At 44.5% G+C, this 144179-nt stretch overlaps 1 protein-coding gene across 1 annotated transcript; it reads left to right on the top strand.

The window, feature by feature from the left end:
• Positions 1-58803: 58803 nt before the first annotated feature.
• On the top strand, positions 58804-136358 carry VMA21 (vacuolar ATPase assembly factor VMA21). The gene is made up of 3 exons (XM_086918583.1): positions 58804-59012; positions 124634-124743; positions 134005-136358. Exons 1-3 carry the CDS (start codon positions 58894-58896, stop codon positions 134145-134147), a joined length of 372 nt encoding a protein of 123 aa, XP_086774709.1. The 5' UTR covers positions 58804-58893; the 3' UTR covers positions 134148-136358.
• The last annotated feature ends 7821 nt before the right edge of the window (positions 136359-144179 follow it).

Here is a 144179-nt window from a genome sequence, read left to right as displayed (position 1 = left end):
GTGTTGTGTCACAGAGCAGATCAAAGGCGGATTTTGCTGTGACCAATTGGGGTTGTTATGATGGCGGGGTGGGAGACAGTGAAATGCTGAGTGGGAGTAATAATGATTTGCTCATACCTGATGAATGTGCTAGTCAAGATCTGGTGGACGAACATATACATGAAGGTTTTTTATTTGATGATGGGATTTTTGATACAAGAGCTATGGGTCAAGAACAAGTAGCAGCCACAAAAGAGTCGGGGTCAACTGTTGTTGCTAGTATTTTTCAGAGGTCACGAGCGGGCAAGACAGCGGAGCAGGAACGTCTTCAGGGGCAACAACGGCGAGAGGATCCCCAAGAGTTCCAGAAGCGGGCTACTCAATTGACATCAGCTAGGCCTCAGTGGTGGTCTTCGTGGCAGCCCCCTTTGACAGGCAAACCCAGTGTACGTTCAGTGGGGGTGGGTGATTACTCAGTGAAGGAAGGTTCAGGTTTCGGGGCGGAGTAGGCGGTTGGTAAATCTGCAGGTGGGATTGGGTTCAGGTGCTGTGGGATCTAATAAGGCATCAAGCAATGATAAACAGGTTAGCACTGATAAACAGGTTTTGGATGGGTCTGAATCCTCATCTGGGCAAGTTCAGGTGCCGTTATCCCCATGCATAAATAATTACCTCACATGGGTTTGTCCATGCCCCTGGGTACGCATTTGGCTGAGAAAACTAAGAAGAGGATTTGGGACCACGAATTTGTAGACGTATTCAAGCTCCTTCATAGGGACATTCATGCGAAGGAGGGGTCCAAGGAAGAAGAGTGGGAGCTTTCGAGGCCTCCTAAGGTTCCAAAAAATATCAAAAATTGGACGGCAGCATTTTTAATTTATGCAACCGCCTATTGTGAAAAACATCAGGACAGAGCTGCTGCAATGTTTAAGTATATTGATAACATACGCAAAGCACACTTACAATACGGGTGGTCCCCATGGCTCTATGATAAGGAGTTTAGGGCTAGAGTAAGTCTTTTCCATGATAAGCCTTGGAGGAATGTGTATCATGAACTGTGGCTTCAGTGGAAGTCCTCGTCTCAGACACCCGCGACAACGCATAGTGCAAGCGGGCTTCCAATTACTTATCGGCCCTTTCTGCCTCGCCCCGCCCAATTTGGGGCGAGTATTGTGGGTAGAGGACAACTACCAGTTACGGGATCCTGTTGAAACTTTAATCGAGGTTCCTGCATCAGGCAATTTTGCAGGTTTAAGCACAAATGTTCACAGTGCGGTGGGAAACATGCCATCATCCAGTGGTTTGCCAACCAAAGGTTTGGGGATCAGGGAAAATCACCAAGAGGTAGGAGAGCTTGTCTGCAGTTTATCTCAAAGGGTTCATACCCCAATTAAGTTATTGGTCATGACACAGTGGTTGGAAGGGTATCCTGATACGGTATCCGCTTTTAAACTCTATTGGGGTTTCAAGGAGCGTTTTAAGATAAGTTATCAGGGTCCTGACAATTTAAAATCGGTTAAGCAGTTGCCTCAAGTGGTGCAAAAGAAATTGGATTTGGATATACAGGAGGGCAGGATAGCAGGTCCATTTAAGCACTGTCCTTTGAAGAATTTGATGATATCTCCGTTGGGTTTGGTTACCAAAAAATTGGCAGGTGAATTTAGACTAATCCATCACTTATCGTGGCCGGAGGGCCAGTCTATTAATGACTTCATTTCCCCGTCAGACAACAATGTGTCTTAAACATCTGTTGATGATGCCCTGAGGATGGTGCGCACAGCTGGGAGTGGTGCGGAAGTGGCTAAATGTGATATGCAGTCAGCGTTTCGTTTACTGCCCATTCACACATCAGATTTTGAGCTATTGGACATCTTTTCAATGGTTCTTTTTACATAGACAGAGTCCTCCCAATGGGTTGTTCGGTGTCATGTGCACTTTTCGAAATGTTCAGTACTTTTTTTCAGTGGTGTTTTTTTTAAGAAAGTGGTCACAAAGAGGTAGGTTCAGCGTCTCTTGGGCTATTTGAATTTCGCTTGCCGAGTGGTGTGAGCTGGCAGGACCTTCCGTAGACGCTTGAGGGTGGCGATGTCTGGGGCATTCCTTCCTCATCACAGGATTAGGCTCACCAAGCAGATTAAGGAGGATTTACTAATTTGGCTGCAATTTTTGAGGGATTTTAATGGGGTCTCTCTATATTTTGTGGAGGATGATACCATCTAGCATTTTCAAATTGTTTCAGACGCTTCTGGAGCGCATGGCTTTGGTATTTTTTGGGAGGGTTGTTGGTGTGTGGAAAAATGGCCTCCTTATTGGCTACAACCTGCCGAAGCAGAGCCTCTCTTGAATTTTTCCCTCTCATTGTGGCTGTTTTAGTTTGGGGTGGAGGAATGTTCTTTTTCATACTGACAATATGGCTGTTGTAGAGCTAATTAAGAAGCAAAAGGCAAAAGACGCACGTGTATTACACCTGTTGCGTGTTTTTATGCTGCAGAGTCTCAGATTAAAGATTGTGTTTCGAGCGAGACACATTCCAGGTGTTAATAACTCAATTGCAGATGCTCTGTTTCGATTCAATTGGCAGAAATTTTGCAGTTTGGCGCCAGGGGCGGATGGCTGCAAAACTTTCATCCCGAAAGACATCTGGGCGCTGGGGGAATGAGAATCGTTGATCTGGTGGAAAATTCTATAGCCCCTTCTACTAGACGCAGTTATCGTCAGGCCTTGTTGGAGTTTTTAAGTTATGTTAAATTACACAAAATGGTTCTTTCTACAGAGGGTATCAGAGAGGTTATGTTACAGTTTGTTTTGCATTTGGTAAATTTTGGGGTTATCTCAGACAACAATCTCAGGAAAATTGGCCAGCATTTTGTTTTATAGTCAGTTGTGGTGGGGACATGAGTTTCCGGGGGATGTTTTATTAAGGCGTATGTTGAAGGGTCTGGGGAGGGAACGTTCCTTTTCTACGAAGTTACGTGAGCCAATCACTTTTCACATTTTGCAACAAATTTTAAAGCAGTCAACAGTGTGCTGTTATGATTTGTGGGAGGTTTCACGTTTTAGATTTTGTATGACTTGGCTGTTTTGTGGCGCTTTTAGAGCTTCCAAGTTGTTAGGTTTGCGGGATCAAAAGGGCATGCAGGTAGAGGATATTCAAGTGCAAGGTGGGAAGGTTAGGATTCTTTTGAGGAAGTCAAAAACTGATCAACTGGGTAGAGGCACTTGTATCTTTTTAAAGGGTAGCTAAGTGCAGGATTGTTGTCCAGTGAAGGAATGGGAGTCATTTTTGTTTCCTTAGGCCTACAACGCATGGACATATGCATTCACAAGAATGGGAGTAAAATTACTAGTGGAGAATTATTGGCAGTTTTACATAAAACGTTGTCATTGTTAGGTAAAAACCCTGCACTTTTTGGGACTCACTCTTTTCGGATAGGGGCAGCGACTGAAGCCTACAGATTGGGTTGGGGTTTGGATGACATTAAAAAGATTGGGAGATGGAAATCTGATTGCTGCACACGTTATGTAAGGAAATTAGATGTTATTTACTCTGTGGACTAATTTTGTTTTTTTCCAACCTAGGTCGTGTTAAAAGTTCAGTATCATCAAAGAGGCGGACATGGATAGTGGGCCATTCCTTTGCAAAGTGGTCAGCCAGCTTCGCCCAACAGCAGATTTATGGCCGAGCTCTTGGTTTGCCTAGCAAAGGGACATGAAGTTGTATGGCAGGGGAAAAGGGGGATGAAGTGGGATGATTTATTTCCTATGCTCTCTGAGCTGTCTTCTGCTAGAGGTTTCCCTGATTTATTAATGATTCATTTGGGGGGAAATGATCTTGTGGCGTTGTCTGGTTTATCCTTTTTGAAGAAAATGAAATTGGACTTGGCGGTGCTCAAGAATAACTGGGTGGGTACAACTCTGGTTTGGACTGAATTTATATACAGGCACAATTGGAGGGGAGCTCGCAACCACAGGGCAATGGAAAGGGCTCGCAGGAAACTCAATCGGGAAATGAAATTTTTTTGTTGTGCAATGGGGATAAAGTTTTTAGCTCATGGTAATATCATGGATACAGAATATCATCTTTTCAGGGAAGACGGGTGCACTTGTCACAAATGGGCCAGGCATACTATTTAATGGAGTTGAGATATTGACGGATTTTTGGTGCGAGAATGTTTGGTGTTCCTCATGGGCGTCCGCATCAATTTTCCCAGGGGGGGCAAATGTTAACGTCATCTCCATCCTCCGACATGATGTGTGCCAGGTGGGGCACAAAAAAACACTGGGGCGCAGGAGGAGCCATTGGGGGCAGGAAGCAGGCCGCATATGACCTCATACACCATAGGGTTGTTGTGCCACAGCCATCTCTTTCTTTTGTGGCACCTCAAAATCCATACCTGCCCTGGTCCCTAAAGTTACCCACTAGCACCCCAAAACCCATACCCACCCTGAAACCTAAAATTACCCCACCCCCCAAAACTCATACCCTCCCTGAACCCTAAAATTACACCCCTGGCACCCCAAATCTCATACCCACCCTGAACCCTAAAATTACCCCCCTGGCACCCATACCCCATACCCACCCTGACCCCTAAAATTGTCCCCCTGGCACCCCAAAACCCTTAGCCACCCTGAACCCTAAAATGACCCTCCTGGCACCCCATAACCCATACCCGCCCTGACCCCTAAAATTGTCCCCCTGGCACCCCAAAACCCATACCCACCCTGAACTCTAAAATGTCCCCCCTTGCATCCCAAAACCCGTACCCCCCCTGAACCCTAAAATTAACCCTCTGGTACCCTAAAACCCATACCCACCCTGAACCCTAAAATGATCCCCCTTGCACCCCAATCCATAACCCACCGTGAACCTTAAAATTACTCCCTGGCACCTTAAAGCCCACACCCACCCTGAACCCTAAAGTTACCCCCTGGAACCCCAAAAGCTAAACACTACATTCTGATTGTGTATCGCGCTGTCTCCCTGCTCAGGGAGGATCTGCTGGTCCGGATTGGCTCGCCCTGGTCCGGTTCTGCTCGCCCTTCTCTGGAGCTGTTCTGCCTGCCCTGTCCCTCTTCTGGACCCACCGAGCCTGCCTTCATGCACACTGCCTGGACCTACTCTAACTGGCCTGGTTCTTTCTACTTTGGACCTGCTTCCTTCACTGGGGGAGTTAGGACACAAGTCTCACTTCTCTGAAGCTGCACTCCCTCACCCAGACCCCCCACTCCTTCTCCACTGGCTCTCTTTTCTTCCTTCCTCCCTACTTCTCAGTCTCTCTTTACCCACTGCTTCTCTCTCTCTTTCTCTCCTCCCTCTTTGTTCACTCTCACCCCCACCGTATCCGTCTCCCCGACCCCACCAAGTCTTCCTGTCCCCCCTCTCTCTTCCTCCTCCTCATATCAGTGATAGGGAGCCCGGGTCCCTCTCTGGAAATGCGAGCTGGAGGTGACGTTAAGTGTGAAAGCACCAAGGTGTGAACTGGTAGAAGAGGTGGGGAAGGGGTGGGTGGCAGGTAGAGGGTCAAAGCGTGTACTGTCTTTCAGAGAGATGAGAGGGGGGGACAACCTGAGGACAAAAACAACACCAGAGCAAGAGGCATGCGCTCCGCGGGGAGCCTGGTGTAAAATGAAGAAACTTACACTTCTTAGCACTACAAAGCAGCCGAAGGGCGTCTTTCACTAGAGCCAAAAACCTGACCCATCTCGATCAAACAGCGCCACCGGAAAAACCAGCAGTGTCATGAAAACAACAAAAGACAGAGTGACAGACTACTGTTGCTGAAACCTGGAAGTACAACTTACACCTTTAACAAAAGGCAATTTCTGATGAAAGCACCACACGCCAGAATGCTATAAATATATAAATCTCCCATCAATGCACACTTGAGAGTGAATAAAAAGATGAGCAACAAACTAAGGCAGTGACTGACAGACACTATGCTGGTCCTCTTGCACTGTGCCCTATTGATACTTACTATGTCACCAGTCACTCCAGCGCGGAAGAATTCCTTATTGATTGCTACTCTGACTGCCCCCATGTACCTCACTGTCTTGTGTAGACTAATATGTTTTGTCAGACAAAATGAAAAATATTTTTTAAAAATCTGTGTTTTACGTTATGCAGCTTTGTCCTCGTAAGTTTCTCCCAAAGAAAAAGGGTGGTTTCCTTCCACAAGGATGATATGGCCTGTGTGCATATGAAAATGATTGATCTTCTATGTGTTGCTGTACTAGAAACTGAGAAAACCAGACTATGTTAATAGTGAAGGAGTTACAGCTGGCTGAGATATTCACATCAGACCACCCTTCTGGCGGAATTTCATCATATGGGATGTTTGTTAATACATCCAACCAGCCGCCCAAACCATCGAATGATGGTGCGGATATGGATGTGGGATAAAAAAAACTCTAGCCAGACTGTTATTCAAAGGGTAGTGCTCTGGGTGTGTAGTGCAGTGCTGTGGTGAAAAATTTAAATTAACGACTTAGACAAAAAATATATTTAATGGGAAGTGTCTAAGTGTTAAACTTAAAACCACGCCTGGTAGCTTGAATTTATAACTACACTATGGCGCTGTGCAGGAGGTCAACATGTTTCAGCCAAACTGGATACTATCCGGCTTTCGTCAGGACCTAGATGGATAGCTACTGCAACAATGTAAACGTGAGCGAAAAACAAATAATAAATTTAAATAATAGAAGTACATATATCTACCAGGAACTTGGAGCCCTAATGTTCACAAGGGAGATGTACATTATTTCTTAGTCCTATTGGAAAAACAATAACAAACACATATTCACATATATATCCAAATATTCACAAGAGACTGTGCAGACAACACACAAAGCATAAGAAATGTGTACTTAGCTTATTACTGAGTATACTCACTCTTACACAGAATAACTTTAACAAATGATCTATCTGTGTGTACTCACCGCGCTTTGCGTGGGAGATGACCTCACCTCGCCCGGCAACCGCTCGGGAAATATGAGGCCCGCTCTAAGGTGCAAAGGGAAGAGAGGGCATAAATCTCAAGGTTATATGCCCTAGCTGTTAGCTATAACATCCTATCACTAACTTTCCTCGTGTGGACAGAGTCAATCAAAGTCATAGCGACAAACAAAGGAGAAGCATACTGATTACTCTAAGTTGTAAAGAGTAAGTAGTTATGAATTGGGAGTTTTATCGGAAAATACCCAGTACCCATATGGAGGAGTCCTTACCTGTCCGTCGGTACCTCTCTCTGTCATCGAGAGGGAGTGGAGGTACCGACTTGGACCGGACTCCTCCCATTTATGCTGATGGTAATTGAATAATTAGTTAGTTAAGCTCCGTTTTGCCCGCCAAAACTGAAGGTAATTACAACGCGCTGGTACTGTTGCGCATGTGTGCAGTCCCTTCGAAACTCGACTGTCAAGTAATGGGCTTGCGCATTAGGAAATGGTGGCACAGCCTTCGCGCTAGCCCTTGATGCATGCGCATTAAGGAGTGAGGCGTCACACTTCAGAAGAAGACCGTACACTAACTTATAACGCATGTGCATGGGTGGTTCCCTTGTCCGGTGTAGAATGGGAACGCTAGTCTCTTGTACATGAGTATGCTGTGCAAGATGAGGTTCCTGTATCCCGCAGTGGTTGATAAAAAGGAGGTGAAGGGGAGGAAGACTGGTAGAGGGTAGCAGCATATAAAATCAGTTGGGAAGTCATAGGAAGTAAAACGTGGACATCCAGATGTTCAACAGGACGCAAAAAATGCGCGACCATACTGCAACATAGTACTTGTCTCATGCGCAGTCATAATATTTACCCATTTAAGGAGACAAGAACCTGATAATCAGAACAAAAACCATTTTTTGGAATGAAAAATTAAATTAATAGAACTTACTCATGTGTCTGCGTAAAGTAACTACACATATTTCATGTTTATACATTTTATGCAAAGACACAAGTAAATGACAAAGAGAAACCAGGGTCTCAGATGATATTCATAAAAAGATGTAAAAAAATGTAAAGAAATGTAAAAAATTTGTAAAAAGGGGGTTATCACATTCAGTTGGCAGGGGAATCTGTCAAGACAGATCTCTAGTTTGGAGTATTCACACCCCTACCAAATCTATATAGAGACAGAGCAATAAGTGGATATGAAGCAAAATTTGCTCATATAGAAATCCACGGAATCGAATCGTTAATCCTCTACTGTCACTACGGAGCTTAAATATCCATTTTTGCTCCTTGATGAATAAGAATTTAGATTTGTCACTGATATGGGGAGGAATATACGGATGTTCTAGGATCACCCATTTTAAGTCCTCGACTTGATGCATCATTGATAAAAAGTGGTTGGTGAGACGAGTAGACTGTTTATGGCAACGAATTGTGCTTTTGTGTTCGCTAATGCGAACCTTCATTTTCCGTGTGGTATGGCCAATGTACCTAAGCGAACACGGACAGGTAATCATGTTTATAACCCCGTCAGTATTACAATCGGTATGTTTACGGAGTAACCAAGGGTTCCCTGTACCTATGTCAACTTTGTCTGTTTTGTATGTCTGTGGGCATGCGCTACAGGATCCACATGGGAAATGGCCACGTACAGGTTGCATGTTCCACAGTGTATTAGATGTTTCTGTCATTTTAAGTCTGGGTCTTGTGTGGACCAGACTATCTTTAAGACTACGTGCCTTTTTGAAAGAGAACAATCAATCAATTAAAGCAATCAATCAAAGCATTTATATAGCGCACTACTCACCCAGAGGGTCTCAAGGCGCTAGGGGAGGGGGGTCCGCTACTGCTCGAACAGCCAGGTCTTGAGTTGTTTCCTGAAGGCGAGGTGGTCCTGGGTCAGGCGGAGGTGGGTCGGGAGGGAGTTCCATGTCTTGGTGGCGAAGTAGGAGAAGGACCTTCCTCCTGTGGTGGCTCTTCGGATGCGGGGGACGGTGGCGAGGGCGTGGCCGGTCGATCGAAGCTGGCGTTTGGGAGCGTAGAAGTTGAGGCGGCTGTTGAGGTATCCTGGTCCTTGGTTGTGTAGGGCTTTGTGTGCGTGGGTGAGGAGTCGGAAGGTGATTCTCTTGGTGACCGGGAGCCAGTGCAGGTCTCTCAGGTGTCCGGAGATGTGGCTGCGGCGGGGGATGTCCAGGATGAGTCGTGCTGAGGCGTTCTGGATCCGCTGAAGTCTTTTCCGGAGTTTGGCGGTGGTGCCGGCGTAGAGGGAGTTGCCATAGTCCAGACGGCTGGTGACGAGGGCCTAGGTGACTGTCTTCTTGGTCTCGGTGGGGATCCACCGGAAGATCTTTCGTAGCATGCGCAGGATGTTGAAGCACAACGAGGAGACGGCGTTGACTTGTCTGGTCATGGAGAGGGTGGAGTCCAGGAGGGTATAGAAATGTGGGTTTGGGCTGTATTCAGAATATCCCAATGTTTCTGCACTGTCTTTTGGATTGTGTTGAAAGGGCACTGAAAGTGCTAACAAAAGTGATGCTATCTAGGGGTTCCTTTTCAGGTCTTGTCTCCAGAATAGCCTCCCTGTTATTATTGGAGGCCCGTTTCCACGCTTTTCGTCCCAGATGCCGTGGGTACTGCTGATCCTCTAGTTCAGAGGTCTTCAAACTTTTGTAGGCTGAGCCCCCCCAGCTGAATTTATTTAGATGTTCCCCCCCCCACCACCTGACAGAAATGTCTGGAATCGACCCCCACAGGCATATTCCGGGCATATCCAGCTAATAATGTTCAATACAATAAGAGTGTTTAGTAAGCTGCAGGTTTGTGACTGGGTGTGGTGAAATGACAGAGGCTTATTACACAGCTCAAAACACCACTTTCCAAGATAAAATGTGCGCAAATTGTTTTTACTAGAATGCTTTGTTTTACACAGGACATTGATTGATAATAACACCACCAACTTTAATGTGACAGGTGTGCCTGTTTTTCAGAGAAGGTCAATCTGTGGATGGATTTTTGCTACTGCCATCCTCAGGTTGTGCTCCATATCCAGTCTTGAATTGTACTTATCCTTTAATATTGCAAGTGCTGAGAACCCACAGGGACTGTAAGGGAGATAGCGTTGTCAGATTTTAAGCACTCCCTAGCTCAGAGCTGATACACGAGAAGCAAATCTTCTCTAGAAATCATTAACAAAGGTCTTAGGCAGCATTATAATGGTATAATTGACCACAAACCAGTTAGGGATCCGAAGACAGTTGAAAGTCCGCTGAGAGGGCGCTTAACGAACACCTAATTGAGAATTCCTTAGTGGTACGATAAGTTGCTTGCCTGAAGCAATAGGGGTTTAGGACACATCAGGTTTATGTTTAAAAAAAATAAAACTAATAATAAGTTAATGATGTTGTCTATTTTACTACAGTGCATTGTTGTCTGACAGACTTTGTGATGGCATGGACATGTTAGGGATTTTGGGTGCCTTGGGCAAAAACTATGTTGGGATTTTGGGGGCCCCTGTTCAGTACAGATTTGAGTTTAAATAATTTACTTTCAGCTCTGCCATACTCTATTTAGCCAGGCTACTAACGGTGCACAGGCGCTGTAGTCGACATTCTAAAAGCGTTTACATCTATTATTCTGAGGTAGTGATGTGTTTTCACTGTTGAAACAAAGCAGCATCCCACTTTTACAGTGAATAATATCTGTTATATCCTCCAATTTCTCATATGTGAGGATCCGCTTAGATTTAACTTTTTTATAGTTCACTTTTTTATGGTTGTTGCATGAAACAAACACATTTATCTGCAAATAGTACTAGACTCCCTCACATCAATCACATTAAAAAGAAATTAAACAAAACAGTATTTGCAAGAATCTGTTTAGGAATTATTGCAGGCCATCAGGGCAAAAACAAAACTGTCTCTATCAAGGGGCCCCTAGAAGGCTGGATTGAAGTGCATTTAGATGTCTCCTTTTGTATTTTAGGACAGAAACCTTGATGGCGTAGGACATTCCCATACTTGTGTACAGGGGTGAGTGAGGTGACCATATGAATTTGGGTGCGCAGGTTAGTGCAGAGTCGGAGTAATGAATGTATGGTTAGTGGTGGGCTTATTTGAGTGAGATTGCAGATTGAGCAGCAAGGGGGACAGGTGAGTGAAGTGCCACGAGTGCAGGTTGAGTAGAGTGCTTGTGTGACTGCAGGGCGAGGTACAGGGTGAAGAGCGCAAGAGCATTGTGAGTGCAGAGTGATCACTGTGAGTGGAGGGTAAGTGGGTGAATGGTGTGAGTGCATGGTGATCAGTGTGAGTGCAGGGTGAGCGGGTGAATGCTGTGAGTGTATTGTGATCAGTGTGAGCGCATTGTGATCGCTGTGAGTGCAGAGTGATCACTGTGAGTGGAGGGTAAGTGGGTGAATGGTGTGAGTGTATCAGGATCAGTGTGAGTGCAGGGTGAGGGTAAAAGTTAAGGGTGAGAATGAGGAGCGAGTTGTCTGAATACACGGTGCAATCCTAGACACTTGAAATAACTCAGCATGTTATTGACGGCAGTGTAGGGTTTCAAATGTGTTAAACTATTGCTATTATGGCAGTAACCAGGGATCAGGGTGGTGGAAGAAAATAATGTGCTCATCTCTCAACAAACTTCTAATCTTATGATTAGGGTTGCCAGCTTATTATTTTGATGTCACAGATGATATTAAAATAAGCAGTCACCTAAAGCTGAATTTTCAGCACTTGTCTGTGCATACTTTGAACAGCAAATATAAATAGAAAGAACTTTTAATTGTTTTCTAGAGCTGCCTAAATGATTCATGGCTGATTATAAAAGGGAACAAAGACAGAAAAGTAACATTACAAATTAATACGTACAGGGCCGGCTTTAGGGCAGTGCAACAGGTGCAGCCGCACAGGGCGCTGACCTATGGAGGGGGCGCCGACCTCATGGGGAGGTGCTGTGTTTAGCAATAACTTATGAATGGCACATATGCCTGGTGGTAGTGAGAAAATCCGAGGAGGCAGTCATGGGGTGTGGGGGCACCAAAAACGATTCTCGCACCAGGCGCCACCAGCGCTAAAGCCGGCCATGAACACATACTATTTAGTGTCAAGACAAGCAATTTGCAGGCTGTTTAAACAACACATGGCTGGTTGGCATTTTGCGAGCCTGCCTGTGTAATTTTAAAAGAAACCTTCAGGGATGTTTTAAGGATTTTGGGGGCCTTGGTCAAATGTATATTGGGGGAACCCAGGTCGGACCAACTTTAATTTTATGATCCAGTCTCAGCTCTTTCATGCCTTCTTTGCTCAAATACTAAATGTGGGTACATCTGATATTCAGGGATAGTGATGTGTGTTTTCAGTATGTAACACAGAGCTTTCCAAACTCTATGTCCCGACACAGTACTGTGTCGCATGCAAATGGTGGGTGTGTCGAAGAGTAGGATTGACGGATTTAAAGGTCAAAGGGAGACTCACTGGCATCATTCACTCGCTCACTGACATTTGGGCTATGGTTCGACTACTTCCTTCTTGTGCACTGCCAGGTTAGGAGAGGCATGACCCGGCCCATACTGGCTGTGCATCAGGAAGACCTGGAGCTGGCACTTTACAAAGCGCTGAATGCACAGCCTCAGGCGCACAGGCACTCACCGTGTGCACAACCTTCTTGTGCATTGCCGGGTTAGGAGAGTACTGATCCGGCCCAAGAAGTCTGTGCAGTAAGAAGGCCCCGGAGCAGACACTATAGAAGAGCAGCATGCGCAGTCTCAGGCGCACAGGCACTCACCACTCACTGAAGCCATCACCTTCTTGTGACAGGGTTATAATTAACACGCTACCTTCACTGAACAGTGCACGAACGAGAGAAGCGGCTCCCCAAAACAAAGAAGGCATAAGAGGGGGAGAGGTCCAGGAGACAGACTCTCGGTTTTTAAGGTTTAACAAAGCACCCATGTAAACCTGCTGGCCCTCCTGTAAAATCGAACATCAAGTTCAGGGAGGCCAGACTGGGTAATTCGGCCCTAGAGACTCCCGGGGCAAACAGAATGATTGAGTATTCTTATTTAATTTACAGCACTTAGTAGCGACAATTATCATCTTTATCTCATGCCTCCTAACACTGATGTTCAGCTTGCTTCCGAACACTCCCACTTTTGGAAGTTAAGAAACGTGAGGCATGAAGATTTAATGACTTGCGCAGCATCACTCTTATTTTATTTATAGTCCCCGGGAATATAACTCCACTAGCCTGAGAGCTGACTGCCAGTCCAACAGAAAAGCATGAGAATTCCTCAAGCTAGTATTTGGGAAATACAAACCTGTTCTGACAGTAAAACAATCCAATCTTTACTGAAACAGTGAGTGTCTTCTAGTGCCTTCATGAAAGGACAGAGCTGGTGTCCCTGTCACAAGTCGCCCGGAAGAGTATTTGATAGCAAGCTGGCGATAACTAGAAAAGGCCTAACCCCAGCCTTTTTCAGATGGTTTGGGGGCCCGTAGTGCTTAATGCAAATTGTTGTTTTTTGGTCTGTTGAAAAACTAGCCTCGTAGTAGGATCACATTCATAGCTTGGTGGTATATTTCATTAAGTCTTTCTTTTTGCGCGCCTGAGATGTCAAGGGGTCTCCTCTGCTAAAACCGAAAGCGTGTCTGCTGGTTTGCTTTCGGTTTTAGCAGGAGTCATCCAGCCTCCCACTGCAGCTGAACCATTCTATGAATTAAACCCCTCCTGGGAGGGTTAACAAAACAAAAGCATGGGCACTTCGTGCCCCGTCGATTTCCCCTCCCTCCAGCCATGCTGGACTTCACCAGAGAACAAAGGTCAGTTTACGGTGGAGTGCGCGCCCCCCCTGAGATGGCGTCCCACAGATTGAAGAACTCTGCTTTAGTTGTTTGGACAGGATGCAGGCATGTTTGTCAAAGAGAGGTCTAGATGAACAGTTTCTATGAATTCTCATAAACTGTCCTACTGGTAGGTTCTCCCGTAAGGCCCGGGGATGATGACTAGAAAAGGCCAACAGAGAATTCCTTGACATAGGTTTTTTATAAAGTTCACATTCAAGTGTACCATCTTTAGGAAAAATGAAAATGTCCAAAAATGGCAATTGCACCCGGCTGAACTCGACAGTGAATTTGAGATATTGGTTTTGGTGATTCAACCAATGATGAAAAGATTTCACCTCTGATGGTGTACCTCGCCAAACCACGAAGATGTTGTCAATGTATCTCCTCCATAGCACCACCTGATGGAAGAAGGGGTTGCTATGGAGAAGAATATGATTCTGTTCAAACAAGTGAACATAGAGGTTGGCGAGGCTGGGGGCAAAAATACTCCCCATAGATGTTCCTGAGGTCTGAAGATAGATCTGATCTTCGAATTTGAAATAGTTTTCCATCATTGCCAGTCTGGCACACTCCATAATGAAATTCACTGGAGTAATGCTTTGTAGATCACGTGTGGCAAGAAGGGTTCTAATGACTTCAAAGGTTTCCTCCTGCGGTATGCAGGTGTACAAGGACTCCACGTCGAAACTGACCAATAGGTCAGTCCCAACGTCAAATTACACCTCCGGTAAGAGTCTTAGGACATCGGCCGTGTCCTGCAAATATGTTGGCATCTCTTTAACAAGAGGCCTCAAGAAAAAATCCACAAAGGTGGATAGGGGCTCCAATAAGGAGCCAATACCCGAAATAATCGGGCGTCCTGGGGGAGGCCGGGTGGGTTTGTGGATTTTTGCAAACAGTAAAACCCAGGCATAACGGGTTTGTTAATGACCAAAAAGTTTGCTTCTTGAGGTGTAATCCAACCTTCCAAGTTCGCTTCCTCTACTAAGGTCTTGATCTCTGTGAGGAGGCGAGGGGTGGGGTCACTGGCCAGACGTTGGTAAAAGTTGGTATTGTCCAATTGTCTTTGGCACTCTTGGCCATGTCCAAAACAACAATGGCACCACCCTTGTCCGCCGGTTTTATGATGACGGACTGATCAGTGGATAGGTGGGCCAGAGCAATTTTTTCTTTGGTAGTAAGATTTTGAAAATTGCGTCGGTCCTTGTCAAATAGGGCCATTACATCATGGATCACTGCTTGTTTGAACGTTGTGACTTTGGAAGGAACTTGATGTCCTAGTGGGGTGAAAGTAGACTTACGGCGTAGCCCTGTATTAGTCGACCGATCATGTCCCTTTGTAGGTGGAACATTCTCCTGTGCATTAAAGAAGAAATGTAGGCGAACTTTTCTAAAGAATCTTTCCAGTTCGCAACGGGTCTCCAAGGGATCCCCCTTATTTGTGGGTACAAACCCCAAACCTTTTCTCAATACTGATTGTTCATCTGCTGACAGTTCCCGTGAACTGAGGTTCACTATTAGGTTCCTGTCGTGGTCGATGTTGCCTGAGCTACCCTCCGACTCCTGGTGTTGGGGAAGGTCTGTTCTGCTTCCCATTGAACGTTCTGTTGTCCTCTTCTTCTTCCGTAGTTGCGGCCCTGGCCCTGTCCTAAAAAAGACAGGTCATGAAAAAATTGGGGATGTGGAGGAAATGCCTGCATATGTTGTACAAAGGGTGGCTGAAAACCCCAGGGCCCTGGTGGCCACCATTGGCCTTGGTTCTGATGAAACCCACGTGTACCTCTTCTTTTGTTGAAGGTCCGCTGTTGCCCACCTCTTTTGATTTGTGAAACCTCTACACCAGAGTTATCAGTATCTGAATCATGTTCAGACCCAGATGAGGAGTAATTGGAGCCATAGCGCCTGCCCCTGTTGTTAAAGTTTGGGGCCACCCAATCATCACTGGTATAAGGGAAGATTTTTGTCATTGAAAAACGTGCTAAATCCTTCTTACATTTCTCTAGTTTGGAAAAGAGAATGTTATCATTGTAATCTTTGTTGATCTTGTTGGTCTCATCTAGTTGTTTTTTAAAAATAGGGCTTGTAAGAGTGGTTTAATTTGACCCTCAAGCAACTGGATTTCAATAAGAATAGCATCAGCAGTTTTCTTGGCAGTGTTGATTATAAGGATCCACCAATCCCGCGTACACCGCCACGCGATGAGGGACCAGTCACGAAGAAACTCTTTGTTAAGAAGAGTCGTGGGGTAGTTGTCACAATAAGGCCAGTCGAAGAGCATTTGCCACGTAAGTACTCAGCCATTATTATCCCGTGTATGGAAATGCGGGAAAGATTTTTCTTTAGATTCAATAGAGTAAGCCAGTCATCCTTTTTAGCAACCACAGTGTCGGGTAAGGAATCTAGCATACTTGGGTTGTTTTCCAAGATACAATTTAATGCTTCATCATCAAATGCCAATCCCATGAAATCAGCCATGGCTGACACAACACGCCACAAAGGAAAGTTAGGTGAGCAAAAGAATGTGAACAAATCGGTTCACACTAGAAGAAAAGACCCGCAACACAGTTGCTCAGAATACAAATAACTAAAATTTGAGGAGTGTCAAGGGAATATATTTAACGACCTATCATTTCATTTCCCTACATCATAAGCTAAACCCAAACACATATGGTAATGATCGGTCTTCTATGTGTTGCAGTACTAGAAACTGAGAAAACCAGACTATGTAAATAGTGAAGGAGTTACAGCTGGCTGAGATATTCCCATCAGACCACCCTTCTGGCGGAATTTCATCATATGGGATGTTTGTTAATACATCCAACCAGCCGCCCAAACCATCGAATGATGGTGCGGATATGGATGTGGGATAAAAAAAACTCTAGCCAGACTGTTACTCAAAGGGTAGTGCTCTGGGTGTGTGGTGCAGTGCTGTGGTGAAAAATTAAAATTAACGACTTAGACAAAAAATATATTTAATGGGAAGTGTCTAAGTGTTAAACTGAAAACCACGCCTGGTAGCTTGAATTTATAACTACACTATGGCGCTGTGCAGGAGGTCAACATGTTTCAGCCAAACTGGATACTATCCGGCTTTCGTCAGGACCTAGATGGATAAGCTACTGCGACATACCTTTGTACAACATATGCAGGCATTTCCTCCACATCCCCAATTTTTTCATGACTCGTCTTTTTTAGGACAGGGCCGGGGCTGCAAATACGGAAGAAGAAGAGGACAACAGAACGTTCAATGGGAAGCAGAACAGACCTTCCCCAACACCAGGAGTCGGAGGATAGCTCAGGCAACATCTACCACGACAGGAACCTAATAGTGAACCTCAGTTCACGGGAACTGTCAGCAGATGAACAATCAGTATTGAGAAAAGGTTTGGGGTTTGTACCCACAAATAAGGGGGATCCCTTCGAGACCTGTTGCGAACTGGAATGATTCTTTAGAAAAGTTCGCCTACATTTCTTCTTTAACGCACAGGAGAATGTTTCACCTACAGAGGGACATTATCAGTCGACTAACACAGGGCTATGCCCTAAGTCTACTTTCACCCCACTAGGACATCAAGTTCCTTCCAAAGTCACAACGTTCGAACAAGCAGTGACCCATGATGTAATGGCCCTATTTGACAAGGACCGACGCAATTTTCAAAATCTTACTACCAAAGAAAAAATTGCTCTGGCCCACCTATCCACTGATCAGTCCGTCATCATAAAACCGGCGGACAAGGGTGGTGCCATTGTTGTTTTGGACATGGCCACCTATCGCCAAGAGTGCCAAAGACAATTGGACAATACCAACTTTTACCAACGTCTGGCCAGTGACCCCACCCCTCGCCTCCTCACAGAGATCAAGACCTCAGTAGAGGAAGCGAACTTGGAAGGGTGGATTACACCTCAAGAAGCAAAATATTGGGTCATTAACAAACCCGTTATGCCTGGGTTTTACTGTATGCCAAAAATCCACAAACTCACCCGGCCTCCCCCAGGACGCCCGATTATTTCGGGTATTGGCTCCTTATTGGAGCCCCTGTCCATCTTTGTGTATTTTTTCTGGAGGCCTCTTGTAAAAGAGATGCCAACATATTTTCAGGACATAGCCGATGTCCTAAGACTCTTACCAGAGGTGGAATGTGAAGTTGGGACTGACCTATTGGTCACTTTCGACGTGGAGTCCTTGTACACCTGCATACCGCAGGAGAAAACCTTGGAAGCCATTAGAACCCTTCTTGCCACACGTGATCTACAAAGCATTACTCCAGTGAATTTCATTATGGAGTGTGCCAGACTGGCAATGATGGAAAACTATTTAAAATTTGAAGATCAGATCTATCTTCAGACCTCAGGAACATCTATGGGGAGTATTTTTGCCCCCAGCCTCGCCAACCTCTACGTTCACTTGTTTGAACAGAATTATGTTCTCCTCCATATCAACCCCTTCTTCCATCAGGTGGTGCTATGGAGGAGATACATTGACGACATCTTCGTGGTTTGGCGAGGTACAACATCAGAGGTGAAATCTTTTCATGATTGGTTGAATCACCAAAACCAATATCTCAAATTCACTGTTGAGTTCAGCTGGGTGCAATTGCCATTTTTGGACATTCTAATTTTTCCTAAAGATGGTACACTTGAATGTGAACTTTATAAAAAACCTATGTCAAGGAATTCTCTGTTGGCCTTTTCTAGTCATCATCACCGGGCCTTACGGGAGAACCTCCCAGTAGGACAGTTTATGAGAATTCGTAGAAACTGTTCATCTAGACCTCTTTTTGAAAAACATGCCCGCATGCAGTTCAAACAACTAGAGGATCGGCAGTACCCACGGCATCTGGGACGAAAAGCGTGGAAACGGGCCTAAAATAATAACAGGGAGGCTCTTCTGGAGACAAGACCTGAAAAGGAACCCCTAGATAGGCTCACTTTTGTTAGCACTTTCAGTGTCCTTTCAAACACAATCCAAAAGACAGTGCAGAAACATTGGGATATTCTGAATAGAGCCCAACCCCACATTTCTCTACCCTTGTTCTCTTTCAAAAAGGCACGTAGTCTTAAAGATAGTCTGGTCCACACAAGACCCAGACTTAAAATGACAGAAACATCTAATACACTGTGGATCATGCAACCTGTACGTGGCCATTTCCCATGTGGATCCTGTAGTGCATGCCCACAGACGTACAAAACAGACCAAGTTGACATAGGTACAGGGAACCCTTGGTTACTCCGTAAACATACCAACTGTAATACTGACGGGGTTATATACATGATTACCTGTCCTTGTTCGCTTAGGTACATTGGCCATACCACACGGAAAATGAAGGTTCGCATTAGCGAACACAAAAGCACAATTCGTTGCCATAAACAGTCTACTCGTCTCACCAACCACTTTTTATCAATGAAGGATCAAGTAGAGGACTTAAAATGGGTGATCCTTGGAACATCCGTATATTCCTCCCCATATCAGTGACAAATCTAAATTCTTATTCATCAAGGAGCAAAAATGGATATTTAAGCTCCGTAGCGACAGTAGAGGATTAAACTATTCGATTCAGTGGATTTCTATATGAGCAAATTTTGCTTCATATCCACTTATTGCTCTGTCTCTATATAGATTCGGTAGGGGTGTGAATACTCCAAACTAGAGATCTGTCTTGACAGAATCCCCTACCAACTGAATGTGATAACCCCCTTTTTACATTTTTTTTAATTTTTTTACATCTTTTTATGAATATCATCTGAGACCCTGGTTTCTCTTTGTCATTTACTTGTGTCTTTGCATAAAATGTATAAACATGAAATATGTGAAGTTACTTTACGCAGACACATGAGTAAGTACTATTAATTTAATTTTTCATTCCAAAAAATGGTTTTTGTTCTGCTTATCAGGTGTTTGTCTCCTTAAATGAGTAAATATTATGACTGCGCGTGAGACAAGTACTATGTTGCATTATGGTCACGCATTTTTTGCGTCTTGTTGATCATCTGGATGTCCACGTTTTACTTCCAATGACTTCACAACTGATTTTATATGCTGCTACCCTCTACCAGTCTTCCTCCCCTTCACCTCCTTTTTATCAACCACTACGGGATACAGGAACCTCGTCTTGCACAGCATACTCGTGTACAAGAGACTAGCGGTCCCATTCTACACCGGACGAGGGAACCACCCGTGCGCATGCGTTATAAGTTAGTGCACGGTCTTCTTCTGAAGTGTGACGCCTCACTCCTTAATGCGCATCAAGGGCTAGCGCGAAGGCTGTGCCACCATTTCCTAACGCGCAAGCCCATTACTTGACAGTCGAGCTTCGAAGGGACTGCACACATGCGCAACAGTACCAGTGCGTTGTAATTACCTTCAGTTTTGGCGGCCAAAACGGAGCTTAACTAATTAATTATTCAATTACCATCAGCATAAAAGGGAGGAGTCCGGTCCAAGTTGGTACCTCACTCCCTCTCGGATGACAGAGAGCGGTACCGACGGACAGGTAAGGACTCCTCCATATGGGTACTGGGTATTTTCCGATAAAACTCCCAATTCATAACTACTTGCTCTTTACAACTTAGAGTAATCAGTATGCTTCTCCTTTGTTTGTCGCTATGACTTTGATTGACTCTGTCCACACAAGGAAAGTTAGTGATAGGATGCTATAGCTAACAGCTAGGGCATATAACCTTGAGATTTATGCCCTCTCTTCCCTTTGCACCTTAGACCGGGGCCTCATATTTCCCGAGCGGTTGCCGGGCGAGGTGAGGTCATCTCCCACGCAAAGCGCGGTGAGTACACACAGATAGATCATTTGTTAAAGTTATTCTGTGTAAGAGTACGTATACTCAGTAATACGCTAAGTACAATTTTCTTATGCTTTGTGTGTTGTCTGTACAGTCTCTTGTGAATATTTGGATATATATGTGAATATGTGTTTGTTATTGTTTTTCCAATAGGACTAAGAAATAATGTACATCTCCCTTGTGAACATTGGGGCTCCAAGTTCCTGGTAGATATATGTACTTCTATTATTTAGATGTATTATTTGTTTTTGCACTCACGTTTACATTGTTGCAGTAGCTTATCCATCTAGGTCCTGACGAAAGCCGGATAGTATCCAGTTTGGCTGAAACATGTTGACCTCCTGCACAGCGCCATAGTGTAGTTATAAATTCAAGCGACCAGGCGTGGTTTTAAGTTTAACACTTAGACACTTCCCATTAAATATATTTTTTGTCTAAGTCGTTAATTTAAATTTTTCACCACAGCACTGCACCACACACCCAGAGCACTACCCTTTGAGTAACAGTCTGGCTAGAGTTTTTTGATCCCACATCCATATCCGCACCATCATTCGATGGTTTGGGCGGCTGGTTGGATGTATTAACAAACATCCCATATGATGAAACTCCGCCAGAAGGGTGGTCTGATGGGAATATCTCAGCCAGCTGTAACTCCTTCACTATTTGCATAAGTCCTGTTTTCTCAGTTTCTAGTACAGCAACACATAGAAGACCGATCATTTCCATATGTGTTTGGGTTTAGCTTATGATGTAGGGAAATGCAATGATAGGTCGTTAAATATATTCCCTTGAGCCTCCTCAAATTTGGTTATTTGTATTTATGGCCTGTGTGCACCCACACCCTCTTCCTGCAAAGCTAGCCCCTCATCGACCCGGCAACCACCAGCGCTCCAGTATGCAACAGCATTTTTACATGTTGTGATCAGCTGGGTCCTCGGCTTCCAGCTACACTGGGAATGGTTTTTGTGCACGACACTGACCCTGGAACATTTGATTGGTGCCCTCACAGACCTGAGGTACTTGAAGCACCTGCTGCGCTTATAGGTTAACTTACTGTTGGATTCAACAAGCAGAAGGCAGCAGAGGGGCCAGTGGACGTAAGGAAGCCCCTGAGGAGCAAATTTTTCCCAACCAGGGCATTTTAAGTGGTAAAGGAACAGGCTGAATATTTAGCGCTACAAACCGACTAGCTTGCCAGAGGCTTCTAACAGGGATCAAGGCACAACATTTCCTATCCTCAGGGCACCAACGTAGTTTTAATAAGTAGTCCATTGTGCTGCTCTTTATTTCGGGTACTGGACCAGTACCTGTGCTATCCTGGAAATCTTCCTGTGTTGAGGTTTGGGGTTTTAGTTACAACTTGTGACGCCCCCTGCCTAGAAGGTCTATGTATGCGAAGGATCTTAGAATAGGGGTCCTCAATTATGCCAATCTCACAACCACTACATTTAGACCCTACATTCTTCTAAGCACCTACTGGCCATTTAGTTGGCTGCCTGTGTCAAATGTATACAAAAATAAAAACACGTGTTATGGCCATTTACAACGCTTTACTGTGATTAAGATCAACTGTGAACAGATGGACAGAAAAAGAGATTCAGCCCAAAGTTGAAAAAGGATGGAAGGAGGGCATTTTTGGTTGCATTACAAAGTACCTAACTATGGATTCTCGACCTTTCGTACTGTATTTTTGGTCATTAGGGAAGGGGATGATACATGAAAGTTTTTACTCTACACCTCACAAATTACATTTACCCCTTGTACTGGTTTTACTTAACTTGGTTACCTTTATCAAGCTCAAGCAGTCTTGGAGCACGTATGGCAATTCAAAAATTTGGTCCGAGAGGAACTTCGAACTGCTTGGTCATCGCTGCCCCACTAACCCCTTGTTTCTGACGTCACCAGATAGTAACTTAGTGCAGGTGAGGAATGCAGACATCTTTTTGGCATGATTCTATGGAAATATCTTCCCCAGTCTACTCAGGAGCACCTGCTACGCTGAGTTTGTGTTATGTTTTCATACTCATTTCTGTGTCATTGCATGACTCTCTGAGTTTTACTGTTTTCTTTCTCATTTTGACGACAGCGTGGGCTCAGACTCTAGTGCACAGGTTGGGAGACCCTTAAGTGTGTATGAGGCACTGCACTAGTTTTGGGGCCCGCCAGTGGTGAGAGGTAGCTGCGAAAAGTGGCTCTGCCGACAGCAGCCAGGTGCTTTCCTCACTTTGTCTACAGTCCTCACAGAGGTCTGAACTCTCTGAGGCTACATTCACCACACAAGCGCAGCCACAGCATCTTAGTCTAGAGTACACGGGTAAGGCAGGCCCAGCCTTACTTCACCAATCACACTCTACGCTGTGAGTAGAATATGAGGCACTCAGCAGGGATACCCTAACAGCAGGGCCACTGTAATTATGAGGCAGGGAGGGTCACATAAAGCGGCAGGGTTGAGTTAATTATGCGTTAAGAAAAAAGCTAATTATGTGGCACATTTTGTGACAGTATAACTTCATTTTGTCATTTTTAAACTTGTTAACACTGTTTGGGCATTATTTGCACCTCATTAGTACTAGTTAAACACCCAAATATAGCATCAAGCTACAGAAAGTTGATCAGTCAACCTTTGCTAAGGACTTTCAACTGCCCGGCAACATGTGTTGCCGCGTTTTTACTAACTTTTGAACCGTTTGAGCTAGAAACTATTGTTTTCTTAAACTCTGCAGATTATGCGGTATATGTTGGATTATGCAGCAAATATACAATTATGCGAAAATCGCCGCACAATTGCATAATTCTAGTGGCCCTGCCTATCAGTCATATGGATGTAAACTTTCCGCTGTTTGGTTACCTATACCATTGGGGGGAAGAAAACGTTAAGGGACCAAAACAATTATTTTTAAAGAATACATCCCTGATTTGCATGAGAAATCTGTAATGTTGCGGCAATGCGGGCAAGTGCCCAGAACGAGCTGCTCTAACCCTCAATGAGTAAAACTCGGAAGGGCTGTATGATCATTTCTACTCATGGATACATCTCACATATGCCTGCTTGTTGCGCCTCCTCCCTGCTCTGGACTACAGTGGTGATTACACATGGACTCAGCCCCTCTCCTCCTAGCAGTAACGCTTCCTAGCCCATCTGGATATCCCCCTCTGTACTGACTTATGTCTAACACTTCATTCCTATTAGTTTTCTGTTTGCGCTATCTTTCTTGATAAATGCAACCTATTAAACCAAAAATCATGCATTGACGTCCACCAATTTTATGTCAGAGCGGTGTCTACGTTAAAATATACTCTTTTATTCAAATAAGACTATTCTTTCTGCTTAGTAATTTACTTAACAGCAACTGTTCTAGGCAATCCATCACTATAGTTCAATAATGTTTTGAAAAGAGTTTGCCTCAATCTTGTTATTGTGTCAGAGCGCGCTATAAAGTCTGAGGTCTCCTGGCGCTTCTGACTAAATTATAAGATGGCGGGGGGCAGAGGGTACTCAAAAGGATCTAGAAAAGAGCAGAGTCTCCAGGTGTTGTCTAGATGTGACATGCGATGAGATGCAGAGGAGTTCACCTAGAAGAGAGTGCCAAAGGGACGGTGCAGGAAAATGAAGCCTGCGTCTTGTCCTACTGAGCCCTGTGATGCAGAGAAGCTTCAGACTAGAACAGAGAATGCGAGCTGGAGAGAACAGGGGCTGGAGCACCATGTGTAATGCATAGTGGCATGGGTGTCCGCAGGGGGCAGGGTAGGCTTTAACGCTGGTGGCACCCAGTGCGACAATGTTAGTTGGCGCCCCCGATGACCACCTCCACCACGGATTCTCTCACTAGCACCCTTTAACAGTGACCAAGTCTCCATAACCACTCTCTCTCAGATGCATTGAATTCGTTATGTAGCGCTACTCATACCATTAAAGTATGTCAGAGCACTTTGCATCACACACACATTACATAGACAATCAATCATACTTGTATAAATCAGTGTATAGGAAATGTTACATAAGCCAAAGGACTAAAAGTGTAGCAGTCACATGTCATCCATACTGGTAGGCAGTATAGTTTAGGAGTGCTTGGGGCCCCATTAGGATGGCGGGCGGGCACCCTTGCGGAAAACGGGACGGCCCGCCTTAAGGGCGGGGGTTCCGATGTCTGCATTAGGATGCGCCCGCCACAGTGGCGGGCGCATCCCACATTTTTAACATTGTGGCGGGCGGTGCTCACTGCACCGCCCGCCACAATGTTAAAAATTAATGCGCGCATTTGAATAAACAAAGCGGCAGGCATCGCGCGGTGCCTGCCGCTTTGCTTATGCAAATGCTGGGGGGTACCACAGGTACCCCCCGTGTGCACCTCCCACTACTCCTTCACTCTGGTGGGCCCGCAGGGGGCCCCCAGAGTGAAGACCGCATGCCTTTCCGTGGCGGCATCGCCGCTACGGAAAGGCATCCGATTTGGCCCATACTAATATCGCTGGCGGTGTCTATGAGACAACGCCACCATATTAATCCTTTTCCGCCCCGGCCGCAAGGCGACCGGGACGGAAAAGCGGCAGACGGTCTTTCCGTCCGCCACTGTCCCCCCCCCGCCATACTAATATGGCGGGGGGACATTCGGGAGAGGATGTCGGGCGGATTGCACCCGCCAGGCCGGCGGTGGCAATCCGCCCGACATCGTAATAGGCCCCTTGCTGTGGAGGAGCACAAACTCAGAGTTGAAAAAGAAACAGCATAGTTGGAAGTTTTCTTTAATAATAACAATCCATTTCTACCCAAATTAACCCTTTTTGCAACATTAATCAATGTGCTATACTTAGCAGAGTGTATGCACTTCTATGATGAAAGTTAATACCTCACTATTCTATATTAGGACTTTAAGTTATAAATTGCAAATAACAAAAGGATGGCTCTTTTAAAAGCAGTAACCTGCTAATCTATTCACAGTAAATGCACTCTGTAATCTACTTGGTACACGTTCTTTGCAGTAGGCATATTAACCCTCTGTACTATGCTCACTCTACCAGATGCCCGTTCCCCTCTCCTAGCTGACAGGACCTCTACAACCACCTCGCCTCTTTTCCTCCCAAACCTCCTACATTCCCATGACTCCACACAGTCCTCCTCTCACCACCGCCCTTACCGCCTTGTTTCGCACCCATCTCCCCCTAAATATGTCCTTAATCCCTCTCCCCATTGCAACACCAACAAAGACAACTCTCCCTTCACCTCCGATTCACCAACTCCCGCTCTCAACCTCTACCTCTCCCCACTCTTGAACTTCTTACCCTAATTCACCTCCTGTCCCCCCACCTCTCCCTGCTGTTCACCAGCAATTCCACCCCCTCCTGTTTCCATCGAGCCACCCAACCTTCCGTGCTCTGCCTTACTCTCTCTGGAAAATAAGCTAGGCTCTCTTATCACCTCCATCTCCCAGCTTGTAGCTGTCATTTCACTTTTAAGCTCCAAGATTTCCACCTTTCCATGCACCTCTACTCCTTCCCAACTTCCCACGAGATACACCCCGCCCACTCACCCCAATACAGCCAAGCTCAACCTGTCGTCCGCAAACTTCGTTAACTCACACAAGCCCTTGAACTTCACCATTCTTCAACCTGCATCCCCTAGTAACCCTAATATCTACACTATTCCGACAATCTCCTCTGTCAGAACCAGGCATCCACCGAAACCCTCCCGAGCACCTCTGCATAAGTAAAAATGTAAAAAATGTAAATTGATACTTGTATAGCGCACTTCCCGCCCCCAAGGGTCTCAAGGCGCTTGTACGAATACCGCTATGGAACCCATCCTGGCTTTCCCTGTGAGGCGTCCACTCCTGGGCACCCCCAGGGTGGAGGCAAGGCATCCTTAGCGTTGTGGGGGCCACTGTACAATATCCCGATCCCCCTTCAGAGCCCAAGTGCCCAGTCATCAAAACAGTCCTAACAGAGCTGCGCTGTCTGCTTCACGACTGCAGATCTGCAGTAAAACACAAACTTGAAATCTCCGATACATCACCTTTCACAATATTGACATGCTCTTCCTCACAGAGACCTGGTTCAAAGATACCTCTCACTCTATGTTTGATCTCCTATTACCCACAGGCTATTCTATATTTAGAAATGACAGAACTGACAACATTGGGGGAGGTGTTGCAGTCATCTTTAGAAACTCCCTTCAATTTAAGGCTACTCCTATCAGCTCCTTCCACACCTTTGAATGCCTTTCTCTTGAGCTTCAATTGCACCACCGCTCACCCCTCAGATTCCATGTCATTTACCGCCCGCCTGGTAGTGGCCCTTCATTTATGGAGAAACTCACTGACTTCATCAGCGACCAATATTCGAGAAGTGACAATCAGACCTTCGTGGGTGACTTCAATCTCCACTGGGGCGTACCGCATGACTCTTTGGCAAACTCGCTGGCCACCTTCCTCTCTGCAAATGATCTTATTCAACACTGCACACAATCAACACACTCTAAGTGCTCAATCCTGGACCTTGTTATTTCTAAAGCAGGCATGCTCTCTATCACTACCCCTATTCATGTAGACTGGTCCGACCACCTCCTCCTCCCATTCTCTCTCCACCTATCACACTCTATAACCCTTGGTCAACCAAAGAGGGCTACCTCCTGGTTCCGTGATGCGAATAATATTGATGTCGGACCCCTCTGTGAATCAGCTTTGTTATCACTTCCAAGGCTAGATCCGAACCTAGATGTTGACGATCTCACCTCCCAATGCCTCACAGTCCTTGCTGCCGAAATCAATAACGTCGCTCCACTCAAAAGTAAAAAGATAAGGCCCATTCCCTCAGCTCCTTGGTTCAAAAAATCCCTCCATGAAGAAAGGAAGCAGCTAAGACTCCTGGAGAAACAATGGAGGCAAGTGCCCTCCACAGATAATTTGGCCACGCTTCGTTCAGCAAGATCCAAGAACCACAAGCACATCTTCCTTGGGCAAGCTTCGCACTTCAAAACCCTTCTTGACTCAGCCAAAAATTGACCCAAAAAACTATTCGATCTCATCAATATTCCTAACTGCTCTCCCCCAACCTCCAAGTTGGAGGATTCTACAAAGCAAGCAGCGGATTTCGCTATATTCTTCGATGAAAAAGTGGAATCACTTGTGGATCAGGTCGCTCATCCTACCCCTGCAGAGGAGCGCAAATCCTCAGCCATTTGGCAGAACGTTGACCCCATCTCCGAAAATGACCTCCTCAAGTGCATACGTGAAACAAAGCCCTCCAACCATTCTCTGGACCCCATCCCCAGTGCCTTTGCCATTGACTTCTATACCCATTCCCTTTCCTATTGGACCACTCTGGTCAACCTCTCCCTTTGTCAAGGCTCCATTCCTGTCTCCATCAAAACTGGGCAGGTCACCCCTCTGCTTAAAAAACCCACTGCTGATGCGAATGACCTCAACAACTTCCGCCCCATCACTAATCTACCCTTTCTTGCGAAGATCACAGAAAGATGTGTAGCGAAACAACTCTCTCATCATATCAAGGACAATGATCTTCTTGACAATTGTCAGTCCGGCTTCATCAAAAACTGCAGCACTGAAACAGCCCTACTGCAAGTGGTTGATGAAGCGCTGACGATTCTCGATTCGGGGGGGTCCTGTCTTCTAATTCTCCTTGACCTTTCTGCAGCCTTTAACACTGTCAGTCACAACTCCCTCCTCAACACTCTTCAACAGAGAATGGGCATGGAGGGCACTGTACTTAAATAGTTTGCCTCCTTCCTCTCAGATAGATCCCAAATGATCAAAATAGCGAACAGTCTTTCATCTCCTGTGGCGGTAGGTCAAGGTGTTCCTCAAGGCTCTATACTTGCACCCACTTTGTTCAATCTCTATTTAGAACCACTGGGAAATCTCCTAAGTAAAGCAGGGATCCACTATCATCTCTATGCAGACGACACTCAAATCTACCTCAAGGTTGCCTCCACTCACGATCTCTCCATCCTAAGCTCCACTCTCGACTCTATTCAAAATTGGATGTCAACTCATCTACTGATTCTGAATCCCTCCAAAACTGAATTCCTCCTCCTCTCCTCCTCACTCTCTCCTCACCCGGTTCAATCATGGCTGGATCAGATGAATCTACTTAACAATAAACCCTTCATTGTCGACAGCGCAAAATCCCTTGGTGTCATATTCGAGAAAAAACTCAATCTAATCTCCCACATCAACTCCATTGCAAAGTCTTCTCGATACCAATTGTGCCTTCTTTAGGGAATTTGTCGCTTTTTCCCGGAGCAGGGCCTTAAACCCCTGGTGCAATCGTTGGTCCTCTACAGACTGGACTACTGCAATTCTCTTCTTACTGGCCTTCCCAAATCCCACTTGTCCCCCTTAGATCTGTTCTCCATTTAGCAGCTCATTTCATTTATGGGGCCAAAAGAAGCGACCACATCACACCGATGTTATCCACCCTCCGCTGGCTTCCCATCGAGGCTAGAGCTATCTACAAGACTGCTTGTATCACCCACAAAGCCTTGCACTGCTCCTCTCCTCACTACCTGGCGAAGAAGCTGAAACTCTCTGGGGGCTCTAGACCATCAAGCAATGCGGAAAATCTACTGCTTGAACCTCCCACTTTCATGGAGGAAAGATCAATGGCATAGCTGCCAAGGTTTCAGATTGCTTATGTGTGACATTTACATTTTTTCCGTGTAATTATGAGTGAAATTCTAGGACTATGAGTGACACTTTGTCGCAAGCAAAATTAAGCAATGAAATCAAGGAACAATTCAATATCAGTAATTACACCCATTTGAGCAACGACAAACAATAAACACTTATCAACGCTCTTTGTACATATGCAAAAACAAACACAGTTAAATACAAAAAAAATAATTACTGGATGTAAGAAATTGTCACTTCCATTGTAAGGTAAGCAATGTACTATTGAAGTTAATTTGTACATACTGTCAAGACCTAGTAGAACACCTTCACAACTGGACAAAACTATCAATGTCAAACAGCACAGTGACATAAATCACTGACCCACTCTTCAAAGCGGACATTAGCGCAGGTGATGCTCGATGCAACATCCCCAGGACCTCTTTTTTGACAGATTCCCTTACTACCACCCTCCATTAATTCGCCTCATCCCTACATAGCCCCTCTCTCATGGGCATTTCATTTGTTTTATAGGGCTGCAATATTAGCGGAGAGTGTCAGAGTACTTTACATCATTTACACATTATACGGAGACAATGACCCATTCGTGGGTAATTCATTCTAAGAAATGGTATACTTATTTTAACAATCAGGATTACAAGGTGTAGGAATGAGTATGACACGTCATCCATACTACTAGGGAGTATATTTCAACAGTGTCTAGTCTGGAGAAGGACAAACTTAGTATTTAAAACGTAACATGTTTGCGGTTAGCTTTGCTAATAAACTGCATTTCTACCTAAACTAACCCCTTTTAGCAAAATTAGGATAATAAAAGACTGGGGGGGGGCAACAACGTTATAAACAGGCTCAGCCTTGGCCCTTTCAATGTATTCCTGGACTGCTCCCTTGTGCTGCTACACCCACCAAAATGTTAAACAAGGTGAAGCCTGAGAAGCTTTCAAAAAAGGGCTTTACTCCAGCTTAATTCCAGCTCCTGAGGCTCCCCGTGCGCACCTGACAGACACACACACAAGGAAAGGGATCCTTGTTCAGTGTCAGGGTCCATTGACTTGCATGTGAAGGTACTACTGATGGAGCAAGGATTTGCACGTAAAGCGACTTGCTCACATTCAAGAACCTCGTTTAATCTATAATGTCATTAATCAACATGTTTTGTCATTAATATTGCACTTTCACACTACACGCGGGTATCCCAGAAATGCTTGCCTATGTGTCTATTAATCCTAATGAGTCTTGCATACTACAGAATCGCTGCTTTGCAAAAATCTAGTCTGCGCATGCGTCGGTCATACCCACGTGATGTGACGTACTCGCAGTTTTGGAGGGATTTTTCGCTCATGCGCATTACTGCTAATATGGCCGCTTTTTCTTTAACATGCTCTCCGCTTGCTACTGCCGCTTTTGCCCAGCTGTCTATTTCTGCGTAACCTTTAATGCTATAGATATTATAAAGTAAGGGGTGCAGTGTAGCTATTCATGGTGTACAGTGTATTCATTTTTTCTGTGTTTCTAATTTGTTTTCGCTTACTTTTCATGTACCGCGAAACTGTGGGCCTGGGAGTGGGGAGCCGCTCCATCTTTGAAACCCTTGTCACCCTAATCACGTGATGAGGGAAAACCCGAACTGCGCAGAAGTAAAACCAAGCCAGCTGGCTTATGAAGCTGAGATGCGCCTGGGAAAGTCACCCTTGCACCAGGAGAAGATTTCGGCTGTACCTAAAAAATGTTACAATTGTATATACTTTATGTGTGTCCTATTGTTTTACACCTCCCACATGCCATGGGAACTGGAATGTAAGGGGTGGGTACGAAAAATTAAATATTCATTGTGGGATCACTAAATTCTAGGTGGTGACAATGACCTAACCACCTCTCTTGTCCAATCCAAAGTTGGGGATCCTGTCATTTGCAACATTTATGGGTGGTCCATGGACCCGAAAACAGTATAACTAGTCTAGTTTTAGCTAGAAAAATTGTCCGACTTGTCTGAGTAGCTGACCTGTCACCGACCCTACAAACTCTATAGGTGATTGATACAGAGAGCTGCAGAGCACTCTGTCTGTAATTTCCACAAACTCCAAGGGGTGGAATAGTTTAAGTGCTGGCGAAGCACTTTGCTGGGAGATTCAAGAACCCAATCGAGGTTACTGACGGATTCCGTGCAGAGAGGGAGTCGCGCAGGCGTTGCATCCGAAGCTGCAGGTGTTGGTCGTACCTTTGGTGAGCCCAGTCCTGATCCAAATCCTGAGGAGTATCCTGTCCTGACTGTCCATGAGCTGTACCTGCTCGCCTACTGGCATCCTAAGTCCTTGAGGGTCCTTGTCCTCGCATTTTCCCAAACTGACCCGTGGCCAGGGTTAGTCCTTATTCCTGTCCTAGGTAAATATATATAGTGGGTGACTGTCTATCTATTTTTCCTTCCCTCCTTTTAATAAAGCATTCTTGCCCGTTTTATTTCCTCTGCCTTTTCTAAAATTTACATGCTATTGTTTATTAGTTATGTTTCATTTTTCCCCTTACCTGTAGGGCATTATTGAAACGGTTTACATAATTAGTGTGACCTAATGATACTCGTGTTTTGCATCTATGCTTAAAATTAGCAGTTAGACTAAGATCAGGAAGAATCACTTGTAGAAATTTTGCAATCCACTGATTGAAATGTTTTAACTCAACAAGCCTTAGTATAAGCCTGAAAACTGAATAGCATGTTCCCTGTTACCCTTACCCTGTAGTTTTCCTTCGCACTTGATGGTACTTGCGCTTATCCATAGTTATTTTATAGTTATAATTCTGATTATTGATATTCTAATCAGTATCCATTTTATTCTCATGGCATTTGGATTTTGAAACTTACTATATAAAGACTTTAAACCCCTTTAGGTGTCTGTGGTTATTACAAAAGGTATCAAATGTTATTAAATGTATAAAGTATTTTTGTTGGTCTTATCACCTACCCACTAATAGCTCCTGATCTGTCGGAAACATAGGTACCTGTATCAAGGTAGTAAGTCAGGTATTCTGGTAATAGTGGTAAAAAAACACATAGAATTACTGATGGTGTCGTGCAAACTCGCCCGATTCACAAAATACTGTCATCATAAACACGTCATGGGCCCAAGTGCGTGAAATCTGGTGAAAATAAAGAGTTGGGCGACCTGCGCGCTCTATCAGTAATTTTCTGGTAGCAGAGTTATGGTTAGGACTTGTTAAGATAGGTAGATAAGATAGTTTTGATGAACTGTGAAAAATAAAATGTGCTGCTAAAATTTATTGCTGCTAAAATAAGTTTATTGCATTTGAATGTTATAAAAGGTTTGGAACAAGATTTATGAATTGCTGCTATATTATTGCATGTAATTAACATAATTGTCCATGATTGTTTCATGTTGTGGGAATCCCCGGGGAAATAGAATAGCGGGTGGTGAATAGAATCCACTTGGCTGTGAGGTCACTGGCTGGGAGGGAGATTAGTGCATGGTTAGGCAGAACTGGAAGCACTAATTAGGATTTTCTGAGTGAATTATTGAATAAATGATAGCTACGAGTCCACTGTTGAAACTCCCGTTGTGATATCACCTAGTAAGGGTCACATGCGGAAGGAGTAGTAGGTTTCTCGGAGCTTGAGTGATAAGCAAAGGAGTCCGCTGGTGAAAGTTTGACTTAGTATATATCCCAGAAAGAAGTGGATGAGTCAAAGAAGTAGCAGGTTCTCTAATGCTCGTGTGAGGGGATAGGCAGAAGGTTCTATCCGTAGTGAATGAAAAGTAGACAGAAGTGGTTTACTTGTAGTGAGAGAAAAACTTTCTTTCTTTTTAAAACCCTCGAGGACAGTGGCGAATGTTATACGTTGTTAACTAAATTAAGCACTTGCACTTTAAGAAAAGTTCAAAGTTTCCGTTACCTTGTGAAGGAGGGAGTAGGTCACAAGGCTGCCCTGACGCCACTCCGTGCCGCGCTGGTATTGGTTGAGACAGCGGGTGTGTAGTGAAGTTGGAATTGTAAAGGAGGGGTGAGTGCCGAAGCGTGAGACCGCATCTTGCGAAAAGGCCGCGCACCCATTGGTCAAGAGTATTTACAACCTCTGTGTTGATTCGTTGCTGTGAATTAAAAGACGCGCTAGCATTGGAAGCACCTTAGTAAGAAAAATTAATCAATCCGAGCTTGAAGATAGTTTGGAGAGGTGTATGTGGTATCCCGAATTCTTACCTAATCCGAAAAATCTAGGTTTTCATAAGGAGCAGATGCTAAGAGGTAGACCTTACAATATGTACGGAGGAAAGAGAAAATTGACTATTGCTGAAAAGATTAAGAATTATTTCAAGAAAGACAAACCCATTAGAACTAGAGAAGGTGTAATCATTCCTCCACCTAATACTCCCGCATCATTTATGATGTTTGACAAAGGGTATCATACCTGTGTATGGTTGGAGAATTGGGCGAAGTATACTGAAGATGACGGAGTCTTAGCATTTCCCCTCGATGGTACCTTTAATGGTAGAATCCTGTTTAACTTGAGGACCCGAATGAATGAACTGCACCCCAGACCCAGATTAACGCAATATGAAGCTTTAGAGGAATGGGAGATTGTGGCTCTAGAGCAGAGGTATTCAAACTTTTCCAGGTTGAGCCCCCCCAGCTGAATTCCCCCAGATGTTGGGCCCCCCCACCACCCGAACGAAACCTCGGGAATCCGGCACACCACATGATCGACTGCAACGCGCACACCACAGGCCATATCCGGCAAACAATGCTCAACACAACAAGAGTGCCTAGCAAACTGCAGGCCTGTGAGTGGGTGTGGCGAAATGACAGAGGCATACCACACAGCTCAAAACACAATCTTCCAAGGCAAAGGAAGTCATCACAACCCTCCCCATCCATCATGTACACCTTGTCATCCACCAACTCCCCCACCATTCATTCCTTCCCTCCATCTGTGCCCCATCCACATCCAAACCCCTTCAACCACTTGCAAACCCATCCACCATCCCTCCCTCCATCCATCATCTCACCCATCCATCCCTCCATCCACCCCTCACCCATCCATCCATCATCCATCCATCCCTTCACCCAATCCATCCCATCATCAATCCATCCACTCTTCCACCCATCATCCAACCACTCACCCCTTCACCCAAGCTATCCTCCCACTCATCCATCCACTCCTCCATTCATTCATCCATCCACTCCTCCATTCATCCATCCATCCACTCCTCCGTTCATCAACTTTTCCACCCATCCACTCACTCACTCATCCGTCCAACCACCCACCCTCTCACCCATCCAGCCATCCCCCCACCCACTCATCCATCCACCCAGTCACTCATCCGTCCACTCACTCAACCCCCCACTCATCCATCCACCTACCCATCCATCCCTCCCGCTCTCCACCCTCCCCCCATTAATGCATGCACTCTCTGACCCATCCATCTCCATGCTCCTCTCCTCACCCATCTATGCACACACCTGCCCATCCACTCTGCCAATAATTCATCTATGTCCTCACTCATCCATCCATCCATCCTCCCCCTCTCTATCCATTCCCCCCTCACCCAGCCACCCATCCCTCCATCCACCCTTCACCCATCCACCCACTCATCCATCCACTCATCCACTCATGAATCCATCCATTGACCTCTCACCCACCCCTTCATGTCAGACTCCACGCTGCAGGATCCGGTTGATGCACATAAAGCTCCACCTCCCGACCTCACCAACACACTACTGTTCAAAACACAGTGTGTTCGAGTGATAGGGCGAGGGAAAATAAACAGAACAAGGAGGGGACGGAAGGGGACTGCAGGGAAGGGATAGCTGAAAGACAAGAAAATGGAATACAAGGTTATAAATGAACACAGCTTAACCCTACACTCATTTCATTCTTGCTAAACAGAACACAAGAATCACCTCAATGAAGTTAGTGCGATCCACCTCTTCCCTGATGAGTTATGTATTTGAACATCAGATTCTTTGATCCCTAGAAAATACAAGAAGCGGTTAACTCCTATACCATACAAGTCACCATGTGAATTCCTTAGTATATCTGGTAACGTACCCTTCCTTGTTTTAGGTCTATCCAACTTATAAATGTGTTTCCTTCACACAATTCCAAATGAATCCAATCCAAACAATAAGTAAAGTGAAAATGGAGACCAATCCATAAAATGTACTAGAGATAGTTTTGTTATGAGGCACGGCAAGACATAGCTTTCCACTACTGCCCTCCGTTTTATAACAGTTATCCAATAAATCCTTAATAGCTCTTGCTCCAAAAACGGCAAGGTGTAGAGCCCTCACAACCTTCCGCTTTGGCACTTGAATAAACAAACACTAGTGCTTTTCTTCGTAGCGGTAGTGCCTAGAGAAGCCTCTCCACAACACTCCGCTCTCTCAGTATGCAAATGACTCTTTGTACTGAACAGCCGTGTCAGTTCACGTTCAGCATACTGTTTCCAAACAAGTTACAGAAATATGATTCCACAGTGAGGGTAGCGCAAGAATAACTCGCGCTGTTGTTTACTCACAGGACGCGGTTCGTTCATCAGAGGTCCGCTCTCCCTCGCTCTCTCTGCAACGCAGTTCACAGTCTCCGGCATCTAACGGAGAGCATAGATTCCAAACGCCTAATTGCTTTCCCGCTACTCGGTAAACACCCGAGTCAGCAGGAAACAAAATACGAGCGTCTCCCACACTCGCCAGTAACAATCCTCCGCACCTCAAGGGATTCCCTCTTAGGAACAAGAAGACTCACTCCAGAAATCCAACTCCGGTAGAACTAAAGCACAGCTAGACACAAAATCACGAACAGTGTTAACTGGTTCCTCCCAGCTTATATAGAGCCACGCCCACCTCCAGGACTTCTGGGAGATGTAGTTAAACCTATTAGGCAGGCGCCTCGGCCGTTCCTGACACTTCACTCCTCCATCCACCCCCCGTCCATCCACCCTCCTCAATCACCCATCCATCCCCACATCCACCCCTTCACTCATGCATCTATCCATTCACCCCTTCACCCATCAATACATCAATACATCCATCCATCACCTCTCTCATCCATCCACCCACCGACTCGTCCACCATCCACCCCCCCATCGATCCTTCCACCATTTCACTGATCCATCCACCATTTCACTGATCCATCCATCCCTCCACCCATCCATCTACCCTTCCAACCATACACACATCCATCCACTCCCATCCATCCCTCCACTCATGCATCCATCCTCTCTCCCACCATCCATCAACCCCTTCACCTATCCATCCATCCCCTCACTCATCCATCCACCCCCCACCCATACACCCACCATGTCACCCACACATCCACCATTCCACCCATCACTCCACCCATACATCCACCACTCCACCCATACATCTATACACCCACAATGCATCATAACGGACGTCTGGTGGCCGGCTCCACCCGACATCCCTCACTCTCCCTCTAGCTGCCTCTGTCTCCCTCACTCTCCTTATGTCTCCCTCGCTATGCCTCCCTCGCTCTCCCTCACTCTCCCTCACTCTCCCTCACTCTGCCTCCCTCGCTCTCCCTCTGTCTGCCTGTCTCCCTCCCTCGCTCTCCCTCTGTCTCCCTCGATCTCCCTGTCTCCCTCGCTCTCTCTCACTCTGTCTCTCTCGCTCTCCCTCGCTCTCCCTCACTCTGCCTCCCTCGCTCTCCCTCTGTCTGCTTGTCTCCCTCCCTCGCTCTCCCTCTGTCTGCCTGTCTCCCTCCCTCACTCTCCCTCGCTCTCCCTGTCTGCCTCAGTCTCCCTCCCTCTCCCTCGCTCTGCCTCCCTCGCTCTCGCTCTATCAGCCTCTGTCTCCCTCCCTCGCTCCCCCTCTGTCTGCCTGTCTCCCTCCCTCGCTCTCCCTCTGTCTGTCTGTCTCTGTCTCCTTCCTCCCGCCCTCTCCCTCTTCATCTTACCATGCCTGTGCGTGCCCGGGCTGACACAGCTTCTGGGCACACACATACACTCAGCCAGGCAGCCGCACACGAGCACTTCACACCTCTTTAAGAGACCATTTGCATGCTAATGAGCTTTGTTCAGCTCTTAGGCCCCTGCAGCCCCACTCTGACGGAAATCGCCCGCCCTCACAGAGAGTCTCTACATCGCGCTGCACAAAGGGAAGATCGGAGTGGAGCACGCGCCAACCCTGGGATGGTGCCGCGCCCCCCCAGGGGGGCGCCCCCCACAGTTTGAAGAACCCTGCTCTAGAGCGAGACAGACCCCGGATGGATAAGGGAGTGAGCAAATGGTACCCAAAATTGCAGCGGGAAACAAAGGAGAAAAAAATGAAACAGTGGAGACAGAATATGATGGTTGAGGGACTATTTCCGATGTTTGGGGTAACTGAACAAGGGGGAGGAAAAAGGGCAGAGAAAACCCGACATTTAATGGCCATGGGGGATTCGGAGGATGAATACCTGGAGGATTTATTAATGAAAAATCCACCTCCTTATGCTGAAGAGTCTGGGCCCCTAAGCTCGAAAAATCCATTTTTCCGACATCCTAGAAGTAGAAGGGCCAGTGAGACAGATGTAGCTGGTACTGGTAGCAAACCCAGTGATAGTGACGGATTTTGTAGACCTGGCACTGCAATTCCAAATTATCGACCCTTTGGTGATGACAGACCAAGTGTGGAAATCCCAACTGCCCCGAGTATATACCCTCCATTAGTACCCCGAGTAATGCATGACAACTCTATGGAAAGGATTTTACATGAAAGAGAAAAGGAAGCATTGATAAAACAGCTAAATGAACTTATTCAGACTATAGCGCAGATAAACCCCAGTCCTGAAGCTTTGACAATTCCTGTTACAATTGGTCCAGTTGTTCCCCTTTATGGGGAAAGACAGGCTAGTCCAAGGACTCCCGTTATTACGCCTATTGTTGCACCATCTAGAAAAGAGCCGCTCATAGTTGATGATCAGGCAAGCGAATGTGAGTCTGTGATCTCCCTGATGGATCTGCCCATAAGGGAGCCTGGAACCAGTGAACCACGGTCGGGAAACCAGACTAAGGCAAAGGAAGTCCTGAGCAGAATTTTCAGACAAAGATTTAGAAAACATGAATGTGTCAGGGAAGAAGATACAGATAAAGGAATTGCTGAACATAGTACAGAAATGGGGAGATTTAGACAAGTGGAAAACTAGGTGGGCAAAGAAAAAGGAAGACAGTAAGGCCAAACCAAAGACTTCTGAATATGTTCTAAAAGAAGTGGGCAAGGCAGAAAATCTGTATCCCATGAGGGAAGTACCGGGTGGGAAATATGTACATGTCCCATGGTCCCGACAGGATATTGTGTCCTTTACTAATGACTTCCCAAAATTAAGAGAGAAACCGGTAGAGTGGTATAGGCCGGTGGAGCGATTCGTGAAGGTTCAAAAATGTCTCTTGAAGGACCTAGATGGGTTCTTTGACATTGTAGTTCCTGTAGACTTATGGACAGAATGCAAAATTGCAGTTGATTGGCCCAGTGAAGAATATGAGAGAGACTCCAGAACCGGAGCTCCTTCGCCAGATGTAATGAGGAAGTATGATAAAGTCATACAATACCTAAAAGAGAAAGTAATAATAATAATAATAGGGGGTCTTGTAAAGCGCTTGGTGACGCACAACGGCGTGTCCCCGCGCTAGGATGCGAGCGCTAGCAGGAGAGGTACTAAGGTGGGAACCCACTACCGGGCATATCTAAATGTTTTTAGCTTGGCTCTGAAAATTGGCTCTGAGGGTTCCAGGCGCAACGCCACAGGAAGTTTGTTCCAGCTAGATGCAGCCAGATACCTGAAGGATCTGCCGCCCATCCGTGCTTTGGACACCTTAGGGATGGACAGGCACCCCGAGCCAGAAGATCTGAGAGAACGAGAGGGCTCGTATTGTGTCAGCAGACACTGCAGGGGAAGAGGTGCCCTGCCGTTGCCAGCAAAGGAAACCGATTGGACCAGAATAGATAGAACTACCCAAAACCGTGATGAAACAGTGCACTCCTATTATGAACGATTACTACAGGTATTCAAAACCTACAGTGGAATCGATAATATTGAAATGAAGGACATGACCCATTTCATTTACCGATTCGTGTTAGGGTTGAGGCCTGAAATATCTCAGTGGATCAGGGATAATAAAATCTGCTGGCAGGGAAAACCCATAGATGAGGTCCTCAAGTACGCCAAGTACTGTGAGGATGAGCTGGAGAACAAAAGAAAAGCCCTGAAGGAGAAGGTGATGTGGGCACAAGTAAAATTGGCGGAACAACAAGAGAAACAGTTAAGTAAAATGAATAATAATACTCAAAACACTACTTCTGGGGGAGGAGGGAAGCCCCGAGTAAAAATGAGTAAAGAAGAGACCAAAAAGAAATTTCCCTGCCACGGGTGCGGTCAGATAGGGCACTGGAGAGACGAGTGTCCACATTTGCAGGCTGGTAATGCCCCCATAAATGGTTTAAATCCACAGGTGCAGAAAGAGGGGCCACGAAAGAACCAGCAACAGGTAAAACAGCATCCGTTGCCTCGAGCTCCTAGACCTAACTATAAGAATCAGGCTCAGCAAAATGAGGGGGTCGAGGTATGGGAAGGAGGAGATGAAAGAAATGCAGCAACTTCGCAATTCCTGTTAAATGATACATTCCTCTGTGATGAACCATACTGACGGGGCCTGAGGGGGGAGGACGAGGAGTGCGTGCTTGGTGCCTCCTTACCGGTAGACCAGACAGGGCCATACATTGAAGGAAAGGTTGAAGGAAATGATGTCACCTTTCTGTTGGACACTGGTGCTACCCGTTCTACTGTGAGAACAGTGGACGTTCCAAATCTACCCCTCTCGGGAGAAGCCATCCAAGTAGTGGGCGTGTCAAATCAGATAATAAGTACTCCAGTAACTGAACCAATGGAGATTTATATAGGGAACTTCAAAGAAATGCACAGATTTGTTGTCTGTGACTCTAGTCCAGTGAATCTACTGGGACGTGATTTGTTGTGCAAAATGAACTGTACCATCTTTTGCACACCAAAGGGCGTCGAAATTCAGACCCCAGATGAAGATGGATTATACAAACTGATGTTTCTAAGGCCTGATACAGAAATTAAGACACTGACAATACAGGACTTACCGGAAGAGCTCCAACAAAGAGTGATACCAGATGTGTGGGATTTCACTGGGAGAGATTATTATTATTATTATTATTTTTATAATAATTATAATTTCACTGGGAGAGATGTGGGATTAATGGCAAATGTAGACCCAGTTAAAATAGCCATTTAGACAAATGATGTTTACCCGAAAACCAGACAGTATAAAATGACTGCAGAAGTGAAAGCTGGAGTTGCTATTGAAGTAAAAAGGTTGCTAGAGGCAAACATAATACAGGAAGTAATCAGCAGTCCTTGTAATATACCCATAATTGGAATTAAAAAGCCTAATGGAAAGTACAGGGTAGTGCAGGACCTGCGAAAGGTAAACCAGATTGTTGTACCTTGCTGTCCTATTGTGCCGAACCCTGCAGTGATATTGTACCAGATCCCCTGGAATGCGGAATGGTTTACGTTATTGACTTATGTCACGCATTCTTTTCCATCCCATTGCATCCAGACAGCAAATTTCTTTTCTCATTTGAATTCGACAGTCATGTCTACGTCTGGAATCGTGTCCCTCAAGGGTACACAGAAAGTCCTTCGATTTTCAATCAGATTTTAAAAAGGTGTCTTGAATCACTAATTTTACCTAAAGAATCAGTTTTGGTCCAGTACATAGACGACCTCCTAGTGGCGTCTAAAAGTCGGAACGACTGTGTTACTGATACCATTGCCTTATTGAATCATCTAGGCAAGGGAGGACATAAAGTATCACCTGACAAATTGCAGTTCTGTAAAAACTCAGTGAAATATCTGGGGCACCAGATAGAAAAAGGTATCCGAAGGGTCACTTCAGAAAGAATTAGAATAATTCGAGATATGGAGTTACCTAGAACCCAGAAAGAAGTCAGAATGTTCCTAGGAGTTGTAGGGTACTGCAGACAGTGGATTGTGGGATTTGCTGTTTTAGCCAAACCATTGATAAAAATGACCAAGAAAGGAGTACAAGATCCAGTTACATGGGATGATGAAAGCATGACAGCCTGGATAAAATTGCGGAACTGTCTATGTTCAGCTCCTGCACTAGGAATGCCTGATTATTCCAAGAACTTTGAATTGTTTTGTGATACACGAGACAATTGTGCCCTCTCAGTCCTAACACAAGAACATGGTTTGACTAGACGTCCAGTGGCCTATTTTTCGGCTACTTTAGATCCGGTGGCTGCTGGATGACCTGGATGCCTGAAAGCAGTAGCTGCAACTTGCACTAGTCTAGAACAAAGTGAAAACATTGTTATGGGACATCCTGTAACTGTATATGTTCCACATTCAGTTGTGATCCTGCTGACCCGAACTAAGACTCAATATCTCACACCCAGTCAGCTGACTAAGTATGAGAGAATTCTTATAGGTGCAGAAAATGTGATAATTTTCCGATATAATATTCTGAACCCAGCAACCTTGTTGCCAAACACCCAAAGTGCAGAAATTGGGGGTGATATAGAACATAACTGCATTGACTTAACTGAATTTAGCACTAAACCACGTCCTGATATAAAAGAAACAGCCTTACCTGTAGAAGACCTTGTGATGTTTGTAGATGGCTTCTGTTTGAGACATGAGGATGGAGGTTTGAGTGCTGCCTATGCGGTAGTCACTCTAGAAACGACCCTAGAAGCATCTTATTTAAGTGAAATAAAATCTGCCCAAGTAGCTGAATTAATTGCATTGGCAAGAGCGTGTAAACAAGGGAAAAACAAAAGGGGAACCATATACACTGACAGTCAATATGGTTACGGGGTTGTGCATGACTTCGGCCAGTTATGGTTGCAAAGAGAATTCATGACTTCCTCAGGTACCCCTATCAGAAAAGGAAAAGTGGTACAGAACCTACTGGAAGCGATCCAGTTACCCAAAGAATTTGGCGGTGGTCAAGAGTGCTGCTCACAAATCTGGCAATGACGATGTGACAGCCGGAAATCGATATGCTGACCAAATTGCCCAATATTGTGCCCGATACAAAATGTCCCTAAAAGTCAAATTATGGGGAGGCGGAAACAGCTGCCAACTTATGGTGTATGAGAATGTACCTCCTTGGAGGGAGCTGAAAGAGTTGCAGCAAGCAGCAGAAGAGGAGGAAAAGGAGAGATGGGAGACAGATGGATGTCAACCCAGGGACAGGGATGGTGTTATGGTTAATGGGAAGGGTATGCCTGTATTGCCAGACAGTATGGTTGCTCCAATGGCCAGATTAATACATGGAGACACACACACAGGAAGGGATGCAATGTGCCGTGTTTTCCAAAAGGTGTGGTACAATTCGAAGTTCAGAAACATTGCGGAGGCACTTTGCCAGAGGTGCTTGGTTTGTCAGCAATGTAACCCAGGAAAAAGAACAGTAGTGGACCAGAGTTACAGATGTGTAACTCTGCAAGATTGAACTGGATAGAAGCTTTACCCCTTGTCCTGATGGGATTGAGAAGCATTCCAGACCGAAAGACAGGCCTGAGTCCCCATGAGATACTAATGGGAAGAGTGATGCGACAGGCATGGGTACCTGGACACCAGCTGCTAAGTATTTCTGATGATTTGGTACTAGAATACTGCAAGCAGCTGGGTGACCAAGTGCATTCTATCTCTCACCAGATTGGGGAGGACGCCGTCGCCTGGCCAACAACTCCAGCTCATAAACTGAAACCTGGTGATTGGGTTGTGTTGAAGAAACACACCCGGAAGAGTTGCCTCGGACCGAAGTGGGGAAAACCGAGACAGGTGATCCTTGTTACTACAGCTGCAGTAAAATGTGCAGGCATGCCGAAGTGGATCCATGCCAGCCATACTAAGCGGGTGACCGGAGAAGAAGCGACTGAAGCTGAAGGTGGTGCAGCTGAGGAGTCTCCAGATGAGGGTCCGGAACTAGCTGATATCGAACTACCGAGCACCAGTCAAGACGAATGGTTCCCAGCAGATGATCTGATTCTTGATCCAATAAGAACGAGAAAATATACCTACCTAGATAGAGAGTGGGATAGTGAGGACAAGACAGGAATAGACGGAGAAAATCAGTTTATCGAGAATCACATCAGACCTGATCAGGAAGTAGGTCAGGTAGGGACAGACCAAGTCATCGACACTCCTCCAAAGACTCCAGAAACTGAAAAGGGACAGATAGTAATTAGGGCTGAAGTTCATGCGGAAGAAAATCAAGGGTTCGAAGTGCATGAACAGGAACAGATAGAAATAGACGAACGTGTTCAGGAGACAGAGTCAAGTCAAAGCCAAATTTAAATTAAACCTGAACAAGGCCAGCTTAGAAACCAGGCAGAAGAAACTGAAGAAAGACCTGGGACTAGTCAGACAGGAAGGGAAAAAGATACCGTCGAAGTAACAGTGCCACAACTGAACGAAAATAAAAGGGCTCGTGAAGAGAGCCAAACTACAGTGACAGCTAAAAGGCTTAAGAAGAAAAGTGAACCCAGATACATAAAAAGACTGAAACTAAGACTAAACACTGTAGAGGAGAAATTAGAAGACCGAAAAAGGGCTGCCAGTGAAAGAAAAGAAACCAGAGTCCAAACAAATAGACGAAGTACCCGAATAAAAAGACAAAACAAAAATTATCGGAGTCTTGAATGGACTTACTTGGTGTTGGAAGAAATTGATGATCTCGAAATAAGCGACAAAAGCGACCAAGATTCGATTGCTGAACAGAGTTCTGAAGAAGAAGACCCAACCTGAAAGTGAAGATACGTAAGCCTCTTGTGTAAAGGAACAAAGAGGGGTTGGAAAGCTTCTTGAGAGCCAAAATGTCTGATTCAAATGTGAATGGAAGACCTAGGGGAAATTGTTGTAAAACATGCTGTAAAGTATGCTTAAGTAGTGTAGCAATAGTACTGATAGTATGGATAGGACTAACAGTCTTTATACCTTTTATGATAAGTAAAGATACTAACTTGTACCCTACTAAACCAGTGACGCCAGACACAGAAGTTGTACAAACCGAAGAAACACAACGAAGTGTAGAAAGACGTGAGAATACAGTTAGCATGAAACAAACTAGACCTGACTTAGATGCATCAGATGAGGAAGGACTACATTTTCACAGAATCAAAAACAGAACCCATTTAAATGTCTTTGCAAATCTTTTAGTGCACTATGTAGAAGCTATGGAAATAGAAGATTGTTATGTCTGCATGAAGCTACCTACTTCTGTAGCTGAAGGTGTGACCTATCACCATCTACCCCTGACCTACGGAATTTCCTGTAGTATATTAGCAAGCTTATTTTACAGAAGCACCTTACAGTACTACTATTCAAACACTGACGTGATTTTTTCTGAACTTCCCATTCGGGGAAACCTGAACATTGTACATGTTAGAAGTGACGTGACTTGTTATATTGGAGAATACTTCCTGACTATAGGTGACATAGATTTAAATGAAGCACGCAGAAGTAATTTAACTTGTTCAGTACATGAACAAGAGAAAATGTTCTTGAAAATGGCAGAAAAGAGAAGGGAAAGTTTCCAGAGAAAGGCAAATGATAAGAGACAGAAAACTCCTAAATGGGCTGAAAACATGGAAAGCACCTCAAATGGTGAAGCTAATCCTGCACTGTTGCTGGACTTCGAACGGAAAGGGAAACTCTGTCTTCATAGAGAAAAGACGAGTTATTATAACAATGTATTCATCGGTTCCAGTGAATGCGAACATAATTACAAGGTAATTGGAGGAGGGGGTTTCAAAAATGGGTCAGAACCTGTGTTTACCTGAATTTATTATATATGCGGAAACAAGGCTTATTTCAAATTGCCGGATCACTGGTATGGAAGCTGCTATTTTGGCATTGTCTTCCTGAAAATATACCATGTGAACAACGCCGCTGGAAGCAATGAAAATACTAATGGTTTAGTATGTAGTAGACGAGAAAGTGTAGGAGAAATTATAGGTGATATATTTAGTGCACTGATACCTGGAGTGGGAGTGGTTCTGAATACTCACCGAATTTGCAAATTGTCTACAGTAGTGGATCGGTTATCAACTGACACTGCTGCTGGATTCCTACTGGTCAATACTGAAATGGTTGCGATCAGATCAATGGTTTTACAGAATCGACTTGCTCTTGATACCTTATTGGCAAAAGAGGGCGGAGTCTGCAGGATGCTGAAGGCGCAACATTGCTGATAAGAGCGTAGAAATAAAGAAATATGTGAGAAACATAACTAATTTGGAAAAGGAACTCAAACCACTGGAGGTTGATAGTGCCTGGAAGAGACTAACTGATGGTCTCTCTTCTGTAGGTAGTTGGTTTTCTAACATAGGTAGGAGTCTTGTGGGAAAAATACTGATGCCAATAGCTGGAATAAGTTTGGTTGCATTGCTCATTATAATTTGCTGCAAATGTCCAAAATGCAGAAAGAAATATACCGTGAACAAGAGAGGAGTGAAACGGAATATAGATGAACTGGAATTAGAATTAGTTGAGAAACCAGATCTATAAGAAGGCCAAAAATTCCCATCCTAATAAGGATGCCGAAAAGAGGCTCAACAACAAATTTGTAGAGATAGAGATGAATGAGATTTGAAAGAAGTTGGCATCTGTTTCCATTAATAGTGATGATAGTAAATATCATCAAAGAGGGGATTGATGGAGCAAGGATTCGCACGTAAAGCGACTTCCTCACATTCAAGAACCTCGTTTAATCTATAATGTCATTAATCAACATGTTTTGTCATTAATATTGCACTTTCACACTACACGCGGGTGTCCCAGAGATGCTTTCCTATGTGTCTATTACTCCTAATGAGGCTTGCATACTACAGAATCGCTGCTTTGCAGAAATCTAGTCTGCGCATGCGTCGGTCATACCCATGTGATGTGACGCACTCGCAGTTTTGGAGGGATTTTTCGCTCATGCGCATTACTGCTAATATGGCCGCTTTTTCTTTAACATGCTCTCCGCTTGCTACTGCCGCTTTTGCCCAGCTGTCTATTTCTGCGTAACCTTTAATGCTATAGAAATTATAAAGTAAGGGGTGCAGTGTAGCTATTCATGGTGTACAGTGTATTCATTTTTTCTGTGTTTCTAATTTGTTTTCGCTTACTTTTCATGTACCGATTATCTGTGGGCCTGGGAGTGGGGAGCTGCTCCATCTTTGAAAACCATGTCACCATAATCACGTGATGAGGGAAAACCCGAACTGCGCAGAAGTAAAACCAAGCCAGCTGGCTTATGAAGCTGAGATGCGCCTGGGAAAGTCACCCTTGCACCAGGAGAAGATTTCGGCTGTACCTAAAAATTTTACAATTGTATATACTTTATGTGTGTCCTATTGTTTTACACCTTCCACATGCCATGGGAACTGGAATGTAAGGGGTGGGTACGAAAAATTAAATATTCATTGTGGGATCACTAAATTCTAGGTGGTGACAATGACCTAACCACCTCTCTTGTCCAATCCAAAGTTGGGGATCCTGTCATTTGCAACATTTATGGGTGGTCCATGGACCCGGAAACAGTATAACTAGTCTAGTTTTAGCTAGAAAAATTGTCCGACTTGTCCGAGTAGCTGACCTGTCACCGACCCTACGAACTCTATAGGTGATTGATACAGAGAGCTGCGGAGCACTCTGTCCGTAATTTCCACAAACTCCAAAGGGTGGAATAGTTTAAGTGCTGGTGAAGCACTTTGGTGGGAGATTCAAGAACCCAATCAGGGTTACTGGCGGATTCCGTGCAGAGAGGGAGTAGCGAAGGTGTTGCATCCGAAGCTGCAGGTGTTGGTTGTACCTTTGGTAAGCCCAGTCCTGATCCAAATCCTGAGGAGTATCCTGTCCTGACTGTCCATGAGCTGTACCTGCTCGCCTACTGGCATCCTACGTCCTTGTCCTCGCATTTTCCCAAACTGACCCGTGGCCAGGGTTAGTCCTCATTCCTGTCCTAGGTAAATATATATAGTGGGTGACTGTCTATCTATTTTTCCTTCCCTCCTTTTAATAAAGCATTCTTGCCCGTTTTATTTCCTCTGCCTTTTCTAAAATTTACATGCTTTTGTTTATTAGTTATGTTCCTTTTTTCCCCTTACCTGTAGGACATTATTGAAACGGTTTACATAATTAGTGTGACCTAATGATACTCGTGTTTTGCATCTATGCTTAAAATTAGCAGTTAGACTAAGATCTGGAAGAATCACTTGTAGAAATTTTGCAATCCACTGACTGAAATGTTTTAACTCACCAAGCCTTAGTATAAGCCTGAAAACTGAATAGCATGTTCCCTGTTACCCTTACCCTGTAGTTTTCCTTCGCACTCGATGGTACTTGCGCTTATCCATAGTTACTTTATAGTTATAATTCTGATTATTGATATTCTAATCTGTATCAATTTTATTCTCATGGCATTTGGATTTTGAAACTTACTTTATAAAGACTTTAAACCCCTTTAGGTGTCTGTGGTTATTACAAAAGGTATCAAATGTTATTAAATGTATAAAGTATTTTTGTTAGTCTTATCACCTACCCACTAATAGCTACTGATCTGTCGGAAACATAGGTACCTGTATCAAGGTGGTAAATCAGGTATTCTGGTAATAGTGGTAAGAAAAATACAAAGAATTACTGATGGTGTCGTGCAAACTCGCCCGATTCACAAAATACTGTCATAAACACGTCATGGGCCCAAGTGAGTGAAATCTGGTGAAAATAAAGAGTCGGGCGACCTGCGCGCTCTATCACTACCACCTGGCGTGGCCGAGGCAGGGGCCCAGATGCTATTTGTTTCGGTTGCGAGGGCTCACATCTCTTATGTGCAGTGTAAGAAGAAGTGTATATAAAGTGATCTGCTTCTTTTCTCCTGTAAACAAGGCTGAGGAGAAGCTTTACAAATATCACTTCCGGCTCCGACAGCAGTGAGAAGCTCAGGGTAGTAGAGGTCAGGTTAATCATCGGGTGACCTGATTGCCGAATACGAGCTTTTACGTGTATTTTTATTTACGTTAGTCACCGCTCGTCCCTCAACACCCCTGATAAATTATACACATGACCTTTGGAGGTGACACAGGCGGTAGTGCTATCAATCTAATAATTAATTAAGAAAAGAGATTATCTCACAGGCACTAACTTATTTTGAGGAGACATGCAGCAATTCATAAGGTCTGTCTCGTGGCCGCGATAAATTCCGGCCAGGAATACAAGGCTCAGCAACAGCACAGGTGCAGAAAGACAATCACTGGGGAGCCCTGCGCTGCTGAAACACGAAAGCGAACGCCGGAGTCCGCATTCTCTCAGCAGCCGTGTGACGGTTCCCATTGCTGGATCGGCTAATTAAATTAAAATAGACGCCTGCCTCACGCACATCCGGATTAATCCCGGACCCCATGGTGTGGCGTGACTGACAGCAGTAGCATCCATCGACACTGGTGAGACTAGGGCAGCCTGAAAAAGGACAAGGGCGTCCCCACACAAAAAAACAATGTAGGAGTGTGTCACACTTCTATTAAGTGTACTCTATAGTGAGTATTTTACTCTAAGAACAGCATGCCATCAATACGGCGGGAAAGGTAAAGTTACAAGAATTGAATCTCCACTTCTAAAAGCGTATTTCAACTGGAGAGGCGAATTCTTTGTACTGATATTCCTATGTATCTACAAATACCAAGTCTTTAGCAAAAGGCCTATTTTTAACTTTATATTCAACTCAAACATTAGCATTAAAATCTGCGATATTTAATGAATAACACAAATGAAACAATTAAAAAGAGATGTTTTCCACACCATAAGTTTCGTAAACCTCTGTTATACATTTATTGCATTTCAAAACATAATTGATCATTATACAGTATACAATTTTTAAAAAACATGATTATACATTTTTATAAAAAACGATTTAAAAAACAAAGAATCACAAGTCGACGCGGCGTTTCGGTATTCTGTTTGTCTACCTTCTTCAAGACTGATTCTAGATAGATTTAAAAAGATTTAAAAAAACACAGAGTTACTCTTCTTACATTGGTGCAGATTTCTAATAATTAAAAACTATAAGCAGTCACAACTATAGCGGCTATAACATTGTTTTTTAAACATCTCTTGTACAAAGGGCATCAAACTTTAACACAAAGTCTTGGTATTTCATTATTTCAAATTCTTTTACACCCATATGATTTAAATTGCTTCTCCCATTCTAGTAACACATTGATCCTTATTTCTATGCGTCCCTACGCTTGAACAAAACTAATGATGTTTACCTTTCCCTTGGACTAAGTAGTCCAATGCTCATGAGGCCCAATTTGGTACCTCTCTTTGTGGATATAATGATAGAATTCTCATTCTCACGCATACCTTAAATGAGGTGGAGCGAGTCACCCCACCGGACACAGTTTGCTTCGGTTCAGAACCCTGTTGCCTTCAAATTACTGGGCCTATTTCCGGATTCTGTTTCTGAGTTACCAAATTGGGCCTCATGAGCATTGGACTAATCATGTTTTTTAAAAATTGTATACTGTATAATGATGGAACCTTCTTCCACTAAATATCAAAAATACACCCAACTTGATGAGTTTCCGCAGGCTTGTAAAGACATGGTTGTTTGACCAGTAAATCTTATTACGGTAGTCCTGCTAGCTCACACATGCGCCGAGACACCTTCGGGTATTTGTTGCGCAATAAAAATATCAAAAATAAATAAATAAATAAATAAAATGTAGCGCCGCTCTGACTCAGCCACCAGAGCTGAGAGGAGCTGTGATGGTTTAACTATTTAGGAGCTCAGCCCAGCAATACAGGCTCTCTCGGGAGCTGCAAAGAGCCATTGCACAGGCGCCGCTGGTGGCGCACGCTGGCAGGTGACAAAATGCGTGACAATGCATTTCAGTGCGGTGATGCGGATCACCGCACTGAAATGCGTGAGCGTCACACCTATTGCGTGATACTTGACAGGACTGCAATGGCCCAATCCTTTTCAGGCAACGCGGTGAGAATGTGGAACTCACTTCCGCCTCAGCTCCGGACCACCACCTCCTACCAGGTCTTTAAAACGGATCCCAAAGTTCTCCTCCTCCAAAGACACCTCCTAAAGTAATTCACACCCTCTCTATTTTCTGAAGTAAGACCTCCCATCACTGAAAACTCTGTTCTCCATGACTATGTGCTTGCCCGAGGCCACGCAGTGGCCATAAGGAGGGCGGGCCCCTAGTCGCAGAGGGCTGCCCCCGCCCACCTTGTGGCCAGCCACTCCTCACCAGGGCAGGCATCGCCCGGTAGTAGGTAGGCGGGTCGCTGACGCACGTCCGGGGCGGCTGGGAGGAGCCTCTGGGGGTACATTACTCCCTTGCACCATTGTGAAGGCCTCTTTGCCGCTCCGGACGTCGCGCTGCAGCTTTGGGACACTCTTTTCTACGGGACACTCTTTGCGGTGAGTGTGGCCTACGGGCTTTACCCCCCCTTCGCCTACTCCCTCCCTGCAGAGGTATGAGTTATGGCTAGGCGGCCCGCTTATCGACGAGCCACTGTGGAGGTGGAGGTTGCGACTCGGCAACAAGATATCCGAGCACTCTTGTTGATGCCTAACGCTTCCCTCCCCCCTCCCCCTTTCCATTGCATTGCCATGTGGTGGGCGGTTTTGGTGTGTGGTGCCGCCATGTCAGGTTGCGTGCCGTTTATGACTTTACTCGGCAAGGGGATGCATTTATTTCGCTTGTGCACGTGGCTGGCGGCAATTGTGTTCAGTAGGGAATGTTGCCTACCATGTTTGGTGTCGCAGGCCGTTTAGCGGCTACCAGGCCCCTTTAATTTGCTCATCCACATGTGCACTACTATGCTCCCATGCTTCGGCGCCATTGCGGGATCCGGCGGCGTTCAGCATCGGTTCTGCGGGGCTCCGATGGTTCAATCGTCGGGCCTCGTTAGAGCGCAGTTGCAGCCGGATCCTTGCCGCGCTGGCCCCCATTTGCTGTGTGAAGGGCGGGCTTCAGGGCATGGTCTTGTCAGCTCAAAATCGGTTGGAGTCACGGCTATGCCGCCGCTGTTTATGTTTTGGGTAATTACGTACTCCATGTCATACAATTTTATGCTGTGTGTTTGTGCGTTGGGTTCAAGCCTGATTTAACCTGCCTGGAGCGGCCGGGTTTCCGGCGTCTGGTAATCGCTAGCAGAAAGGGTGTCGGTCATATCCGTAGCTGGTCGCGAGGGTCGGCTACACAGTCATTTGGTCGCTGCTTTAGGTCCCACGCAGCAGGATCAGCTTGTGGGGCCTCATTCTTAACTGTGTCATTTCTTCCCCGTTTCAGGCTCCGCTCGCATCTTATTCCCCCTTTGCACACTCCCCGGTGCCGCGCAGGTTCAAGCAGCTTCAGCAACCCTTTGGGGAGGTATGTATACCGGCGTAGCGGGAGGGGCTGGTTCAGGAGGGGGCCCTGTGTGGGGGATACCGGTTAAAGTACTAGGCCTCCCTTTGTGTTGGGGCAGGGTCCAGGGTAAGTCATACTGGTTGGCGCCCTTGCGCCCCTCCTACAACCTCTGCGCCCCTGCCACAGGGCGTTTTCTGTGGTGTGTATATGTTAACGGTTTCGTCCGGCAGTCGTGGGTTGCTTTGCCCTGTCTAAATTCTGTCTTCTTCCACGCAGTACTTGCCCTCGTCTCCGGCATCGGGCTTGGGGAGCTGATCCTTCTACCCACGCCTCCTTTGTTTTCTCGGAGCCAGGAACAGTTCTGTGCGGTATGTATTGGTGCCTGTTGGGATCAGGGGAGTGGGCATGTCGGTGTGCTGGACATATTTACAATCCAAACTTCACATTCACATTGTCCCTGTTCACAATCCAAGGTACGGGTTTGTTACTCTCGCCGACTTATGGTATCGTCTCTTGAAGTTGTTTTATTTTCAGTCTTGTGCAGAAAGTGCTCCTCCGGATATTCTCACATGTTTCTTTGTTAGTAGAACACTTTCTTCCCACAGATAGCATCGTGTCAGTTCTAGGGTCGCTCTATAATCGCGTGTAGGTTGCTGTACTACTGTTTGCTCATCGTTTAGTATTTGGTCTTTGGCTCACGGTCATTTTTCTTTCAGGGGAAGAGCCAAAGATAACATCGAAAGTCAGGGGTCCCCTCCGCTTTTCACACAGACGTCTCAGGTCGATGACTCAGGGATAGGACCCTCCCAGGATGCCCAGATGAAGGCACTATTGGACATGATCAAGGGTAATGGGGTGGCGTGGGCCAGTGAACTTTTGATGGCCAACCCCCCCAAAGCCCCCGGGGCTGCCCCGGCCCCCATGCCCAAGAAATAGACTTTGTGGAGGATTCTGACACAGCGAGGCCCAAGCGTGTGAGGAAGCCGACAGTGAAAGACTTCCCAGCGGACCCCCCCCCAAGACCAGGGTGGCCGAACCCGTCAGAAATGTCATTGTGCACGCCCCCGCCTCACCCCCAGCGGTGACCCGAGCCAGTCCCCCCCTAGCCACTCGCCCGGTGGTTGCCACTGCGGAATTTGCCACCCGGGAGGATCTGGGTAAGCTCACGGACACCCTAGCTGTTTTTATGTCCGAGGTCAGAGCGGGTTTGCTTGCTGCTCCTTTGCAGTCTTCGCCTCCGGTGGGTCTCCGGGTGGTGGAGCCTGCTGTTTTGGTTCCCCTTCCTTTGTCGGGGGATGCAGCTGTTGCTCGTGTGTGGGGTGGGCTTCCAGTTCTAGGGGGGGACAGCTGCGCATCGCCTGCTGGCCTCCTTGTCGAGGTGGCCCCCCAGTCAGAAATCGCACTGCCTACCTCTGCTACTCCTCCTATACCTGCCCCAGTGCTGCTTCACGCTTCCCCGGCGCACTTAGCTGCACCTCGCTCACAGCTGCTCCTGCGCTTGCCCCTGTTGCGGCCCCCATATTGCCTGCGCCCTTAGCGGTACCTGTGCTCCCAGCGGCTACGGCGCCTACCCCTGTTGCGGCCCCCATGTCGCCAGCAGTACTGATGACTATGGCTCCCTTGTTGTCTGGCAAATGCTCCCTCGCTTGGCAGGTCCCGCAGGCAGCGAAGGAAGGCATTTGGCGAAGAGAATTCATCTACATCTTTTCTCTCCTGATGTTGGGTGCTGATGGTGTTGACGTTAGAAAAATGGGTTCTAAGGATGAGGAAAAGAAAGCCCGTTTCCAGTCTTGGCCTGAGAAAACGATCAAGAACTGGAGACAGGCTTTTTCAATATTGGCTGCTGTAATCACGGAGCACTTCCAAGAACAGGCGCAGGGTTTATTTCAATACGCGAGTGTCATAAATGACGAAGCGGAATCCTCTGCTGGCATGGGGTGGTACATGTACGACTGTGAATTTCGCAAGAAAATGTCGGTCTGTCCAGAGTTAGATTGGGACCAGGTGGAGTTTAGACTCTGGATGCAGCATATGGGGAAGGGTAAATCGGAAGCCGTGGGCAAAGCCAGCATACAAGTTAAGAAGGCTGAAACAAGTAAAGGGTTATCAGAGAAAAAAGGTAACTTCAGGCAGTCCTTTCGAGGGGGGCGAGGCGGGGGGGGGGTTCACTAGACAGGTTAACAGGAAGAGCTTCTCAGCAACATGCAGGTTGTTTAATGCAGGTAATTGCACCTGGGGAAAGGCGTGCAGGTTTGCACACTCCTGCGGTAAGTGTGGTGGGCACCATCCTGGGTCAACTTGTGACAAACGTGATGCCACCACCAGCGCTTCCAGCAAAGACAAATAAGACCCTTTCCAAAGCATTTCCACCTAGCGCCCTTCCTGCCGCGCTCCCCACCGCCCCGCCCTCTTTCCTGCCTGCCCACGTGGATCACATTGCTCCCCCCTCCTACACTCTAAGGGCCCGTCTCCAGTCATTATCCCGAACTTGTTGGCCTTGCTGCGGTCCTACCCCAATGAAAAAGACAGGAATGTTCTGACTTTAGGTTTTCTGGAAGGTTTCAGGATACCTTACCAGGGTCCCAGGGTCAGTAGGGACGCTGTGAATCAGAAGTCTGCTAGGGAACTCCCTGAGATCGTAGACAAGAAAATCTGCAAGGACGTGTCTTTGGGGAGGGTGGCAGGCCCGTTCACGTCTCCCCCCCTTCCTGATTTTGTGGTGTCCCCGCTGGGTGTGGTCCCCAAAAAGGAGCCAGGGGCTTACAGGTTAATTCACAATCTTTCCTTCCCAGAGGGCAACTCTGTGAACTCTTGGCTACCAGAGGGGGCCTGTTCTGTCTCCTACTGTTCCCTGGACATGGCTATTGACCAAGTCAGGAGAGCGGGGGAAGGGGCCTGGCTTGCAAAGGCTGACATTGAGGCAGCATTCCGTTTATTGCCCGCGCACCCGGACAGCCAGCACCTGCTGGGCTTCAAGTGGAAAGAGGAGTACTATTTTGACAAATGCATGCCAATGGGTTGCGCCATCTCATACGCTTTCTTTGAGGCTTTTAGCACTTTCATACAATGGGCCTTTCCGCAAAGTATGACGCCACGGCTGTGTCACATTACCTTGATGACTTCCTTTTCATTGGGAGGGAGGGCACGCAGGAATGTCAGGAGGGTTTGAATTGTTTCATTGACTTGGCTAGTCACTTGGGGGTGCCTTTGGCGCCTGGCAAGACTGAGGGTCCGGCACAGGTCCTGACTTTCCTGGGCATAGAGTTGGACACGCTTACGGGTGTGTCTCGACTCCCGGCTGAGAAGGTACTGGGACTGAAACGGGACATTCATGACTTGCTGGGAAGGGACAAAACACCGCTAGGGGTCATCCAGAGTCTCCTGGGCAAACTAAACTTTGCGGCTAGAGTCATCCCGGTGGGTCGTGTGTTTGCTAGACGGTTAGCCAGGGCCACTGCTAAGGTCTCCAAACGTCATAATTTTGTAAAACTGTCTTCAGGCCTAAAGAAAGATTTGTTGATGTGGGCTGAATTCCTGTCAGACTTCAATGGGACTGTCATTTGGAGGTCTCCATGGGTGGATAGCCCCGAAATCAGTATGTTCACCAATGCCTCTGGGCGGGAGGGTTTCGGGGCAATTCTGGGGGAGCTGTGGTGCGCGCAGGAATGGCCCAATGCTTGGCGCAAGCGGGGGATCACTTCCAGCATAACTGTCCTGGAACTCTTCCCCATTGTGGTGTTGTTACATCTATGGCCGTGCCCATTGTCCAACAGGAAGGTCCTGTTTTGGTCGGACAACATGGCAGTGGTGCAAGCCATCAACGGTCAAACAGCTACTTGCCCCTTAGTTCTGTGCTTACTACGAGAACTGGCCAGCAGGAGCCTGCACTGCAATGTGGAATTTAGGGCTAGGCACATTACGGGGGTCACAAATGTCGCGGCTGATGCTCTTTCTCGTTTTCAGTGGGACCGTTTCCGGGCGGCCTGCCCACAGGCGAGAGAGGAGATGACCCCCTTTGCTCCAGGACTTTGGCAAATCTTGGAGTGGAGCAGGAGCGGAGAGAGTTAGGGGAAAAGCTTTTAGCACCAGGGACGAGTAGGCGCTATGCTAGCCACCAGGCTACATTCCACAAAGCCATTGCTGACTTAGGCTTGGTGGCCCTTCCGTTGGATGACAGAGTACAGGCCTTCGTAGTTTGGGCCAAGAAACAGAACAAATCCCACTCCTGGGTCTGCGGCCATCTGTCGGCCATCAGTCACGAGGCTAGGTTGAAAGGGGTGGGTGATCCAGGCAAGTCTTTTGTATTCAGGGCAGCTTTGAAAGGTTGGGCTCGGGAAGAACCTAAGACTCCTGATGACAGGTCCCCCATCGAGTTTCTCACGTTGCAGGCCATGTTGGCGGTCTTGCAGTCGGTGGTACACTCGCACTATGAGGCTTCCCTCTTCTCTGCGGCCTTCATTTTGGCATTTTTCAGGGCATTCTGGAGCAGTGAGTTAGTCTCACGCTCCAAGGCAGATCAGTCTGGGGACGCCCTTGGGGTGGCGACATTTGTTTTAAGGAGGGTCTGTCTATCACGCTCAGACGGTCCAAGACCGACCAGTCTGGCAAAGGGTCAGTCATCCGGTTGGCCCCCCTCGGAGATCCCCGTTTCTGCCCGGTGTCTGCCTTACAATCATACCTGGCGATTCGTCCTGCGGGAATGGGTTAACTTTTTATCCACTTTGATCACAGCCCCCTGACCAAATACCAGATGGATAAAATATTGCTAGCATGCCTGGATCGTGCTGGTTTTTTGAAGCAGGGGAAAAGGTCCAGCCATTCCTTCCGTATAGGGGCGGCCACCTCTGCTTTCAAAGCTGGTTTGCAGCCAGACAAAGTTCAATTGGTAGGGCGTTGGGAGTCTCCCTGTTATAAACAATACATTCGCCCTTGAACAAGATATCCCGGCACGTCCATGTTCTTTGTATATTTGTTTGCTGTGTTTCAATTTCAGGCGATTATGCCTCTTTTATGTTTGTGTGCACTCCGATTCAATAAACAGTCGTGAATATATTGAGTCTTTTCTTTGACAGGGTCAAGAGTGTGGGTCTTGGAGCCAGGTTGGGCCGGTGGGCAGCAATCAGGAACTGGACTCAGGGCTTCGAGAACATTGACTGTGTTTGGCTGGGTTTTCCTGGCATGCGCTGGAACAGCTTGTTGCACAGGTTGCGGGAAGCCCTCGCTATGGCAGGGCCTCCTCCTCAGCACTTGGTAAGTCACCTGGGTGGCAATGACCTGACGAATCTGGGGAGATCTACCTTGCTGCAAAAAATGAAAATGGATCTGGGGGACATCTGCGGGCTCATGCGCGAGTGTGAAATTTGATGGTCCGTAATAGTGCCTAGGAGAATTTGGCGGGGCGCTAAGTCTAGTGAGGCAATCGAGAGGTCCAGGAGGAGAATCAATAGTGCTATGAAAAGGTTCACCCAACGTAGGGCCTGGGCTTCATCAAACATGAAATGATTCAGGATAAAGTCAGGGGTTATTTTGAGGCGGATGGTGTTCATCTCACGCCTGTGGGCTTAAACCTGTTCCTCCTTGATCTGAAAGAGGCACTTCTGAGCAAAGGTTGCAGGTAAAGAATAGTAGCAGTGGTGGGGGGCCCGTGCGGCAGCGGGTACCACCGCACGGGCTGTGGCGGAGTTACTGGGCGACCCGGAAGAAGAGAGGTGCAAACACTGTATTTCAGCGGGCACATAGGGGTGCCAGAGCCTAACCTGTAACCTCATGGGAGGTGCAGGAACTCGTGTTGGCGCCCCAGTAGTCCTTTGGGCGGTTGTGGGCCTGTGCAACCGGGGGTTTGCCTAGACACGCCCCACAAGGGGCGTGTGTAGTATAATTATAATAATTGTGCAGCAGTTGGGTGGTTCGCCACTGTGCTGATTGGCTCAACAGGCGGGCAGGTGGCGAGAATGCGGCCTGCCCTTGGATCGCCCGTAAGATAACCCACCATCATTGCATATGTTGTATGTAATAAACCTGCAGCATTTTTTCCCAAACTTAACACTTGTGTCTGTGTGTTATTTGCGGGTTTGGGCATTATTGTGGGGCGGGGGGTTCTTGTGGCCCTGATGTAACTATGTGCTTGCCCGAGGCCACTCAGTGGCTATAAGGAGGGCGGGCCCCTAGTCGCAGAGGGCTGCCCCCGCCCACCTTGTGGCCAGCCACTCCTCACCAGGGCAGGCATCGCCCGGTAGGAGGTAGGCGGGTCCCCTTTTCGTAGAGAACTGGGATGGCCCCAATGATGAAGCATGTCACCGTGGGAAACCCCGGTGAGTGAGGGGACTCTAGAAACAAATTTTTCTTTCTTCTTCTGGTATGTACTGACATAATTCATGCAGTGACCATAACACACAAACTAGGTCTCTGAATCCAGCACTCTGGGTTCCTGATCTTTTGCTACGTATGTAATAAACCTACAGCATTTTTTCCCAAACTTAACACTTGTGTCTGTGTGTTATTTGAAAGGTTTGGGCATTATTGTGGGGAGGGGGGGTTCTTGTGGCCCTGATGTGACTATGGAAGTGCCTTCCCAGTGTGTTTGTGTGGTTGGAGTGTATGCCATTTATTGCAGTATTATCCTTGTACCTGTGTTTGGTTCTCTTTTGTAACATGCACACGCCACTTTGCTCTTGTAACACACTGTTTGCTACCTCTCACATTTTGTTTGCTTTTGATACTTGCACAAGTGCCACCATTGCCTACGTAACGTTTGTTCTTGTGCCTGGGTGTCTAGCATATATTGCAGTGTATTACTTCTAAATGTACTTTGTTTTCTCTTGTAACCTGCACACATGTTTGCTACCTCCTGTATTTTGTTTGCTCACAATTGTCACTTTTACTTCATGTAACTTATCGTCCGCTTTTGTAACTTGTTCATTTGTAATTTTTCTGTTCCTATTGTGAAGCGCTCTGACGCCTTCGGGTAAAGTCCGCGCTATATAAAAACGCATAAATAAATAAACATTGGTTTGGAGTATTGCAACTATCCCACGTCTATTCAACGTTGAGACGCTCAGAGCCACAAGTGTGTGAGGAGGAGGAGCATCGGAGGCAGCCGAAGAGCAGCGAATGAAAGCACACACTGACGGGACGCAGCCATTCCTGTGCCAAGTGACCGTCCAATCACGTGACCTGCTCTTGTCAAATGGGCAGGATAAGCAGGAACGGGAAGCGTCGCGGCCATGCTTCTTGTGTCACGTGCCCTTGAAGTCACGTGACTGTGTTACGTCTTTATGCTCACTGTCACGCTGAAGGCAAGTGCAGTCAGAGCTAGCTGCACCCTAACCGCTGTAATGGAGAAGTTGGATAAGACTGCCCTGAACGCTGCTGGCCCGCTACCGGATTTCAGACCGTAAGTCTGGTTTTTATTTCACGTGCCACGGGGGCGGAAGGCTGGCAACAGTGGCCTTGGGCTCTGCCTCGTCAGCACCCTGGAAACACATGCCCTTCTTTTGCAAAGAAAGGATAACAGTGAAGGCTCTTCTCGTGGAACAGTGGCATCAGGGCCGGCGCTAGGCATGGGCAGTGTGGGCAACTGCCCAGGGCCTCGCGCTCAGGGGGCCCCCTGCTTCACTGTGCAAGGGCACGCTTTCACAGTTAACCTCCAGGGGCCCCTGCCCCACGTAATCAAATTACAAATGCGAGGTGTCTTGACCTTGCTGTCAGGGTGTGATGGCATTCCTGGGTGCACAGGGGTGGGGGACAAACAAAGTAGGGACTGCACCGCAACTGGGCGAGATATTATGTGTGCTCACAGTGTCAGGGGGAGGCAACACCTCTGCTAAGTACCGGCCATTGCCTTTCTGCATTTTGTTGCTAGGTGACAGAAGGCCCCCTTTGCTAGCAGAACCAGCCAGACACAGGTAAGGAGAGGTGGGTGAGGGGAGGAGGGAGCAGCCAGATCAACTGGCTCGTGTGTATATTTGTATCCCCTATTTTTTTTATGGGAATGTGCATTTAAAATGTATGTAGAACTGTCACGGTAGTGTTTTACGAAATGCTTCTTTACTGCTTGGAGGCCCAGGGGAGGGGGCTCCGTTTCCCTGGGCCTCTAGGCACTAGAGCAAGATCCAGGTGTGGGGCCCCCCTCCTTGTGCCATGTAGCCATTACTACCTCTTTCCTTTCTTTGTCCCCCCACCAAAAAAACCAGGCTTGCTGGAAAGGTTTTCTTTTTCTGACATTTTTCACTTTAAATGTGCTCCCTCGGGACGGACAGAAATAAAAGGTTAAAATTGAAAAATAACTAAAGCAAGACAGTGTGGATCGAAAAACGTGGCAACATTGATTTTATTCAAACCCAAAGCACATTAGCGCCACTTTAAAGAGTTTGCCAGTGAAGCGCTACTTTTGTTTTTATGAGATGGGGCAGAGGCAGGGTGACAGACGGAGAGAGACAGAGGGAGGGAGAGTGATAAGGAGGGAGAAAGACAGAGGGAGAGAGACAAGGAGGGAGAGAGACAGGGAGGGAGGGAGATAGAGGGAGGGAGACAGAGGAAGGGAGACAGAGGGAGGGAGACAGAGGGAGGGAGAGAAAGATGTGGGTATGCTGGTCTGGTGGCTCAGTGGACAAAGGCATCTGCTGCAGGGACCTGTGTGAAACCTCATGGTCACAATTTTTTTTTGCTTTCCCCCTCTGACCCCGCCCCCACCGGTGCGGCCCTCGGCCAAAAACCACACTGTAAATTCGCCCCCCCCCCCGAGAAAGTTTGTGAGTTCCCATGCCCTAAATGGTCAGTGACCCGGTCATTGAGGTCACAGGACCCTTGAGCAGGTAGGCTCTAGGGCGGTGGGACCGGTGACATCGCACTGAGCGCTCACTTCGGGTGGGGGCGTCATCTTTGCAAGTATATTATGTTTTTAAAAGCACATGCTGCCTCCTTCCTGGCCTCCAGCAATATTCGGCAACAATAAAAATGTCATGATAACTCCAGTGATTAATGTTCCTCCTTGAGAAAGATTGAAGTTTAGTCTAGTGGAAGTTTTGACTCATGGAAAGGTAGAGCAGAGGATTAATGTGCCTGCTGCAAAGAACATGTACCATGCAGATCACAAAGTGCAGATATTGTAAATAAGTCAGTTAATAAGTCAAAATCCTAACATTGAACAGTGAGCTATTAACTGTCATCTAAGAGCTGCATGCAAACTTCAAGGTATAAATTGGAGGATTATGTTTTTTCCCCAGTCTTTGGTTATCTTAATGTTGCAAAAAGGGTTCATTGGGATAGAATTCAATTCTGGCTATTAAAGAGAACCTCCAACCATGGTATTACGTTCTAAATTCAGAGTTTGTGTTTATCCAGACCAATAACTAATACACTATAATGCCTAGTAACATGATTGTCTGATGACTCCTACACCTTGTAGTCCTTTGTCTTATGTAACATTTCCTATACAGTGATTTAGACATTTATGAGAGATTGTCTCTGTATAATGTGTGTGATATACATTTCTCTGACACCCTACACTGGTATCAGTAGCGCTGTAAATCAAATTAAATGCATCTCAGTGAGAATGTGGTTAGGGCTCCACCAGCGCTAAAGCCGGCCACTTGCATTTCTAACACCAAATCAAAAACGTTGATTTAAAAAAAAAAAGTAAATCTGCAGCATACCTTCAAGTCAATGTATGATTTAGTAGTGGTCTCGGTTGTTCTAGGTCTTTTTTTATTTATGTACAATCTTAATTTGTTCGCAATGGTGTCTTGTATTTTTGTAATATATGTGTTGTGTTTTTGCACTCAACATAATTCTGGCAAGTAAAGAGCCCACACACAAAAAAGATTGTCCTACGACTCTTAGCATGTGCGTGTGGTATACTGGTGAGAAGATTTACGTTAAAAGAAATTACTTAGTATTAATGTCATCCTAAGGTGGCAGCATAATGACACAAAGTGGTAAGGGAGACTTTTGAAATGTGTGAGGTTTGCTTTTATGTAATTTTATATTTTGAATGATCCCGCCCCTCATTACCTCAACAGGATCTTCCCCCTTTATGAGACAGAACTGGAATTTCTATCAAGCACTCATCTGGAAACGATCAGTTAACATTGAGTGAAAAAACATCCATCTTTCTAAGACCTGGAACTAGCTTTTCCATCCAATGTGACAAATGTAATCCATTTAATACAGTTTGAAAATATATGGACTTATTTCATTTGTATATTTATCTTTTTGTCATTGTTACTGATATCCACGTTAGGTCTCTTCAGTGATGCCAAATAAGATCAATAGTCCCGCAATGTCACTTTCTGTGGTCACTTCTTGTGATGTTACATGCAAATTAGAGGGGCCTCACATCTTCCCTTTCGCCCGGGGCCCCAAAAGTTCTAGGACCGGCCCTGAGTGGCATGCCCTTTCACATGAGTGGTTGGATAGAGAAGAGGGAGGGTGTAATTTGTTTATGGTTTCTCCATGCTTAAGGCCAGCCCAGGTTTATCACTAGCATCCCAGGGGTCCCTCTGAAAACCTAATGTATTCTGGCTATTGTATTCTTCGTTCGCTTCCATTAAAATAGACTACTCCACCGAACACCACTTGCATTTATTAGTGAACGTAAAACAAAGGACTAAAAAAACATGGTTTGTGATTACTTGCAGTGATTTGGGCACCTTTAGACTTCCCCACTCCCCTGCCCTTTGGAGAAGGGCAACTCCAAATGTTGAACCGACCATCGTGTTTTCAAGTGAGCTAAAGCTTGTCGTTATCATGTTTGCATAGTCACTCTTTCCTACAACTTAAGATACGAATTTCAAGGGACTTGTTATTTTTCCTGTTGTGTCACAGGACCCCCATGTTGTCGGGTTGTTGCACGTGAATGATCCAAGAGAGTGATTAGTTGTGTTGCATTATATTACAGCATTTATATAGCGCTTACCATCCTTATGTGGGGCTCTGAAGCGCTTGCCTATGCAGGTAACTTGCTACACCGTGTAGGGTGTGTGGTTGGAGAGATGTTGTCCTTATATTGATAGATGTTGTCCTTATATTGATAGATGACAGGGTCATCGCCACAACTCGCCTCAATATGTCTTGGGCTTTGTGGTGCAGTGTTAGGAATCCCCATTTGCATACATATACTGTAAATCTGGCGTCTAAAAACACATTTATGGCTTAAAATAGTATTAATATTTTGAATTTTATGGTATAGAATGCACATTTTTATAACTCCCAAAGCCCATAATTGTTTACCTTCGTGTGTTTGTTTGTACGGGGTAGCAAATCATCTTGAATAGTCTGACCGTTTCTGTAACAATACGTGCTTTATTAGAAATTATGTATACCATAGTTCAAGTCTTTGTTTTTCTTAAAAATAAATATATTTAAATTTTGTGGTTTTATAAATTGTGAACCATGCACTTTTCAACATTAGTGTGCTGTATACAGGAGAGGACGTATACAAATAACTGATGGTTGGAATGCTTAAATTAATCTCTGCCGCTGTTAATTACTCAGGCGCATAACACTCCACTGTTATTTTGCACACCATGACACTCAGTTTGGGCTTAGCCATATGCAATTGAGCCTTGACCCTGTAATGATGCAGATTTCTTCCCCCATAGAGCACAGGATGCCAGGATGTGTAGAGCAGTTTCTTTATTATAATTATGCAAATTCGCTAACACAACGAGCGCCGAGCGTCTAACTCTCTCCAGCTCCGGTCGCTTCTGCCGTTTCTCTTCCTTCGCGCGCTTTCCTACGCATGCGCCAGTGTTAAGCTCTTGCTCCGGCGCGGCACGTCATCACGCCATGCGCCGGAGACTGGAGCGCAACACTACATATCTCCTCTTTTTTCAATAACACAAACAACTGTGGTTCCAGTTCAATAGTCACTCATATCATAGTCTTTGAAACTAGGGGGCAGGGTGACTGCCCTCCCGGCACGGGTTCGTCTTACCGGGGTGAGCTCTTCCCTGTTACCTTCACCGGGAAGACTCCTCACGACCTTCTGTGTTCCTTTTTCCTTCTCCCCAGCCGGGGCCATGTTCGTCACTGCTCCTTCATCTGTCCGTGCTTCTTCGTTCTCTTCATTGTCCTCTAGAGTAGGCCTTTCCTTCTGCCTCTCATTGCCTATCTCCATCTCTTCCTTTCCATTGGCTTGCCTCTGATCCTCAGTCTCTTCCTCCTTGCCTGCCGGCCACTGCATGATCCTGTTGACCTTTGCCATTCGGTCTTGGGACTACACTTTCCCATCGCTGAGCAAAGCCGCTTTTCCATACACTTCTTGAACCTGCAGGGGTTTGCTGTACTTGCTTTCACCTTTTCTTTGGAGAGTTGAGAGTTTGACTCTAACCCATTCCCCTCTTTCCAAGTTAGTGTCTTTGGTGTTGTGCCTTCTGTTGTAATGTGCGGCGTACACCTTTTGGGCTCTCTCCAGGTTGTGCTGCATCACCGCCGGCGACCATTTGCTCGTCACAGTTTTTTCTCTCCACACCACATTGTCTCTCGTGAAGGGGAGCCTGCCCCTCGGGATTTGGAAGGGGCGTGTAACCCAGCACTGTCGGGGTGATCCTGTAGGCCCACAGCATGCTCTGAACTTCCGTTTCCCAATCTTTCCCTTGCATTATGGCAGCCTGTATTGACCCCATCAGTACACGGTTGAATCGTTCCACTTGTCCGTTGCATGCGGGATGATACACTGCCGTGAGTTTGGACCTTATACCGTTCCTTTCCATGTACTTGGTCCATTTGTCCGAGGAAAACTGTGGCCCATTGTCACTCCTAATTGTCCTCGGTATTCCTTCACTCAAAAACAGTGAGGTGAGAAATCTCAACACCGTGTCTGAGTCCATGGTTTCTTGCACATCTATTTCAGGCTTCTTAGAGTATTTGTCTATTACTACGCACAGGTATTTGGCTGTACCCCTGTTGTCTAGAACAGGTCCCAATATGTCCACGGCTATGTCTTCCCAGGGATTTTGGGGACGCTCAAATTCACCCAACGCGGGCCTCAATGGTCTCAGTATTTTATCTGCTGCTTGGCACTGGCCACATTCCCTCACTTGCCTTTCTATCTGACTGTCCATTCCCGGCCACCAGTACATCTGTTTCCACAATGCCGAGGTGACCTTCATGAAGCTGACCCAGCAGCAGAGGAATCAGTGTCGCTGGAGGGATTACTTTATCCCCCCGGTACACGAAGATGCCTGAATCACTCGCCGATAGTTGTTCCCTTACTTTGTAGTATTTCCTCAAGGTGGCTTTGAGATGCCTTTTTTCTGGCCACCCCTGGATCAGATACTGTTTGACTTCCTCCATTTCACCGTCATTCTCGTAGGCTTGGGCCCATTCTTGCCTGCTGATTGTTCTTTCCGAGTCATCCATTTCCGCCACCATTTCATCCGTGCCGGGCGGAACTGTCGGCGCCTCTTCCATGGCTGAGGCCCTGCTCAAATAATCCGCTACTTTGTTCCGTGTCCCTGGCAAGTACTCTACATCATAGGTGTAGACTAGTAACTTGAGTGTCATTTTTGCAATGCGTGGTGTGGCTGTGTCGTGGCCGCAGGAGGTCAACACCTTGACTAGAGGTTTATGGTCCGTTTGCAGCTTGAAGCGAGTGCCCCAAATGAATTGTCTGAGTTTTCCCATGGCCCATGTGACCGCCAGCATCTCTTTTTCTATAACACTGTATTTCTGTTCAGTGGGAGACAACGCCCTGGATGCAAAGCTGAGTGTCTCCACTGTGCCATCCTTCCATTCCTGTGCCAGCACAGCCCCTAATCCTTTTTCACTGGCATCAGTTGTCAATATGGTGCTGCCCGTCGGGTCATATCCGTGCAGGGGTACTGCTCCACTTATGTCACTCTTCAGACCTTCAAATTCACTCTGTGCCTCTTCATCCCATTTTAAACAGCGACTTGTCCCTGATGAGCTGTCGGAGTTTATGAGTCTTGATGGCGAAGTGTCTTACAAATTTACTATAATAGTCCGCCATTTCGAGGAATGACCTTACTTCCTCCTTGTTGACTGGGGGTCTGGTATCGCAAATGGCTTTCACATTGTCTTTAGGGGGATATCCCTTGACTCCCTATTTCATGTCCGAGATAGGTGACCGATGACATGCCCAGCCTGCACTTACTCCATTCGGCTGTGAGACCTTTTTCTTGTAGCACAGTAAGTACTCTTGTCAGTTTCTTGTCATGGTCTTCTTGATTGGTTCCCATGATCAGGATGTCTTCCTGAAAGTACTGCACCCCTGGCAGCTCCTTGAATAGTCGGTGCATTAACTTCTGGAATACCGCAGATGACAGACCAAATGGCATGCGGCGGAACTGATAACACCCAAAGGGTGTGATGAATGAGGTTAATTTCCTGCTCGATGGGTGTAAGTCAATCTGATGATACGCTGAAGTGAGGTCAATTGTAGAAAACCAAGTCACCCCTTTCGTTCTTGCTAGCATCTCCTCAATCCTTGGTAGGGGAAATTTTTCCGCAGTTAGACATTTGTTGAGCCCGCGGAGGTCCACACATAAACGCACCTTGCCATTGGGCTTCCTGGCTACGACCAAGGGGGCTAGCCATTCTGAGCTGTCAATCGCTTCTATTATCCCCTGTTCTTCTAATCTTTGGAGTTCCTGCTGGACTGCGTCCTTGATGGAGATGGGGATGTTCCTGACCTTGTGGGACACCGGGCGGCGATCGTCCTTGAGGAGTATTTTATGTACAAACTTTTCCAGTTTTCCAACCGTGCCTCCAAACACGTTGGGGAAGGCCTGCTTCAATTTGTCATGCTGTGGCCAGCGGCCGTCTTCCCTCAAAAGGGTTTGCTCCTTGCCTCCTGGATTCAATTTTATTCACAGGTCACCCTGGTCTCTCCAACCTAGCACTGAGGGTCCTCGCTCCACTACATACAGCTTGCAGATCGCTGATCTACCCCTAAATTCAAATTTTAGGGCGCGGAAGCCCACCATAGGAATCGCATTGCTGGTGTACGAAATGGGTCGTATGTCCGGTGGGTTTAACTGTGGACCCAGGGTGGGCACAAAGTCTTCCTCCCATACAGATCGTTGCACAATGGAGTATGGAGATACCGAGTCAATCGCTATGTGGACCTTCACTCCTCCTATCAGCATGTCTGTGCGTGGTTTGTCCGATCGTTTACTTCCAGCACCTGTTCTTCGACGCACAAGACCATGTCGTCCTCTTCCTGGTCCTCCTCCGTCTGGTCCTCTGACAGGGACTGCCCTATGCACTTCACCATGGATTTCTTCCCTTTCTTGCGGCATACTTTCTCGAATTGGCCAACCAGGCCACAAAAGGAGCATCTGGAGCGAAACGCTGGACACAGTTTGTCTTGCGCAGAGTGAGCTGTACTCCCGCACCTGTAGCACGAAAATTTGCTGTCCGTGGGCTGTCTTCCAGGTGATGCCTGTTTCCCTGTCCACCTGGAATCCTGCCTTCTTTCTCCTCTGGATCCCTTTTGCCTTCTTGGCCGAAGGAGCGTCGTCTATTTTGTTGACCATCTGCCTCTGCGTGCTCTCCTTCTTGGCTGCCTCTGCGCAGCGTTTTGAAAGTTCCGCTTTCTTGACCATTGCAATTACGTCTTTGAGCGACGCTTCTCCCTGCGCCCACAACTTGTCTTGGACCGACTTGTTCGTGGTGTGCATGACTATTTGGTCCTTGATGTATTCGTCCTGTAGTTGCCCATACTTGCACGTGATGGCCAGACGCCTCAAAGCTGCCACGTAGTCGTCTATTGATTCTCCTTCTTCCGACTTTCTTTGTTGGAAGTTGTACCGGTCGATGGATACACATACCGCCGGACGATAGTGGTTGTCTAGGTCTTCCAGAGTGTTCTTGAAGACGTCATTGTCCGTGTCTGGTCTCTCTTTTGGCACGATGTTCGCGAACACACGTACACCTTCCGGGCCCAGGTTATGCAGGAGTAACCTCTTCTTCCTAACGCTGGGGAATGGCTCGCCGTTTTAATCTTCAAAGGCTTCCACATAGTTCTTGAAATACTCCCTCCAGTCCTCCCACTTCATCAGGGGTTCGCCTGGTCTGGGTAGGAAGGGGATGGGTGCCGTTAGTGATGTCGCCTGGTTGCTCATTCTGGGCGCTGTTCTAGGTCCTCTGTCTCGGTTCCCTGGGCTACCCGGTGTGTTGGGGTTCCCTTCTGTCAGGCTTCTCCTTGGCTTTTTGGACTGCCCGGTGCACTGACAGTTCTACCTTGTGTGGTGCTGGGGAGGTGTACTTCACCTTCCTCCCTATCACTGTCCCTTCTTTCTGCCAGGATCTCAGCTACGTGCCCCTCTGTGCGCTTTGCTGGCTTTGACTTGCTCTGATATGGCTTGGTGCCACGTGGGTGCAGGCTGCTGTGGTCTTGCGCTGCTGCCACGCTCTGTTGTGAATAGCGCTGCTGCTCTGGGCGAGCTCACCATGTGGTGCCCCTTTCTACTGTATCTGACCTGCTTTTATAGCCTTGTCCTCTTGTTGCTGCTTCTCCTGTGGTGCTGCGTGGGGTTGGTGGGGTGCTCCCAGTCCTTGTCGCCACTGTAATGATGCAGATTTCTTCCCCCCACAGAGCACAGGATGCCAGGATGTGTAGAGCAGTTTCTTTATTATAATTATGCAAATTCGCTAACACAACGAGCGCCAAGCGTCTAACTCTCTCCAGCTCCGGTCGCTTCTGCCGTTTCTCTTCCTTCGCGCGCTTTCCTACTCCTCCTGCGCGCATGCACCAGTGTTCCGGTCTTGCTCCGGCACGTCATCACGCCATGCGCCGGAGACTAGAGCGCAACACTACAGACCCTGCTCCAATAAGAACAGTCCAGCCTGAACTGCCAAGCCAGGGTGGCATGCTGTGCAAAATAATGATTGACTGGAATGCACAGACACGGTCCCTGTGCTCACTGTGCACTGGAACCAAGCTATACAAGACTGAAGAGCCCTAAATGGCAAAAACGGTCCTGGGTTGCTTGCGTTCCAGTTTAGGGAAGACCTAGCCTTGAAGTTCGGTCTAGACTGTTCCTATTGGAGCAGGGTCAAGACTGATTTCCATATGGCTGGGTTCAAACTCAGGTGGCATGATGTGCAAAATAATGATGGATTGGGATGTGTCCTGAGTAATTACCAGTGGCTGACATTAATTAAAGAATTCTATCGATTACTTTTTTTTCAATATACTTAAGTAAAGAGGAAAGGAGCAATATATTTGAACAGTGCATCAGGAGTATCCATAGCCCAGATTGAACCTGACGAAAGTGTGTACTTAATCTAGCAAACAGTTCTTATTGAAAATCTTTTTCTCAATTGTCTTGGGGCTGTGTTCCCTGCCTTGGCCAGTCTGTTCCTTGTCCAGATTGAAAAAGGGACTGCGTTGTGATCTGACCATACTAACGGTAAATAGGGATTTTTTTGTTTGTTTGTTTTTAGAGGAAAAAACGATGGCAGCTGCTTGAAATGGCCGTTTGCTGTCTTTTTATCAACTTCCACCTCCTTACAATGGGGGGGCTGAGCGACGACTTTGCTCTACTTTCTGGTTTGATCATAAGGGTTCTATCACATCTCTCACTACTGGGCCAATTGAGTCTCTATACAGGCTTTACTCCCTTCTCTACTCTTGCCCACAACAGTGTGAAGAGACTCTCCTGGCTCTGGATTCCACAGGTTCAGTCTTAGCCTCAGCCTCCGGGGAGATGGCGGTTTGGACATCTGTGGAGGATGTAAAGGAAAATGCAACCAAAAGGGTGTTGGTAGAAGGGTGTGAGCCGGGTACTCTGAGAGACACAGCAAGGAATATTGCAATGGAAAGTGTCCAGCCACATAAAATCTTTCAGGGGGGAGGGGGACCTAGATTGTATAAAAATCGTATTCGGCAAGAGCAGAGAAGTGAGTAAAGCCCATATAGAGACTCAAGATGGCCCAGTAGTGGGAGATGTGACAGACCCCTTATGATCAAACCAGAAAGTGAAGCAAAGCCGTTGCTCAGTCACCCATTGTTAGGGGGTGGAAGTTTGTAAATACTGGGATCACTATCTGGAGGCGAATTATTGCTTTTTTTTTCCCTTGCCGGATGGCACCTGGTAAGTAGCTGGGTCAGAATCAAGTATGTATTCAAGTGAAACCGAGAGCCTACCAGCCTATCAGAGTAGACTCTGCAACTGCTGCACGGAAAGTGAGAAGGAAAACTGGAGGCCGTGACAGTAAGGGAGGTAAAGATCTCAAATGAGATTACTCCCCGGGTGATCAGCTGGTTGGAAGTGGCTCAGTTGGGTCTCCAGATACTCAGTAATACCCCCTTCTCTGGATACTATCTTACAGTGTGTTATGTCACATTGTGAAGAGGCTTGGCACGAAAGCCACTGCTCGGACGGCAGCTCTTAAGCTGCAGGCGTATGTCAGGAAGATAGCTAAGACGTGTAATGCCATCAGTGAGCTGCTAACGGACCTAGAGATTAGAGCTCCTGCCCTCGAGACAGATTGCTGGCGCCCGTGGACAAGCGGAAGCTCATGAATCCCAACTTATTGACATCCAGTGGAAGTTGGAAGACCCAGAGAAGGCCCAATTATCTCAGGTTTTTAGGGATTCCTGAAGGAAGGGAAGGGTTTGCTATACGGTCGTACATGGTAGAGCTGTTGAGTAAGGCTTTTCCAGACTTAGAAGGATAGAATTGGCATCATGAGATGCAGAGAGCACACAGAGTTCCCTTCTTCCTGCGACAACCAGCAAAAACGGATACAAACCCCAGTGCTGTGCTGGTGTACTTTGGAACCCCTTTGCTGTGACAAAATATCTTTGAGAAAGCTAGGCCTGAGGCACGACAGCCTGTTGAGGACTTTTCAATTTTTGCCATGCCAGATTTTTATCACATAACTGTTCAACAGCGCTGGCTCCTACGTCAAATTATAAAACCATTTAAGGAAAAGGGTGCCCAGGCCTTTTTAATTCACCCAACCTGCTTGTAAGTGATTTGCGTAGATCGCACCAGGTTCTTCACTTCTGAAATTAAAGCCAAGAAGTTTCTTGCGGAGGGTGGAGTATAATTGTTCGTTGTACGACTGTGCTAATTTGCTTGACTTGTTCACAGGGCCCTTATGAGTAATTTATATGGCTAGGTTAGATGGGTACATGGTTGTGGTTTAATCAGTTATGATCGGTAATTGCAGCCACTGGTTGGGGGAGCTGCTCCCCATCCACCATAGACCGCTTCAGGTCTGTATTTCCTCAAAATAGGGGTGCTCAAGGGTGGGAGGGATAGGGTGGCGGAGGATGATTGGCGAGGGAGGTTTGGGAGAGGATATGGAAGGGGGTGGTGGTGGGTTGGTGCAGCAGTGAGAGAAAAAACCCAATGGACCAGCGAGGACGTAATGGTTTTTGTGTGGCTATTTACAGGCTGGTTAACTGTTATAAGTATGGGTAGAATGTCCATCGGCTCAATAAACACCAGTCGTCTTAAAGGTCAGGTAAAACGTAGGGTTGGAGAGGTATTAAGATCCCTGGGATTTGACATATGTCAACAAGTAACCCTTATTCCGTGGGATAGGAGAGGATCAATTTAAAATTCCAGGATATACACTGGTGGCCTGCTCTACTCAGACTTGTACAATCAGAGGGGTTGCAATCCATGTGTCAAATAATCTGGCTCCAGCCAGTTGAGTCCTGGAAAATAAATGGGGACGATGGGCAATAGTAACACTGATATGTTCTAATCAAGTTGATCCTAGGGTACTGGAATAACTCAAGATGGAATTAGCTTCTTGGCCAGATCCCCCAATTATATGCGGGGACTTGAACGTTTATCTGGCTGTTAGTGAGACCCCTATTAATAAATATCAGGGGAGAAAGCCACAAGTGCATCAGGCAGTAGTCTCACTAACGACTAGCATGGTTTAGTGGATGTCTAGGCCAAGAGGAATCCCTTGAATCCTGACTATACATAGTATTCTTTTCCCCACAAGAGGTATGTGAGGCTAGTCTATTTTTTTTTGTATCCACTACAATACTTGATGGCAGAAATATTAGGAAGTTGCCCAAAATACTTTCGGACCTTAACCTTTGGTTTTTACATCATGGTTCAAGGGCATTTGATACTCCAATCCAAATGGAAATTCAACAGGAAACTGTTTGCTAATGACTCTTTCATAGAGCATATCCGGGGCTGGGCTCAACATTTCTTTGATACGAATAGATATAGTGCCCCGAGGGAAATAGCGCGGGCTATGTTTAAGGCAGTATTAAGGGGCGCGGTCGCTAGCTTTGTGCAATACCACAGGAAAAGGCAGCAGAATGAGATGCACCGGCTGATCAGACAACTTACCTCACTTGAGGAGAAATATACCACCACAAGAGTCTGTAGACAGGAAGAGCTACAAGCCCAACTACAGATAGGTTATTCGGATCAAAGCTGAGATCAATAATTATTATAATAAAAAATAGCCGAAGCCTATAGCAGAAATAATGAGTATGGAGAGACCACCGGTAAACACTTAGCTCTATGTATGAGACAGAACTCAACTAGAAATAATATTGCTAAGATTAGAAGAAAGAATGGGACTTATACGACTGACTCACATGAGATTCTTAGGTTCTTCACATCGTTTTTTGGGGGAACTATACCAGGCAGAAACACGTTATCACATCAGAGATAGGAAGGCTAAGCACTGATGGGGAGGATTGTAGGGGCTGCTCCTCATTACTGCAAGAACTGGAGACTGACATTACAGTAGGGGACGTTACAGAGGCATTCCAGATAATGGCCTCAGAAGGCACTGGCCCGGATGGAATCTCCATGAAAGTTTGATATGCTTCATGCAGTACTGGCTCCCTTATTATTAGATCTATTTCTGCTGTTCAGTATAGGAAGCAGCCCCCGCATTCCTGGCTAGGCAACAATAGTATTTTTTTTTTAAAGAAATGGAAATCCCCAGAGTACCCCAGAGTACCTAGCATCGTATTGCCCCTTCTCCTTTTATTAATGCAGATCAAAACTGTACGTACGGTACGATTAGGCAAGTTTATATCTAGGCTTGTAAGTCCGTGGCAACATGGCTTTATACCGGGGAGAGGGACTATGGATCATATCCGATGAGTCATTATTTTATTTGACATAGTGGCTATCTCAGGAGAACAGATAGCACTGATTCTCCTTGATGCCCAAAAAGCTTTTGATCGAGTTTCATGGCACTGTCTTTGGGACATTTTACGGCAGATTGGCTTCAGACCACATATAATTACTGCCATCAGAGCTATGTATTTGCATCCCTATGCTAGAATACAAATGATGGGCAGGGAATCCGAAAGGATTGAAGTTGCTAGAGGGACAAGACAGGGGTGTCCTTGTCAGATTTTTTTTTTTTTTGCCCTATATATCGAACCACTCAGAGCAATTTTGTTTAACCAGAAGATTAAGCCATTATCAGTCAGGGGCTATGAAACTAAAGTTTTAGCGTATGCTGATGACCTAGCTTTTGTAACCCTTGATCCACGGAGTGAGATTATACAGGTAGAAATCCTGGCTAAGGAATTTTGCAGGCAGGCTGGCTATCTCTGAAAGGATGTATGACATTACAACGCATGCTTTTACCACTCATGCCTTTACAACTCGTTTTTTACAACGAAAACCTTTACAACTCATAGTGCTTTGGGGTGCTGGATAGTGAATAGTTTAATTTACTATTCCAACTCCAGTCCCCGTGGACACTAGGGAAGGTGTTGGAAAGTAAATTAAACTTATTCCCTATCCTAGAGCGCCCCCCCAGCGCAATGCGTTGTAATGGTTTGCGTTGTAAAAGTTGCGTGGTAAAGGCACTGCGTGGTAAAAGTTGCGTTGTAAAGGAGGTTTCCCTCTCTGAAACACTGAGAAGACCCATATCATTTGCGCCCAGAATATTACGCGTCAGGATCCACGCAGGACTTAAGTGACCACATATCTCGGGATTGGTATAACTGCTAATGTGGACTTAATCTGGCCAACAAACATGGACTCCCTGTTAGCCAAAATCAATAGGGATTTAAGATGGGTCGACAAACTGCACCTTTCAATAATAGGAAGGTGTAATGTCCTCAAAATGGCTATGTTCCCAAAGGTTCTCTACCTATTCCCCTCCATCCCTTTTGAGCTTGAACCTGTTTGTATCAAAATACTTGATGCACTATTTTCAAACCTTATGTCACTTTCAGAAAGTTACTCAAGTTCTTAACCTCTTGTGGCCATTATCATGATTTTGGTATAATATGTATTTCATTTGCCTCTCGTTTTTATAGCTTAGGTATGCATATGAATCCATTTGATATGACTCTGTTTTTAGCCTGATTTTGCGTACCGCACTATGAAGTTGATCTTTCGATTTCTCTTAGCATATCTTAAGGTACTATGTTTCAGGACCACCGTGAATGTATATTAATATTTATATCCTTTTTACTGCTTTCTATTGTTTTATGATTTTAGCTACACTGTGCTTGATGAATTATATTGTATATCGCTGTGTTATCTAGGACAAATATTGAACATATTTAAAAAAAAAAAAAAGTTTGAGTATTTCTTTTGCTTCAATTTGATCCATCATGTATTAAGTTTTTCTGGCTGCTTTACAGAGCCTGTGATACTTTACTGCTGGATTTCTTAGTCTCACTGCTTCTGTGAACCATGGGGCTGGCAGATGACATCTTACTTGGTGACTGATTTTTACTGGCAACACTATATTTACTGCCTCCCTCATCCAGACATCTGTTGTGGGTTCATCCTATTCTGCTCCTTGCCCTATCTGGGCTTGATTTCATTAATTGGTCATTCAGCCGAGGGATATCTAACTAAGACCACTGTCTCAATGGTCTTGGGCTCTGCCTCCTGCCTTGTCCAGTCTGCTACTAGTACAGATTGATAAAGGGACTGCGTAGAGAATTGACCATACTAACAGTATGGCTGGACTAATCTTAAATGACTCTATTTGAAAACATTGGGTCTATCAGATGTCCCACTCTATTCGTGGTCCGTCATTCATAAGTTCCATGTGAACACCCCAGAGATCTGCAGTCATAGATTGCCCTACGTAGAAATTGTTCCCCTCCAGATGTACATTTAAATCTCCCAATCGCATAAAATTTGTAGCACTGAGAATTTCTGGAGCAAGGATGTCTAGGAGTGTCGTCACTAGTTTATTTCATAGCCGGTGGCTGATACATTAAAATACCTGTCACTGTGAAGCTATTAGTGAGTTCCAATTAGAATGCCATAGCTTCACATGCTGGTATATCTATTTCTTTGGCATTGCATTTATAGCTGTTTTTAAACACAATGGCCAACCCCCCTCCTGGCTTTCCTTGTCTTATGGCTTGTAACACCTCAGTAAAATCATGCAAGACTGCTTCCATGCTCTCTCTCACGGTATGTTGGCCTGTTTCCCTGCTAGCCCACAGTGCACCATCTGCACCCCATACCTGACAGGGTAACACATGTATGTGCAACCTCAGAACATGACACCCCTGATCCCCCACGGAAATTGTGGTATCCTGAAGTCCAAGTGCTGGTGCGTGTTAATTCAGAGCAAGTTTCCCCAGGGCCTGGCGGCCAGCTTTCTGTCTTACCCTCTCTTGTGGAGTGATGGTTCAGAGTTCCCAGGGTCCTTTGGCCATCCGGTGGTGTCCAGACAGCAGGAAGGTGTGGCCTTGGTGGCGGCTGTCATCCTTGTTCCTCCTCTGATGCAGTAAGTCTCCCCTGGGATCAGGGGCAGGTCTTCCCTGACTGGGAGAGCTAAAGTTGTTTCTCTCACTGTCCATGGGCCAAAGTCCATGGTGTCCTCTCTGCTGCACGTGGGATCAGGATGATGGCCCCTTTTCTTCTTCATGGCCAATTCCTTCCAACACACAGGTAGAGCCGCAGCAGCACATTCAGGACGGCAGCTCTTTCTCTTCACTGCTGCTCCAACCTGGCATATAGGGTAGGCATGTGATAAAAGAATGGTGAAATCCACCTTTATCTCACTGTGCAGCACAAGGATGGTTACCTGATGCTTCAACGCAACCCCCACCTGGCAAGAGGATCACAGACTATGGCACACAGGCCATCCACCCAATTGGTGCGTTTGTCCTTGTGGACCCAAATCTCACTATCTGCTCCTGAGATCCATGCAGCAAGATCCTCTCTGGACCTTGCTCCATTCAAGCGATCTCCTTCGCTTCACAGGGCCTGCTGGTCTTGGGTCAGACAAGTGTTCTTGGTCCTCTGGGTGATGTCCCCTCACTCTGGTCACAAAAGGCAGAACTTGTGCTGAGTTACTCCACGCTAATGTACAGTTTGTTTGACAACTTTGGAATCTCAGGCAGTGTCTTTTACCCATTTCCAGACACATTTGCAATGTAGTGTTTTTGTATTTGAAGGTGTTTTTTTGGGGGGGGGGGTGTATCTCACTTTGAAGTGCTCACTCCTTTGTGTTCTTTCTTTAGAGAACAGTCTATCACAGCAGACCGTTTCCAATGTTGATAGCCCTAAACACAAGCCAAGGGAGTGACTAGGGGTTCCCACCTGATGCTAGCCTCAGTGACAAGTGGTTGAAAAGCTTACCACAGTGCCCCAGCCATGCTCTTTATGATTCTCTTATCAGCACAATCTCTTCCTTCAGATGTGCCCAGACCGATTTGACCAGTGACTTCCTTTCAGAATGAGAAAGCTCTTATTGAAGTGCACCAAAAAGCCTAGATCTTCCTTCCTCCCATGTATGTCCCACTCCGCTCACAGAAAAGCATTAATCCCAAATCTGCCTGAGGGGAACCTCCACCACTCTATGCTCCTCCAGCAAGGTCTGGGTCTCCCAAAATGAAATCCAGTGTTTTTCATGTATTGTACCCTTCTCAAGTGCGCATATTCCTGTGTACACATGTATTCAGATGTGCTCAGTCTCGAATGTACTGCACCTCTTCCTGGGTACAGTTGCATCCTAGTGCACTCATGCAACACTACACACTATCTCCTATGTCCTATACCTTCACGCAGGCACACACCACCTAGCGTACACATGCAGCTGCTTGTGCTATCCATCCTGCACTGTACAGTCTTTCAGGCACACCTACATCCTTGCCCTACTGCTCACTGAAAACATGTATGCTGCCACACTCGCGGCCAGGGCTGGCCCTAGCACTGGCAGCACTCGGTGCAACAGTCCTTTTTAACACCTTGACTGCGCAGGCTATTCCTCTGCTGTGCTGGGCCCTAATGATAATGGGTGTGGTCATGACGAGCTCAGCTCGTCATGAGCACACGATCACCGTGCCTCATGACGAGCTGAGCTCGTCATGAGCACCGAAGGGGTTAAAAAAACAACAATTAGGCACCCTCTCCTCCATTTCCTCTTTCTCCATTAATTCCCTCACCACCATTCACCAACAATGCACCTCATTTCTCTATAGCACCTTTCTGACAAAAAAATATCATTTTTTTTTAGCTCTACTCCTAGTTTACTCCCACTCAGTCATGTGATCTACATGGTATACCTTTTTTTAGCAGGCACAATAACCCTCTGCATTGTGTGGGTGGCAGGAGTGCCCATGTGAATGCACGGTGAACTATGCAACAGTGTGAAGTAGGGTAAGAGGAGTCACTGCAGGAGGAGTGAGGTGACCATATGAATTTGGGTGAGGATGTAAGTGCAGAGTGGGATAAATTAATGCATGGTTAGTGATGGGGTTGTTTGAGTGAGATTGCAGATTGAACAGTGAGGGAGACAGGTGAGTGAGGTGTCGTCACAGAAGTACAGGGTGAGTAGTGTGCTTGTGTGACTGCAGGGTGAGGTACAGGGTGACCAGTGCATTGTGAGTGCAGAGTGATCACTGTGAGTGCAGGGTGAGTGGTGATCTATGTGAGTGCATGGTGAGCGTGAAAGTGAAGGCCTTGAATGAGGAGCGAGTTGTCTGAATGCAGGGTGCATTCCCAGACACTTGAAGTAACTCGGCATGTTATTGATGGCAGTATAGGGTTTCAGATATAATTTAAACTATTGCTATTGTAGCATTTATCAGGGATTGAGGGTGGAGGAAATAATGTGCTGATCCTGCAACAAACTTCCAGTTTTATGATTAGGGTTGCCAGCTCATTATTTTGATGTCCCAGACGGTACAAAAGTAAGCAGTCACCTAAAGCCGTATTTTCAGGACTTGGCTGTGCAATCTTCGAACAGCAAATCTAAATAGAAAGCAAACGCACTTTTAATTGTGTTATAGCGCTGCCTGAATGATCCATAACTGATAATTAAAGGGACCAAAGTCTGAAAAGTCACATTACAAATGAATACATACTTTTTTATTTATAACCCTATTAAGTGTCGAGGAGGTCTTTGCAGGCTCTTTAAACAACAAATGGCTGGTATGTCTTTTGGCAACCCTACTATATCGTACTTTTCACGAAATGCATTCTCACACTAGGGCAGTAAATGTAAAATACAAATGTAAGGAACAGGCAGAGTGGGGGCACACTGGGTACTGTGACAAGAAAAAAAACTAAGCCCATGTAACCAGTTTAGAAAGGCATGTAAATATGCAAATGGTCTTTAAAGACCTGTGAAAAACTCGGGCGTGCCGTAGATAAGACTCCAGACACTACCCAGCAGAGCCAACAGCAGCTCGAGCTGCAGCAGCCGGGACTGAGACACGACAACTGCGCTGAAGCTCTTTTAGCCCTATGGACGTCGCGCGCATGAGCAGAATTACTGTTACTTTATGTGACTACTAGAAATGTAATATTACATTGGGATAAGATTGTTTGTACTAAATTTAAAATGCCCCTGAAGTACTGAAAGCCTTCTTGCTGCATGTTAGCGACACATGGATGACATTACACTAAAGAGCTCTGCGGTTTTCTTACCAGCCTTTCTTGGAGTAGATGTCACTGAAATTGGTGGTACATCACCAGCCCTAAATTCGGAGACTGGTTCGGCACTATTTTTGGTGAAGACCATAGTACCTAATGATTTATGCAAAGGCTCCTTCCCATGCACTCATTCATAATAGGGTTACAAAAGTTTGTGTAGTGCAGGCATCATTTTCACAGGTTTTTGGTAAAACTGCCAGCCTCACCTCGTCTAAATCATACTGCAGGTTGGAAGTTTAGATCTAAAGCCTTTATTATTCTTTCCTATTAACATGAATCAAAATAATCGCTTGTTAGAATGGACCTTGATATATAATGTCCTGCCTTTCTAAATATTAAGTTCTCTTGGTATTCCTATTCAGTACTAACAGTGAAAACCCCTGCAGCCAGAGGAGAGTGTAATCTTGGAAAGGTTGGTTGTATGTGCATGCATAACAGACCACATACGGTGTTTAATCTATACACACTTGAATGATTCTGGGAGTGTTTGTTAAAGGGGGAGGCTTGCTTCTGTTTTGCAGTAAATAGACAGGTCGTTGCAATCCAGTCAGTAGCTCGTAGAAACGAGTTTTCTCTAGCAGTTCCTGAAACGCAGTATACCTTTCTGGTTCTTAGTCATTTGCATGCCTTAAGTGCAGAGTTTTACCTGGGATCGAACTTGTTCATTACATGATTATTTTTAAGAGCAAGCTTTTTTTGGCAGGAATGCTACAGAACGGATTTAACAAGGGCTTAGCAATTAGTAAGTGGTTAGAAATTTGTTTTCTTTTTAAAAATGACGAGTCGCGACATTTGAATAGTTTCTGACAGGTGTGAAATCAGCATTTTTTTTATTGTTCAATCTTTTTGTGTTGCCTAGTGACCGAGGAAACTTCTAACCCAACCTATCCAACATTATCTGTTTCTTTCGCATTACCTTTCTTGTTTTTCAATTTGTTTTAGGCTGGCTTGTAGGACCCAAAGCTGCCAATTGGTTGACAGGGTATGCATATACAGTCTGCCGACCGTTTTAGCTGTCTGAAAAGACCCAATGGGGCCACTACACAGCACACCCATCAATCCATACACAAGGGGTGTTTGGTCAGCCCTATTCAGCCATGGCTGGTTTGGTTGATCCACCCCTTAAACATTGGCTGAATGGATTGTTTTTTAATACTTGGATCAGTCCATAGCATGTTGAATAAAAGGAAACCAGTATTCTGATTTGCCAGTCTAAATACTTCCGCAAGTGTTGTACTCCGATTTACCATTTTTTAGTCTCCTCTCTAGATTGCGCACATGCGTTGTCTCGAATCGAGACATGTGACATATACTTTGGGGCTATAGCCACCCATATTCTTCCCATTTGCTGGTTCCATCGACGACGCTCCATTTTTCGTTCTCTCCATTTGTCAAAGGCATGCAGTGTTTAGACCTCCCAGAGTGCACCGCCCAGCTTCTTTTAAACATACACTGCGGTCGTTTTCATCCATTATTTTGGGACTACTTTCTAAAATTCTTTTATAAATGGGTGACCGTGCATACATCTGGCAGCACTTTCCGTGGACCCATGACTAGTTTGCAGATGTTTTTATGTTGTGTACAATATTGTACAAATACGGTAAGGCGCGTGTACTTGAATTTAATCCCTGGCAATTTGCTGTTGTGTATAATATTGTACAAATTACTCTTTTGGAGTGTGTGCGGGTCAGTCCTCCTTCCTAATATCAGTAGTGTTAAAAAAAACAGTAGAGGGCACACATGCTCTATTTTAGGTGTGGCGCAACGGCCAGAGTGACTGACTCTGGAGCACAGGGTTCACAGTTCGATCTCGTGCAGCGGCGCCTCAGGTCCGCATCACGTGACTCTGGGCAATAGCTCACTTAAATCTTCCTGATGGCCCCCAGTACCTTGAAACTTTAAGGAGGTGATATGTTCGCGCTTTACAAATAGGAATTATTATAACTATTTTGCAAGATATATAAAAGGGTCATCAGGTGAAACGTATTCCTGCATTCCCGGTTAACCATGAAGAAAAATAAAATAATAATGAATATCTGATTGCCTCTTTGGGTTGGGCTGTCGCTACATCAATTGTCATATTATTCATTCAATTGGAACCATAGCAGATAATGATGCTGGGCTCGATCGAAGAAGGTCTAAATCCGTGTGGACCTCGTTACAATTGTTGTGTCGCAGTTTCCCCGTAAAATGAACAAGCCTTGAAAATACAATAGGTCTCGCCTTTGATTAAGTTAAAGCCCTTTGCTATGCTAATGGTATTGTATAGCAAAGGAAATGGCTTTTAACCTAATGAAAGGCGAGACCTATTGCATGGCTGTTTGGTGATAGCACCTCCAGGTTTTTTTTGTTGTTGTCATTTTTGGGCAGAGGGGGCATTGGCTGATACAACGGAGGCAGGATTCCGCTCTCCCCCAAAGGCGGTCAGTGGAGCCCCCACAGATTTGGCACATTGGTGTACAGCCGGCATGTGTTTCTCTTTTTTTTCGGGGGTTATTTATGAGATTACTTGTCAGATGATATGGGGGCATAGTACCCTGGGGACCGCGTCTGGACTCCGCCTAGTGCTAGATGGACGTAAACCACAGTCCCCAGCCTCTGTGTTTGCGCGGGAGCCTACCTTGTTCTGTTTTTTTTTTTTTTTCTGTCACATAAATGCTAGAAACTTTTCACTTTCCCTCTTATATCAGCACTCTGTTGCGTACTTTGTTTTTGTGGAGACCACAGTGGCTCCAAATGCACCCCAAAACTGCTGAAGTCGCACAGGTAGTTGCCATCTGTCCCTTTGTACAACCATCCTTTTGCATAACTTACCGAGCCACACTATGTGCATTCTGTCCGTCTTTTCTCCGCACTGTGTCACCTGGGAGTTGTCCTCCTGTCTGTAGGGCGATCTGTGTAATCTTGGGCACACCGGGAATTAACGAGCAGCAAGATTTAGGGAGATTTGAAGCGCTGAACATCTGACTCAACAGAGCGACTGCTTTTATACAAATGCGGGGATGAAAGGGGATGGGCGCTGATGGGGACGGTGCATAACCTGTCAATGTCCCGCACCCCCTTATGTCTTACAACCAGCCACAACAAGCACATGTCAGCGTGCAGTGGGCCTGTGTGTGTGCGCGAGAGAAGGGCAAGCGGCGTGTGATCCTATGAAGGGAACCCTGTTGTGGTGTCTGTCCTGGGAGGGCCGGCTTCACGAGCGCATGGCAGTGTGCACTGCTAGAAACAAAGATGGCGTGGCCTTGTCCACATGAGCTGTCTTTAAAAGTGGACAAGGCAGTTACCTGAAAGCCTAGTTTTCAATCACGCGTCAGCGTTTAACATAAACGATGACGCGTGCTTTAAGTAAGTTTGGAAAGTGTATCGATAGCAAAAGGCACTTGCATGGCGAGACAGCGCATGCGCTGCTAACGCCAGGCGAGCCCTTAAAATGCAAGAAACCGGGCCCAAGCACAACTAGGAGTCTTACCGCACTGCTTGTGGGACACCATTACTCTTGAAACTGCTTGTTTTCTAATGAAGGTCGTTCATGGGGGAACTTGGTGCAAACGTGATAATGTGTTTGTTCTCTCCGGGTGGAGGCATCGCGTCTCCAATTGCTCTAGGTTTTAGTGAGGAAACACATGCTAGCTGAATACTATTATGAATGATAAATTCACACCAAGCCGGGCGTTATGGTGCCCCAGGACGGATCTTTGAATTGGGGAGACTTGTTTGCAGCTCAGCTGCGTTTCGGGTCTCTTTGCAGTGAGCTATTGGTGTTACTTTCAGAAGAAGAACTATTAATTGATAAAAACGGATATGGGCAGGTCTGTTTCTGTTTTATTTCATTGACCGTGTAGGATTCGCTGAGTTTTTTTAATAGTATATTGTACTTGAACCCGGTTATGATACCGCTCTTAATTGGCGTCTTGAGCTCTGCTTCCTTGTGGTGTTGCCAGGGCCTTTGACAGATACTGATACTCCATTTTGGGTGAGCTGATTTCCATCATTGCTAAATCTTTACCTTCCTTTCGTGCACAAAATACAAGATTGGAATTTACCTGTCCAGCGCACTTGTTGTGCTGAATACTTAAATTTAAAAAATTTTGTTTCAGGATGATGCTTCGGTAAAAGTCGGCTGACTTGAACAGCCGCATAATTTCAAACTGATCTTCGCAGTATTTCAAATGTTTTTAATAGTACTTAAAAAAAATAAATAAACAATGTTACGTAACACAATTCAATACGCATCATTCTGCTGTATGTATTTAGAGATCCCTCTAATGTATCCAGACATACAAAATGCAATGTATGGAAACAGCACACAATGGGGTTTAAAATGAGCCTTTATTATCTTAAAGCTTTTAGTCTCATATTTATTGCTGTGACGGTTTCTAATGACATCATTTATTGAAATTAAGTTGGGGAGTTTCAAATGGACGGGGGGGTGCACAAGCATTAACATAGATAGGTGGTTGAATGGCCGGGAGGGCTTCTGGGCAAGGGGAGCCTTGGTGTTTTAAATATCCAATCGACCACTAGGGAGAGCAATGGATGGGGAGGATATCTTATGCAGGGAAAACCTCTGAATATTCTCTGTTTCTAATCACCCACTGAGAAGAGTACTTATAAATACATTATGAGCAGGGGATACCTCAGCCAGGAGTTTTTTAAACAGAAGCAGCATGGTGTCCCAGGTGGCCGCAGTGGGTCGACTCCAGATTTTAGGGGCTACTCCACATCACCCCCAACGGTGCATAGCCCTACTCCACTGGGCAAAAGAAGGGGACTGCTGTGCCTGCCAATGCATGGTCAGTAGGCGCTTTCCCAGACGTTGTGCTAGATTTGCGAAACTCATACTCCGCTTGCGGCTCTTTCTCTTGGCAGTTGGGCTGGACTGTTCCTATGAGGCAGAGGGTCAAGACTGATTTGCATATGGCTGGGTTCAAACTGGAATAGCATGGTGAGCAAAAAACGATGGATTTAGGCCCAGATCCCTGTACTGGGGTGGATGTATGACCTTGTTCTGCATTCTGTCCATCAACTGTTGTTTTTTCGTTTGTCATCCCGAGTGGGATGGGTATGCCCAGACGTGGGTCCCATGCTCTCCATGCCACTGGAATCAAGTGATCCTGGCTGAAGTGGGGTGAAACCCCGAAACCTGTCGTAGGAAGCTGGTTTCCAGTCCAGGGAGGACCTGGCTTGGTAGTTTGGGCTAGACTGTTCCCATGAGGCAACGGGTCAAGACTGATTTGCATATGCCTGGGTTCAAACTGGAATGGTATGGTGAGCAAAAAAACGATGGATCTCTGTACTGGGGTGAATGTATGACATTGTTCTGCATGCTGTTCATCAACTGTTGGGCAGGTGAGGTTGGCCGTTGGGAACATAGGATTCAAACAGGACCGTGTGGGGTAAGCCTTATGAAGGAATATATATTGTATGTTTTCAAACTGGGGACGACTTGGGTGCCCATGTCCTTTCCACATCATGGAAGGAGTGATAGAGCGCGCAGTTCACCCAGGTCACCGAGTTCACCAATTACTTACACGCACTGGGCCCTGGCGTGCATAAGATTTAATACACCATTGACATTTGGGGTGAACTGGGTGATGGCTTCCGCTGCACGCTTCTATGAGCAATTAAGGTTTGGGTTTTCACCTCTGCTTACCACGTACCTGACTTACCCCAGGCACAACTACATATGACAGATCTGGAGCTAGTAGGGAAAATAGTAGACAGGGAACCTAGGAAAAATATACTCTTTATACTTCAGCACATACTTATCCACAATTTCTGTAAAATGACCACAGACACCTGATGAAGTTTAAAACTTTATATAAGAGTTCAAAGAGAAGATGCCAAGACAATAAGCGATATGCAGAATAATATATCAAACATCAAAATCAACACCAATAAGTAACTTTGTACCAAAATTATAACCATTAGAATATATGGGAAGACTAAAGGTAGGAATTTTAGAACAGAACTAGTCACTGCAATTTTATGCTAGGACATGGGTTTATGATTGGGACCTAAAACATGTACTTATCCTAAGTGCTTAAACTATTCTTACTAAATTCACTGCAATCAACTAAAGGAAAAGGGAAAACTGGAACATACTAATAAAATATGACAGTTTGGCAATTTTCTAAAGGTGGGGAGAGAAGTGGAGCAATCCTAATAAACAATCACATACAATTCGCTTTTAAAGATGATAGAGCAGTATCATTGGCAAGAATGCTTTCATAGAAGAATAGAGAGAGAGAGAGAGAGAGAGAGAGAGAGAGTGAGATGCAAACCCACGGACTGATAATTACCTAATTCAGATTGAAGACTAACCCTGGCCACGGGTCAGATGGGAAGACGGGGATAGGGACCCTCAGAAAAGGAATGCCAGAATGCGAGCAGGTACAGCCCACGGACAGATCAGGACAGGATACCCCTCAGGTTTGGATCAAAGGACTGGGCCTCCCAGGGTACGACCAACACCCACAGCTTCGGACAGCAACGCCTGCGTTACCCCCTCCTGCAAGTAATCCGCCAGTAACCCCGATTGGGTTTTCGAATTCCCCAGCAAAGTGCTTCGCCAGCACTTAGGATTTTTCCACCCCTTAGGAGTTTGTGGAAAGTATGGACAGAGTGCTCCGCAGCACTTTCAGATTGAGCACCTATTGAGATCGTAGGGTCAGTGACAGGTCTGCTACTCGGACAAGTCGGACAATTTTCCTAAGCTAAACTAGGGCAATTATACTATTTTGGGGTCCCTCAGACCACCCACTAATGTTGCAAGTGACAGTTTCCCACATTATGATTGGTCAGGAGAGGTGGTGCGGTCATTACCACCTCCTAGAATTCAACTTTTTCTTCTCAAATATTAAAATTTTCTACCCGCCCCTTGAGTTCACGTTCTCATGCATAGAATACATCAGTATAACAAGAGTTCACATTAGGTAGCAACAGAGTTGCATCGTCCAAGGTAAGATTCTGCTTTCCCAGAGAACTTCTCAGGCGCATTGTGCTTCAGGAGCCAGCTGGCTTGTTTCAGCTTCTGCGCAATGGTGTTTTTCTCCTGTCATGTGACTGTGCCCAGCAGAGCTTCAAGTATGGCTCCGCTCCAGATTTTCCCAGCCCCAGAGACGCGGTACATGAAAAGTAAGCGAGAACAAATTAAAATCACAAAAAAAAATGATCACACTGTATACCATGATAAAATTCTAACCAACCCTTACTTTATAATGACTATAGCATTATTGTTTAGTGCGAAAAGACAGATAGGCTGAAGCAGCAGTGGCAAGCAGAATGCGTGGTGAGAGACAAGCGGCCATGTTTGCAACAGTGCGCATGAGCACGAAATCCCTCCAGAATGCGAGTGCGTCACATCACATGGGTATGACCGACGCATGCGCAGACTGAATTTCAGCGAAGCAGCCGATTCCTTAGTGCAAGCTTCGTTAATATGGAAAAGACATACGAGCAAGCATCCTGGGGACACCCGCGTGTATGGGAAAACGTATAAAAATGACGGACAACTATTTTAATAGGATTATACATTAGGCGAGGTTCTTGCACTGGGGCAAGGCGCTTTACGTGCGAATCCTTGCTCCATCAATCCCCTCTTTGATGATATTTACTATCATCACCACATAAAGGAAACAGATGCCAACTTTTCATTCATCCACATCACTCATTTGAATTTCCACAAATTTATTGTTGAGTTTTCTTTCAGCTTCTCTATGAGAGTGGTGATTTTTCACCTTCTTGTAGACTTCATTTCTTATTTCCTCTAATTCTAGTTCATCAATATTTCTCTTCACCCCCCTCTTAGGTTCTAGAGACTTCTTTTTGCATTTTTGGCATTTGTAACAGATAAATATAATCAATACGACCACACCTATCACGACTATTGGCATCAGTATTTTCCACAAAATATTTCTACCTAGGTTAGAAAACCAACTACCTATAGAGGAGAGACCTCCAGTCAGTCTCGTCCAGGCACTGTCAACCTCCAATGGTTTGAGTTCTTTTTCCAAATTAGTTATGTTCTTCACATATTGTTTTAATTCGATACTTTTATCTGGAATGTAAGTGCAACAATGTTGCGCCTTCAGCATTCTATAGACTCCGCCCTCTTTTGCTAATAGGGTGTCAAGGGCAAGACTGTTTTGTAAAACCATTGATCTGATCGCAACCATTTCAGTATTGACCATCAGGAATCCAGCAGCAGTGTCCGTTGATAGCCGGTCCACTACTGTAGACAATTTGCAGATTCTATGCGTGTTCAGAACTACCCCCTTTCCAGGTATCAGTGCACTAAAAATATCACCTACACTTTCGCGTTTACTACGCACTAAGCCATTAGTTTCTTCATCGCTTCCAGCAGCATTATTCACATGGTATATTTTCGGAAAAACAATGCCAAAGTAGCAGCTTCCATACCAGTGATCCGGCAATTTGAAATAAGCCTTGTTCCCACATATATAATATATTCCGGGAAACACAGGTTCTGACCCATTTTTGAAACCCCAACCTCCAATTACCTTGTAATTATGTTCACACTCGCTGGAACCGATGAATACATTGTTATAGTACTCTGTCTTTTCCCTATGGATACAAAGTTTCCCTTTTCGTTCAAAATCCAGCAACAAGGCAGGATTAGCTTCGCCTTGCGAGGTGTTATCCATGTGCTCAGCCCACCTAGGGACTCTATCCTTTTCGTCATTTGCTTTCTTTTGAAACTTTTCTCTCCTTCTGTCTGCCATTTTTATGAACATCTTTTCCTGCTCTTGCAGCGAACAGGTCAGATTATCTTGTCTTGCTTCTTCTAAATCTATGTTGCCTATAGTCAGAAAATATTCTCCCATATAACGGGTCACGTCACTTTTGGTATGTACAAGGTTCAGGTGTCCTCTAATAGGAAGTTCAGAAAATACTACGTCAGCATTTGAATAATAGTACTGTAAAGTGCTCTTATAAAACAAGCTAGCTAAAATACTGCAGGAAATTCCATAGGTTAAAGGTAGATGGTGGTATGTCACGCCTTCAGCCACTGAGGTAGGTAGCTTCATGCAGACATAACAATCTTCTATTTCCATGGCTTCTACGTAATGCACTAACAAGTTAGCAAAAACATTCAAATGTGTCCTGTTTCTCATTTTGTGAAAGTGTAGTCCATCCTCATCTGATGCTTCTAAATTAGGTCGTGTGTGTGTCAAGCTTATTTGTTTGTCGCGTCTTTCTAAGTTTCGTGGTGTTTCTACAGTCTGTACAACCCCTACGTCTACTGCTTCTGGTTCAGTAGGGGACAAATTAGGATTTTTGCTTATCATAAAAGGTAGAAAAACTGTTAGTGCTATCCACATTATTATTAGCATTGCTATACTACACAAGCATATTTTACAGCAGGTTTTAAGACACCCACATCGGGACCTTCCAGAGACACTCGGATCAGACATTTTTAGCTTACAGGTGGCTTTTGCTACCCCTCTTCGTTTCTTGGCACCAAAGGCTCACTTCGGGGCTCTCTTCAAGGAGGGTCTTCGTCAGAACTCCGATCAGCGATGGTCTCTTCGTCACTGTTGCCACTGTGGTGTGGTTCGTCTATTTCCTCCAACACAAAGTAAGTCCACTCAGGGCTCCGATACAGTCGGTTCTGTTTCTTTAGTCTGTCGCTTTTTCTCAGCGATTTTCCTTGGGCTGCCTTTCTTTCACTTTCAGCCCTTTTTCGGTCTTTCAGTTTCTCTTCGACTGTCTTTAGTCTGAGTCTTAGTCTTTTGACGTAGCGGGGTGCACTTCTGCCTCCGTGCCTCCCAGTGGTAGAGGAAACTTGGCCTTGTTCGTGTACTCTCTTTACCTTTGGTTGTGGCACTTCTGTTTCCCTACCTGTCTGACTTGTTCCAGGTCTTTCATCTATGTCTTCTGCCTGGTCCCTAGTCTGACCTTGCTCAGATTCAAATCGTACTTGCTTTTTATGTTTCTTTGGCTTTACTTCGGTTGTCTGAGCACGTTGATCTATTTCTATCTGTTCCTGTTCATGCTCTTCAACCTCTCCGTCTTCTTCTGCATGAACGTCAGCTCTAATTACTATCTGACCCTCTCCAGTCTCTGGAGTTTCAGGAGGAGTTTCGGTGTCTTTATCTGACTCTACTTGGCCTACTTCCTGATCAGGTGTGATGTGATTCTCGTTGACCTGATCTTCTTCGTCTATTTCTAGCTCACCTGGACTATCCCACTCACTGTCTAAGTAGGAATATTTCCTGGTTCGTATTGGATCATGAACCTGGTCGTCGGCAGGGAACCACTCAACGTCTCGACTTGTGCTCGGCAGTTCAATGTCAGCTAGCTCCGGACTCTCCTCCTCGGGAGCTTCCTCAGCTGCGCTGCCTTCAGCTTCAGTCGCGTTTTCTCCAGTTACCCGCTTTGTGTGGCTGGCGTGGATCCACTTCGGTACGCCCGCACACTTTACAGCAGTTGTAGTGACGAGGATCACTTGTCGCGGCTTTCCCCACCTTGGTTTCAGGCAACTGCTCCAGGTGTGTTTCTTTAACGCCACCCAATCTCCTGGTTGCAGTTTGTGTGCTGGAGTCTTTGGCCACTTGTCTTCTGTCTCTCCAATCTGCTGAGAGAGAGAACGCACTTGGTCACCCAGCTGCTTGCAGTATTCTAGTACCATATCATCAGAAATGCTTAGCAGTTTGTGTCCGGGTACCCATGCCTGTCGCATCACTCTTCCCATCAACACTTCATGGGGGCTCAGGCCAGTTTTTCTGTTTGGGATACTTCTCAAACTCATCAGCACAAGGGGTAAAGCCTCTATCCAGTTCATTTTTGTGGAATCACACATTTTGGCCAATCTGGATTTCAGGGTGCCATTTATTTGTTCCACTACCCCAGAAGCCTCTGGACGGTAGGCACAATGCAGTCTTTGCTTCATTTGGAATGCTTTACAGAGCTCTTCTAGGACATCATTGGCAAAATGCCCACCTTGGTCCGTTTCGATTGTCTCTGGGATTCCATACCTAGGTATCAACTCCCTGAGCAACAATTTTGCAGTAGTTATGGCATCATTTTTCTTAGAGGGATAAGCTTCCACCCACCGGGAAAATAGGCAAACTATGACTAAAATGTATCTATACCCTTTGCACCTAGGCATGGTTACAAAGTCTGCCTGCATTCTGACAAAGGGACCTACTGCCTTTTTAACCGTACTTTGTTCTACCACAGTCTTTTTCCCTGCATTGAACTGCTGACACACTAGGCACCTCTGGCAAAGCCTTTCCGCCTGGTTCCTGAACTTTGAATTACAGAACACCTTGTCAAACACTCGACACATCGCGTCTCTTCCCATATGTGTTGGTTCATGTATCATTCTGATCATGGGGTCGATCAAGCTATCAGGCAGTACAGGCACCCCAGTCGAATTTACCACCACACCATCATCTCTCAACTTGCATCCATTTGCAGCCCACCTTCCTTTTTCTTGTCGGTCTGTTGCCTGTTGCAAATCTTTTAATTCTTCCCACGTTGACACATTCTCAAACAACATAAGTTGGCAGCTGGTTCCACCCCACAACGCAATTTGGAGTGACATGTGGTATCGGGCACAGAACTGGGCAATTTGGTCAGCGTACCTATTACCGGCAGTCACATCATCATTTCCAGATCTGTGAGCCGCGCATTTGACCACAGCCAATTCTTTGGGCAATTGGATAGCTTCCAGTAAGTTATGCACCACCTTTCCGTTTCTGTTAGGTGTGCCTGAGGAAGTCATGAATTCTCTTTGCAGCCATAATTGGCCGAAGTCATGAACAACCCCGAAACAATACTGGCTGTCTGTGTAAACAGTTATTCTCTTGTTCTTACCCCTCTTACATGCTCTAGTTAACGCGATGAGCTCTGCCACCTGTGCAGATTTCACCTCGCTCAGGTAAGATGCTTCTATGGTTTCTGTCAACGTAACCACAGCATAGGCAGCACTCAGGCTCCCACTCTCATGTCTCAAACACGAGCCATCCACGAACATTGTCTTATCCCCATCAAGTAACGCTATTTCACGGATGTCTGGACGGGGCTTTGTACTGAACTCAGTTAAATCGATGCAATTATGTTCCCCTTCCTCTTCTAGTTCTACAGGTAACAGTGTCGCTGGGTTTAAGACATTGCACCGGGAAATGGTTACGTTTTCAGCACCAATCAAAATTCTTTCATACTTAGTCAGCCGACTAGGTGTGAGGTACTGGGTCTTAGTTCTAGTCAGCAGGATTACAACAGAATGAGGAACATATACAGTGACGTGATGTCCCATGACAATGTTCTCACTCTGTTCCAGACTGACGCAAGTAGCAGCAACTGCTTTCAGACACCCCGGTAATCCAGCAGCCACCGGATCTAGGGTGGCTGAAAAATAGGCCACCGGTCTCCTAATTAATCCGTGCTCCTGGGTCAGGACTGAAAGAGCACAATTCTCTCTTGTGTCACAGAAAAGCTCAAAAGACTTTGAGTAGTCAGGCATACCCAATGCAGGAGCAGTACATAGGCAGTTTCTCAATGTTACCCAAGCGTTCATGCTTTCATTGTCCCAGCTGACGGGGTCTTCTACTCCTTTCTTGGTCATTTTTATCAGGGGTCTTGCTAGCGCGGCAAATCCTACAATCCATTGTCTGCAGTAACCCACAACCCCTAAGAACATTCTCACTTCTTTCTGAGTTCTGGGTAGTTCCATGGCTTTAATTATTTTGATTCTTTCGGTAGTGACTTTCCTGATTCCCTTTTCTATCTGGTGCCCCAGATACTTCACTGAGTTTTTACAAAATTGTAACTTATCAGGTGACACTTTATGTCCTCCCTTTCCTAGGTGATTCAGCAAGGCAATGGTGTCGGTGACACAGTCTGTCTGGGTTTTAGATGCCACCAATAGGTCATCTATGTACTGCACCAGAACAGATTCTCTCGGCAGCACCAGAGTTTCAAGGCACTTCTTTAGTATCTGGTTGAAAATCGATGGACTTTCGGTGTACCCCTGGGGGACACGATTCCAGACCTAGATATGGCTGTCAAATTCAAAACTGAAAAGGAACTTGCTTTCTGGATGCAACGGGATGGAAAAGAATGCATGGCATAGATCGATGACAGTGAACCATTCTGCATTCCAGGGAATCTGATATAGTATTACTGCAGGGTTGGGCACAATAGGACAGCAAGGCACGACAATCTGGTTCACCTTGCGCAAATCTTGCACTACCCGGTACTTTCCACTAGGCTTTTTGATCCCAATGATAGGCGAATTACAGGGGCTGCTCATCACTTCCTCTATTATTTCTGCTTCGAGCAGCCTGGTAATTTCAGTCGCTACTCCTGCTTTCACTTCTGCACTCATTTTGTACTGTCTGGTTTTGGGGTATACAGCATTCGTTTTTATCGTTATTTTAACTGGGTCTACATTCGCCATCAAGCCTACATCTTTTCCTGTGAAATCCCACACTTCTGGAACTACTCTTAACTGGAGTTCTTCAGGTAAATCCTCAACTGTTAACGGTTTGATATCTGCATCTTGTCTGACCAACATCAATTTGTACAGGCCATCTTCATCGGGGGTCTGAATTTCGACGCCTTTTGGTGTGCAATAGATGGTACAATGCATCTTGCACAACAAATCACGTCCTAGTAAGTTCACAGGACTAGAATCACAGACCACAAATCTGTGCATTTCCTTGAAATTACCTATGGAGATTTCCATTGGTTCAGTTACTGGGGTACTTATTATTTGATTTGAGACGCCCACTACTTGGATCGCTTCTCCCGAGAGGGGTAGGTTAGGAACATCCACTGTTCTTACAGTAGATCTGGTAGCACCAGTGTCCAACAGAAAGGTGACGTCTTTTCCCTCAACCTTTCCTTCAATGTATGGTCCAGTCTGGTCTACCGGTAAGGAGGCGCCAAGCACGCACTCCTCATCCTCCCCTCTCAGGCACCGTCAATCTTGATTTTCATAGAGGAAGGTGTCATTTAACAAGTACTGTGGAATGACTGCATCTCTTTCATTCTCGACTTCCCATACTTCCGCCCTCTCATTCTGCTGACCCTGATTCTTAAAATTTTGTCTAGGAGCGCGAGGTACTGGAGGTAGCTTTACCTGTTGCTGGTTCTTCCTCGTCCCCTCTTTCTGCACCTGTGGGTTTAAACCATTTACAGGGGCATTACCGGCCTGCAGGTGTGGACACTCGTCTCTCCAATGCCCTATCTGGCCGCACCCGTGGCAAGGGAATTTTTTCATAGCCTCTTCTCTACTCATTTTAGTTCGGGGCTTTCCTCCTCCCCCACCAGTGGTATTCTGTGAGTTCTTATTAGAATTCAAGTTACTTAACTGCTGTTCTTGTTGTTCAGCCAACTTCACCTGCGCCCACATTACTTTCTCCTTGAGAGCCTTCCGTTTGTTTTCGATTTCATCTTCGCAGTATTTTGCGTATTTCAAGACATCATCTATTGGTTTTCCCTGCCAACTGATTTTATTGTCTCTAATCCATTGGGAGATTTCGGGCCTTAATCCTAGCACAAATCTGTAACTGAAATGTGTCATGTCTTTCATGTCCACATTATCGATACCGCTGTATGTTTTAAACACTTGTAGTAACTTTTCATAATAGGAGTGAACAGTTTCATCACGTTCTTGGGTGGTTCTATCTATTCGGGTCCAATCCGTTTCTTTTGCTGGCACCTTTTTCTTAAGGTACTGTATGACCTGGTCATATTTCCTCATTACCTCAGGTGAGGGGGCTCCAGTTTTCTCATCTCTGGGATACTCATCATTGGGCCAATTAATTTCTATTTTACATTCGGTCCACAGATCTACAGGGACCACAATGTCGAAAAACCCATCCAGGTCTTTCAAGAGGCATTTTTTAACTTTTATAAAGCGTTCTACCTGCCTGTACCAATCAACAGGCTTCTCCCGTAATTTCGGGAAGTCATTTGTAAATGACACAATATCCTGTCGGGACCAAGGGACATGGACATATTTCCCTCCCGGGACCTCTCTCATGGGACACAATTTTTCTGCGGGAGTTACTTCTTTCAGCATATATTCTGACGCCTGTGATTTCGCTCTACTGTCTTCCTTTTTCTTTGCCCACCGGGTTCTCCATTTTCCCACATCCCCCCCATTTCTGCAAAAGTTTTAATAATTCTTTTATCTGGATCTGTTTTCCCATCACATTCAGACTCTCTAAGTCTTTGTCTGCAAAATCTACTCTGTAGGGTTTCTGAAGAATTTTGGAGCGACTGACATCTATTCCCATTTCTGTGGCAGTGTCCATTAACCTTTCGTGGAGCATTCTAGCGTTTCGAGTAAGATTTTTACTGATGAACAGCAATTCTTCTTCACTGTAGGAGCTCAGGCGTTCCACCCCCACATTTCCAGCCATCATCTCTTCTATTTCTATTCTTAATTTATATATTTCTAACGCTTTGGGTTGGGGAGTGGTATCTTTTTCCAGCTCTTTGGTCCATCTGTCTAATTCTTCTGGGGACACTACTGTGGCACTCCTAACCCCAGATGCACCTTCAATCAACACCTCTTTTGGCCTACTCTGACTTCTTGCCCCCGACATGCTAGTCCTAGGTTCCCTAATGGGCAAATCCATCAGAACCACTGACTCACACTCGCTCTCTTGATCCTCATCTATGTATACCTCCTTTCTCGAGGGTGGGATACTAGGAGTGGGCATTATTGGGGAGATAACAGGAGGACGGGGACTAGCCAGGTTATCTCTATACAGTGGAATAGCTGGACCAATAGTTACTGGAATAGTCAGGGAATCAGTATGGGGATGTATCTGGGCAATGGTTCGAACCAAATCCTCTCGCTGTCTAGCCAGGGCTTCCTTTTCTTTTTCTCGTAGAGCCTTTTCTGCAGAATTGTCGTGCAATACCTGAGGTACCAAGGGAGGATAAATACTTGGAGCAGTCGGAGTGACCAATCGGGGTGATCCTTCCCCGAACGGCTGATAATTTGGGACCGTAGATTTAGGTCTGCAAAACCCATCCCCGTCACTGACTTTACTGTCTGTACCTGTTCCATCTGTATCACTATCCCTCCTACATCTGGGATATTTTGAAAAAGGATTTGGAGAATGCACAGGTTCTGACTCTGCAACATAGGGAGGTGGATTTTTCATTAACAAATCTTCCAGGTGCTCATCTTCTGAGTCCCCTACAGGCATTAGGTGATGGGTCTTTTCTTTACATTTTCCTTTCTTTTCTTCTAATACTCCCATCATAGGAAACAATCCTTCTGTCATCATGGTTTGCCTCCACTGTTTCATTTTCTGCTCTTTGGTTGGCGTTGGAAGCCTGGGATACCATTTACTTACTCCCTTATCCATCCTGGGTCTATCCCTTTCTAGGGCCTCAATCTCCCATTCTTCCAGGGCTTCGTACTGGGTCAATCTAGGTCTGGGATGTAATTCATTCATGCGGGTCCTTAAGTTAAACAGAACCCGACCATTAAATGTACCTTCAACAGGGAAGGCTAAAACTCCGTCCTCAGCAGTATACTTTGCCCAATTTTCCAACCATACACAGGTATGATACCCTTTGTCAAACATCATGAAAGAGGCAGGGGTATTTGGCGGGGGAATGAGCACACCTTCCCTCGTTCTAATGGGCTTGTCGGTTTTGAAAAAATCCTTTATTTTGTCAGTAAATGACAGTTTCCTTTTTATTCCATACATCATGTGCGGTCTACCTCGCAATATCTGATCCTTATGAAATCCTAGGTACTTTGGATTTGGTATAAAATCTGGATACCACATACAACTCTCCAGACTCTCTTCTAACTCGGCTTGATTAATTTTGTTTACCTTTGTGCTTCCAATGCTAGCGCGACTTTTATTTCACAATACCCAATCAGGTCAGAGAATACAAAAACCCTTAACCAATGGGTGCGCGGCCTTTTCGCAAGACAGAGTCTCACTCTTTGGCCCTCACCCCTCCTTCACAAATTTAGCTTCACTACACACCCGCTGTATCGACCAATACCAGCGCGGCACGGAGTGACGTCAGAGCAGCCTTCCGACCGACTCCCTCCTTCACAAGGTAACGGAAACTTTTAACTTTTCCTAAAGTGCGAATGTAAAACTTAGTTACTAACACACAACGTCTGCCACTATGTCTGAGTGTTCTAAAGAGATAGAAAAACTTCCTTTCACTGCAAGTAAACCACTTCTGTCTACTTCTCATTCACTCTGGATAGACTTCTTTGCCTAACCTCACACGCGAGTAATATAGAACCCGTTATTCTTCCGACTCATCCACTTTCGTCAGGGATATGTACTGAGCCGGGATTTCACCAGTGAACTATTTTACTTACCAGTCAAGCCTCGGAGACCCTACTACTCCTTCCGTATGCGACCCTTACTAGGTGATATCGCAATGAAAGTTTTATACCGGACTCGTAGCTATCATTTATTCAGATGCGACAAAAGGTCCTAATTAGTGCTTCCAGTTATTCCTAACCCTGCACTAATGACTCCAACCCTAGTGACTTCAACAGCTAACCGGATTCTGCTCACCGTTAGCCAAATAATTCCCCGGGGATTCGGACTACACTGAACACTTACAAACAATTCTGGGTTAATTCAACATGTAATATCTATAGCAGCAATGCAAAATCATATACATTTACATATAAATCCTTAAAACATTTCAAAATATTTGAACCAATACAGTAGAAAATCAGCAGCACACTTTATTTTCACGGTTTGTTTATCAATTATCCTGTCTACCTAATCTAACTAGTCCAAACCATCCTCTGGTTACCAGAAAATTACTGATAGAGCGCGCAGTTCACCCAGGTCACCGAGTTCACCAATTACTTACACGCACTGGGCCCTGGCGTGCATAAGATTTAATACACCATTGACATTTGGGGTGAACTGGGTGATGGCTTCCGCTGCACGCTTCTATGAGCAATTAAGGTTTGGGTTTTCACCTCTGCTTACCACGTACCTGACTTACCCCAGGCACAACTACATATGACAGATCTGGAGCTAGTAGGGAAAATAGTAGACAGGGAACCTAGGAAAAATATACTCTTTATACTTCAGCACATACTTATCCACAATTTCTGTAAAATGACCACAGACACCTGATGAAGTTTAAAACTTTATATAAGAGTTCAAAGAGAAGATGCCAAGACAATAAGCGATATGCAGAATAATATATCAAACATCAAAATCAACACCAATAAGTAACTTTGTACCAAAATTATAACCATTAGAATATATGGGAAGACTAAAGGTAGGAATTTTAGAACAGAACTAGTCACTGCAATTTTATGCTAGGACATGGGTTTATGATTGGGACCTAAAACATGTACTTATCCTAAGTGCTTAAACTATTCTTACTAAATTCACTGCAATCAACTAAAGGAAAAGGGAAAACTGGAACATACTAATAAAATATGACAGTTTGGCAATTTTCTAAAGGTGGGGAGAGAAGTGGAGCAATCCTAATAAACAATCACATACAATTCGCTTTTAAAGATGATAGAGCAGTATCATTGGCAAGAATGCTTTCATAGAAGAATAGAGAGAGAGAGAGAGAGAGAGAGTGAGATGCAAACCCACGGACTGATAATTACCTAATTCAGATTGAAGACTAACCCTGGCCACGGGTCAGATGGGAAGACGGGGATAGGGACCCTCAGAAAAGGAATGCCAGAATGCGAGCAGGTACAGCCCACGGACAGATCAGGACAGGATACCCCTCAGGTTTGGATCAAAGGACTGGGCCTCCCAGGGTACGACCAACACCCACAGCTTCGGACAGCAACGCCTGCGTTACCCCCTCCTGCAAGTAATCCGCCAGTAACCCCGATTGGGTTTTCGAATTCCCCAGCAAAGTGCTTCGCCAGCACTTAGGATTTTTCCACCCCTTAGGAGTTTGTGGAAAGTATGGACAGAGTGCTCCGCAGCACTTTCAGATTGAGCACCTATTGAGATCGTAGGGTCAGTGACAGGTCTGCTACTCGGACAAGTCGGACAATTTTCCTAAGCTAAACTAGGGCAATTATACTATTTTGGGGTCCTTCAGACCACCCACTAATGTTGCAAGTGACAGTTTCCCACATTATGATTGGTCAGGAGAGGTGGTGCGGTCATTAGCACCTCCTAGAATTCAACTTTTTCTTCTCAAATATTAAAATTTTCTACCCGCCCCTTGAGTTCACGTTCTCATGCATAGAATACATCAGTATAACAAGAGTTCACATTAGGTAGCAACAGAGTTGCATCGTCCAAGGTAAGATTCTGCTTTCCCAGAGAACTTCTCAGGCGCATTGTGCTTCAGGAGCCAGCTGGCTTGTTTCAGCTTCTGCGCAATGGTGTTTTTCTCCTGTCATGTGACTGTGCCCAGCAGAGCTTCAAGTATGGCTCCGCTCCCGATTTTCCCAGCCCCAGAGACGCGGTACATGAAAAGTAAGCGAGAACAAATTAAAATCACAAAAAAAAAAATGACCACACTGTATACCATGATAAAATTCTAACCAACCCTTACTTTATAATGACTATAGCATTATTGTTTAGTGCGAAAAGACAGATAGGCTGAAGCAGCAGTGGCAAGCAGAATGCGTGGTGAGAGACAAGCGGCCATGTTTGCAACAGTGCGCATGAGCACGAAATCCCTCCAGAATGCGAGTGCGTCACATCACATGGGTATGACCGACGCATGCACAGACTGAATTTCAGCCAAGCAGCCGATTCCTTAGTGCAAGCATCGTTAATATGGAAAAGACATACGAGCAAGCATCCTGGGGACACCCGCGTGTATGGGAAAACGTATAAAAATGACGGACAACTATTTTAATAGGATTATACATTAGGCGAGGTTCTTGCACTGGGGCAAGGCGCTTTACGTGCGAATCCTTGCTCCATCAGGAGCGCCCCAGATCTTCATCCCATTCTTGCCGGAGTTGAGTTAGTGGGACTCAGCATGTTCCCTAATTGCTCTGTAAAACCATCTGATAAGGTCCCATCCTTCACCCATGATATGTAGTGTATGTATTACTGCATGGGTTGGCGGTTCTGTGTCAATACACCCCATAGTAACCTGACCACTTTCGGTAACTGTCCGTGTAGAACAAGCTGATTCGGTAGAATGTTGTGATGCTGACACAACTGCTCAAACAGTAGCAGATTCGCCTCCTGATACAAACTGAGCTCAGCAAGCAGGGAGGTCCGGAGCTAATCTGTTACTTGGCGGAACCTTGCAAGCAACCCAGACATTGTTATAGCTTTGCCTCTGCACAGCCAGGCAACAATGGAATGTCCACTGTCGATTGTCTTTGCCATTACACAGTCATTCCTTACCATAGCCTACTTATTCACACACTTTTTTAGTCCGTATTACACTGCTTGCTTCTCCACATTATGATGATGTCCTTCTACTGGGAGTTAAATTACCTTATAAAGAATGAGGCCCTGGCCGACTCCATCATTGTATTGCAGAATTTCATGATAACTGGCTTAGAATGTGAGGTGAAGCACAGACAGAATTAGAAATATACGTCGCTGTTCTTCTGAAATTATTTCTTTGAGTTGTGGTGATACAGTACCATATAACTATCTGGGAGGATGATTAGTGAGGAGAATTAGCTGTTGCTCAAGGTATTTATGAGCTTTTTGGCTGTTATTTATAAATTCGAACTCCCCGAAATTATCACTCTTCTACCAATAAGAAGATATTTAGGGCTGTATTTACATTTAATGGACTACTGAAGTTCATTACATGAATGCATGATAAGTGACCAATGTGGAAACTAAGAGGTACTAGCTGTTTTGTTATTCCCATTAATTTATTAGGCAAAGCCGTAATGTAATGGATCAATTTCAGAATAACACCCTCAGTTTGGCTATTTAATGCAGCTAATATACTCATATTGAGAAAAGGATCTTTTGAGAGAAATGGGGATTTATAATCTCACACATCCTGCTAACCTTTACATTTGGATCTAGATAGTCCGCCCATAAAACTGGCCTGTTGTTGATGGCTAGCTATGTGTAATTTTGTGTGTGAAGTCTTGTCACTGCTGAATGTTGCTGATACCTTTGTGGCAACACAATAAGTTAGCATTAGTTTATAGGGCACTTCCATCTATCCTCTCTTTAGCCGCACAGATTTGTATTACTATTTGTGGAAATCAATCTATGAAACAATAACAAATCCTTGACGCAAATTATTTTGACAGTTGATTTGTATCCATCAAATAACACAGCTATTTAAAAGGAGTTTGGCAAAATCTCGGGGTACGAAATGAATGCTAATAAGACCGAAATCGTGGCTTGGAATATAAATAATACACAACTCCACATTGGGTCCACTATGTGATATTTGAGGATTAGAATTAAAGAGGTCGGAAAAATTCCTGAATACAATCTTGATCGAGTTTTTAAGGAATACCAAAAGCAGCTGAAGTTATGGGCTCACCTCCCCTTATCCATCCTGGGGAAGATTAATTTAGTAAAAATATCTATTCTCCCTAAACTTACATTCCTTTTTAATTCTATCCCCTTGACGTTTGATACCAAGCAAATAGAGAATGTCAACGAGAATTAAATTCCTTTATTTGGAAGTATAAAGCAACTAGGTTGGCATGGAAGAAGCTCAGGCGGAGGAGGGGAAAAAGGTGGTTTGGCGATGCCCGACCTGCAATATTACGCCTGGGCATTCCAGCTCTCACATTCAAAAATGTTGTTGAAAAGGCCCACTAGTACACCGGGAGGAGAAATGTTTGGGCTATGTTAAGGGGAGCAGGTCTGCCGGAGGAAGGTTTTATGTTTAAGTTTGGAGACCAAAAATACTTCAAAAAAGTTTAATTAAAAGTTCTCCAGTCGATAGCTAGAAGCTGGGCAATAATAATAAGAAAAGTGGGGCTCAGTTACTTCTCAAAATTTGCACCACTGTGGGACTCCCCAGGTACACCCGCTTGCTTCCAGGATAACTTGAATACACCGGTGAGGGACTCTGGAATTTCAACGTGGGGGAGATCTGATGGAAGGGGGTTCTTTGCTTTCCTGGGAAGATCTACGGGTGAAAGTGGGTCCAGGCCTATCCAGGTTTAAGTATATTCAGATGAATAGTTGGGCTCAGTCACAGACCAGACAGAATATTCTTTTGGGGAAGGATAGTAATTTTGAAGAACTGCTAGTGGTGAGGCCTGGGGGTAGGAAGGAGGTCTCACTCTGGTATTGGGCAATTGAGGAGGAGGTAGATGGCGACTTTAAACTCGCCGATGAGTTATGGGGAGATCAGATAAATGTACAGTGTGATCAGGTCTGGATGGACTCATTCATTATTCTGCATAAAATAGTAAAACCTGCCTGGCTGAAGAGGACCCATCTCTTCACGGCCCACAGAGCATATCTTTCCCCGCTTAAGTTATCGAGATTTCAGTTCGGGAAAGTCTGTAATGAATGTGGTCTCCCAGAAGCGTCTGATGTGCACATGTTCAAAGACTGCTCCTCCATTCTTCCCTTCTGGGATATTGTAAAGAAGTCTCTGGACTCTATCTTTAAGGTCTCATTGACCAGTCTGTCTCTAATCCTTTTTGGTCTCAATGATAACATTACGGGACCTGCCAGATCTCTTCTCTTTTATGCAATTCTTATGACTAGAAGACAAATTTGTACGCACTGGGTAGACTCTGTCGCTCCATCCCATTCAGAATGGCTGACCTCGCTTTATGAAGTATCTATGGTGGACCTGGCTAGATCTTGTAGCAAGAAAAAGCTTGCATTTTGGGATTTACTGGTACAGTGGAGATAGGAGACCCCTGAACTCGTTCAGTAAGGATACGAAAGGTGGTCGGCGTTTCTTTAAGAGGGTTAAGGCAGATGAGGACAAAAAAAAACCACAGCTATTTAAGTGTAGGATGTAGAACAACTTATTGAAATCCTTCAGGGCACCGTCACCTGCTGCACCCCTAACTAAAGTTTTGGCCTCTCCCTGTCCAAATTGCTACACCCCTACTCAAGTGTCTTCCTCGCCCCTTCCTGGTCCCCTCTGCACCATATCACCCTATTTGCTAGTTAGCTCAGTTTTGCACCTATGATATCACGTTTCAGTAGGTACATTTATTAGTTTTATTTATTCAAGACATTACTGCAATTGATTATGCATTTTTTTTAACCATTTTTATGTCTCGGTTTTGACAGCTAAGCGGTCAGACCGACCTACTACTAACACTATTCATAGAGTAGACTTTGGGGTCCGCCTCTTTCAATGTTGGCTTTCTTTAACCAGTCATTGGCCTTGGACTTTGTCACTCGTACCTTGGCTAAGCCCAGTGGAATATCACCTAATCTTATTGGCGATTTGCCTGTATCATCCCTTCTACACTCTTGCAATGAACTGCATGAGGGACTACTTTTCAATTATAGCCCTATCTTCACTCCTGCTGGCTCCCTACTGTTTATCTTGCTTAATGTGCTGGTGCTGCATGTTTGCATAGTGAACCCAAACCTGTTGGCTTGGCCACTGCTTGTCTGTTTTGTTGTCTTTTACATGTTTTTGAAGTATGGAAACATTTTAGTTCTGTACTTCCCAAGTTAAACTTTTTTTTTTATAGTGCATGCAACAGGGCCAGGATGTACATGGTGCACACATACCAAGCCATAATGAAAAATGTCCTAGCTATCGTAACCGAAAGTTTACATTCTAATAAGGACTCTGAGGCGAGGATTATGCCTTACCTCTTTGCTTTATTCCATACAGCAGCCAACGAAGAGAAAAAAAGACTACTTTTCCCACGAGCCACTGAGAAAAAGGAAGTCGACAAAAACCACCAATTACAACAAAGCAAATGTCTGTGACCAATAAGGGCGCAGCAGTCCCAACATAGTCTGCTCTCAGTGTCCCCTTGTACTCTTTCTGAGCTCCCAGCCAGCCGGAGATCCAAATTCAAGCGTCCTGTTTACCCACATCTGAACCTAGGAGGCACAATAGAGGAATGTCCAATACAGATAACACCCATAACATATCGTATGCTATCATAAGACCGAGATAAATCATAGGCAACAACATAGCATATGCAAATGACACATGAGAAATGGCTTAAAATAGAACCTCTTGAAGGTGGAGTCAGAAGACCAATCTGCAGCGTATAGGATATCCTTCAGACGCGCGCCCAAGCCAAAAGCCTTTTAGGCCATTGCCCCTCGACCTGAATGGGCGCCAAAAGTCCCTTAGACTAATGCCCGCTTCCCGCAAGACCCACCTGACCCCAGCAGGCTATGGTGGGAGAGGAGACTGCTTTAAAGGGCTTCCTGAGAGCAATGAGCAATTGCAGCTCACCAGGAGGTCTGCACTCTTCCGTCCTCTCCTCATAAGCCTTCAAACATCTTACCACACAACTGAGGAGCATCTGGAAACTCCGGGTAAGAAATGGTCCTGGTGTTACATTTAGTTTGCCTATGGAGAGTAAAAGTAACTTCAGAGGGGGAGAACATCCTGGACGTAATGTCCAATGCTCTGACGTCCGACACTCGTCGACATGAAATGAGGCACAAAAGCATTGCCAGCTTAGCCGAAAAGCTGTTTTCGTGACAAATAACGGTTTGGTTGCCAGGTAAGGAACAAATTGAGAACCTGATTCACATCCCAGAGCGCCGAATAACGCAGTTCCGGTGGTAAGGGCAATTGGATGCTCCGAAGAAGCTTGCAAACCAGGGGATGCTCGCCAACGGAAGAGTCGTCCAGGGACCTGTGGCCCGCAGAGATAGCAGAACGAAAGGAATTGATGGATCTGTAAGCCAAACCTTTGTCCGCTAAATGGGCCAAAAAAATCAGGATGTAAACTACATCAGCTTCCACAGGATTGACATCCCTTCGCACACACCGAGACCAGCGGACCCAAGCAGATCTGTAGCGCTTGACTGTGCTATCTGCCCTTGCTCGCGTCGTGCTTGCCAGCCTTCGCTGAAAGGCCAGAGATTTCAAAGCGTTGCCGGTAATCCTCCACGCCATGAGCTGCAAGGAGTTCTGCAGAACTAGAGGATGAGCTACCCCGTCGGGATTGAGGAGGAGAGTCGGAAAGAGGGGGAGTAGAATTGGAGAATCCCAAAAAAGTTCTAGAAGAACCGGAAACAAGACTTCAGATCTCCAAAGAGGATACAGGAGAACAATGTCCACCTCCTCACCTGGGCAGTTTCCGAGTGATCATTGCAAAGGGAGGGAACGCATAACCGTCCTCCCGGCTCCAATCCTGCAGGAACTCATCAGGCGCTTGCGCCACGGGATCTGGCCTCCAACTGAAGAACCGGGGGACCTGGAAGTCCAGCCTGGAGGCAAAGAGGTCTACTGAAAAGGGACCCCCAAAGGTCGGTCAGTGAATGAAAAACTGCTGCGTCAAGTTTCTAGAGTCTGGAGTCCGCAAAAGGACGCGACTAAGTCCGCCAACTGGTTGTCCTTCCCTGGAAGGTATTCCGCTGTCACGGACACCTGGTGGTCTAGGCAGTACTGCTAAAAACTGTCCGAGGTCGGAAAGGGCTTTGGACCGCGTTCCACCCAGGTGGCTGATGTAATGGAACGCGGAAATGGTGCCCACTTTCAATAGGACTGAAGAATGAATGAATGAATGAATCTCTCGTCCAACAACGAACCGCGAATGAGCCCGCCATGAGCTCCAGACAGTTGATATGTAACGTGCGTTCGTCGGGAGTCCTCCAGTAGAAAAATTGCCACACCTGGCCCCCCCATCCCAGAGTGCTGGCGTCCGATTCTATGACATAATCGAGAGCGGACCCGAAAATAACCTGGCCGTTCCAGGCCTCCATGTGCTGAAGCCACCAGTGAATCCCTTACCGAGCGTCTACAGAAAGGAACTCCTTGTGAGAATAAGACGGCGACGGAGATGCTGGGCATTGAGACGCTGCAGCGCCCGATAATGAAGGGGCCCCGGGAAAATCGCCTGAATAGATGTTGACAGCAAGCCGACTACAGCAAGCCGAATCTTCGCCACCTTCCGAGCCGGGAGGCTGAGAATGGATGACTTTGAGTTGATCTCGAAGCCAAGAAACATGATTCACTGAGAAGAGGAGAGCATAGACTTGGGCTCGTTTATCACAAAGCCCAGATTCTGACGAAGATTCACTGCCATCTGAAGATGATGTAGAAGCTGCCTGGGGCTATTCCATCCATGAGGAGGAGATCTGCAAGGTAGACCATCATCCGAAATCCGCGCGGAGCCATTCTACCACCTTCTTGAGAACCTTGGTAAAACACCAAGGGACGGAAGACAGGCCGAACGGAAGCGAGACAAACTCGTATGGTTGACCTTGCTAAAGAAACTGAAGGAAACGCTAATTGGGGGGGGGGGGGGGGGGGGGGGGAGAAAACACAGGAAGTACGAGATAAGCATCCTTAAAGTCCAGGCGAACCATCTAATCCACTGGACGAAGAACGTCTCGAAGCAGGTGAATACCCTCCATCTTGAAGTGGCAATAGACGAGCCACTCTTTGAATTCACTCAAGTTGATGACCGGGCGTTTGCCCCTGGCCGGTTTGTCCATCAGAAACCGATTGCTGACACAACCCCGGGGGGTGCAGAGAAGTAGGCACTATAGCACCTTTCTCCAGAAGAGTGGAGACCTCCCCGTCCACCAGAATGGCATCTTGTTGGGGAAAAAACTATGGGGTGGGGGTCTGGTTCGCTGATAGGGGTCATCCAGATACACTATTTGGAATCCCCGGACAGTCTGAAGCACCCACTGATTCCTCGTGACAGAAGCCCATGCCTGGGAAAAATTTGCCAGCCGCCCCCGAGGCCGCTGCTGCACAGTATCCTTGTCCTTTTCCTCAGCGACCCCTGGTGGGATAAAAGTTTCTGAATCGACTTTGGTCCTGGTATTGACCTCTGGAGGAGCCTTGACCTCTTGATTGTTGGTTGGAACCACAGCAGGCCGAGCGGCCCCTACCTCGACTGGCCCCTCTGAAAACCCAGGGATAGACTTTCTTTATGGTGGGCTGAGCCCTGTCCAGAGAAGTAAAGGTGTTGACAAATTTGCCCAACTCTTTTATGAAAGGGTCACAAAAGAGACCCCCCCCCCACTCCCCCCCTGAGCAACAGGGCCTGTCTCCGATTCCGCGAAGTCTCCCCCAACTTGGGATCCACTTTAATCAGTAATGAGCAACGGTGCTAGGTGGATAATACACAGTTCGCGTTCCCTAAGAACACAGTAGCTTGCTGAGCCCAGCCAGAACGACAATCGGGAGAGATGAGCGAGCCTGAAGATTTAGACTCCTCTGCCATATCCAGAATCTTTGGTAATGGGCCTAGGTCGTCCAGGAGCTTATCTTGACAGGCCCTCCATGACCCGTCGATCCCTCTCTTGGGATCACGGATACATTTTTGTAAAAATGTTGCCATTCTAGGGTCAATGTCCGTGGTTTGCAGGACCGTGTCATTTAAAGAGGTGTGGAGACAATATGCCTGGAGGCAATTATGCACGTCTTTGTCCTGTGGCTTAGGGATGCGTAACTCCACACACTCCGCAACTTTATCCGCGGGGGCCCATTCAGACGAACGTGGCTGTATGATTTGATCAGGATCAAACATCCGAAGCAGGCGGAGGGGTAGCAGGAATAAGTTGGGAAGGGCACTGCGTCGCCCCCTTGGAGCCTGATGTGTCCTGGAGGCCGGTACCGGAACTTTAGGAGGCGGCTGAGATGCCAAAAAGGCCTTCTTAAGACGCTCAAACGCATCAGCATCCATCCCAGGCGCCAGTGGGTGCTTGGCCGGGGGGGGGTTGGGTGGAGGAGCTGGGACAAGACAATGTGGTATAGGTGATAGAGGGGGCGTAGTTAGGCGTGCTGGCGCCTGATCAATCTTCTGCGTAAGGCGCTCTTCTAGGGGGGACATAGCCTCCTCCACCGCCCTGTAGATGAACTGGTCAACAGCGTCCTAAAACTCATCGTCCCACTGGAGGTCGGACAGGGCGTTGTCACCTCCCTGGTACTCGTCATCTTCATATCCATACTCCATGACGCAGAGTAGGTAGGGAATGCACAACATTAGGATGAGTATAGCAAGCCTGGGTGTCGGACCGGACTGCCACAAAGCAGCTAAGCAGGGCTGGGTGTCGGCCAAACTAGGAGAGCACGGTTCTAGAAATGGGGTGGTTATCCCTTGGGCACACTGATTTGGTGAAAAACTAGATATATTTGCAATGCACAAGCTGGCCTGGGCTCAGTGCCCACACGCTTTAACATGCTGAAGATAACGCTCTCACAAGCGATGTCACCATACAGGACTCCGTTGAGTGCCACGGAGCATAGACTCAGACCGCCAATAACCTGAGCAACGGTTGCGCCATTGACACCGAGGTGTTCTGCCTCAGGCCAGGGCTCGCTACGGGAGCCTGCACAAACCCTTCTGGGAATGAATGCGCACCCTGTTAGCCAGACCCGTCCACGCCCCATGCCGGCGGGAGGGCTGCGAGCCACCAGACGCTGACAGAGATGCACTCATCTCGTCAGCAACAAGCGAAACTGCCACAGCAGCTTCGCACAGCAACGACCGCCGACACAGCAGAACAGCACCAATACCCACAAGCTGATATATAAAAATGACACAAGCCAAAGAAAAATGACAAGCGCGAGTAGCGCAGCGGTAATAGCAATGTATATCAATCAAATACACAAGCATGTGGTGGCACCACAACAACCGAACAGTAAAAGCTAAGTAAAAAGACAGTTAAACAACAACCAATGTGTAGGGGAAAAAAAGAGAGCACTCCTCTCTGCTGCGCAGCAGCGAAGAAAGAGGACAAGGGGACACTGAGAACAGACTATGTTGGGACTGCTGCACCCTTATTGGTCACAGAGACATTTGCTTTTTTGTAATAGGTTGTTTTTTGTTGACTTCCTTTTTCCCGGTGGTTCATGGGAAAAGTAGCCTTGTTTCTCTTCGTTGGCTACTGTATGGAATAAAGCGAAGAGAGAAGGCATAATCCTCGCCTCCAGTCCTGACATAGTTTCCCCAGGCATAATTATAATCATAGCCACCTAATGCACAAATGAAGGACACACATAGACACGCTTGGGATCAGACAACACATGCAGGCACACACTATCTGTTGAATGATTGGATAACTGGATGACTGGATTTGGTGGGATACATAAATATATTGTTGTGGATTAATGGCGGTGAAGATTTAAGTGGAAAAGTATGCAGATTGAAGGGGTGATTGAGTTGAAGTGTGTGAATGTGTGCTTGTATGGATGTATGTGTTTATAGCTTGAAAGGATCACTACTTGGGTGTGCATGGTATGATGAGTTGATAGAGAGGGGTGTGGGGGGTGTGTGTGTGTGTGTGTGTGTGTGTGTGTGTGTGCGCTTCACACTTCTTTTTTTTTTCCATTCTCCTTTACTCTGTCACATGGAATCACCTCAACGTTCATTAAGTATTTTGTCAAAAATCTTCGAGTGGGGTTTGAGGTGTCTTCATGCTGCTGCAAACCAGTTGCACCCAAAAACACTTTTTCAACCAAAATATTTTAGTCCAGCATCGTACCTTAGTCCCTTCCAATTTGTTATAGTGCCAAGAAACCTAAGAGTGAATGTGCACTCAATAAATATAGTACTCTAACATCAGCCTGACCCTGACTCTTTGAAGTATCGCTTCTATGAGGGAACAGGCTTCTGTTATTTCGGACTAATTATGTATAAAAATTTAACACCGTCTAACTGTCACGTGTGATGGCTTGAAGCGCACGTATTTCACAAAGTCACCAGTCAAAAATCCCACCATTCTGTATTTCTAAGCAATTTCTCTTTTTTTTTTTCTTTTTTTTTTTTTTTTATTCTCCACAGATTTGGTATGGATGGTGATAAGGTGCAAGTAAAGCAAAACCAAAAAGCAGGAATATATTAGCGTACACTTTGTAAGCTCTTTAATAGCCCATATTAGGTCTCAAATCTAGATGGGGAACACTGCTGTGTCGAAGAGACCTGCTGTATCTACTGTTGTGAGCTTCAGCCGGCCCATAGCCTTGCTTTTTGCTGCCTCCCATGTTTCTCCCTTATTCCTTCTCCCCTTTGGTGCATGACATGCATGCATCATGCCTCTTCCCGGCTTTAGCCCTCCCTGAGAGCAGCAACTAATTACTGCTAAACATACAAAGCAACCATTTTAACTCATTGTTTCAGGACTACTTTTGTTATTTCTTTTCTAGCACATGCATGCGCCTTTGTTTCTTTCGCTGCTTCTTCCCATCCTCTGCAACACCTTCAAAATACTACTTCAGGTGCTCTACCTTAAACTGTGCTATTGCTGCAGCTTTCTCATCGGCACCTGCCATGCTGCAAAGAACCGGATATACGAATTGCGCACGCCACCATTGTCACACACCGCAGAGGGAAATGCGTCATTCAAAAACCTCAAAACCAGGAAGAGAGTTGACATTTATTACAGTAGCAAACTCTTCAGGCGTAGTGGGCTGGTAACCCAAAGCAACCTCAAAGTGCAGTGCCCATCGCTATGGTTAGCAGCCGCACAAAAACAAGGGAAAACATTTGCAATGTAGATTTAAGAAAAAAAAGGTAATTTACTATTCAGACTAACTTGCATTGAAGTGGGGAATTTTTGAAGCGGGAGAATGCTAAAATGAAAACATTACTGCCTTTTAAGTGTACATAATTCCTAAATAGTCTGTATTGGCATGTACGCTTCCACAACAACAAGGGGGATCTATGTTGTTGAGTGTCGATTACACTCACTATTGCATAAATAAAGCCACATGGATTTGATGAAGCCATTGAATTACTCCCGGTCACCTGGTAGATATGGCGCCTGATCCTTTCCCAGTCCTGCCAAGTATCACGCATCCTGCGTTAGACTAACACATTTCAATGTGGTGCTCCGCATCCCTGCACTGAAATGCATTGTCACGCATATTCATAGTGCTTTGGCAGCCTCACTAAAGTGCTGCCTAAACTATATCATGGAGTTACAGTGTGGAAGCGAACCGCCGGTGGCGGGCACGCTGTTTCCATGCAGGTTTCAGTCTTGCAGTTAAGGCTGCTGGCAGGCTCACTGCACAGGGCAACAATGTTTCATTATGAGAATATTGCCTGTGGCATGGTAGTCTCATCCTGACGTCACACTTGCGCAGTTATTCTACATCCATTAGTCTGGCATGGTGGGAGGACATCACCTCCTGCTAATAAAGGTGGGGGAGTTTGTTTTTGGAGGAAGCGGTCCGGTCTGGCTCTGCGGGCGCGGCCATCTCCATTATGGAGCTCGAAGCGGTGCCTGCTGCTCACACCTGCCAGGCCGCCATTGTGTGCTTTCTCCATTATCCATTACCGAGGCGAGCTCACGTCAATGATGGAGTCTGTGTCCGGAAGTTCCAGCGGTCGCCCAGGACAGTATCGGTCACTGGACAACGAGACTCTGAGGACAGCCCTGGACTAAGAAAGCGGGTGGCAAACTGACTTGAAGTAAGTACTAGCCAACAGAGTTTCTATTAACACCATGGGGCTGCAGAGCTACACGATCTTTAAAACGGTGTCAGTTACAGTTGTTGTGTTCCTGGTATATGCTCTCTACGACGCCGGAGAGCAGATACCCTTGCTTCTAGCTGGAGCAAACAAATCTTTGACCTTTCCAAGGATGAGAACGAGGTGTGAGAGACCAGTGCGTCAACACCCACAAATGTTTGTATACACACATATTAGTCATGAGAAGCCCACTTCCTATCCCAATTCTCGTAGACCTACAAACCCCTTTTCCGTGTTTTGACAACACATTCTTTTTTGTCTGTATTTGCACTTTTATACAGTGTGAACGTGAACCACAGAAACGCTTTAAAGCACCATTCACGTCATGTGGCACTGTTCACAATCAGTTTTTAGGCCCGGGCAGATTGGAATGATTTGCAGGTCCTCCTGCCCGGCTGTGCGCACATTCTACCACACACCGTGGTATGCTAAGGCCTGACTATCTGGGAAACATATCAGCTGAAGTTGAATTACTCTGGGCTGATTAGAAGAGTCGCTGTGCCGCTCCAGGTGAACAAAATGAGGAAATATGTAAATGGATTGGTTTCTGAGGAGCATAATTCAAGCTTCTACTAAGTAGAACTGAAGTGTTTTTACCTATGTGCTTGTTGTGGTTTTGCACACAACATCTAAAGTCTGTAATTTGCATGTTCTATGAGGCTTGATTCAGCCCGAGTTTCTGTTGAACCTACCTTGCCACACATTTGAGGTGAGCAAAATATGCACATAACAAATCCTTCTCAGGCCGGAGAATCTCGTTTTTTTTTTTTTTTTTTTTTTTTTTAAATGCCAAAAATGGCTGCTTTGAAGCTGTCTCCTGCCGAAAATGCCTCTGCTTCAATATGGGAGTGCTGGCTCACAGGTATTTGTGTAGATATTTAGAGATAATCCTATGTGTGTATTGTGGTACACAGGATGTCATGTATGCAGATGCACATTCTCAAGATACTGAGACGGTGCTAGTTTCGTGGTAAAACCACATGTGCGGCGATAGCAGGAGTATGAGCGCACATTCATTGATAATCTCTGGTATGAATAGGTCGATACACATATTTTTGTCTCTGAGTACATATTAATTTGAGAATGTAAGTTCAGTGCATTGCAGGTGAATGAGTGCAGATTTTGAGTGCTGACAGTGAGTCCGCTGCTGTGAGTACCGTGTACGTAGTGTTGACTGACAGTGACTCCTCCGTGAGTACACTTTGTTTTTACCATATAATACTTCTCCCCTCGGCCAGGCAACCTTGAAATGCCACTCCCTGTGTGCCACCAGTTTGCTGCCTGTCCATATGACGACAATTTTGATACCACGAAAGCTTTTGCAGTCCTCTCTGCTAAAGCCGGATCTTAGAAGACAGATGCATCAAACAGAAATCCACTCGCAAAGGGGCAGATTCTCAGAATCTGCCCCTTTGCGACCAGTATTTTTGCATTTGGGATGCATCATTCCAAATGCAAAAATCGCAACTTGAGAATTCGCTAAATTGCGATTACTTGCATTTAAGGAATCTCAAATTGAGATTCCTTAAATGCAATGCATTAAAGTTTAAAAAATAGCGATTTCGCTAATAGGGCACGCAAATTACCATTAAGTACAACTTCATGGTAATTTGCAAAAACTTTGAAAAATGCACTAAATTCCTTTTTACAAAGTTTCATGTTGCGCACACACATGCCCTAAGGGCATCTGTGTGCGCAACATATGTGCACAGATGACTCAGGGGTGCAACAGGGTGTCCTTTGTACACCCCTGCACCCTTGAAATCGCAATCTCAATTTGCGAATTGCTATTTGCGATTCGCAAATTGTCTTCCCATTCATTCCTAAATTGCGACTCGCAATTTGCGAGTGGCAATTAAGGAATTTTAGGAAATCGCATTTTTTTTTTAGCAATTTCGTGATGCATTGCATTTTGCGATTCCTTATTTGCGATTCCTTATTTTTCGCAATTAAGGAATCTCAAAATGTATGCTTGATGCATCTGGGGTTAGTGCTTCCAGTGCTGTGCTGAAACGCAGTAAACTTTTCAGTGTTTTAAAATAGTCCCTCCTGAATTACAAAGGAGGAGGGAGGGGAGTCATATCTGATATTTGTTTCCCTTGTCTTCATTGCTTGATTTTGCTCGCAGAAAAAATGTCACTCATAGATTTTGAAATGTCACTCATAATTACAGTGAAATCAGGAAAATGTCACACATAGCAATCTGAAACCTTGGCAGCTATGCTTGCTTTCAGAGCGCTTTTCAAGAGCGCCACTGTTTTTACTCTCACCGTTCTTTGTTTCCTGCTCGTGCTGCCGTATGTGGACATTGTATTAGAGCAGCATTCATGATTTTAGGTTTTCGCTTGTTCACACGTGTCCTCAAATCATAACTTGGGTACAAGAGTATGATTTTAAAACCATCGTTACTGCTGGGCGATCACGTTTTCTTAAAAGTTTGGTTGTTATACTCGAATCTTGTCGATCACTCTTCTTCTCCTTTTTTTCTTTTTTTTTTTTTTTTTTTTTTGCGGATGGCTTTGTTTTACTATTAGGGATTATGCTCCTGACCCAAAACATATTGCTTCCTCCTCCGGTATTCATACCTTAACACAGTATCTGCCGTCAGGGCACGGATTAACTTTCACTTAGTGCCACAGAAAGGAGTATAAAATAAATATTACTATGAAAACATGCAAACATTCGGCTAAAAAACGTTCACGTTAACCACACAAAGCGCTCGGACAATGCAGAAACCGATCGGCTTTGCCAAGGCGTGTTGGTCTTTGTCTTCTAAGTCTCTAGGTTATGAATCCTACCAACTATAATGTTACTAGCATTCAGTCAGTGTACGCGTAACCGTTTCTGAGACTCAGTAAAAATATGCATTAGCTTTCTTATTTTAAAGCCACAATTTTACTTCTGTCTGTAGATGGCAGCAGAGGATCGTTAAAAGCGAACAACCCTTTGCTATCAGCCAGTAAAATTGAAACATTTGCAACATTCAATCACAAGCTATATTCCCTGTTGCGCCTCTGAGCTATATACCCTACACTTTTACAATTCCGAGTTTTCATCTCGGGAGGAGGGCACGCCCCTTTCAAGACTAGATTGGTGTTCAAACCCATCGGGGCTCTCATGAAGTAATGGTCCAAATGAACCTGTTTCCTTCTGCATAAAACCTCTCCCGACTCCAATCTAGTCAATGGGGAAATAAACCCCCTCCCCATCTCCCCCCCCCCCCCCCCCCATAAAAAAACTTACCACTTACTTGTTTCAAGTGTTGGCTTATGTTAAAACGTGTGCTAACATTTGGAGACAGAAGAGGGCTAGTTAGGAAACAAATGTCTATTCATTTTCCCATTTATTTGCGAAGAAGTGGAGGATTTTCCAACAAGAGAGAAAGGAAGTCTAGTTTTTTGCGTAAAACTGCAGACCTAGTTGGTCCCCACAGCGTAGGAGGCGCATTCTCGCTCATTCTCTCACTCTCTCACTCTTTTTGGTTAGACCTCTTAAAACATTGTCTGATTTAGGTGAGCTTTCCTTTAAGCACTACTTGAATGGGCCAATGGCATGTCCGAGATGTTTACAAGGGAACAAAGTACTCCCTTCTGTGCCTCTTTTGTCGACATCTCAAAGGAGCCACCACTCCTGGTCTCAGTCTTATGGCATCTTCCAACCATGTACCTTGACTCCAGGTGTCACCACACCATCAAAAAGCCTTTCACCGTAGTGCCAGCTTTGTATAAGGCCTCCAGAAATGTGCTTTGTAGTACCTCACTTGGCACTTCTGTGGGTCTTTATAATGCTATGTAATGCAACTCACATGTCTAGTGCCCTACTGGAATTGCCATTTGCTTATCTATTATGTGATACAAAAGGGGATGATGGACGGAGCGCTTGAGCAAATCAAACACTCACCCCCAGTCAACTGATCTGGGTTTAATACATCACCATTCTTTAGCTCACTCTGCCACCCAGTTCAGACATGGCGAACAAAGGGTTTTTGTATCTCTTTGTTTGCCCTAAGTTGGCAGGGTATGCTCAGACGTGAGTCCCTTATTCACTTTGCCACTGGATTCAAGCTAGCCTGGCTGATGACGGCTGTAATGCCAGAAACCGGTCCCAGGATGCTCGTTTCCGGTCCAGCGAAGACATGGCTTTGGCAGTTCGGGATGGACTGTTCCCATGAGGCACAGGGTCAGACTGATTTGCACATGGCCATGTCTGAACTGGGGTGGCGGAGTGAGCTAAAGAATGGTGATGGACTGGGGGTGAGTGTTTGATTTGCTCAAACGCTCCGTCCATCATCCCCTTTTGTATCTATTATGTGAGCTGCTGACGCTGTCTTGGGATGGCTGGTAAATTTCTCGGGGCAAATGTGTATAGGTCTTAACGGACCGACACCACGTGTGACCTGAAGCATGGTGTGAGGTGCTCCTCTTAATATCTGAACAGACCCCTCAGGATATTGTAGCATAGATTTGCAAATTTAGCAGCACAAAAAAGGAAACTTTGAGACAGTATTGTGGCACTTTATCTTACGCATAATCGTTCCTTTTCAGCGTTAACTCGATGTAAACTAATTTAGCAGAGTATTCCACAGTGAAATAGGCATGTTTAAAGTGTCTGCAGCTCTACGGATGCACAGCTCCAATCTACACCTTGTGAGAGGGGGCACTGTTTCTCCCTGGGGTGTTCTAGCACCCATGTTTGCACCCGTGCTGGGGCGCCGCTGCCTCCTGAACCCGTCCAGAATGTGCTACACATGTGCTACACATGTGGGCCAAGAGGAGTGATTGCATCTGGGCCAGTGTGAGTGTTCTTCTGTGCCAATCTATACGGCTCCAACTGCATGTGACTTAGGTTTGGAATGAAGGCCGCAACTCAGTTGGGCCCCCGACATCCTCTGGGAGTATGCAGTGCCATAAGCTATGGTGGCTGTGCTCAACTAACTGCGACTTCCCTCCTGCAATCTCAAGGCTGTTTCTTGTCAGATGCAGGGGCACTTGGGCTGGACCTCAGAGCCGCCACCTTGCGCTGCGATTGGCCGTGGTCCCCCATGTAATTCTCACAGATTGATGGTCTTGCCATACAATGCTACCTGTATCACAATGTCCAAACACTCTTCGTAGACACCCTTATTGCATATTTTGATTATTGGAAGTGGGTATCCTTTCTCTAATTGTGGTGTTCTTCAACTCTAGGATTCTCCATAATGTATAATGACAACTCAGTTCATTCTTCTTGTTAATAGCATAGTAGGGCACACACATCTCAGCTTGACATATCATACTCCAACATCGCATACAGTCCACCTTTCATTCGCTGAACTTTTCCTTGCTCATCTTGCTCAGCCGCCATTAACCCTTTCTTAATAGATGTAGAATGGGCTGAAAGAACTTCCATCTTCCCACTCAGAAACGAACTCTCCAAAGCAGACTGATTTTGATAACATTGTTTCTCCTCTCAAGCGTAGCACTGCACTACGAACAGAGTTGGAAATGTTCTAGACTTAATAATGACCACCCCAGATAGCAATAAATCAGTCGGGGATGAATGATTTGGACACTTCCTTGAGTCTATTGCCCATCGAAATAAAATACATCCCATCATTTCTTAAACATGCCATGGTTCAATGCTGTAACTAAAATGACTTCCTTGATGTTTTCTCAGACATTTCTGCCTTTTTATGCTCTGAAGGTCGGGTCATGGAAGCTTGGACTTACTAAGTAAATAATGTAATGAATCTCCCTTTCACTGACTCCTGTATACCAAAGAACCGAATTAAAAAACGACAATGGGGTAATCTAAAAAAGGCCTGGATAACTTTAACTCATAACTGCTCTTTGAGCATTAATATAGTATCTACTTTGAGGACAGCATCAAAATCTGAAAATGTCCCAAACTTTAGTAAAAGTGTTAATTGATTACAAAATCATGAAATCCCTCCAACTATAGAAATGCCATTATCTTATTTAACCCTTTATGCCAGGCAGTGGTGCAATATAGAATAACCTTGCCCAAACATTATGCTTGACAGAACTAATATTTCAACCTGTTATACACGCAACCCACTATTAAAACTACAAACGGTGAGAATAGTTACTGTCACGATCTATAAGCACTTTCTTAATAAAAACCTACTAGGCCAGTAGCAGGTTAGATTTAAAGCATTCAATTCCATCCCAATCCTAGCTGGACTGTCACCTTACCTTCATGTGGGGGTACAAAGGTGCAACCCGCAAGACTCTAGCCTCCTCTGTTATGATCCCGGCTGCACGCTGACACTGAAAGGAAGCCTCCGCTGTCTGCTCCCGCTCCTCTGATTCAATCTTGAGGAAGTCCGCTAACGGCAAGAACTGTGAGGAGAGCTAGTGCGCATGTCAAACTGCACACAGGAAGAGCCTGTCCCCCATTAAGGTCAGGCAAATTGCATTTTATTGGGAACGGCAGCGGTAAACTCTGCTCTGCGGCAGGTGTCGGATTTTTTGCAAAACTTCGCACTCCATGCGGAGTACTAAAAACTCTGCAAACTCTGCTGGCTGAGCGTTCGTTAACCACCCAGACTTAAATATATTTTGAAATACTTCTACAGTTAATGTACTAGCTATTTAAATGTTGTGTGCCCAGCACGATTGTCAGACAGTTCACTTTACAAAATCTTTTAATTTTGCATTGAGAAAAAGAAAAGTAAACACCAGTCTCCAGAAAAAAAAAGCAGCAATTTGTAGGAAGACAAACTGACAATTTGAAAAAAAAATTAGAATAGCACTAGCAAGGCAGTGTCTCCTGCACTCGAAGTATATAAATCTAGGGCACAATCAGCTACCCTGTATGCAGCAGAACTTGGGGGCAGTTACTTGCAGAAATATGTTTCCGGGGGAAGAAAATACGTTTTTTAGAATGCTGTTATGCCTTCCTGTAAGAGGACCTATGATCCCTATTATCATTGATCTGAACATAAAGCGTTTAGACCACCAAGCCATCTTAAGACCATTGTTATTCCTGGTGCTGGTTCGATCAATCTACCAGGTTTCTGTGGGTCAAGCATGTGCGCACATGGTTCTGCAAACTAGGGCTTAACCTCTTTTGGGAAACACCTACTGACATACTCTTAAAAAAAAAAAAAAAAATGTGGCAATTGCATTTTGGGTACACATGCTAAATAGTGTCTCCCATAGTTCTGTAAATGGTAGGTTGACAAATCGGTTTCTTTTACCAAAACCCCTCCCGCTTTTTGAGCCCTATCTGGATGAAGTTCAACCCCAACTTGCAAAATCCTTGTACATGAAGCTTCGCTATGGTGTTTTGTAGGTGCATTTTAACACAGTAAAAATGGTGTCTAATAATCTTTGCCGTCTATGCCAATTCAATACACCAGAAAATGACTCCCACATGTTGGTTTTTTTGTCCAGCATATGCTGTTCCAAGGCGAAAATGGATCACGCCTATATTTCGGAACGGGGAAGTAGATCTTGTTCTGATGCGACAAGAGCTTTAAAAACGGACACTACTCAGAAAATAGTTTTTAGTGTCAGCATATTTCTATTTGCTGTTAATCTATAAAAATAAAAGAAGCATGACATTTTAACATTCTATTCTGGTATGAGATCTTCTCATGCACTTTACTAGCTAGTACTTGTCATTTACTTCATGAATAGAGGCTATGTTGAAATCTCTACGAGTTACATGATTCATTGCACTTCATAGCATTTGCACTATAATTCTGCCCCGAAACCCATGCAGGAAGTTGATATTTTTGTTTTTTGCTTGTTTTAAATGAAGTGTTGTAGCATCTGTAGTACTTCATTCCCTGCCTGGAACCTATAATTGCCCTCTGTTTTAAATGTACAGATCAGAAGATTGATTATTCTTTTTATTGAATTTCATGTGTTTTTATTAAGCTTGACCTATACATATAATGAAAATCGAATATTTTTAACTTGGTTAAGGACGGAGTATGGAGACGATTAATGTAACTGTCCTCATTTAGAATATTTGATCTGTCATCAATTTGTATCTTTTTATGGGATTTTTTCTTAAACCAAATAAAGATTATTGAAGAAGACATTTGATCTCTGTCTTTGAACACCCAGCAAATGTGACAAGATGAATAAAGATGCCTTTAAAATCTTTCTTTTCATGTTTTGCATTCTGAATGAACAGAATAAATGTTCTTAGCTGGCTCGAGCTTTCTTACCATACTGGGCCCTAAAAATAACTTGCCCTGATAAAATCTGACTCTGAATCATGAGTGAAGTGGGCAAGTGAACTTTTGGAGGCTTGAGGAAAGCAGTGTGATTGTTCTTTTTTCAAATAAATTTCACACTGTCAGTACACACCTTCCAACACCCCAATTTCTTTGAATAGCTTAGGAAAACCTAAATGATCCTCCTTGATTACCATTCTTAACATGGAGCAACTGGAAGAGATACTGCATGAGCTCAGAGTCACTGTGGAACTTTGCATGAGTGTTTATCATTTAAAGTTGCTTAATGTGTTCTAACTTATAACATCATGTTTTATATCTACATATCTGTTAGACCTGTTATGGTTTTCCCTGACTTTTTGCCTTCTGACCACCTGTTAAGCAGGCTTCATTTTTTGCTGGCTTAAGGATTCTGGGCACGTTATTACCACAACCCAGTGCTAAAGTGCATTTGCTCTGTACTCTAAACATGGTAAGGTTGGCTTTTCCACAATTAGCATGTTCAAGTATAACTCCTTGGTAAAGTGTGCTATATGTGTCCAGGCCTGTACATTAAGTGCTACTAGTGGGTCTGCAGCACTGATTGTGCCACCCACTCCGTAGCCCTTTAAACATAATTCAGGTCTGCCACTGCAGAGCCTGTGTGCACATTTTTTAAACTACCATTTCGACCTGGCAAGTTAACCTATTTGCCAGGACCAAATCTTCCTTTTTATTACATGTAAGTAACCCTTAAGATAGGCCCTAGGTAGCCCCAAGGGTAGGGTGCAGAATATATTACAAAAGTAAGACATGTACTTTTAAGTTTTACATGTCCTGGTAGTGAAATACTTAAATTAGTTTTACACTACTACAAGGCCTATTTCTCCCATGGATTAATATTGGAGTTGGCTTAAACACCTTTTAATTGTAAATGTCAATTAGGAGCCAATAGAAATTTGGAGTACAGTGTCTCCGGACTCGCAATTTAACATCACAGCTGATGGTAAAGTCGGATTTAAAATGGTAAGTCTGAAAATGCCACTTTTAGAAAGTTGGTATTTTCTTACCTTTACCTTAATGGTAGAGTGGTGAGTTTTAGTTAGTTTTCTGGTTAGTGAGCTGAAAAGAATATATAACTAGGTCCGATACTGCTAATAATTTGAAGGTGGTGTATAAATTGTAAATAAAAATGATATATCTATACCTTTAGAATTTTTAAAGTTTTTATCCTAGTTTGTAAAGGGAAAATACGTTTTCCTAACTGTAACCTTTGTTTTCTTTATTTGAATTTCAGTATTCTTTTTACATTTAAAAATAGAATACCAATGTTGCAAATTGGTGAGTCCAGTGGAGAGTAATGTGGAATGTCATACAATGAAGGAGAGATTTATAAAGCCTATTGTCATAGACTGGAGTATTGTAGATTGAAATAAAGTGGAGTAGTGCATCGTACAATGTAGTAAAGTGTTGTGGCATGGTGGCTCATATAGTGGAGTCGAGTATCATAGACTGGAGCAGCGAGTTGTGAAGTGGAGTGATGTGTTGACCAGTAGAGTAGGGTGAAGTAGAGTGCCATGGTGTGTCTTAGAGTGGAGTGCTGTGTCATATACTAGAGTGGCGTTTTGTAGGGAGAATTTAAGTGGTGTATAAAGTGTCATACAGTGTAGTGCAGTGCAGTGTTGTGGGGTGGATGGGCATTGAGTGTCATAGAGTGCTGTAGAGTGGGGTTGCATATATTGGACCAGAGTGTTGGACAGTGGAGCGGTGTAGAGCTGGATGAAGTGTAGTGGAGTGGAGTACACAGGAGTGGGGTAGTGTAGAATAAAGTGTCGTTCAATGGAATGGCGTGTTGTAGACTATTGGCGTGGAGTGTGTAGCGTACAGTAAAGTTTCATAAACTGAAGTACCGTGTTTTACAGTAGAGTTTAGCGAGCTGTCGTACAGTATGTGAAAGTTCTGTAGAGTTGAGTGACATACAGTCTAGTTGTAGTGTGTGGTACACTGAATTGGCATGCAGCGTTATAGAGAACAATGGCATTGAGTGGTTTGGAGTGGCGTACATACAGTAAAGTAGAGTGGAGTACTGTGTCAGAGTAGAGTGAAGGAAAGTGGAGGCTGTGTCATGCAAAGATTTGTGTAGTGTTGTATAGTGGACTAGAGTATCATAGAGTGTTTATATAGTATGAAGTGAAGGGGTACAGACGGGACCCCTTCACTTGTCAAAGTAGCATGTAGTAGAGTGGATTTGCATAGAGCACAGTAGTGTGTGAAACAGTGGAGCTGCGCAGAGTGGATTGTTATATAGTAGTGTAGAGTGAGGTAAAGTCCCGTGGAGTGGAGTATTGTAACATAGTTTGAAGTAAAGTACAATCGAGTGTATTGGTCATGGAGTGGAGTGTACTGGTGTAGCGAAGGTAGTAACTGGTACAAATTGGAGTGGGCTCTCGTACAGTAGAATGGAGACCTGTGTGGTATAGAGAAGTGTGCTAAAGTGGAATAGATGTTGTACATTGGAGTGTACGGGCATGGACTGGAGTAGAATGTTGTAGAGTGCCATGAAGTGTGGTAGACTTATCGAGTGTTATACAGAGTGGAGGAGAGTGTCATACAATGGAGAAAAGTGGAGTGGTGTACAGTGTAGTGGCGTAGAGTGGATTACATAAAGTGAAGTAGCATAGAGCAGAATAGAGTACCATAGAATACTGTGCAGTGGAGTAGCGTACAGTGGAGTGGTACAGAGTAGGGTACAGTGGATTAGCGTAGAGTTGGGTGGCATAACTTGAAGTGTTGTAGAGTAGAATCGACGTGGAAACTGTCCTAGAATAGAGTGTTGTACCATAGAGTGTACAGGTATAGTAGAGTGCAAATTTGGACAGTAGAGTGTATGGGCATAGAGTGGAGTGGAGTGGCGTCTGGTAGTAGCATAGAGTGTAGTCGAGTTTTGTAGAGTGGAGGACAATAGAGTGGCATAGATTGGAGTAGCGTACTGTGGAGGTGCATAAAGTATAATAGTGTAGAGTGAAGTAGAGTAATAGTGTATAGTGTAGTAGCGTACAGTGTCGTGGCGTAGTCTGGAGTGGGGTACAGTGTAATAGCATACAGTGGATTGGTGCTCAATAGAATAGTGTACAATTCAGTGGGGTATAGTTAAGTGGCATACCATACAGTGGAATAGAAAAGAGTAGAGTTGCATACAGTGAAATGGTATAGAGTGGCCTAGCATATACTGGAGTATCTTATAGTGGAGTTGCATAGACTGAATATGCGTAAAGTGGAGTCCTGTACAGTGCAATTACAAAGAGTGGCGTTGCGCATCATAGAATGGCGTGGTGCAGAATGTTGTACACTGGAGTGGTGTAGAGTGTAACAGTTTACAGTGGAGTGGCATACAATGGAGTGGTGTAGTCTGAAGTGGTGTAGAGTGTAATAGCTTGGGGTGACTTACATTGGTGCGCAATATAGCATGGTACATGGCGATAACAAGTAAGTATATAATTGGGTAATGGCTGTTTTTAGAGAAGGAAAAAGGCAGCGATACTGTTGTTACTAAACTTTGTCTGTTACAACCTTAGTTCTAGGTAAGTAGTAGGTCTTAAGTGGTAATAGGTAGGGGAATTTATGTTTTTGATATATTGTAAAATGTTTGCCACTATGGCCCACAGTAGTTTCACAAATTTTTTTAAAATCCCACAAAAGTACTAGTGATACCAGATTTACCAGATATACCATTACGTTTAAGTGCCTTATAACTTTGTAATTTATGAATTTACTCTTTATCAGAAGTACTAGAAATAGTTGAATCCATGCCATTGTTAGATGGAGGACTATAATCATCACTCGTTCGTGCACCTTTACAATAATCATCTTGCCATAATTTGTTCTCTTTGTGCTGACTCTACCATTTAATTGAGTAAATCCCTAGCTCTAACATCCTGAGTACATCAAACATTAAAAAAAATTGACAGTCAAAATGTTTCGGGGGAACTACAACTAGTCTGGCTACCACATGCTGTACTCTAACGGAGGCTGCCATTAAACCTTGGCTTCCCTTGTATTCTGTTATCAAGTTATTCATCTTTTTCTGGAGGAAGGCAGGCTATGAGTAGACTATGAATATCCTGCTTTTCCACCTCCAAGTGAGTGAATACTCTGTGCTTCAGTAACTTGTGTATTCATGACAGTAGGATTATTGATTGACACACTGTTTAATAATTCCTCGCGTTCCAGGCTAAGTTTTAGGTGGGTAGGTGCCATAGCAGTGTCCGGCACATACACAAAGTCTTATATTGTTTGGGACCCTCCATTTTACCTAAGGAGCCCAACTGTGCCTCAATTGAGGTGGAATCATTGACCGCCACCCATTCCGGGGTATCCGGTCCACACTAAAAAGCCATCCTCTTATAGCGAGTAGACCCCCCACCTCAGACAAGAGCTGGTACAATACTTTTTTTCTAGGTCCTGATAAAGTGCCGCCCGAATATGGGACTTTCATGGCACCGAACATGTTAACTGACCACATCTAATTAGTCCACACCTGAGACTAGTAGCTATCCTGGTACCTCAAGACCACATGATAGCACCTCTGTTTTTACTTAGTCCTGGTACCCTTTCTCATTAAGTGTTTTTGTCCTAGGCTACCAAGACCAATTTTAGTCACTACGCACCCACACAACCCTTCCACTGACTCACTTGCCTTCAGCTACACGGCACCCTCAGATCAGAAGATCTCAGATAAAGAAGTCTCCAGGCCCGTCGGGCATTGCAGCGGCAGCCTGGCCTGACGAGGAGCACCCAATGATGAAGCATGATACCCGAACAGGTGTGTGAGGGCACTTAGATCAGATTTTCAGAGCTTTCAGTGACCCACAACAGAGCCATCTGGTACAACTATGTGTACCCATCTGCCTCAGGAGGAACTACACTTTTGTTTTGATAACAATTAATAATTCCAACAGACCTTATCCTTAGTTATCATCTTCAGTCCCCTCAGGAAGGTTTAGGAGAAACACTTTGCTATATTTTGAGACGTCATCTAAGTCCCTTTTTTATTTTTTTTATTTTTATTTTTTTAAGGTAGAATGCATTTCTCTAAACACATTAGTCTTATTCTACACACAGGTTTGATATCCTTCTGTCACTCTACATAGTTTTACTCTGACCTTGATAGATTGCTGAATTTGAAATTCCTCGCCTTCTGAATCCTTCAGGCTTCAAACCAGATATGGAAAATTCTTGAAATAGCTCCTAGGTTCCGGTAGGTGAAGACCTCAAACTCCATAATGTCTCCGTCCTACCTGTAACAACACAAGCCACATATTGAGAACATCCCTGTACGCTGAGGTCATATCTATTTATTCCGTACCCCTTCACATGGATCTTGAGCTCTGCTCTTACCGATTATCCTTTTTTTCTGTTATTTTCTTCTCTTCCCAGATTAAAACAGTTCTCCAAAATCTAAATTTCTTGCCAGTGAAGCAAGGATGTCTCCCTTTACTACAGGCTACAACCTGTATCACTAATATCAAAGCAGATGTTGGTCTTATCCAGTTCTCCATTAGAGAATATGATCATCCACAGAAGATTATACATCATTCTTTTAGGAAATGCAAAAAAAGGATGTTGATACATCTAGGGTTAGATACACCCGATGTTAAGAGAATTTTTAATTCTATTTTTTCCCTGCTAATGTTCATACAGTTCTTTTAGCTTATTTATAAAAAATGCTATAATATAGTCAGTACCCACACAATAACCACAAAATCAGTCAGAAGATATAAAGGAAAGAATAGTTTATGGTTTGGCAATGAAGTAAGTGCTAAGTATACCTAGAGATTTTGTCGGTTAACAGCCACATAATTTGGGCAAGTAGTTAGTAAAATGAAAGCTGCATTGAGCCCTGGCAGTCTCTTGCTTCTCACAAGCATGATTTCGAAGCACGTTCTTTATAACTCAAGGAATCACAGCGAATTTGATTGATTTGTGAGTTCACGCATGTGAAGTTAGGTGGGTGTGAATTCAACTACCCATCTCTACAAGCAAACCACTGCTATAATCTGTTTCAGGGGACAGCTATGTGGAACTTTCTGTAACACCAAGATTGTCATTGATTGAGCAATAACTTTAATATTTGGTTATGATCATGTCGCCCTTTCTCCTCTCCCTCCCCTCTCCACTTTCAGTATTAAGACGGGTTAATGCGTTTCGACACCTAGTGGTAGGAGAGGCATAGTACAAATTGTGACTTTACAACAATACAAGTGTGCAATTTGAGAATACTAAAATTCAATATGGTGAAATATTTTTGTATGTAGGGTGATGCTGATGATTTAACGACCTTGGTTGGGGTGGTGGGGGTTGGGTATGTGTGGTTTGTATGCTTTAAATACTTTTCTACAGTGGTTTATACTAAGTGTAGTAAATGTGATATTGCATTTTTAGGTTTGTTCCATTTTGTTTGCTTCTTTCAGAAATGATGGCTCCTTGGTCTCTACACTAAAGACTCTTTTATTCTTCACTGCATTGATGATAATTTTACCCATCGGGCTCTACTTCGCTTCTAAGGTGTATGTGTTTGAAGGTAAGTGATCATAGAACTGAGTTTGGTACCACTCTTTGGTTGAGTAGGTCGTATGCATCAAAGGTGGTGAAAAAAGTGAGAGCAAAGAACGATCTTGAGTACAAGTACAGAATCATACATCATTTTGTGCACATCAGTTCTATGTATGTGTGTAAAAGTTGCATCTGTAGTGCAAGCACCATATCCTTTGTCGTAAAATTTATATCTGCAGCCAGTAACACTTGCACATGGAGCTTTTGACTTTAGATAATTATAAGGCTGACTTTTCTGCAGTCGTCGGTTTCGATTTATAGGTGGTAATATGGCCATTTCCAATGAAGGCACAAAGGTTGTGATCATTGGAAATGTTGGTAAAAAAAGAAAGTTGTAACTTTGAGCGTATTCACCACCTACCCTGAGAGTTGCGTTCTTAACTGTGTGACTTTAACTTTTGTACCATTAAGGTTTTAATTAACTGCACTAAGCAGGTGTGAAAAACTGTTTCTATATTTATTTGGGCTGCAGAGAGGGTTTTCTTAACCTGGAAAAATGTATTTCAGGTGCATTAAAAATGTAAGGTACACTGAGCCCCGGCCTTAAACGAGGTAGCTTTCTTCCTTTCGATAGCATTGCTGAGACTCATTAGTATTCATTTGATTTTGTTCACTTCGGTCCGATGGCAGCTCTACTACCTTCTTGAAAAATGGCAGTTTAGAAGATTCATGCCCCCACAAATAATTTTGAGAGCCACCCTTGTACCTTATGTTTGCATTTAAAATGTTGACTAGCACAAACAACATTTAAAATTACCATTGAGATACTGGCGTTAAGATCGGATATTGCAGCCTTAACCAAGTATCTTCATTCCCAAATCATGCAAACTTAGAATGCTGACTTTTATATTGAACTGATGCATTATGAACCAGACTGTGTTGCACAGCATGTCTGGCCTTGTAAAACAGCTAATAAAACTCCGGCAAATTGAATTAGAAGTTCACCAGAGATCGACCGAGATACTTGAGGAAGCAGTGATATCCCAGCACTTATGGAGGCTCCTACCTATACTTTCGGCCCACAGTTAAGAACCCCAACCCTGCTATGCTGCAAACAAACAAAATTACAAAAACAAGATGGGCTGTGAAGGCATTTGGCTGCCAGACCAGTTGAAGATTCACTCTGAGAATGGTTCTTTACTGGATGAGAAATGCAATAACCAGCATGGACTTTACGGTGAGCCCCTGAAAGCTTGTGCCTTTCTCGTTTAGAACCATATATTGAATAATCTTACTTAAATAGACGCAAATGGTGTCTCATTACCGAATACCAGTGAGAAACAATGCGAGGTATCCGCTACCGCTTAAATATCACAGCTACTTTTCACTGAAGATGTAGCTGGAAAGACTCATAAACCTTGTATGGGAAAAAAATAGTCTTCGTTCGCTGATACAGTGGTGGACACTATTCCTAATGAACAGACCACAATAAAAAAGCTGATAAACACAGTAGAAGAAACAACTAAAATTACCATTGAGATACAGGCCTTAAGATTGGATATTACAGCCTTTGCCAAGCACCTGGATGAAATCGAAGAATTTCTGAATGTCATGGAACAGAAATTGTCTGACTTGTTTGGGAGCAGGATCATTGGAACCTTAAGAGAAGTGTGATAGAATTGGAAGACAGAAGCTGGAGAGATGATTTTCCAGGGCTACCAGCAAAACTAGAAGTGGAAAACTTGATTGCTATCCTCTGAAAATGTTTGCTGACTATCGCCAAACTTCAATTTGATTTTCCTCAAACTTCAATTTGATTTTCCTCTGTCAAAGAGTGCATAGAATCCGTGCCAGACAGCAGAATACGGGATTGAGCCTTCTTCCTGGGATCTCAACAAGCCACACAAACCGCCAAAAGGCTGGGCCATTTTCAGTATGTAAACAAAAAAATATGCCTCCAGGATTTTCAAATGAAACCAATCAAAAGAGACAAAATTCCTGGCTCTTGGACAATGCTTAACCGCATCGCTGCTGCGGTGATTTTTGCGCTGTGCGGCTGTTATCCCTTTTCCGCGTTACATGACGAGCTCAGCTCGTCATCAGCACACGCCACCCGTGGCTGATGACGAGCTGAGCACGTCATCAGCATCGAAGGGGTTAAAAAAAATGGGACATCAGATTTGGTGTATTGGATCTTACAATTAGGCAGGTGACCGCTAGATGATCAAATGAGAGAATATGAAGATCCAGAAGAAGTAAACTAAATTGCGGGATTCTGTAGAGTACTCGGCTATGGATACTATGAAGATGATAAGAAAACAGAATCACGTCAAGTGCCAGGACAACGCATATCTGGAGTGATGGAGGAAAACAATACACCATCTGAGACACTATGAAGAATGACTCGGGCGTTAAAGGGTGATCTCAACTTGTGTCTTGGTCCTTGTCAACTATTCCATTTATGTTTATACTCCTGATATATAAAAGTCTTTGCAAGCTAAAGGAATTCAAGAACAATGGAGGAATAATGGTTAGGAGAGCAATAGAAGAAAACATGCATATTGGCTTTATAGAGACAGTGTTCCAGATACATTGTCATGTGAAAGAAGAACCATGGTAATATAATGGATAGCTGAGACCACGGGGCAGTCTGGTACATGGCACATGGGGAAGAAGGGAGATGAGACACTTTATTATAGACTTAAACCGGAGTTGTTGAATTGCTGATCCTTCTGAATCTGATTGTGATTGGACAAGTTTATGAATATAAACACATAATCTAGGATGCTTGGATTAACATTGAGATTGCTCACTACACGGTTCAATGTGGTCCCTAAATTAATCTAAATGAATAATGGTTGTAAGCAAAAAACCTGCGTTTACTTGTTAACCAATGGAAGTCCGGATGGAGATGGACATTTTAAAATGTATGATGAACTGAGGACTGAACGCTCAACCAGACCATTCCTCCTCTGTTTATAGTCTATATGTTTATCCTTGATTGGATGGGAACCATATGTCCCATGATGGCCTTACAGATTCTACTCCTACTTGAATAGTCCGCACCCAACTCACTCCAACACCAAAACTGTGTTGGAGTTATTGTGTAAACATTTTTTTACATGACTAATTATGCATCTCACTGACAAACCAGCATCTCCATAGTGTCATTGCATGTCAACGGATTGACGCATTATGTAAAGGAAAAAGTGCTAGCATTCCAGTGATCTAAGCACTCCGACATGGTGCTGTTACAATAACCCTGGGCTTAGTTCACGTAGTAGCACTACACATAGCTACGGGAACTGCACTTCGCACTACGTCAGCTACGCGAACTGCATACTGCATAGTGCACTGTGCAACATGCTGTTCGCACTGATTGCACAGTACCGGATGTTTGTCCGCACTGTGCAATCAATGCAAACCGCATTTTGCACAGTGCAAGCAGAAGTTTTGTGCAGCTGGAGTAGATTTCTACTCGACCGGCAGCTTTCTCAATGCTGACTGGTAGTTTCTCATCGCGAGCATACGAGACCACTCTCAATGAGAAACCTGACCTCCCCGCGTTGAGAATCTCGCCGGTAGGTTTATTTCAACTTGATGTTGCTGATTGCGAACGAGGAAAAAGTCTAGCCGGGATGTAATTTTGCTCGCTCGCGTTGCCAACTTCCCATTAAGGTCTGCAAGCAAGCAAAAAATGACCGCTGCACTAGGCTACGTGTGTTTGCACTGTGCTAAGTGCAGTTCGCGCAGTGCGAAGTAGCGCAAACTTCGCTAGCGTTTTGCTTCGCCCAGGGTTAGTTACAAGAGACCCAACTAACACCAAAAGAATGTGAAACTCTTAAACGAGACTGGACCAGGAAGGTAATCTATGCAACTAAAGGCCAGTGCACCTAAGTAAAACGCCAGCAGAATAGGATGGAATAAGTAGAGTAGCAATTTTGATTAAAAACAAAGGTTCTGACCAATAATTCTTCAGATCTGGTCATACCCTAGAGGACTCTGTCTTAGTTAAACGTCTCACACAGTGGACAGTGCTTAAATGTATTTATTTTATGGAACTTATAAAGCGCACTATCGCCTGACAGGCATCCTGGCGTTGAACAGCTCAACGAATGGGAGTTTGTACAGTGTGGCGATGACTAGAGTGTAGGAAATAGCCAGGTCTTAATGGCTTTTCTGAAAGGGAGTAGCTCCTGAATTTGTCTGATTTCACAGGGCAAACTATTCCAGAGCTTGGCCGCAGCCACCTCAAACATTCTACCTCCCATTCTGACTCTTCTAAATTTAGGTATCCTCACCAGTCTTGCCGAGGAAGAGCGAAGACTTCTAGAAGGAGTGTACCAGTCAAATTTTTTACGCAGGGATAGGGAACCGATCTCATGAAGAGCTTTAAAAACCAGACCGAGAGATTTAGATTGTACTGTCTGTCTCAAGGGAAGCCATTGGAGTGTTGCTAGGACTGCAGATGCCGAGGCTCTTCTAGGAAGACTCAGTACTAGTTTGTCAGCTACTGACTGGATTCTCTGCAGTCTATCCAGTACAAATTCCGGAGAGTTTAGCAGAAGGGCATTGCAGTAATCAACTGCTCAGGATCAACACGTGCACCCAAGGTTGATAAAGCAGAATTCTATGCACATATTCTAGTACCCTATTATTAATGCTACGATCTAAATCTAACCTAGTTGTTGGCCGAGACTGCCATGTAGTTGGATAGATCAGGTCCCATTGACCTACGAAGCTAGAAAGACAAATTATTCTTACAGTAACTCATCTCAGACTACACACACTTTCGGGACCTTGGAGACTAGTTGATGTGTACGCAGTAGTAGGTACTGCATAGATTATTTTTTACCTCGTATTGTGTAGACTTCTTGACAGATACTTTATATCAGTGTATCGGACCATGACTTAACCAGATTACAACTAGATGGAGAACTGAACAGTCGGCAGACTGATCAATGGCGATTGAACATGCACAGATATCCATTACCCGTTGACAAAAACGACTAAGCTCCTTCTTTACAAAACAGCAAAGGATCAGTCTGCTCACCACAAACTCTGGGCAGCAGGGTAAGCATATGTCCGCTCGCCATGATTAGGGAATGGCCCTCATCAAGCACAAACCCAAGGAAGTACAGACACAACTAGAACAATAGGGCAGTTTACACAAGTCTGTAATAATTTCCACAGCCTGCGACTCTGACAATACTGACTAGGAAAAAACAAGGAATTAAATGCATTGTACACATCCATAACTGAAAATGCTCACTCTAATTTAAAACCAAAAACATATGTACAAAGGGAGAAGGTGGACAACCACAACTAAAACAATTGGAAACTTCGAACTCAATCAAAGGCATAAAAGACAATGGAGGCAGATTGATCACTAGTTCAATAGACATTATAAATACATTATAACCATTCTATAGTGCTCTATGTAAATCTGAATGCAGAGATGATCGTCTGGGAGCATTCCAGAGGAAATCTGATCATGGGTTGGTATTTTAAGGCAGCTACAAGAAGGAGAAATCAGAGGAAGAACGGGGAAGACACTTCGCCCACCCCCCTTCCGAGGGCAGAGTACGCATTTAATTTGATAAGCTAAAAAAATTGAAGATAGGACCCCTCATTATATAAAATCGATGAAGAAGCCTTAGACAAGGCTACTATTTCACCAGAATTCAATAGAGCTAAAATAACAGTAATACTAAATTCTAATAAAGACCCACTCTTATGTAGTAGTTCCAGACCAAAAGAAATTGACAACATTTTTTGTGACTAGACCGGAAATGTCTGCAGTGATCCTCCTGTCACAGTTCTAATTCATATCGATTCAGTCACCATTTATGAACCTTATCGCAGTTAATGTGTCACGTATGTAATGCCAATGATGATTCAGTAGCTGTGTTCTTAAATGTGAAAAAATATTTGAATGATTGGAATTGAACTATTTAGTTGACATCTTAAGGAGTATGGGCCCGGGCACTGATTTTATAAGAAAAGTGCAATGGCTGTATACTGAGCCTGTGGCATTGGTAAGTTGCAGGTGGTTCCTCTCCTCGTTCTTTCGAACATCTAAAGGCATGAAACCGCAGTGACCGCTTTCCATATTGCTTTCATATCAGCACTGCATCAATTAGACAATAAAATGACCCGCATGGAATAATTCTTGCAGTGTCAGAGTAGAAGAAAATACTGTCCACAGATGATATAATAACGACTGTGAAATAAACCTAAGTTCCTCCATGGATGTTATTTATTTTCTCTTTCTCTGAATTTTCGGAGTACAGGATAAATTGGATATATGCAAAGCCCTGCCACTGACTGCATACTAATAAACAAGGGTCTGGAAAACATGTCGCACAATGTAGAACCACTGATATACACAATGATGAAAGCAATTGATAGATGGTCCAGATTCGTTTTAATTATGGGGCAATCATCTAATTATTCGCAAAGATGCCCTTAAAAATACCTACCACAATACTGAAAGCCTTGGAAAATTGCATAAAACTATGTTTGAGGTCAGACCGGATCAAGGATTAAAATAGAATGATTTCATGCCTCAGTGAAATCAGAAGGTCGGAAACTACCACATATAGAGATACTGGACTGTATCAACTATTACAACTGACATACTACCAACATATGCTAATGCGCCACTGTGGGCTCGTATCCAGTAAGTATTGGCCCCATCTACCGGTGTCTTGAATCGGGTATACATTCAAACAAATAAAAGTGAAAATAATGGGACTTTCCTTAGTCAAGCCCAAGCTCCTGCATAGCGCAGAGATCATACGCTTGTAAGAATAATCAGCAGACTACGTACTAGAGCTCAGATTTGTCATAACTGAAGCATATTGATTGAGCACAAATAACAATGGAACTGGGGTAGAGTAAAGGCATACATAGCAAACACATTTGCATATGGCTGGGTCTGAACTGGGTTGGCGAAGTGCGCTAAAGAACGATGATGGATTCATCCCAGATCTGTGACTGCTGGTGATTGTCAGAAAGGTTTCAGTGCCCCATCCATCATCTCTTTGTGTTTGTAAAGGAATCCATAACCTTAATGATTTAACCAAAGGGTTGAATACAAAACTTTAACAGAACTGCCATGAAATGAACTTACGGCAAACACAATGGTGGAGATTCCTGCAACTTCCACATTGCATAACACATTCATCGGGATGCTCACTGTCAGACTTGCCAGTATTGCCCATTGTAAAATACATACAGTAATGGGGTTTCTATAAGGGTATGGCATCCGGTTTATACAAAGTATTAATAGATCCGACATTTTTAACCCCCGAATCGCAAGACATGAAGAATTAATTGGACAACTTGATGTGTATGCTTGATAATGGTTTGAGGGAGGCAATACTAAAAAGGTAACTACTTCAAGTTATTGCATCAGTAGCACTAGTCTCTGCATAAACTTTACATAGCAAAAATTGCTGACTCACTGCACTGTTAGAGCTGCTGTCGTACCCCTTATATTTCCGAAGCTGTGCATCATTTTCATAATCCAACGCTTTTGCCCTCACTTCTCACACACTCCCAAGTTTTTCATTTTCAGGAAATAGGCAACTGTTACATCCGAGGCAGTTTGGCCTTTGTCAAGCTCTCTCCGTAATAGTAGTCTGCAATGGTGACACTTGTAGATCAGTCTACTCAGATGTTTTTAGGCCAGACATCTGGCAGCTCTCCATTTACCTTTGAGTAGCTCTCCTGTGTGCATCCCAGGCTACTAAATTAAAAGAATGTGCTTATACTAAAATTGAAAAGCGTGTATTCAAGAACAGTGTGTATTTTTTTTTAGAGCTAATTAGATGATGATTGGAGAAAAAAAAAATTGAATTTCCAAAATGTATTTAAAACTGATGCTAGATTGTTAAATCATATGGGCTTAGGGAAACCTGTTACTTATCTTGTTACCAGTAGCATTGCAGCTATGGCTGTTGTATTATCTACATAGAGACATTCCATATTGACAAGCCTTTTTCCCTAATGTTGGCAGCTAAACCTGATGCCCAATTGATCACTGCTGGTGATCTTGCATATGGTGGACAGAAATGGAATCTTGTCTGTGGTTACTATTACAGTACAGTAATATTAATAGCTCTTGATGATTTTCATTGAACAAAAGTAGCACTTATTTCTGAAAAGGTTGGAGACCCATTCTAAGCACTTTGTATCCTGTTACCTGATGTGTCTCACATACATGAAGGAAAAATAGGAAAAGAGAAGACCTTACATTATTGGATTAGTCATGAGCCATTAGCATTTGAGGTTAGCAGGCCAATCCAGAAGTGGATACCCTTGTGGAACATGCTCCTACCTCCAAAACAGAATACACAGGGATCTTGTTTTCTAGGACGTAGACTGAGAGTAAGCCTAACGTCTTATGTGTGAGCCACTTGAATCCCATGAATAAAATGTATTCTTACCCCTAGATATAAGGGTTAACAGAATTTGTTATGAAATTAACAAAAGCTAGGGACAAAGGTTTTAAGATTTTCGTGATCAAATGTTTTTTTCTCCAGAAATTATAACAATAGTTGAAAACATTCATGGTAACCTTGTTGGTTTGAGCTTTACTGTTAAGAATTTATTGTAATATGAACATATATTTTTTTCTTTTGGTATCTTAATATTATCTTAGGTTTGACCGTTAGACTCTTGTTCAAGACAGTATAGATCGGAGAACAGTTAACATCTTTAATAATTACCTCAACCTATTTTTAATGTACTGGTTCCTGGGACTCTAAGGATGGCAAGATCCAAACCCCATGAGATCAAAAAGTGGTTACAACGAAAACTAAAGACTACCAGGAATGAGTTCAGATTGGGAAAAGTTTGAGAGGGTGAAAGATAATGCATCCTGTCAAGAAATTCAAGGAGATCTGAAGAATGATTAAGCATGCCAAGATAGTAAATTATTAAGAATACTAATAACACCTGGGATTGTGAAATAATATTTTTCTGTACAAAAATGCTTAGTAAAATCTCAGATGGAGCGCTAACGGCTACATTTACATGGTGATTGGAAGGTTTTATGAAACCATCAGACAACACGGTCCTATGCACTATTGCATAATAATTACTTTACTTAACTAACATGTTTCTTGAAAGCTAAAATAGTATGCAGCTTGTAAATCTGTTACTTTGCAAGGGGTTAATTCATTTATCTGATGCTATGACCTAGAACCTTTAAAATCTTTGTGTATTACCCTCTCAATCTTAAAAAGTTTGTTTTTTAACATACATCTTCTTTATTTTTCAGCTTCCTTTGGAATGTCCAACAGAGACAGCTACTTTTACGCTGCTATTGTAGCTGTAGTTGCTGTTCATGTAGTACTTGCAATGTTTGTCTACGTAGCGTGGAATGAAGGCTCACGACAGTGGCGTGAAGGAAAACAGGATTAAAAATTAACTCTTGAATTCATACTTGGAAAATATTGCTGTAACAAGGACAAATGTGTGGACTGAAAACTATCCTGGCTTTATGAAGGGCACAATATGGTAGTCCTGTAAACTGAGAGGTAGCGCGATTCTTTTGAAAATAAGGTATCTGACTGTGATAATTTCACATCCATATATACAGTGACGTATATGCAACAATCTGGTTTTTCAAGCTTGTATATCAATTTACGATCTTTAGAAATAATCATTTACTATTAACACGTGCTTACAGTTACTCAGTGTTTAGAAACGCAGCATTTTTTTGTAATATAAATGCAGTTTTCCAGACACAGCGACAACGTAGAGATGCACACTGTTGCATGGATACAAATATTCTTGGGAAGGTTGACAAGCTTGTAAGTAAGACGTTTACGTCCAGCACTGGCTTTTCATATTCTTTTACTTTGACGTGTCAACTCCCTGGACAAAATTAGTACAGTGAAATTAAGTTGTCCTTAACTTTTTTATTTTTTGATGGTGTACAGTAATCATGTTGTGGGACCATCATTCGAAACATAAAATTGGAAACTGTTGTATTTAATGCTCATTGTCAAACTACATATAATGTTCTGTTTATTTTCCAAAGGGTAAATTCCTGCAATAAATATTGATCAGCTTTGGTGGGATTGTGACACATACCCCACCGCTTACTCCATCAAAGGACTTTTTGTTTCTGCTACAATTATAAAGATCTTGTAGAAAGGGTAATTGGGGGTGGGGGGTGGAAAAGGGGGATCATGTGTAAATATTTTTATATAGTTGCTTAAATGTAGCATGTTTTCGTGAGATTGTAAATTATGTGTTTAAAGAATCAGATCAAGCTTCTTACAAATTCATTGTTGGACGTTAAGTTGAAAATAAGCAATGAAATATAGCCAGTCAAACAGTTCAGTTTTGTTAACATGCCCTTTGTTATAATTGTTGTTTGAATATTTAGAAAATACATGATTGATTGAGCTCCCCACATTGTTACTCAAAGTACAGTAATGTGGTGAAATTAATGTAAAACCAATTGCGCATGAATAATTTTAGAGCTTCAAGCTTCATACTGTGCTGCAGTCTAGCACTTGTCAAACATGCTGGTGAGGCTGATTTATGAAATCAATATTGAACTCCAAATGATGGTATAGTCTAAACGTGTACTCCACAAGAAATTCACACAGGACGTGTTTGATGGACAGATTGTGTGGCTTTGCTGTTTTGTGCTCTTTTGTCTTTCATGGGTTCTTAGATCCACAACATATGTTTCATGAAACTCTCCTTTGAAGAAATGGTACCAAGTTAAATCAGTGCAAATTTCAAGTTTGTGTTCCCCTCTCGGACTGATCACACAATACCATTATTTTTTGCTCTTTTAAAATCCCTAGGTATCCTATTTTGATGGCCAACCTTTTATTTAAAAACACTATCCAAGAGTTTATTTTTCAACTGGGTATGAGTAACATTGTCAGCAGTGTTTCACAACTATGGAAACCGTTCTCTCATTTGAACTCTCTGTTTCATGTGGCACTTGAGCTAAAAATCAGCCCACCTTCTCACGCCAACCTCAATGTGAGTTGTTTGGCCACAAAATGATGCAAGTTCCACTGAAAAACGTGAGACGTAAAAGATAGTTCAGGGTAAGTCTTGCCTTCTCTTGAAACTCATAAAATCAATCCAAAGCTGCCCATGAAGATCTACAAGCAGAAGAATAAAAATATGTTTATCTTAGAAGCAAGCAACACAATTAGGTTATTTTTTGCAAATTGCATTTCCTCCCACTTTGGAAGAGTGCAAATCAATATGCACCAGTCATTGCCATGAAATACTCTAGAGGTTTGTGAGACTAATGAAATGTCAAAAGGTAACCGCAAGTATAGGTATTCATTTCTTTAGGTAGTGTGATTGACATTACAACTCTATTACCATCGCTGTTTATCTGAATGGGCATGTGTTTTGATTTCAGCAAGACAACACTGTGTTACATTACTTACAGGAATATGTTTAATGTCTAGTATTAGAGATGTTGTGCCTGGCTAATTGGATGCTGGAAAGTTTGTGTGAAATGTTTCCATCCAGTAATCAATTGAACAATATGTTTATTTTTAAGCTATTTTTAGTTGTAAAGACCCACCAGCAGGTCCCAATTGTTAAAACAAATTGTGGTTTTAATAAAGAAATATTTTGCTTTGGTTATTTGACGTCTTAAAGTTTTTTTTGTTTTTTAAATGTACTTTAATAATGTGTTCAATTGTTCACATGGAACTCATTTAACAGCATATATTAATGATTCAGAACAGTTACTGTAAAATGCGAATTCAAGAAGATCTATATACTTAGAAGGTTTCAGTCATCACAATTCTATTTACTGCACATTATTGACAAGAGGGGAAAAAACAAGGTGTGTAGAGTGAACCTCAAGTGAAATACCAGGAGCGAGTCTAAACGTGAAAATAGTGAACATGGTACAGGGTATATTGGTTACACAAGCAACCGTATAATGTATAATTTTGAACAGTGCAGCAGCACTATGTTTAAGTCACATAGTGCTATAATGATCAATAGTTCGTCTGCAGAGGTGTCAATGGCGTTTTGACCCTACAAGACAGACGATTCTAAAATTCTTAGACAGCTAGACAATCCTGACCACTATATGAAACTATCTGGAAACCCTCTTTCTAACATCAAATCTAAAATACTGAGGACCACTACACTTTGCTTTAATGAAGGCTTTCATACACAACCGGAATTTGAATATCCCAATACAAAATTGTGAAGGAAACTGGCCTAAGATACACCTTGCCTAAGATGCACAGAAGAAGGACCTTGACTAAGATACACAAAAGTGTTACCCAAGCCCCTAGCAGGCCCATTCGGTCAGGATGTGGGTCAGTATTAGAACCCATTGGGCAATATATACATATCTTTTTCAAAGACCTCATCCTCCTAAAAGGTATACATGTCAGAGGCAACACCTAAATGATAAACCTCATAGAAAGCTTTGATTTTTAGGTCGAGCGTGAGCAAGCGCTGCTCTGCGAAGAGCTGTGGTAGTTCAGTACAGACATAAGCTTTGCCCACTCACCAGCCCTTATTTTTCATTGGCTTGTGTGTTTGTCCTTTGTAAATGCGGTCTTAAGATTCATTATGAGGCTTGTTAGTCTCTCCTTAGTACAGCCATGTCGTCATTTGTATCCTCCTATGACTACTGGCCCCTTTACTTGGCTGTTATACAGGGCAGCTGGAGCCGGAGCCCGCCTCAGAACACGGACCAGATAAATCTGGAGTGTGTGGAGGGGCACACGTAACGTCATGCAGCTTTTCAAACATGGGGGGGGGTGTGGGGTCTAGAATCGTGCAACACAACATTGCTTGTTGCCTTCTACCCCCCTCCCGTTGTCGTGCCTTCTCCCCCCCCCCCCACCCTCACTTCCATTATCATTGCCTTCTTTTCAACTCCCCGCAGTCCCTCCCGTTGTCCGTGCCTTCTCCTCCCCGCTCGCTCTTTGTCCATGCATTCTCCCCGTCCCTGCTCTCCCTCCTACTGATGTCCGTGCCTTCTCCCCCCCGCCCTCCCTCCCATTGTCAGTGATGCCAAGTTGCCAACCGTTTGCAATGCAATAGGTATCGGGTAAGTTAGGGACCTATTACATTGCAAATGCTTGTTAAAATAGAGTGGTCTGCAAATGTCCTGTACGCATTGTGAATACAGAGCACACAGGCGCGTCACTTCAAGGTCTGCGCTATATATATATATATATATATATATATATATATATATATATATATATATTCACTGAAACAACCATAGGTTATAGACCATATATAGTTAGGGATTAGCATTTACAAAACCTTAATTTACTCGCACAAAACCATAGAAATTCGCATATATAGTTAGTTGCAATAACTATATATCGCGCACCCGCAATCCACTGCTGATGATGTCACATATTACATCATTCATGACATGGTCAGTGACATCACTGATGACATCACTGATGACATCTCATTTGACATTACTGATCACATCACTGATAATATCATTCATGTGATAATACGATGAACCTCTTCAGACTCTAATATAACCTTAGATACATTCAGTGTAAACAGACACTCACAGACTGTCACTCATCCATGGAGTTACTCATACACCTAGTCAGTCATGTAAAGAATCAATCACACCTCCATTTCTTCAACTATACAGTTATACACACCTTACATATTCAAACATATACTAACACATATTTACTCTCTTATACAATCCCTGATACAAGTTCACAATGATCCATACAGCCACTCACACATTCACTGGCTCTTATGCACAGTTATTTATATATGTCAACTCTCACATGTACTGTGTTTTACATATGTACTTACTTTGACATGTAGCACTGAGATATCCATTCACTCACCAATACACTCATGCACACAGTCAACCGCCCATACAGCTGTTTCCACATGCACTTTTAAACCCATACATCTAGTGAATCAACTGCTCACACATCTATGCACAGAGTCTCACACCTCCCAGCCACCCACACACACACTCAGTCTCCCATACAAATACTTGGGCAACCAATCAATAACCCATATAGTTACTCATATAGCTACTGATCAACACATGCAGCAGTTCATAGAACAACAGATATAATGATGCACAAATTAAGACAGTTTAGTCACTAACCCATGCACTCAGTGAGACTCATGTAATCACTCTCCCATACAGTCAGTCATGCACCTACTAAATGCTTCATCCAGACACTTATACATCCACTCATTCTTTAATATGTAAGACATATTTTAACTTTACAGAAACATACAGTCACTGGATAATGTCATCAGTGATGTCATCAGTGATGTCACTGGTCATGTCATGAATGATGTAATATGTGACATCATCAGCAGTGGATTGCGGGTGCGTGATATATAGTTATTGCAACTAACTATATATGCAAATTTCTATGGTTTTGTGCGAGTAAATTAAGGTTTTGTAAATGCTAATCCCTAACTATATATGGTCTATAACCTATGGTTTTTTCAGTGAATTTCAATGGTTTTTTTAATAGCAAATATCAAAAGCTGTAAAATTTATTCTTATTCTAATTCAAAAATATATTTTATATTTTTGTAATATTTTTTTTATTTATTTGTTAGCTTAATAAGGTTCCACGAACCGGTAAACGTTCCATTAGCGGAACCACCGCGGTAGAAAACGATATCGTGACGTATCGCGTAAGCGCGACTTATTGCGTTACCGCGTAATACGTCATATGACACGCCGCGTTAGCGCACCCGGAAGCGTTCTGGAACTCGAACCAAGGCGCGAAGCGCAGCTACTCGGAAGCGATCCGGGTCGCGTTACGGAACGCGTAACGTAAGCATAACAGGTCATGTGACTTGAAAATAACACTTTTTATTGGTTGATTTCATTTTTTATTTCTGAATGATGTAAAGCTAGGTCATGTGACCTTAAAATTACACTTTTCATTGGTTTAGAACATTTTATTTTTCCAAAATGATGAAAGCCCCCTCCTATTTTTCTCACTCTGACTTTCAACTTTGTGAGAGAAAGAACTATTATCATTATTGGAAGATGGCTTCAATTGTAGCTGCAGCTGGTGGACCCCCCCCACCACCACCACAACCTCCTAGGAAGGATGGACCACCTCCCCAGTTTATTCCCAACCCTGAAGAGGAGGAAGAAGAAGAACAAGATGTACTTCAAATAAAATTTTTGCCTGAAGAGCCCCGGAAATCACACCAAGGCCAATTTTATTTGGCAGTTTTTTTCATTTCCTGCAGGCCAAAAAAAGGTGAATGCACGTTATGTTACATGCCTGATATGTAAAGAACCTCTGTCTCGAGGCACGGATAAAAAGTATAGCTTTGGAAACTATACAATGCATCGCCACATGCAAAGGTGGCATCCTATAAATTATAGTATGGCGGAGGTGCGTAACCTAAGTGAAAATCCACCAACTCTTGTGGCCACCACCTCATCCCATGAAAGTTTTTCGGGACCAGAGGCGAGGGAGATGGTCCCCGCTATTCAAACTAATTTTAAACATATCAAGCTGGTGTGCATTTATTGTGGGGGTTTGCTTTGTCACGGCGAAATGAGCTTTCCATTAATGAACAGAGCATTTGAAAATCACAGGTGCTCAAAACGCCCCAGAAAGTGATTTTTTTTTGTTGCTCCTGTTGAGCCGTTTCTAATGCCCGTTTTTCGTTCTTCCCCCTGAAAAAAACACCAAAAATATAAAACCGTTCAAAAAATACAAAAAAGTATAAAAATGTTCAGAAAAATAATTAAAAAAATTAAAAACAAAAATAATAAAAAAAAAGTTCTTTTAAGAACTACCTTCCCTTTATGAAAAATTACTAGAATTCTAGAAGTCAATCATTCTTGTTTCCTTATAGTACACTCCCCAGACCGCTTTCCGGTACGCGTACCGGGCGCACCCCACGAAAAAAACCTTTTTTTTTTTTTTGCCCCGCGGGGCCCTTTTAAAGCCTCCACATCAAACCTAGGGGGTCAGGGAGAATCTACTATGCCCCCTTATGGTCATTTGCCCCTTCGCTTTGGCCTCCTCTTGTCTCTCGATCCTACCGAGAGACAAGATGGCGGCCGCTATGGACTGTTTAGAATGTTGACAGACACCGGAGAGCCAATCGGCTTCGCTTCGCAAAGCTCCGTTACGCGAAAAGTACGCGAACTGAAGCGCTATCCGGGACGCTGTCACAGATATATCTTTTTTTAAACGTTAATTTCTCAAAATCCACTGGAGCACATATATTGAGACCCAGCAAAAGCACATCGGGCTAACCGTCCCTACAATTTTGCCAAGTTTCGTGCAAATCCATTCAGCCGTTCGAGCTAAAAGTGAGGCCAAACGCCCTATGGAAAAATGAATGGGAAAAACGCGTTTTGGACCCCCCTTTTTTCTCGGCCCCCCCTTGACGAAACCCCCCCCCCCCCAAATTTTCAGGGGCTGATCAGAAACAAAATGTGCCATTTTCCTGAAAATCTCAGCCGATTCCGTCCACAAACGCCAAAGTTATTTGACATAGAATTTTCAAAAGTTCCATAGAGAAAAAATCCTAACTATATACCTACTGGCGACCGCCAGTAGGTAATATGTATGTATATATATGTATGTATATGTGTATATGTGTGTATGTGTGTATATATATATATATATATATATATATATATATATATATATACACTTCCAATCCTGGCGAACAGTCAGGCACAGACTCTGTGAAGTAATGGCACAAATGTTTAATGATCCATCAAAAGCTAGACTCGTTTTGGCGGCGTACCACCTTGGTCACTACGTCTAGGTCACACTACTGTACAGATTATATACACTTCACTCATGTCAGGGTTGTCCTGGTTACCGCACAAGCACCATCTTAAACCTAAAGGGTTCCTGTTACAGTTTGGGCATGACCGTGCATAAATAGCAGAAACGTTCATTTGATGCCAGAAATGTCAGTAAATTACTGTAAATAACAAGAACAATGTAAACGGATTAATGGCATAGCATTTACAAAAATAAAGTACTTGTGAAACAACGTGAGCAGCTGAATGCTAGTGTCTGCTCGTGTGTGACATCTTCCTACTCATGTGTAGAAATAAAGAAAACATTCGAGCGCCCGTCAGCCTATGATCTACACAGTTGTTTGTAAAAATGAGCAGAGGAGGAGTAAAGTGGGTGAGAATGGCTCCGTTGTTGCCATCTAAAGAATGTTGCAGGCTGGTTGGTGTTTATGAAATAATGATGCCAGTGGTGGATGATGCCAGTGGTGGATGGTTAACCAGTAGCATACCCCGGGTGAGTGTCTCTCAGATCGGCAAAGTTTATCGTACCAAAGTATATAAATTCCCTTGAGAAAGAATTAAACACAGGTTACTATACCAAACCTTACAACGGCATGTTTACATACAACAAAAACATAGATAGAGTTAAAAATTCATTTATTATGCATAAACTTAAAAAACACACTATTATAGGGTTAACTAATCTAAATCCCTTGTCTTAAAATACAATTAAAACAATACACCCAATTGCGACCTGCACAATTGAAAAAACAGGTACAACATAAAATTATTGAATACAAATTGTATATTCTGGCTCCGTTTCGATTGCACCGGAATTGTATCGCTATCACATCAGCAAATCAACTTTGGTGTTGGAGACTTGAATTATACTGGTTATTGCGTCGACTCGTTTTGGTGGGTTGTCCTTATAATAACCACCTTTATCAAGACAAATGATTATCTGTCACAACCAGGGGGTGTGTAAAATTGCCCCTAGGTATCCAATGGGAATCACTCCTTATGGTTAAAATGTCTTCATGATCCAATTGTGGACTTCAAATGGGGACTTGATAATGTCCTGTTACCAGCGATCAATCCTGTTTTACTATGTCCAACCTTGGTTGTTTTCCTTCATATGATTATTCCAAATTGGATTCGTAAATTTAAAACCACTTTTTGTTAGTTAATGTCTAGACCAAAGGTAACTTCAGCGGCATGCTTACAGTCCCTATTTTTTTGCAATAATTTTAGGGAGTTGGTTGCTTGTCGTGGTTGTCTTTCTTGGCCTTTATTAACAAAGCGATTACCTGATTGGTAATGGGTGGGGTGGTGAGGGGGGCAGTTATTGATATTCTGCACAGTGCCTCGGTGCTACAAAATGCTCTGTACAGGATAAACCTGCATAGAAAACTGCTGCATGCATTTTCCAGTGTGCTTAGAAGCACACACAATTGTGGACACTCCTAAAGTGCTATTGAATGAGGGCATGCATATTGTTTACCAGTCGCTCAGAATAGTCTTAGTGCATAGAAACACCAATTTGAATCACATTTTAAGTGCCCACACAGGCCCTTATCCAGCAGGCCATGGGAATCCTTAATAAACTAGTAAAGAGTGTCCTATGGTTACACTTAACCACATATAGGGAGCAAAGAGGGGGGCCGGGGGTAGAAAAACGGCCTGATTTAGGACGTTTAAAGAAAGCCCTCGCTCACCACCTGGTGATGACATGCTTCATCATTGGGCTCCACCGAAGGGACCGAGTGTCTCTTTATTGTGCTACAACGCCAGATCTACTGCGGAGCAGGTTAGTGAGAATTAGGGCGTGTTTGTGCAAACTAAGCTAATGAGTGGTGAGGGTATTAAAAATAGAATAAAGTTCCCTTTGATACACTACAGACTATTTTTAATAGCCTCACCACTCATTAGCTTAGTTTGCACAAACACGCCCTAATTCTCACTAACCTGCTCCGCAGTAGATCTGGCGTTGTAGCACATCAAAGAGACACTCGGTCTCTTTGGTGGATCCCAATGATGAAGCATGTCATCACCAGGTGGTAAATGAGGGCTTTCTTTAAACGTCCTAAATCAGGCCGTTTTTCTACCCCCTTTTTGCTCCCTCTATGTGGTTAAGTGTAACCATAGGACACTCTTTACTTGTTTATTGATCATAACCGGGGAATAAGAGTGTCAATTTACTCTCCCTACCTCTCTTTTTGTTTAAAGACATGGGAATCCTTATCCAGATATGAACAGGAGTTTGGGCCCTTAAATAGAATTCAAATGCTGTGGTTAATCCGTTGTTTTCCCACAAACAGATTTTTAGGAATTCTTAAAAGGGGACTTGAACCCTGAAACTGTTGTAGATTTCCAGGTATATGTCTGTGAAATATCTGTGAAATCTTACTTTTCTATGTGAAAGGCTTTCCTCTTGCACAGTTGGACATAGTGTACTGCTGGACATGCAAAAATGCCTTTGCATTTGTGTAATGACATTTTGTATGTCCACAAGTATTTTTTTTTTTATACCTGTGGAGCAATCTCTTCTTCTAATCTCTTACCAATTTTCGTGATACTTTCAGATAGATGCTTATCTTAGATAGGAACAAATCTCTGGCCAATTCCAAGGTTGGAAAAAAAAGTTTGTGAATATCATCCAACTAATGTTTGTGGGGTTTTTCAAACTTTCC

The sequence above is a fragment of the Lissotriton vulgaris genome, chromosome 4_1 (assembly GCF_964263255.1).
Source record: "Lissotriton vulgaris chromosome 4_1, aLisVul1.2, whole genome shotgun sequence".
NCBI lineage: Eukaryota > Metazoa > Chordata > Amphibia > Caudata > Salamandridae > Lissotriton > Lissotriton vulgaris.
The sequence above is the reverse complement of the archived record's forward strand: the minus strand, read 5'-3'. Positions and strand labels throughout refer to the sequence as shown.

Coding starts and splice junctions, on each gene's coding strand:
- VMA21 (XM_086918583.1), top strand. CDS start 58,894: ATGCTCACTGTCACGCTGAAGGCAAGTGCAGTCAGAGCTAGCTGCACC. Junction 59,013..124,633: donor CCGCTACCGGATTTCAGACC/GTAAGTCTGGTT, acceptor TGCTTCTTTCAG/AAATGATGGCTCCTTGGTCT. Junction 124,744..134,004: donor TAAGGTGTATGTGTTTGAAG/GTAAGTGATCAT, acceptor TTTATTTTTCAG/CTTCCTTTGGAATGTCCAAC.